Source organism: Artibeus jamaicensis, unplaced genomic scaffold, assembly GCF_021234435.1.
Source record: "Artibeus jamaicensis isolate MK-2021 breed Jamaican fruit bat unplaced genomic scaffold, CSHL_Jam_final scaffold_916, whole genome shotgun sequence".
NCBI classification, from domain to species: domain Eukaryota; kingdom Metazoa; phylum Chordata; class Mammalia; order Chiroptera; family Phyllostomidae; genus Artibeus; species Artibeus jamaicensis.
This window is the reverse complement of record NW_026522059.1, coordinates 11,755,949-11,900,127: the sequence shown is the minus strand read 5'-3', so window position 1 is coordinate 11,900,127 and position 144,179 is coordinate 11,755,949. Positions and strand designations below refer to the sequence as shown.

General features: G+C 37.4%; 1 non-coding gene across 1 annotated transcript; it reads right to left on the bottom strand.

Annotated features, from left to right (window-relative positions):
- Positions 1-21,451: 21,451 nt before the first annotated feature.
- Positions 21,452-21,558, bottom strand: LOC119064860 (U6 spliceosomal RNA). Its single transcript, XR_005085498.2, has one exon. It is a non-coding gene; the product is annotated as a U6 spliceosomal RNA (small nuclear RNA).
- Positions 21,559-144,179: the final 122,621 nt, after the last annotated feature.

Here is a 144,179-nt window from a genome sequence, read left to right as displayed (position 1 = left end):
CTGTTTTTATTCTAAAGCCTAATATCTTACATCATTATTTTCTTACTATCTTCCTACCTATCTGCCTGCTTCCTTTTTAAAAAAAACAAAAAATGACATACATTATTTCTGTCTTTGTGTTGCTTATAGTTTTCTTGGGGAAAGGGGCAAATAATTTGACATTTATGTTATCTTATGAAAAATGTAACCAAGGAGGAATAAAGAAGTGGCTCTTAAGTCAAAAAGGAATACTATGCAAACTTTCCTAGAAAATGCATAATTTAAGGAGAGGTACTCCATATAAACCTCATAATTCTAGCTGAGATGTTTAAACTTTCCTCTAATGAATTATAGCCTTTTTTTATCTCTACTCCTTTAGACTTACAATATTATATGCAAATAAGGCAGTATTTGTCCTTGTCTTTGGCTATGAACCCCTACCCTCTCTGTAAACTCCTTCAACACACCCAAGCTCATCCATTATGTACACAATCTGTTGTTTTAGGAGCACTTACTCCCACTTCATGCCCTGCTCTTGGAACCCATTTTAAGATTTGTGTCTTTCATGAAACCAGAATAAACTCCTATTAGTTGTACCTGAGAAACAGAATTCTCACGGCATGTTGGAGAAGATTATAGCCTCATTATTCTGTAAAATTTTCTATTCTCTGGCCTCAATGAAAAGAAAATGCTGGATTGCTTTCTAGCGGAAGTCACTGCATTTCGGACCAGGGCTATGAAGACATTTAAGACAGTGCCAAGAGAAGGTCATTGTACAAATGACCCAGGAACAGTGGGATGGTAACCTTCCGAGAAATGAGCCAGAGACGTGTCCCCCTTGTTCCCTCCTACATAGTTCTGTCTTTGTAGCTTTCTGATGAGTATTAAATAATAATGGTCTTGCAGTTGAATTGTCTTAATTCTCCTCAGAAGCTCCAAAGAGCTTCATAGCTGGGACAAAATATCAGGAGGCAGAGTCGATGCCCCTCAGGAATGAGGCTGAACAAAGCTGGAGGAGCATGGGAGAATGTCCTTCAAATATGAGACAGAGATGCTCCCTGAGAAGGTGTCGCTGGACAAAGAGGTCCACTCAATGGGCTTTGTCTTCGGAAGCCACTTCCCCTGGATTCTCAAAGATTTCTGATCATGCGTGACAACACTGTTGCTCTTGGAAATGGCATTTAGCTCTATGCGGGTAGACCTCACTGTAATTAAAGTCAATCAAAGAATTCAGGGGATTTTGGGAACCTTACCATCTTGGCATAAGATTAGTGCAATGGATAAGGCATTTTGGTTGACAGCTAAGTCATACTTCTAGAAATATCACCCAAGAACTCAGGATTTTTGGCACAGAAAACAAAAGTACTTAAATATACTGCCGAGGGCAATTTCCATAAACAGGATCTGAGTTGCCAAACCATTATTGAAGGCCAAAAGGCAGGCATGTTAGGCAAGCCATTAAAGTTTCAGTTGGCAAATGTTAAGTTTTAAAAATTAGCTGAAGAAATCTTTTGTGTTTGGAGGACTAGACCTGTCCACACAGAGAAATGCATTTAATTTTTACTTGCATTCACTATCTATTGTTGTATAACAAATCACCACAAGTTTAGAGGATTAGAACAATACACATTTATCATCCCCCCAAAGTTTCTGTGGGTCACGAGTCTGGGCCCAGCTTATGTGGGTTTTCTGCAAGACTGTAATCGAGGTGTCAACTGAGCTGCATTCTCATCCGGAGAAATGACTGGGGAAGAATCTGCTTCCAGGCTCACACAGGTTTTTGGCAGAATTTATTTCCTTAATGCAGGACTCATGGCCTCAGCCAATTGCGGCCATCAGCTGGTGGCTGTCCCCAGGTCCTAGAGGAAGCCCAATGTTTCTTGACATGTGTTTAGAGTTGGGGCTGATTGGAAATTTCTAGCTTCATCTCCTGTAAGAAGGATTCTCTGTTACTTCCTTTGGAGTGTCTCAAATCCTTCAATACGCTTGCATATCAGAGTATTCTTGCATACTCTTCAATACACAGGAACTTAGTACTAACCTGGTACATTACACTCATCGTTTGTTTTTCTGTCTCCACCTAGCTCTGGATTAATTCACAGAAGGATTCTGTTTTGTTCAGGTTAAGATTTCTGATATTTAGCATTATACAATGTCATTTGAATGAATTAACAAAACAGTTCCGGTCAATAAATATATAATGTCAAATTTTGCTTTGAAATTTTTACTTGAATAAACTTTCTTAGACACCAATGTATTGCAAATTCGGTAGCAGTCTCTTTTTTTAATTTTATTAGGTATTTGAATTTTACCTATTGTTCTCAAAAAGCTTATGAACATTAGATTTTGAGATGTAAGTTGCAAATATTCCCCCTTAATTTATCTGCCATTGAATTTTTCCTATTGTGTGTCTGGCAATAGTTTTTAAATGAAACTTTTAGGAAGGTAAATATTTTATTTGCAGTGTTTTTGTAATGTTATCTTCTCTGGTTAACACAGAAAATGAAACTGCTCATGAGGCAAAAGAAGAGGGAAATTTACTTGTTTTTTGGTTAACACTGGTAGAATAATCAGAACAGCCACATAAGATGTTTAATTGAACACATATGTCACAGCACCTTGCAGAGTCAGGTACCGAATAAACACTAGTTGTGTCAAACTATTCTTTACCCTGTACTCACACACAATACCCATATCTACAAACACACAAATGTAGAAGTACATTCATATATCCTTAATTCACAAACTGACCATATTTAGGGGCTCCCTGAGACCATTTTATTGTGTTTTTCCACAGATTTAGCTTGAAGCTAAAATCACTGATCATGCCTCACCATTCAGTGGGTTGAGTTTGCTGAGAGGTTGCCCTGATGGGGTCAGCCAGGGTCACGCGCGTGCCTGCAGTCACCTGGCTGTTTGTTTACCTGCAGTGAGATGGCCCAAGAAGGCTCCACTCCAACGTCTGGTGATCGGTGCTAGCTGCAGTCTGGCTTCTCTCTCCACAGTTTCAGTGGTTCAAGAATGCAAGTACAGAAGGTACAAGTGCCTTTGTATAATGCTAGGTACATTGTATAATGCTGAATATCAGAACTCTTAACCTGAACAAAACAGAATCCTTCTGTGAATTAGTCCAGTGCCTCTTGAGAAGTTGTACACAATCACATCCACTGTATTCTACTGATCAAAGCATATTACAAGGCCATCCCTAGTCAAGGGGTGGGGAAATAGACTTCTTGTGGGGAGGAACTGCCAAGAACTTGAGGCCAATTAGCTGGATTTAAGACCAAGTCCTAAAGAGATTCCATTCAGTCTTTGAGCAAGTATCAGAATATAAGAGGAGCTTAAATACACCTCTGAGTGAGCCAAGGAAGCTCTTTAGACAGAGAATATTCTCCTGTTAATTAGTAATTATAGAAATATTTGGTTGTGTTAGGTACACGTCACACATATGGGGCTATCTCTGTAGCTTTTCCATCCCATCAACCTGTTCCTTTTCAACTCCTAAGTTTGCTTTATGTATAGTTATGTGTACACTCATATACATAAAAATATATAAACATATGTATTATTTACATATAAGCATGCTGTTATTCACAGACTGTATACAAATATATTTCCATGATGAAAAATATTTGAAAGTTTTGATCCAACTTTTTTATTGTGATTACATAAGAGAGGAAAGTAATTTATATAAATATAGTCTGAAAGGCTTTCAAAAATTCCCGATGGCACAATTTTTGGCATCTTCTGTTGTTAGTTGATATGTTATGTGTAATAAAGACCACACAAGATTTCTACCTATATATATTTGAAAACTCTCATGTACACAAAGTCAAGTTTGCAAACTCTTTCAAACTTCAGTATGGGCCTTCTTCCCTTTCTAGTTTCAACTGCCCCAGCCCTATATCCATGTCCTTCAACTTCTTAGAATCCCTAAGTGCCGCCTCAAGATACTTTAACGTGCATATATTTTCCTTAAGAGTCAGGCAAGTACAATTCTGCTAGTCTACAGATCATCATAAGTTACTGTGAGATATAGAACAATGTTAACAGGAGGTTAATCAAGGATGGAGGCTATTTTTTAATGATCGGTCATAAGAATTAAAAAGGCAGTGACAAAGAAAGATTTTTTAAGAATTATAGGATAATAAAAGCAGTGAATTTTGAGTTGTATTTATCACAGACTACACATGTAAATATATCAGAGATCACCATGTAGATTCCTTCCATTTCGAGAGCTGCCGTTGGTACCTGGAACCCGTGCTCTGAATCCAGACCACCTTCTACTTTTGTACATAAAGTGTTATTGTAACACATTCATCTATTAATGGATTCTCTACTAGGGCTTTTGCTGTACAGTGTAGGCTTGGGGGGTGACAATGTAGGCTTGGGGGGGTCACAATGTAGGCTAACCTCAAACTTTTCTTCTCTGCTTCTTTACAGACAGGTTTCCTGATGCCTCCCCCAGAGTTTCTGAGGTCCTGTGACCATGAACAAGGAGTAGCAAATGAAGGCAGGAGATACTTGTGGTTTATTGAGCAGAAGATTTTTATCAGCATATTGTCAAAAGTTTTGGGTTTGAATCTTGGTTGGCCATTTGCTAGCTGTGCAACTCTGGACAAGCTATTTAACCTGGAATTCTTCTGTTCCAAAGTCCATGTGACCTTTATTTCTGACCTTACAATAAAAAAGATAACAAATATACTTGAACAATTCTGTGAACTATAAAGATGTGAATTGCTTTCATTACCATTAGTATTTCTTTAGCTTCCTATCAGCTTTGTGGAATCAACGTTCTCTGCCTTCTGAAGTAAGGCATGGCTGTAGAACTTGCTTCGTCCAATGAGATGGCGATCGAAGCAATCTGTGTCACTTTGCAGGAAGAGCCATTTGTGGAAGGATCTTGGAACATAATAGCTAAAAACTAAGAAAATCCAAATTAGGTGTTTAGTTAATAAGTATGTATCAATATTGGCATTGGTCCATTAGCTGTGACAAATATACCATAGTAATGTATGATGTTAACAGTAAGAAAAGCTGAATGTAGGAGTTATGTCAATTCTGTTCTACCTTTGCAACTTTTTGGTAAGTTGAAAACTATTCTAAAACATAAAGCCTTTTTTTTTCTTTTTCTTTCTTTTTTTTTAATTTTTATTTTATTTAGTTACTTTTCAAGTACATTTTTTTTTAATCTATTTCTCCCATCCCATCCCATCCCCCCACCCGGTATCCCCCCTCCCTCCCACCCCCCCCCACCCCAGTCCTCATCTCTGTGTCTTTCATACTTGTTCCTCAAAATCCCTCCCCCTTTTTTCCCCTTAAGTTCCCTTCCCTCTCCCCTCTGGTCGCTGCCCACTTGTTCTCTATTTCAGCGTCTTTGTTTTTATTCTGTTTGCTTGTTTGTTTTATTCTTTAGCTTCCTGTCAAAGGTGAGATCATATGGTATTTGTCCTTCAATGCCTGGCCTATTTCACTCAGCATAATGCTTTCCAGTTCCATCCATGTTGTTGCAAAAGGTAGTAGCTCCTTCTTTCTCTCTGCTGCATAGAATTCCATGGTGTATATGTACCACAATTTTTTGATCCATTCATTTACTGATGGGCACCTAGGTTGCTTCCAACTCTTGGCTATTGTAAATTGTGCTGCTATGAACATTGTGGTGCATAGGTTCTTTGAAATTGATGTTTTAGGATTCTTGGGGTATAATCCTAGCAGTGGAATTGCTGGGTCAAAAGGCAGGTCAATTTTGATTTTTCTGAGAAAATTCCATACTGTTTTCCATAATGGTTGTACCAGTCTGCAATCCCACCAACAGTGAACTAAGGTCCCCTTTTCCCCACACCCTCTCCAACATTTGTTGTTTGTTGCTTTGTCTATTATAGCCATCCTGACTGGTGTTAAGTGGTATCTCATTGTGGTTTTAATTTGCATCTCTCTGATAGCTAACGATATTGAGCATCTCTTCATGTGTCTCTGGATATTCTGTATGTCCTCTTTAGAGAAGTGTCTGTTCAAGTCCTTTTCCCATTTTTTAATTGGGTTCGATGTCTTCCTAGAGTGGAGTCGTGTAAGTTCTTTGTATATTTTGGAGATTAAACCTTTGTCTGAGGTATCAGTGGCAAATATGTTTTCCCATACAGTTGGTTGTCTTTTTAATTTAATACTGTTTTCTTTAGCCATGCAGAAGCTTTTTATTTTGATGAGATCCCATTTGTTTATTCTTTCCTTTATATTCCTTGCTCTAGGGCACATATCCATAAAAATGTTGCTGCGTGGAATATCTGAGATTTTCTTGCCAATGTTCTCCTCTAGGACTTTAATGGTGTCATGGCTTATATTTAAGTCTTTTATCCACCTTGAATTTATTTTGGTGTATGGTGTAAGTTGGTGCTCAAGTTTCATTTTTTTGCACGTAGCTGTCCAGTTCTCCCAACACCATTTGCTGAAGAGGCTATCTTTACTCCATTTTATGTTACTGCCCCCTTTGTCGAATATTAATTGACTGTAGAGGGTTGGGTTGATTTCTGGGCTCTCTGTTCTGTTCCATTGGTCTATGTGCCTGTTTTTATGCCAGTACCAGGCTGTTTTGATTACAGTGGCTTTGTAATACAGTTTAATATCAGGTATTGTGATCCCTCCTACTTTGTTCTTCTTTCTCAAAAGAGCAGCTGCTATTTGGGCTCGTTTATGATTCCATATTAATTTTTGAAGTGTTTGTTCTATGTCTGTGAAATACGCCATTGGTACTTTAATAGGTATTGCATTGAATCTGTATATTGCTTTGGGTAGTATGGACATTTTGATGATGTTAATTCTTCCAATCCATGAACACGGTATATGTTTCCATTTCTTTGTGTCTTCCCTGATTTCTTTCTTCAGTGCTGTGTAATTTTCTGCATACAGGTCTTTTACCTCTTTGGTTAGGTTTATTCCCAGATATTTTATTTTTCTTTTTGCTATATCGAATGGGATTTTTTCCTTGATTTCTGCTTCTGCTGATTCATTGTTTGTATACAAAAATGCCTTTGATTTCTGGATATTGACTTTGTATCCTACTGTTTTGCCAAATTCATTAATTAGTTTGAGCAGTTTTTGGATAGAGTCTATAGGATTTTCCATGTACACTATCATGTCATCTGCAAACAGTGACAATTTTGTTTCCTCCTTTCCTATTTGGATGCCTTTTATTTCCTTTTCTTGCCTGATTGCTGTGGCCAAAACTTCTAATACTATATTGAATAGTAGTGGTGAAAGTGGACATCCTTGTCTTGTTCCTGATCTTAGTGGAAAAGCTTTTAGTTTTTGTCCACTGAGTATGATATTGGCTGTAGGTCTCTCATAAACGGCCTTTATTATATTGAGGAATGTTCCCTCTATTCCCATTTTGCTGAGTGTTTTTTATCATAAATGGGTGTTGTACCTTATCGAAAGCTTTTTCTGCGTCTATTGATATGATCATGTGGTTTTTGTCTTTGCTTTTGTTTATGTGATGAATTACATTTACTGTTTTGTGAATGTTGAACCATCCTTGCATCCCTGGGATGAATCCCACTTGGTCATGGTGTATAATCTTTTGGATATATTGTTGGATGCGATTTGCTAATATTTTGTTGAGGATTTTAGCATCTATGTTCATCAGCGATATTGGCCTGAAGTTTTCTTTCTTTGTTGTATCTCTATCTGGTTTTGGAATTAGGATGATGCTGGCTTCATAAAAGGAGTTAGGGAGTTTTCCATCCTTTTGGATTTTTTGGAATAGTCTGTGAAGAATGGGGGTTAGCTCTTCCTTAAATGCTTTGTAGAATTCTCCTGTGAATCCATCTGGTCCAGGGCTTTTGTGTGATGGGAGTTTTTTGATTACTGCTTCAATTTCTTTTGCTGTTATCGGTCTATTCAGGTGTTCTACTTCTTTTTCATTGAGTTTTGGGAGATTATATTTTTCTAGAAATGTGTCCATTTCCCCTAGGTTCTCAAAATTCTTGGCATACAGTTCTTCATAGTAATTTCTTACAATCCTCTCTATTTCTGTGGTATCAGTTGTAATCTCTCCTCTTTCATTTCTGATTGTGTTTATTTGTGTCCGTTCCCTTCTTTTCTTGATGAGCCTACTTAAAGGCTTGTCTATTTTGTTTATTTTTTCAAAGAACCAACTCCTGGATTCATTGATCTTTAGAATTGTACTTTTAATCTCTATGTCATTTAGTTCTGCTCTGATCTTGGTTATTTCCTTCCTTCTACTTGCTTTGGGCTGTTTTTGTTGTTGTTCCTCGAGTTCTTGCAGGCGTAGAGTAAGGTTAAAACATAAAGCCTTTAAAAAAAATTACCTTCGCAAGAATTCTTTGGAACTCATACATTATCTCAACAATCAGGGCTTTCAAGTTCATGTCAAGGCTAGAACAAAATGTTTCCTTTTCTGTTCACATGTGTGCCCATTTTATTAATTCAGTAATAAAATGCATTAATTCATTTAAACAAATATTGTTGAATAGTTAGTTGTCTTTTAACAGACCACTTACCAAACATCATTCTAGATATGGGAGCTATGGTGAGGAACATCTCAGGCTTCAATCAAATTTTATATTTTCTCTTTCATAAAAATAAATCCTTGGGTCCTCCTAAATTGTACGTGTCTTTCTTCTACCATTATTACTATAAATTATTGAAAGAGTAAAATCCTCAGTTTTAAAAGAGTATACTGATTGAGTTCAGTCATCTCTGTAAGAGGCATATTTTTTAGATTTTCCTCCTGCCAAAAGGTATGGACATAAACCTCAACTGGCCATCTTGGCTCAAAAGCAGAACACAGAGGTCATTGTTAAGAGATGAGGGTGTGATGCAGAGGGAGAGAGAGCAGCTCCATGCGGCAGGCACACATCAATGCAACTCCCTGGTGATAAGTGATTGGCAGCAGACGTGGCCCGAATGCATTGAAGACAGAGAGAACCTTCTTAAACTTCGTGAATTTTAAACAAAGAGCCCAGAGTAGCTAAATACAGAGAATGAAGACTGAACTTTGAATGATTGCAAATTAAGGGATTGTGCATTCTTGTAACCCTTTGGTATGTGCTCTAATACATGAAAATGGCTAATGCAGTGCAAAAAGAGAAAAGTGCAGCAGAATGTGCAAAGCAGAAGATAACAGGGTTTCAATTCTTAGTGCTGAGCAATTTGAAATTGTTATTTCTGTACGCTATTGATACTTTGTTTTGTGAACAGGCACATTTAGATTAACTTTGCTGTAAGCTATAAAAGCCTCAGTCCATAGTGTAAAGTAAAAAAAATATCTGCACAAAATATTCTGCACATCTATATACTAGCTGAAACACATCTGACAGTTTCTTTTAAAGTTATTATTTAGGTTTGCCAGATAATGTGCTATGTGGTTTTATACACATTCTCACAACAGCACTAAGAGTTCAGAATTACAAAGGTTCTGACTTACCTATGAGGAACCTAGTTCATATAAATGAAATAATAATATGGCAATTAGCATTGGATCCAGATTCACACCCATCTCCCTAACAGGTCCAACCAAGATTCTGATTATACAAGTAGGTGAAATTATCTCCTATGGAATGCTATTTTAGCTGTAATTATCCCTGCATGGTGTAATAAAAATAAAATACACATGTTCTCACCAGTGAAATGAATCAAGATGAACTAGTCAGAAACAGAATGGGGAGTTTGATTCTTTGCTAGGGTTTCTTGTGAAATGTTAATGTCTTTAACCTGGAATGCATGGGGTGGGGCAGGTGGAATGACTGGACCACAAAAGTACTTCCTGGAGTGACAGCAAATACACTTGATTGAGCAGAATGATGTCTCAGTCATCCAACAGGAGAGACGTATATTTATTCAATCTTGTTTTCCCAATCTACCGTTTGTGTTATTCTTTTTCTTCTCCAGCTTCCTGGTTTTTTGACATTTTATATTAAAATATATCAAACATGAAAAAGTATATAAAACATATATGAGTGGTTACATAATAATAAAATAAGAAAAGAAACACCTGTGTAGTCAACACCCAAACAACAGCTTTGTGACCATGAAGTGACCTCTAACCCATCTCTTCTTCCCTGCAACAGCTGGCCTTAGTCCTGAATCTCGGCTCAGTTAGTTCCTTTCTTCTCTCTAGTTGTTCCTCTACTTATGAACTTGTACTTACTATGTTATGCAGTTTAGGTTAGTATTTTATGTAGCTGGGATAATTACATATGCTTATTTTATCCATCATTACATGTTTCAGGTTCATCCTTGTTGATAATGAATGAATTCCTGTTTCCCATAGTTACACTATTTTTGCCTCATGAAAGCCTCAGGGTTTATTTACTCATTGAGCTGGGCAGAACATTTAGGGTCTTTTCCAGTATTTCACTCATGTTGATAGTGTTGCCAGGACTACAACAGTGCCTATCCTTTGATCTGGTACACCCATGTAAATTTATGCAGGATATGCACGAAAGAGGCATTGCTGTGTGTTACAACGTGAACACGGTTGAAACTTACTAGGTAATTCCATTTTCCCCCGAAAGCAGTAGACCAGTGTTATACTCCCACTAGCAGTGGGTAAGAGTCCCCATCGGTGTACATTCTCATTGCCTTTTTACATAGTCCAGCTGCATAATTTTACCAAACTGCTCTGTGCAAAACACCGGCTTAGTGATTGAATTTGTATTTCTTTGATAATGCAAACTGAGCAGCATTGCGTATGTTTATGATCACTTGTGTTTCTACTTCTGAGAAAGGCCCATCTGTCTTTCCTCTTTTTATTATACTTTCATTTCTTTCTCTTTTATACATAGAAATTCTTTATGTACTTTAGATCTAAAATGTGTGAAAAATATCCTCTTCCATTGTGCAGCTTCTCTTTTGCACCATCTATGTGGTATCTTTTAATGATTAAGAGTTTGTGTTTTTAATTTTACTGCGGTTTAATTTCTCAGAATTTCCCCTTATGGCTTATATTTTTTTATGTCCATTATAATTCCTTTAAATATCACATCAGGGGAGTCTTTTCTGGCTTGTTGAACTGTGTTCCTTCATCATGTAGGTGGTATGTAGATCGCTGAAGCCTACTTCAACTCCATCTTCGAGATTTAATCCTTCTCAAAAGTTGTTCTGGCCTTCACTTTCCTGTCTGAACCTTTTTGGTGAGCTATTAACATAACTAATTAAAGTTTATTCTAAATACTTCCAAAGTCCAAATTAAGAATTATTGCATATTGTCTTAAATAAATATCTGCTTCTTCCCACCAGCTTTCACTCACATCTGGCATATTTCCTGAAAGGTCATGAACTTCAGGGTTCTGTGCTTATCCACTGGTTCTGGTCTGAAACCAGAAAAGTCAGACTCCGAGTTCCTCCATCTCAGTTTCAGAGGAACGTTTTATGGATGGTGAGAGAGATTTTCTTTCTAATCCTATGCAGAGATACATTTTTTTCTGTAGCCAGAACTACATCAAGATGCAATCATTTGCTCTGATTTTTAAACACACTCGAATGATCAGTCTACCTTAAAAATGGTGCCATTAAAGATATGTTTAGGTTTCTATTCAGCCACACAATGTGTTTCTTGGCCCAGGCTTGCTCTTCACCACAAAACCTCCCACCAGACAATAAATGCACAGAGATATTTGCTATCCTTATAAAATATTTAATAATCTTCTAAAGAATGCTTTCTTGTAAAAAGAAAAAAAGTAAAAAGCAGGCCTTGTTTGGTGTGGCTCAGTGGATTGAGCACTAGACTGCAAAGCAAAAGGTCGCTGGTTTGATTCCCAGTCAGGGCATATGCCTGGACTGTGGGCCAGGTCCCCAGTTAGGGGTGCAAGAGAGGCAACTACATATTGATACCTCTCTCTAAAAATAGATAGATAAATAAATCTTTAAAAAAGAGAAGTGCAAATTAAAAAAATAGAAAAGAAAAAGCAGTAATCTGGAGAAATCTTTAGAGAGAAATTTAGGGGATGTGTATTCTCACCTTAGCTATCATGTCACTATAATCCCTCACTGTGCCTCAGTTTCTTCATCTATCAAATGAGGGTATTGAGCTAACGATTTCAAAGTCTTGTTGTTGTTTTTATTTAAATATCTATTTGCTATTTTAACACTGTTTCTGGAAGGAAAGATCCCACCTTTTCTCTTCTTCCATTAGTGTATGTCCTTCTGATCGGCTATGCAGACTTATTGCTGGAGGAGCAGCAGTAAGGCCCCTGAAATCCTTGGCATTCTTAGATGGGACTGGAAGCAGTTTACCAGGTTGACTTAATATAACTGAACACGGTATCTTACTCTAGACATTGACCTTGTCTACCACCATGGAAGGAAATAAACTTAACTTTGGCCAACTATACGTTCCAGCCATATTTGCATTGCCAGTGAGCTCAGATAAAACTTAAAGTATGGTTTCAGTATAAGCTGTCCTTGACTACGGATTGGTGTATTAGATGTTAGCTTCGCTTTCAAGAGAGAATTTTGATGGAAGCATGTTTGAATCTAAACCTTGGAATAATTTTTTATTTTATTTTTTTCCCTTTCACACACACATATAAAACAAATTCTCGAGTCCTTTTTTCTATATGGAAAATGCAGTGTGAATTATCCTATGAGTGCTTACTATGGACTAAGAAATTATATAACTGCTTTAGTCATTAATCTAAAATTTGTATTGATCAATTGATGAGATGTGTGTCAGGCTAACTTTTGTCACAACTATTCTAAAACAAACTCTAATGGGAAATGAAGGCAATAAAACAGTTTTAGTAGGCATTATCACCCAGTCTAGAGATGTCTAAAAATATAACTTCAACTTTCAGTAACTTAATATTTCTTTCAAAGTCTCCATTCTCCTGGAAGAAAATGACCTCAGTCTTCTGAAGATTTTCTGTGTCTGGAGTTAGGGCTCTGATCGTGGGTCATTGTAGAGACACCACAATGGTCCCCAGCCCTGGTATAGGCAGTCTTGTCAGAGCTTCATGGCTCCTTCAGGTCTTGAAGTTTTCTCTGTTGTTTCTGTATTACGTTTGGGGCAAAGTAGTCTTGTATTAAATTTCCTAATTGCCAAATCATCCTGTACAATCATTTCAACCACTAGGTCTTTCCTGTTAGGAAGTGGTGCCCTACTCTCTGTTGACCCAGGAACAGAGCAATCGGCAGGGTGGCTGGAATTTCTGCCTATTCTTAGAGACATTTTTCTTTTTTCCCTCTTTCTCTCTCTTTTTTTTTATTTAGTTATTTTTCAAGTACAGTTTTCTGTTTATTTCTCCCATCCCAGCCCACCCCGCCCCATGCTCCCCCCTCCCTCCCTCCCATTTCCACCCTCCTTAGTTATTATCCCTGTGTCCTTTATACTTGTTCCTCTAAATCCCTCCCATTTTTCCCCTTAAATTCTCTCCCCTCTCCCCTCTGGTCACTGTCCCCTTGTTCTCTATTTCAGTGTCTTTGTTTTTATTTTGCTTGCTTGTTTGTTTTGTTGTTTAGCTTCCTGTTAAAGGTGAGATCATATGGTATTTGTCTTTCAACTCCTGGCTTATTTCATGCAGCATAATGCTTTCCAGTTCCATCCATGTTGTTGCAAAGGGTAGTAGCTCCTTCTTTCTCTCTGCTGCATAGAATTCCATTGTGTATATGTACCACAATTTTTGGATCCATTCATTTACTGACAGGCACCTAGGTTGCTTCCAGCTCTTGGCTATTGTAAATTGTGCTGCTTATGAACATTGTGGTGCATAGGTTCTTTGAAATTGATGTTTTAGGATTCTTAGGTTATAATCCTAGCAGTGGAATTGCTGGGTCAAAAGGCAGGTCAATTTTGATTTTTCTGAGAAAATTCCATACTGTTTTTCATAATGGTTGTACCAGTCTGCAATCCCACCAACAGTGAACTAGGGTCCCCTTTTCCCCACACCCTCTCCAACATTTGTTGTTTGTTGCTTTTTTTATGATGGCCACCCTGACCGGTATAAAGTAGCATCTCATTGTGGTTTTAACTTGCATCTCTCTGATAGCTAATGATACTGAGCATCTTTTCATGTGTCTCTGGATCTTCTGTATGTCCTCCTTGGAGAAGTGTCTGTTCAAGTCCTTTTCCCATTTTTTAATTGGGTTGGTTGTCTTCTTAGAGTGGAGTCGTGTAAGTTCTTTGTATATTTTGGAGATTAAACCTTTGTCTGAGGTATCATTGGCAAATATGTTTTCCCATACAGTTGGTTGTCTTTTTAATTTAATACTGTTATCTTTAGCCATGCAGAAGCTTTTTATTTTGATGAGATCCCATTTGTTTGTTCTTTCTTTTATGTCCCTTGCTCTAGGGGACATATCAGTAAAAATGTTGCTGCGTGGAATATCTGAGATTTTCCTGCCAATGTTCTCCTCTAGGACTTTAATGGTGTCACGGCTTATGTTTAAGTCTTTTATCCACCTTGAATTTATTTTGGTGTATGGTGTAAGTTTGTGCTCAAATTTCACTTTTTTGCACGTAGCTGTCCAGTTCTCCCAACACCATTTGTTGAAGAGGCCGTCTTTACTTCATTTTATGTTACTTCACCCTTTGTCAAATATTAATTGACTGTAGACAGTTGGATTTATTTCTGGGCTCTCTGTTACTTTCTGGTTCTAACCAAGACACCCATTCTCTGAAGAGATCATATTTAACCCTGAGATCTAAAGAAAGAGAAGGATCAATTCAGGCACAGATTGAGAGAAAAACATTTTTTTAGTGGGTTCAGCATGGTCTGGTTGTGTTTCAAATAGTATTATTCTAAATATAATACTTCAATGATTTTCCCCAATAACCCCAGGAATTAAGCATTTCTGATTTTATTGATAATAATTAAAATTCATACTGGTAGGTAATGACAAATGTTCTTAAATAGTTTAAATTATGGCACCTCATAAGATTGGAAAGAAAAATATAAGGGACAGGATAGTTCAGGGTGCCTGAGCTTGGAGGAGAGGAAGAGACATCCTGAGGAATTGATGTGTGAGTCCCAAAGAATAAAAAAGAAGCAGCTGAATAAAAAGTTGAAAGAAAAGCTTCAGATTAAGAAGATATTGGGTGTGAAAACCCTTAAGTGATAAAAAGGTGGAATTTTTGATGAACCAAATGAATGTTAGAGTTACAGCATTGAGCATACATGTGAGGTCTAAATTCACCAGGATTATGAAATACGTTGTGGAAGAAGGATCATCTGAGTCACGGGCAGCAGTGGAAACAATTTGTTCCTTGGCACTTGCATTTGAGAAGCTCCAACCTCCTTACTGCCAAGCAACTCATGTAATCTAAGTATTCGTTTGGCACCTGTGAGTTAACCTCATTGCTCAGAAGGGGAGGGCTTGCATTGAACCTTGACATCACATCTGGAAGATCTCCCAGCTCCAGCTCTCTGCTCCAAATTTTAATGTATCTAAATTAGTTGTGGATCTTGATAAGAATGTAGACCCTCACTTAGGAGATTTGGGCTAAGTACCAAGATCCTGCATATCTAACAAGTTCCCAGGTGATGCCAACATGGCCAGTCCATGGACCACACTATGTGCTGCAGAACTCCAGTCAACACATTTTAGTGAACTGTCATAACTGTAAGTAAACCCGGGATTGAAGAAATACTTTGAAGGTAAAAGTCTTGTGAACCAAGACAGCAGGCCTCACTATGGAAGTTAAATAAACCACAGATAAAGTTCAAGAGTTCTAAAGCTGATAGGGACCTTACACACTGTTTAATAGATTAACTGAAATTAATAAGGGTGGCCCAGCTAATTGTCACAAGTCATGGCTGTGCAATGTCTTTGTGTCCTAAATCATCACTTTTGATTCAGGAAGGCTCAGTACCTAGAGAAAGGTTGATCAAACTGTCTAGGGACAGAAAGGACTGCTGACATTTGTGACAGTTTCCACAGAGCTGATCAAAAATGCAGAATCATTACAGTAATATGTTCACAACATTACTGCATATTCTACTCTGATTATAAAGGCCTCAGTGTATCACTTTTTAGAATAAAGATATCACTTAAGAAAAGAGATACGACATAGCCACCATCCTGTTTTGGCAAGCCACCCGTACTGCTCTCTACTGCAGAGGGGAATTTAACACGAGGTAACAAGTCTCCACCTGGTCATGCGTATCTGTCACATTCTTCCCCATTCACACTCTTTGTAATATAGCCACATGCTCCCTAAGACTCTGCCCCTTAATTAGATGGGAAAATTGACTTGCACATAATGTAAGAGGATCTTACATTAAGATGTATGTCTGTCTATCTATCTATCTATCTATCTATCTATCTATCTATCTATCTATTTCTGTATCTATGTAGAAATATATAAAACAATTTTTAAAAAAATTCTGGAATCTGAATTAGATCATAATAAAGCAAGAGAGGCAACTAGGAGGCATTTCAGAGCTGGTTTAGGGAAAAGAGATTTTTATGAGGGACTTTAATAGGAAAATCAGAGATTCAGTTGAGTCTGCTTTTCCCAGAGAGAAGCTGAGGAAATAAACCCCTCACTACTCAGATCCATTCAGAATGATCCTCAGCTTTGGTCACTTGAGAAGGATCTGATCTGGGGACTGGTTTCAAAGTGCAGGAAAGGGAACTTGCTTCCCAGTACTTCCTCTCCTATTACTAATGCTAACCTTTCATCTCACATTAAGAAACAAATTGCAAATGCCAACACCCTGTTCATAGCTGACTTATTTTACTTCAAAGAATCAATCTAACTTAGTATTTCTGAATTTATCAAGAAGTACAATGTGCCCATTACTGCACTAGCTACCACGGGAGGTGCTAAGATATGCTCTGAGCCTTGGTTCTCCAAAAGCAAAACTCAAGGCAGGGATAAAAGCCCTGACCCCATGTTTGGGGGTGGAGTGCAAGCTCAGTGGATGTGCATTAAAAATAAAAATAGAACTGAAGCAGGAAAAGATGAGAAACAGTTTGTTGGTTTATTCTGCTGAGCACTTGTTTAGTTTGAGTCTCAGTGAGAAAGCACTGGATGCTGGAAGATTGTTTTCTAACACACAGTGCCTCCCCCGGAGGGGCTATATAGAAAACTCTATATTGGAGTGGTCCACAGAAAAATGAAGGAGGAGGAGTGGATCTGCCTGTCTCCCCCACTCCATCTCCTGCTACACGTCAGTCACATAGGGTACATAGGGTTTACCCCACATGTGAGATCTGATTCCTTCACATGTTCAGTTCACATCATCTGATCCTTTGGTGACCTCTCAGTAAAGCAGAGGCCATTTCATCCAATTCCAAAGAAGAGAAGCACATAGCATGAACATAGCTCAGCTTAAGGTTTTAAATGATACTCCATCCAGTGATCACATGAAGCTCAGTTAGAGTGCTGGACCAAGAGGCGGGGTAACGGTCTGTTCTGGGAGGCAGGAGGTGTGCTGGAAAAGTGAAGCAGCCAAGGGCACCCAAGGTGGAGCCAAAAAAGGCTCCTGCCACAGACTGTGGACTCCCTACTGCACCGTATTTCATGCCTTCCAAACATCTGGCTGCTGTAATGCATTATGAGACATCAGTTTCATTTATCTAGCTGTCAATGTATTTATCCATTCATTCATTTATTCTGAGAGAATGAAGACACCTTCACTCCTTTCCCAAAAGGGAAATTATCGGCCCGATCAGATACAGAACTTACTTCAGTGTGAGCTAGCTGTCATGTCTTAGGGACCTAAGGGGACAAGATGCTCCAAAGAGACATGGTGCCTGCCACTCATCTATAGGAATAAGTTTATCTAGAAATCAGGGTGTGATTTGAGAGTGTCCTGAACCTAGTGACCCGAGGTTGTGTGAACATTCAGGCTGTGAGACAGCACCGCAGCTGTATGAACCTCACATTATTCATTATTCATGGAAAATGAGGATACAAAACCTCACTGATCGTGCAGTAGGCTTCCCACTGACCACAGGAATAAAAGTGTTTATTAGTATTTCTGAATTTATCAAGCTGTGCTGGATTTCCTGCTCACTGGCTCCCCGGCATCTCCTTGTCTAAGAACCACCAATGACTTGTTCTGTGAGACCATTATTACTTGGAATAAATGAGGTTAATGTGAAGTTATTGCTTATGTTCAGGAATATCCAAACTAAGGAGGCCATATCTCTTGAACTGGACAGGAGACCCACTCTCCTGAATGGGAAGTCATGTTTGCTGTCCATGTTCAGGATAAAGGTAAAACCCTCCAAGAGGAAATTGGCTGAGAAGCCAAGCTCTTCATGGGCCATAAGCAGGAAGACAGGGTAACCCTGAGGTATTTACAAGTCCAGGGATATGTTCCCTTGTTCTAAGGAACTGAGTTTTGCCATGTGGAAGACGACCAGGACCTATGAAGTAGGGATGGATCCAGACATGAGCAGACTTGCTAGAGATTAAAGTAAAGGTAATTATGCTCATAGCTCTCTCTGGCTTTTCTTTTACATAGTTATCATAGTTATCGGCCCTTCCAGGGCTGTCCTAAGAAAAATAAAGAATTTAGTTACAATAACTGGTCCACTAAAACTGAAGGCAAGCTGCAGTAAAACAGATGAATTATAGAGACACATATGTCTTCCCTGCTTCTATCACACAGTCTGATCCCTTAAAGCTGGGGAAAGCTTATTCTTCTAAGGGGGTAGGTAGCCCTCAGTGTGGTATCTGGGAGATAATCAGCACCAGGAGCTGACTGAATGTTCTTTCTTTTCCATTCCGAGTAGAAAGACAGCCCTCATGGAATCAACCATAGCCTTTTACAAGAATTTATCTCATAAAGGCAGTAAAGATGTTGGTTTTGGGCCCTAGCCATTGACTAAAACATAATTACCTCACCAGAAAAACCATCGTATATCTGCCAGGAAGTCATATAAAGGATAGCAGTGAAAGAGCAATGAAAGATGCGTCGTATTTTTCCTCTTCGTATAGCAGAGTCGGAAAGATAACTAAGAATGGAGATCCTTAGTGAAGTTCTGGTCAGGCAGTCTGATGTCGGATTGGGAAATCATGAATCCACTTCACTGGCCTCTTACATTTTTGAAATCCACAGAACACTTGGGTAATCTCACTTAAGGCTCACCACAGCTTGTCATGATGCCTTTTTCAGAGGAGTGAATCAATGCTAAGGATGACTTGTGAAAGTCATAATTGACTTGTTAAAGTCACATATGTATCTCTTGCAGAAACAGCCAGAACAAGAGCCCAAGCCTTCTGATTCTGGGCCATATGACTTTCACATTGGTAACAGCTATTTCTATGGTGGTAACTGGATGGAGGATAAGAGAGAAGACCAAAACTGGGCAGCCACTTAGTATAAACCTTTCCCTAATGTCCCCTAAAGGACTTGCAAGACATGCCAACTCCAAGCAATCTTTCTCCACTGAATAGAAACTGTGACAGATATGAAATAAAGCATGAAAGACCTACAACAAAACTCCATGCACTGACACTGAATCCAGAGGCCCACTGTACATGGTTGAAACCCTTGCCTTGAGTAGATTAGAAATTCCCCTGTTTCTAGATCCCCATACATAAAGCAGGGAGTGAGGACACCTGGGAAAATGAGCTGCTTTCCGATTCCCTTTTCAATTTGGAATGAATCCTGTACAAGTCTGTACTGGATGAGCTGTGAAAGATCAACATGGGGAACCAAGAAAGGGAATGTGTTACTGTTCAGCTGCAGTAAGTTCAGCTATTGGCTGCCATCTGTTGGGGCCCTACTACAATCCAAGCTGTGTTGATGTGTTGATATAATGCACGCCCGCAAAGTTTTTCCTGACACCTGGTGGGGGTATTGGAAGCATAGAAGAGGAACAGCACTGTGTTCATGGGTTAGGTTTGAATCAGTGACTGGCTGCACAGAGTTTCACAGACAAGACCTAGATGCCACTCAAAAACTCTTTAAGACCCCTTGGCTCTGGCTCAAAACCAAGCAGCAAAGGATGTAAACATTTTATGAGTAGTTGGAGTAGAGAATATCTTCTGGTAGGGGAAAAAAACATTTGGCAAATCCAACACCCACAGAATCTTAGAACAATGTGTTGTTAATCAGAGAATTCCAAAACAGATGCTAGCTCTGGCAGGCACCGGGGTCAATGACAACTGTTTCCCCTCTTCAAGTCCCTCACCTGTCTGTGGGCAGTGGGTTCACTGAGTATATCAATCTTGTTGAGTTGGGGTTGAGTTTTAGTTTTCATTTAATTTTGAAGAAAATTATACTTGGAACCTAGCATCAACATTATAAAAGGTAACAAGTGAGAAAGCCAGCCACTCATTTTTTTCGATGAGGAATTAGAGACTCACAGGCGTGAACTTATTCTCAAAAAATCTACCAAGCTTTGGACATCTCTGGGCCACAGTGGAAGAAGGATTGTCTTGGACTACACATGAAATACATTGCAACATGTACACAGAAAAATCCCACAATGTTTTTAGTAAATTTAGCATTTTGTGCTGGGCCACATTCATAGTCACCCTGGACTACATGCACCCTGCAGGTCATAGGTTGGACACCCCTGATAGACCATTACTGGGAGAGCTAATATCCAGAATTAGTTATACAGGGTCTTTCTTATGTCATAGGCACTGCAAAGCACTTCACAGAATGTTTTCTTAAAAGTTCATCACGATCCATTTACTTCTACAAACATAGAATAGGAGAATTAGGGAAGTGAAGTGATTTGTGTGACAGTAAGTGGCTGTGATGAGTTACAGTCCCAAGGATGAGCCAGTCATCCTTGACTCAGTTTATGTTGTAAGAATTTCAGACAAATGTCCTGACTACTGTGGCCTCTCTCTCTCTCTCTCTCTCTCTCTCTCTCTATCTCTATCTCTATCTTCTGTCTGTCTCTGTCTCCAGAGCATCCTCCAGCTAGCTTTCATTCATTGAAAGCCCTGTAATTTGCATGGGATCTGAAATCGTACTATCTTCCGTTTAGAGCCCTTCCTTATTTTAGTTCCTGGACCATTCTCGGAATGCACAGCCTGTGTTGTACAGCTGCTCCACTAAATCACCCTCCCATGCTTTTCCCCTCCCTCTCTGATCTAGTGCCTTGGTCTAAGCCTGGTTTAGGACCCTTCATTATGTACATTCATCCTCCTTCTCATCCTGATCTTGCACTGCCCTGTGAATGCAAAAATATACCCAACCTCTCTGAACATTACTTTCTAGACTTACATATCTCGCCTTCTGATCTCTGAGTCTTGCTTATTCCATTCCTTGTCAATACAGTAATAACTACTTTTCTCCCTACTTCCTCTTCCACCATCTCTTCCAGTGAAAACCCACACATCTATCAAACTGCTTCACAAACACCATCTTCCACATGCAGCTTTTCCTGTCTCATATCCCCAAGGCAGGATTTGCTTTCTTGCCTCTGAGTTCCCATAGCTCTTTTTCTTTCCTGATTAATTACTACAACTCAGGTTCCCCAAGAAGCAGACTCTGAAAATAAGCATAAGGGATTTTTTTCTTAATTTAGATTTTATTGGTTGGAAAATACGGAATGCTTCATGAATTTGCACCCCACCCTGGTGGAGAGGCCATGCTAATCTTCTCTGTATCATTTCAGTGTTAGTAGACGTGCTGCTGAAATGAGCACAGTGAGAAGAATTTTACTGGGGAGTTCTTCAGGGATCAACAGATCTGGGGAAGATTAGCATGGAGACCTCTGGAGATGGGATGGCCCTTCAGAATTGTTCTGGATTATTCCAAGAAGGTCCAGGCCTTTAGATCTCCCTCTATACCAGTCACTGACCCTGAGGATCTAGGGCAAGGACAAAGGACAGTAGAGGATAAAGAAGATTTATCTCTGAACTATCAGCTGTCAACACCGCTGGGAGAATGGGTACTTTTCCCTGAACAGGACAGAGAGCAGGGGTAGAAATGTGAATTGTTCACCAGTCTCCATACCAACTTCTAAGGAATCTGGCATTGTCTGCTTTGTAGGTCATGTCTTTATTTCCTGGACACTATAAATTGTGTCCTAAATATTTCTTGAACTCCTCACAACTGTGACTACAGCCAGTAAGAGATGCTAAGTAAATAATTTGCTGAGATGCATTTACTTTGTGCTCATTCTCAGAACCTTCAGTTTAAAGACATCAGTGAGGTACATCAGACACATATCTATTTTACAGAGGAGAAAACTGAGGCAGAGAATAATTGGACTCGGTCCATGACACAATTAATTTAAAAGCTTCAAAAAAAAAACCCCCACCAATCACTAAGTCTCAGGACTCTCAGGCCAATTGTCTTTCAAAAATTTACCCGATTACCTAAATACAAATAGTAGCTCAAAAAGGGGCCCCAGTCAGGTCAGGGGTTAATAACCTTGCTCTCTAAACCACTTCTCAAAAGTTCCTGCTTCTGAACCTCCCTGAGGTGCCTCAACTTGATAAGTTATTAGACTTCCTTTTGGCCCACATTCACATGGAAAGAGCCAGAACTTGCAACTGAGATTTAAAACAACTCTGGCCCCCTGCCCAGGGCTCACACTGTGAAGAGCGCCGAAAGCATCCTCCAAGAACCTTTAACACAGCCACCACGAGGAAGATGACCTGCATACCATTCCTGAAGTCATTTTCAGGCCACTTGCCAGTCATCAAGTCAGGTCATGAAATCACAAAGAAACCCTTAAAAAAAAAAAGACAACAAGGTCTTCTTCTCTCTCCCATCTCTGTTGCCTGCCCCATAATTACACATGACCCTTCTCTCCCCTAAATCTCAGTGTCAGCAGAGAGTCACCTGTGATGTCACCGATTTCTATAAAAACACTGGCAAGCACGCTGCTGCCTGACCCCAGCCATGTGCTTGGACTGTTTATGTTGAACAGATGTGGCCTGTTACTTAACAGGGTTTCTTGTGCACCGCCACACCCGAAAACCCCAGGAGACTGGGACAGAGAGCAGGTCTGTTTCAATGACCTGCAAAACCCCATTCTGTCATCTTGGCTAAGTTACCTCCTTCTCTTTGGGTTTATTGATAGTTGGACAGAGACATGCACATAGAAATCCTATATAAGCACTTGTGTCCTGGCCTTATTTGCTGCATTGTTAGAGCAGCTCTATCCTTCTGTTCAATGTCAGGTCAGTGGTCCTTAATGTGGCCTTTTCTGTGTCAGCAAACACTATTGATCGTAAGTACAATACCGAAACCTTAGCCTAGACTGGCTTTAAGTTGTTTCCCACTTCTTTGCCCACAGCACTGCATTCCAGAAAAATCATCCTCTTGGTTCTTATGTTAGAGCCTTTCCCCAAGATCACCAAGTCAGGTGCCCTCGAAACACTCTGGTGCTGACATACACTTCATGACGGCCCCAACCATGAAAAAGCAACTATAGAAACTGTTTGCAATGTACTGGCATGTTTCTGTGTCAATTAACTCACACGGTCCACTGGAGATGTTTCTCACAATCGACATAAATCATATTCAGACTCTATATTTTCACATAGATGACACCCTTCACATTTTCACACTTGCACAGCTCTTTTACCTTATTTATTATTACAATTTGCATTCAATACTTATTTTGTATTAGCTTCAGGTATACAGCACACTGAATAGATGTTCATATAGGTTACAATATGTTCCCCACAATAATTCAAGTGACCACCTGGCACCATTGATAGTTATTACTGTACTATTGACTCTATTTCCTATGCTTTACCTTACATCCCACGCCTGTTTTGTAACTACCAATTAATACCTCTTAATCCCATCCCTTTGCACATTTTTGTGATGTTCTTTTATTCCACCCCTGCACGGAAATGATTTCTTTCTTATCTACACTAGTTGAAATCCTACTGAGTTGGACTTTGAGAGCTCAAAGACCAACTCAGATGCTCGCTCTTCCTTCAAGACTACTGGTGGCCCCTTTGTAATCCATATGTGGTTCGCATCACTTTCTGCCTTGTGTTATTGTGTGTGCTCATATCTCATCCTGTCTCTGTTACATAGTAAGCTGGACCAGAGCAGAAGCCAGATGTCAAATGTTCTTCTGTTCCAACAATATCTGGCACAATGCACTGGATCAAGTCAATGTTCAATGAGAAACTGAAAAAGCACCAGGCATATCTTCTAAGTCCCTGCAGTATATGACAAAACAAATTTGAGGACTACTTCAAAATATTTTTATTACCTTTTTATTGAAGTTTAGCACACAGAATGTTCATCCATTAAGCATATAAATTGAATATTTGTAAAAAGGGATTAAAGGCATGCAACCATCTCTAAGATAAATCTATAGAACATGGTTTATACTCCAGAAATAACTACCACCTTCTGCCCCACAGTCAACTCCCAAAAGCAATCACTATTCTGATTTCTAGCACATTAAATTTTTTTCAGCAGTTTATATCAATAGAATCATATAGTATGACCATCTATGTGTTTATTATTAATTTTTGCTCATTACTGTGAGCAAAATAATAGATTTAACCATTTGGTTGCCTTGTAGCCTAGTTCGATTTTTTGTTGCTGAATATTCTAGCACATGAATATTTAATGATTTGTTAATGTTGATGACTATTTGGGCTATTTCCAATTTGGGCAATTATGAATGAAGCCACTATGAACACTCGCACCCATGTCTTTTGGTTCAGTGTGCATGCATTCTGTTACTTATTTAGCAAGAACTGAACCTGCTATGTCAGCATGTATGCATGTCTTCAGCTTTAGTTGATATTACCATACAGTTTCCTAAAGAGGTTTTACTAATGTGCACTACCATTGAGGCACGGACAAGCACGAAGATACAGAAAGGACAGTCACACGTTCAGGTGTGGTGGATAAAAATCAGGAGGGACACCTGGGAGCAAGGAATCCCAGCCCCAGACCAGACCACTGAGCCCAGGATTTCAGTGCTAGGAATATAAGTCCCCATAACTTCTGGCTGTAAAAACCAGTAAGGGTTGAGGTAGTGGAAGAAACTGCAGGATTCTCAGGAGGCTCATCTTAAAAGGCCTGCAATGAACTTAGGACTCATATAGACTCACCCCCTCTGGGATTCAGCACCAGAGCCACAGCTGGAAGGGCACCAGTGTCATACAGGGAGAAATTAGAGTAATTGGTAACTGGGAAAGTGCTGGGAGAAAACTTGTCCCTGAGCAAAACTCTAGAGGTCAGAGGTCATTGTGGACATTGTGACAGAGGACAGAAGTTAGAGGACATTGTGTCAGAGGTCCTGTTGCTTTTTTTTTCCACCAGCACCTGGTATTTTCAGATTTAAAAAGTTTTAGTCATTCAGGTGTGTAGGGCTAGCTTCATATGGTTTTAATGTTCATTTCCCTGATGATAAATAAGGAAATAAATGATAAGGAAAATGAATTTTTTGCCTTTGCTAGTGTGGTTCAGTGGATTGAGTGCCGGCCAGTGAACCAAAGGGTCGCTGGATTGATTCCCAGTCAGGGCACATGCCTGGATTGCGGGCCGGGTCCTCCTCCATGAGGGGCTTGTGAGAGGCAACCACACACTGATGTTTCCCTCTCCCCCTTCCTTCCCTTCTCTCTATAAATAAATAAATACATCTTTTAAAACAACACATTTCCTTATGCTTTTTGGCCACTTGGATAACCTTCTTAGTGAAATGTCTATTTATGTCCTTTGACATGTGTTTAAATTATATTGCTGTATTTGTCTTATTAATGTATAACATTTATTTATATATCCTAGATACAAGTTCTTTGTGAGACTATGATGACAAATATATTTTTATGGTTTGTATAATAGTTCTCTTAATTGTATTTCTTGATGAATAAAGTCATCAATTTTAATTGAATCTAATGAATTAATCTTTCACTTTATGGTTAGTGATTGTGCATGTGTATGTGTGTTCTTTAAGGAATCTTTGCCAAATTCGGGATCATGAAGGTTTTCCTCTATATTTTCTTTTTGAAGCTTTGTAACTACCTTTCAATTTAAAACTGAGCTACAGCTGGAATAAATTTTGGTACATGGATGAGAAAAGTATCAAATTAATTTTTCATAGGCTATACAATTAATCGCAGGGCTTTTATCTACAAGACCAATCTTTCCCCATTGCACTGTCATAGTACTTTATTTTTTTTTATAATTAATTTTATTTAGTTATTTTTCAAGTACAGTTTTTTGTCTATTTCTCCCGTCCCAGCCTCCCCTGCCCCTTGCTCCCCACCTCCCTCCCATTTCCACCCTCCTTAGTTCTCGTCCCTGTGTCTTTCCTATTTGTTCCTCCAAATCCCTCCCCCCTTTTCCCCTTAACTTCCCTTCCTTCTCCCCTCTGGTCACTATCCCCTTGTTCTCTATTTCAGTGTCTTTGTTTTTTTTTTTTCTGCTTGCTTGTTTGTTTTGTTGTTTAGCTTCCTGTTAAAGGTGAGATTGTATGGTATTTGTCTTTCAGCACCTGACCTATTTCACTCAGCATAATGCTTTTCAGTTCCATCCATGATGTTGCAAAAGGTAGTAGCTCCTTCTTTCTCTCTGCTGCATAGAATTCCATTGTGTATATGTACCACAATTTTTTGATCCATTCATTTACTGATGGGCACCTAGGTTGCTTCCAACTCTTGGCTATTATAAATTGTGCTGCTATGAACATTGTGGTGCATAGGTTCTTTGAAATTGATGTTTTAGGATTCTTAGGATATAATCCTAGCAGTGGAATTGCTGGGTCAAAAGGCATTGCCATAGTACTTTAAATCAATGACAATTTACACTTAGGTTTATTTGAAAGTATTTTTAAAAAATATAGTTTATTGATTATGCTATTACAGTTGTCTCAATGTTTCTCCCTTTGCCCCCCTCCACCCAGTACCCTCATTCTCTCCAGCAATCCCCCCACCTTAGTTTATATCTATGGGTCATACATCTAAGTTTTTTAGATACTTCATTTCTTATACTGTTCTTAATGTCCAACCCCCTCCTATTCTGTAACTATCTATTTTTATTTCTTAATCCTTGAAACTTTTCCCCCACTCTCCCTCCCAACTGATAACTCTCCAAATGATCTCCATATCTATACTTCTGTTCCTGTTCTGCTTGTTTGCTTAATTTGCTTTTTAGATTCAATTGCTGATAGTTGTGAATTTATTGCCATTTTAGTGTTCACAGTTTTTATCTTTTTTCTTATGTAATTCACTTTAACATTTCATGTAATAATGGCTTGGTGATGATGAACTCCTTTAGGTTTACCTTGTCTGGGAAGAACTTTACCTGCCCTTCAATTCTAAATGATTCACCTTGCTGGATAAAATCCCCAGGTTGTAGGTCCTTGCTTTTCATCACTTTGAATACTTCTTGCCAGTCCCTTCTAGCCTGCAAAGTTTCTTTTGAGAAATCAGGTGACAGTCTTATGGGAACTCCTTTGTAGGCAATTCTCTTCTTTTCTCTTGCTGCTTTTAGGATTCTCTCTTTATTTTCAACATTTAGCATTTTAATTATGACATGTCTCACTGTGGTCCTTTTTGGGTCCATCTTGTTAGGGACTCTCTGTGCTTCCTGGACTTGTATGTCTATTTCCTTCACCAAATTAGGAAAGTTTTCTTTCACCATTTTTTCAAATAAGTTTTCAATTTCTTGTTCTTTCTCTTCTCATTCTGGCACCCCTATAATTTGGTGTCGGTATGTTTAAAGATGTCCCAGAGGCTTCTTAGCCTATCCTTGTTTTTTAAATTCTCTTTTCTTCTTGCTATTCTGATTGAGTGCTTTTTTCTTTCATATGTTCCAAATCTTTGATTAGATTCTTGACTTCATACTCTCCACTGTTGGTTCCTTTAAGATTTTTCATTCCACTTAATGTAACCTTCATTTCTACCTGGGTCTTTTTTTACGTTGTTGAGGTGCCCAGTGGGTTCCAGGAGCATCCTGAAAACCAGTGTTTTGAGCTCTGCATCTGATAGGTCACTTATCTCCATTTCATTCAGTTCTTTTTCTGGAGTTTTGTTTTGTTCTTTTATTTGGGCCATATTTATTTGTCTACTCATTTTGGCAGCCTTTCTGTGTTTTAGACAGAGCTGCTTCGACTCCCTGTCTTAGTAGAATAGCCTATCATGGAAAAGCACATGTGTAAGTTGTATGGGACAGTTGTATATGTTGCATGTGCAATTAGGTAATTGCCAGGGTGGGGCAACCTGTGTCCCTGCTCTGTGGCTCTGTGTGGGGGAGGACTCAGAAAGGGGAAAATGCCGCTGCCTGGCCTCTAGAGTTTTGCTCAGGGACAAGTTTTCTCCCAGCACTTTGCCAGTTACCAATTACTCTAATTTCTCCCTGTATGCCACTGTGCCCTTCCAGCTGTGGCTCTGGTGCTGAATCCCAGAGGGGGTGAGTCTATATGAGTCCTAAGTTCATTGCAGGCCTTTTAAGATGAGCCTCCTGAGAATCCTGCAGTTTCTTCCACTACCTCAACCCTTACTGGTTTTTACAGCCAGAAGTTATGGGGATTTATATTCCTAGCACTGGAACCCTGGGCTCAGTGGTCTGGTCTGGGGCTGGGATTCCTTGCTCCCAGGTGTCCCTCCTGATTTTTATCCACCACACCTGAACGTGTGACTGTCCTTTCTGCATCTCCGTGCCTCTCCATACCTCCAATTCTCCACACCTCCACTTCTCCACACCTCTCCATGAGGAAACCTGTCCCCTCGTCTCCACCTCTCCTACCTGTCTGGATGAGTGTAGCTTCTTTAAATGTTTCTTGTTGGACTTCCGTACAGCTTGATTTTTTGACAATTCTGTGTGATATTTGTTTTGTAGTCCATTTGTAGTTTTTGCTGTAGTTATGTCAGGATGTGAAGCATGTTTATTTATACTTCCATCTTGACTGAAAGCCTGGGGTATTTTTTTATGTATGTTCCATTTTTCTCTATGTCTACCTTTATGCTAAAACCATAGTTTAGGATTACTGCTTTATTGTTGAATGTCTTCAACATTGTATATCTTTTAAATTTTCTTTGATGCTTTCAGTCTTTGGGATTTCTATATATATATATATTTTTAGGATTCAGCTTGCCAATTTCCATAAAAGTGGTCATATGTAATTTATAATTTTATTACATAAAATTTAGAATTTTATTCATCTTATAAAGCTGTTGGGGCAGAATTGACATCTTTAAAATATGAAATCTTCAAATATATAAACCTGGTATGTACTTCCATCAAGTTAGATCTTTTAAACTTTTTCTTTTTAGTAACATTTTGTAGTTTTCAGTGTAAAAGTATGGAACAATGTTTGTTAAGTTTATTCTGAGGCATTGGGTATTTTTGGTGTTATCATAAATGAAACTATTTCTTTTATTCATTTTCTACTTGTTTGTACTAATATATAGAAATAATAATTAAATGCAGCCAACAAAAAGCTATATTCAGTTACTACATTTAGCTTTTTAGCTATAGAATGCCAGTGCATGTGTAACATACACAATTAAGTTGCACATGAAAAATGACGTATGTTTCTTTTTGAATCCCAATTTTAATTTATTCTTCCTGTTTTATTGTATTTGGAATGATAAAAATATTAAAACATTCTTATCTCTTATCATATTTCAGAGAGTACCTATAATATTAAATAATTAAATAAGATTTAGAGGTTTTTTTGTAGCTATATCTTACCAGATGATTAAGGCAGTGTCTTTCTGTATATTTTTTATCATGGGTTTATCATTGGATGAATTTTATTAGTTTTTTAATGTATCTACTGAGATCTTCATATGGTTTTTGTCTTTTATTAATTTGTGATTTCTTTCTAAATATTAAACCAATATATTATTCCTGAAACAAACTCAATATGCTTATACTACAGTACTATTTTTCTATATTTCTGGATTTAATTTTCTTATGTGTTGTTAAGACTTTCTTGCGTGCATGTTCATGAGAGATGTTGGCCTATAATTTCTTTTTCTTCGTTGCATGCTTTTTGTCAAGTTTTGTGTTAAGGTCATGTTGGGCCCATAAAACAAGTTTGCAAATGTTTCTTATTATTCTGTTCTCTGGAAGAGTTTGTTTAAGATTGGTGTTTTCTTTTTCTTAAATGTTTAGGAGAATTCACCAATGAAGATATTTGAATCTTAAGTTTTATTTGTGGAAATGTTTTCAATTAAGAATTCACAATTTTGTTCATATTTTTTTTATTTCTTAGCTTAGCTTCAGTGAACTGAGTTTTCATTTAAATCATCAAATCTATTACAATGAAGTTTTCTCAATATCTTTATTTTTTCAATCTGTGATATTTGTGGTATCATGTTCTTCTCTTTTTTAATGCATCAACTAAATTTTTTTTGGAGAAGTTTTAAGTTTACAGCAAAATTGAGTGTAAAGTACAGAGAGTTCCCATATCCCCTTTCTCCCGACCCACGTACAACCTCTCCCACTGTCGACATCCGGTGCCAGAACAGTGCGTTCTCTACAGCCCAGGAACCTACACTGACGCACCATTATCACCCAAAATACACAAGTTAATTTGGGTTCATCTAGTTACCATACATTGTATGAATTATGACAAATATATAATGACTTGTATCTCCCATTATAATATCATGCAATGAAACATTGTTTCAATGCCCCCAAATCCTCTGCGCTCCACTCATCCTTCCCTCCTGGTGAACTCTTGACAATTGCTAATCTTCATACTTTTGTTGTCTCCAGAATGTCACATAGTTGAAATCATACAGGAGGCGGCCTTTTCAAGTTGACTTACTTCACAGCCTCCACAGAGGCAAAGGTGACAATGTCCTATTTTTAAAGGGATTATTCTGTGACTATTTGTGTATTCATCTATAATAGTAGTATTATAAGAAATAATAGTTGCATTACACTGTCTGTATAGCCGCTTCTGAATCAGGGCTCCCTAAGCTATCTGTGATAGAGGATTTTTTTAATAAAATAAAATAAAATTTTAAATAATTAGATTGAACAGACATAACATTACTGTGAAATTCATTAAAAATTCCCTTTAAGTTTCTGTACTCATCATTGGACAGTAACACTTCACGGGTCAGCACTCAAGGTGAGCCACACGTGGATTGACCTGCTCTCTCATATTCACATGTTTCATCCTCAACAACCTCACAGGTAAGTTCTTTTATTTCTGCAATTGTACAAATGAGAAAAACAAGTCTTCATGAGACTTGTTCAAGGTCATGTACTTACGACTGTTAGGGACAATATGCCCAAGATGCAAAGTTTACACTCTTAATGACTCTACCTGTATTGGAAGAAATAAAGGTGTCCAATATGTTTCTAATACCAAATGATCAATGACAGAGTTATAGCAGTTCTTTATATTTGTGTTACACCTTGTACTGTCCAAGTACTTTTACATATATTTTATCACTTGCTAGTCACAGAAACACTGTAAGTAAATAGTACAAGGATGATTTCCCCCATTTCCCTGCGTAAATGTTTGGCCCCTGATATGTTACCTGAGGTGAAAGATAGGACTTGAGCTGAATGTCTGCATTCATCATCTCTTTTTCAATAAGAATCATAGAGTAGGAAACACGTGACTCAGACAAGATAGACTAAGGTACCAAGAATCTCTCCTACTAAAAGTAGCAAAAAACTTTGTGGGAGAAAATAAAATATAACATGCATAGCTATGTTTATAATAAAAATTGCTGTAAGTCATAAATAAAGATGGCATTTCAAAAGAGAAAGCTAGGGATATGACCCGAGGCTTTGGTTTCCTTGGTAAATTTACAGGTGGTTTACTCAGAGGCCGCTGTTTGAACGTGTCCCAGGAAACAGGAAATGATCGCTATAGGCAATGATGAGGCCTTCAAAGAACTGTAATCTCAGTAGCGTGTAGTAGAAAAATAAACCTAACAATTGTATGAATACTTGTCTGTGCTTACCGTGATCTGGGTGAATAAAAGCTATTCCCTTCAGACATCAAATTTTGGGTATATTTGGCACTGAAGTTCACACTAGCTGCAAATATTGAGAAATGAATATAAAATGTCATTCTAAATAGGCAATATTTTTGATATCTCTAGAGGGGACACATGAAGCCCATTTTACATGTATATTACCAAGACTTTGCCAGAAGAAATTGACTCAAGCAAAATAAACAAATAAAAAAATTCACTAAAGGTTTGAATTTTTATGCTTGAAGAAATAAACAGACAAATTTAAACCATGAAAATTCAATATTAAAAAAATAGAAAATTGAGTAATAAAATAACAATGAAATGTTTTTATTCGATAACATTGAAACCTCAGTGGAGTGACTTAAATGTAGTTGAGGAAGGAATTAGTGAACAGGAAGATGGATCTGAGGACGTCAGCTGAAAACAGCTTACAGAAATTACGATAGCCTAAGAGACATGTAGACTAAAATAATAATGCCCAATGAAATCATAAATTAAGTTTCAAAATGAGCAAATACAGAAACTGGGGAAGTATAATAGTCAAGAGTGATAACTATGGAAACTTTTCAATAATATAGTATCTTGAGCAGAATTAATAAAATATAAATCACTGCAATATACTTTAATGAACAAGCGAAGGGCTGAAGATGAATAAATTTTAGAACAGCCACAGGGACAGATTGCTTTCATTTGAATTTGCTTATACAATGACAGGTCAGATCTCAACAGAGACCATTCAGAGATGATTCATGTGTTTAATTTCCATTCTGATTGTAAAAAAGTCTCAGGTGATAACAAGAGCCTAGTCTTTATCCTGAACCAAAGGGGAAACCACTGAAGGGTTCTGAGCAAGAAAGTCACATGATATTTGATTTTTAGTTAGATGACTTTGGATTATTGTGACACATTAGAATGCTCTTTATCCATACATTCAGGGGAAAATCTATGGCAATTCACTAGCTGAATGAGGCTGGTTAACTTTCTAAGTTGTTCTGAGTCACCTTTTCATTTATAAAATGAAATGATTTTTTTAAAAGATCTGTTCTTGTAACCTCACGGGTTTGTGTTAACCCTTAAATATATATATAGAATTCACTGTTAACTCAGAAAAGACAGAAGCATTATTATCCATACCTTGTTTAGGGGAGAAATAAGCAGTGTGAACCCAGTGAAAGGGAATGAGCATGCCAATCCAGCAGACTTCTTTGCAAGTTTAAATTAGAATTTGGACAATGGGTTTTCTTACTGGGTCCACTATTTCATGGAGTATTTTGTGTTCATAACTGGTAAATTATTGCAACCTTTCCTGAGTGGTTGTGGGATTTTCAGTAAAGCTTAAGGGATGTCTCTCCCAAACTTACAAAAGCAATATTCTTAAGGCAAAGAAATGATACCTCTAGTCCCTTAGTAGTGGGAAAAAGCTACTAGTTTTTTAATGTTTAAAAATTTTTGAAAGTAGTTTCCAAAATTAAACACTAACACCTTCTGATTACAGTTGGATCACTGCAACTTGATGGCCAAGATTTCATCCTGGCTAGGAAGTTGGCTCAGATGATAAAATAAAACAAAATTAACATTATTAAAACAAAAATGTAAAGAACAGCATAAAAGATGGTGTGTTTGTGTGGAATGAAAGTGAAGTTTCATAGGCATTCAGTCAAGGCAGAGGTATAATGTTAAGACTCTTTGTTTTCTCACAAGACCTTCAATTTGTGTATATTACTTTCCTGTTCATGTCAATTAACTGTTGCAAAAACAATACTAAGTAGAGTTCCTATTTCTTTGATATTAAAATGCTGAAAATTACAGGGTTTAGAGAAAGCCCCAAAGCTGAGACATGAGAGAGCTGGGATTGAGTTGTTTTCTTTTGGCTCGAAATCTCACATTTTATCTCAATATTGTAGCAGTGTTTACTGAGACTTCCTATTTTACAGACACTTCGATGATCTCTGGGGTCATGAATTGTGAGGACAATGGAGTTAATGTACATGGAAGTTAGAAATGTATTAGTTGTATTTCAGTTTTGATCAGATAATGGTTTAAGAAAAAAACCCAAATAATAGAAATGCCCTTTACAAGGAATATAAGACCTACATTATAGCACAAATGTTCCCATCAACTAATCGAAGAACTATAGGCAAAATTTTAATTTGTTCAGTAAATAAAACTTGAAAACTCGTTATACGACAAGTTCTAAAATAGGAGAGGAAATAGGATAAGTGGGGCATGGACTTTGTTGTTTTCATAGGACTAATAGTTCATTGTTGTGAATCCTTCCGGGGGTGTCCAACTGGTGGCACATGGGCCACACGTGGTCCAGGATGGCTATGAAGGCAGCCTAAAACAAAATTGTAAATTATGCATGGAACCTTTTGTTTTTGCTCATCAGTTTTCATTAGTGTTGTGTACTTCATTTGTGGCCCAAGATAACTCTTCTTCTTCCAGTGTGGCCCAGAGATGCCAAAATGTTGGGCACTTGAGTGGTTAGCCTTTATAAATAGCACACTCCTTCAAGAACCTATTGAAAACTTTGGCTTCTGTCCACAGAAAACTGTAGAGGTGACACAGACTTGCAAATACAATTCTGTTTACAGTTTCAAGGGCTTATGCAAAGCACCCCCTTTCCAAAATGCAGGACATCCACAAACCTTCTAGAAGATATAGACCTCACCTAGGTCAATCACCTCACCTTGAAGTGTTGGGAAGAGAAATACACAAATTGGTAACATTAAAGGTATGTACTCGTCCCATTGGTGGCCAACAGGAAAAAATGGTGAGCTCTGCTAACCAAAGCCCAACGGTGGCTTCCAAGAGGAGGAGATACTTGGGCTGCATTCCCAAGAATGAGCTAAGGGTCAAAAAGTCTCTTTGGAATTTCAGTTTCTTAAGTTGTAAAACATGGGCCTAGAACATCTTTGAGGTTCTCTTCAGCCATGATGTTTTATAATTTTATGGAGTTCAAAGGTGCTGATAAGCTGATGTCCTTCTACCCATTGGCATTGGTCGACCTCAGTCTTTAACACATTGTGCTACCACCTTGCTCCCAAACAGACAGAATCAGAACTAGTTTAGAAGACAGAGGAGATATGACATAAGACTTCCTTACACCCTTGAGAGAAAGAGGCCATGACTCCAGAAAAACTTGAAAAACTTTTTCTCCATCAGCTTCTGCCTTGAGGACGTCCCCAAATATTCTATCATAAAGGGACGCCTTCCAACTGAGATGCTGAAATGTTGGGCAGGGCCACCAATGAGTGACCACGCAGGGCAGGAACACACATAAACATTTCTCAGAAAACCACGTTTCTCCTTTTTCAATTCAGAAAATGTTTTGTTTTTGTTTAGGAATCATAGAAACTGCAAATGAGCAAGCTGAATTGGGTCATCAAGTCTTCCCTCCAGGGATCAGATGAGTTGCTGCATCACACCATTCAATTCTTTCCCAGTTTCACATGGAGACTCCACTGGGGGGTTTCACCACCTCTCTGCACAACGGCTCTGTTTCCCAAGTCAGCGTTGCGTGGGTGCGAGGGTACTAATGGAAGCAAAAGGGAAAAGAGCCTCAAAAAAATTTTAAGGGGGTGACTTCAAAAGTTAACTATGTATAAATATTAAAATTGAATAAGTACAGGGAAGCTGAAACAAGCAGTGTTTCATCAGGTCTGTTAACCTAAGATAAAAAGGTAATCATGCTTCTTCTATTTCCTAACTGCAAATGCAGTATCTTGTGTCTGTGAAAGACCAAGATTTTTGACTTCTGTAAGTATCTTGATGTTTTTTTTTTAATTTTGGGTTTTTTAAACATGTTATTTTTTTCTGAGTATTTTTAGCTTACAAGGAGTCTATTGTCATGTGTACATTCTAAGAGTACATTTATCTCCGAGGTCGGTCCAGAAAGTATCCAGGCACGTGACATGAAAAACAGAGACATTTTTTGAAAAAGATACAAGATACAAGAAACACTGTAGACAGAAGGGTAATGCCTCAGTCCCCCTCTTGGGGCCACCTTGTTTACTGTTGAATTTTATGTATTTAGTCCTTGCTTTTGTCCAGAAATTTCTGGAGAGTGTATGCTGCAGATTGCAGAACATGACTGACTTGGCTTATATTCCTGCTCCATTTTTTTGACTTTAGGCATGCTACATAACACTTTTGTGCCTGCCTCAGTTTCCCCATCTCTAACATGGAAACTTGGTATATCCTTCATAAAGTAGTGGTGATTTAATGAGTGGATTTATGAGAGGCAGTTAGAATACTACCTGAAATCTAATAAATTTAATATTAACCATAATATATTGTATATAATTAGTACATGTTTATAATTATACTGTCTTCATTCATTGTTCAGTATGTTTATTACTTATACTAGATTTGTATGCTTTAATTCATTAATATTAATTATTATTATCATTATATGTCTCACTGCTGGCCATTTCTTCTGAAATCTCTCCATTTTTTCTTTAGATCCCAAATTGCTTTAGTTTCCTATGGTCTACTAAATAAAAAGAAATGCCTCTGAGAAGAATACTAAAGTATTTATTTTCAGTCTCGTTGTGAATTAATACACCAAATTGTGTCCTCTGGCCCAGAGTCTGGAGAAGGTTGGTTCTAATGGATGTGTCTAGCAGCACGTCGGAGGCACTCAAGGAGATTCAAAGGGAAACAATGAGCTCACGTCAGAGTGAATAGGCTGCCCAGGAACACTACTAGCCTTCTTCACAATTCAGTTTGAGCATTCCATGGACTGGCTGCTATTTAATATGTGGGATCGCTGTCCTCTCACAAATAAAAACATGGCTTTCATTCATCCCCTCTGAGTGTAAGATTTTTTTTGTTTGTATTTTTAGCAACTTCTCAGGTCAGACCCATTATTAAAGCTAATCAGCTGACAATTACATGTTTTTGTAGTTAGAATTCTATTATTATATATTATACATATTTTTCAATGTTATTTAAACATTATTTTAATTTTTAAAAATTACATTTAATAATGAAAAGGGAAGCCTAGTGCAGTGTTGCTGGGAATGCAGACTGGTGCAGCCACTGTAGAAAACATTATGGAACACCCTCAAAAAATAAAAAATGTAACTGCCTTATGACCCAGTGACTTCACCTCTGGGAATATATTCTAAGAATCCCAAAATACCAATTCAAAAGAATATATGCACCCCTATGTTCATAAGCAGCATTATAATAGCAAAAATAATAGCCAAAATAGCAAACATTGTAATAGCCAAAATCTGCAAACAGCCTAAGTGGCCATCAGTAAATGAGTGGATAAAAAAAAACTGATACATTTACACAATGGAATACTATGCAGCAGAAAGAAAGAAGGAACTTATGTCTTATGCAACAGCATAGAAGGAACTGGAGACCATCATGCTAAGTAAATTAAGCTAGTCAGTGAAAGACAAATTCCATATGATCTCACTTATATGTGGAATCTAATGAACCGAGTAAGCTAACAAGCAAAACAGAATCAGAGGCATAGAAACATGGAACAAACTGACAGCTGTAAGAAGGGAGTGGGGAGGAGGGAACTGATAGAAAAAAGATGAAGGGATTATCTGAAGGACATATATGCATGACCGAGGACATGGACAATAGTTTGGGGATTGCCTGTGGGAGTGGAGAGGGGAGCTGGGTGAAGGGGGGATACCACACAGTAAACTGTCAAGCTTCTCTAAGCATTTCACCATAGAAGAAAATGGACACTTTCATTTATTTCCTACAAGAGTGGGAAATGTCAATTATTTATAGAATCCAAAATATGCAAAGAATTCTGATTAGAACTATGAAGAAGACTTCACCCTTTACCTAAGGAGCTTAGAGTATACCCTAAGACCCTTAGTATTTTGAGATCAAGTCTGCCTGTCTTTACCTATACTCCCGAGAAAAGCCAATATGGATACTTCAGCTTCCATTGTAACTGCGTTAAAAAGCACGGTCTGTTCATTTAGGTTTTCCACTAGATGTACAGAGCCACTCTGACTGAAAGAAGAACACTATGAAAAAGGGAGAATAGGAAAATGGAGTAAAAAATAGTGGCCTCTTAATGATGTAACTGAGTGCTAATAAAGTGACAGCTATCCTTAGATTTAGTTGACCTTTAAAAAGGTTCCTATTGTTTTTCACCTCCTGGTAGATTCTTGCAATAATTCCTCCACTTATTGTGAACCAGCTCTTGCCAACTAGCAACTGTATGTGTAAGCATTGTAAAATGGCTTGCTCTTGTGATGACTCTTTTTTACAAAGTTAGCAATCAAAACTCTTCATTTTACTCATCTTTTGCAATGTGATTTTTCTCCTCTCAACTTCTGCTTGTACAGTCAGCCCTCCAGATCTGTGGATTCTGTATCTATGAAGTCAACCAATCACAGATTGAAAATATTCAAAAAAATGTTACATTGTTGCTGACATGTATTACGTAAATAGTTCCAGGGTGGTTGCATCTGTCCTGAACATGCATGGACGTTTATTTCTTGTCATTATTTCTTAAACAATACAGTATAACAACTGTTTACACAGCATTTGCATTGCATTCAGTAAATAATCTAGAGATGATTTAAGGTTTATGAGAGGATGGGTGTAAGTTACATGCAAATATCACTACACCCTTACATTTTAGGTAAGGGACTTGCATATCCTCGGATTTGGGTATTCCCAACAGAAGAGGGGGTCCTGGTACCAATTCCCCACAAATACTGGAGAAAGTGTACTTGATTTTATGGAATAAGATACAGAACAACTCATATTGTCTTTTCTGCAAGAGAATGAAGATTTACAAAGCTTGCATCAGTCAGAGGAAAAGTATTAATTGGCTAGTTGCCTCTAAGTCATTTTCAAATTGAAGTAAGAAATACCCTTTACAAGTCACTGTGGGAGCTTCTTTTGCACAGGTTTACCACTCTCAAAGTATTTAAATTTGCTTCTGAACGGCCATCTGTCAGGCCATCCTCACAGGCTCCAACCTAAACCTTAGTGTTAATGAGAACCTCATACCTTTCAGCCTGAGAGTAGTAGGACTTGGAACCTCTTCTAACTTAAAGCATGTCATCCCGAGTCCTCTGCAGTCACTTACTGCTGAATCTGGCTCATTGGCGCTTTTGGCTTATCCAGAAGATTTCATATTTTAGAATCATACTGGCTCTTAGTTGCCTGGTCTCAGAATCTAATGAGAGATACTAGATTTACTAAGAAACTTAGTCTCTTCTCATACTCTGATGAGACCTGTAAGAAATGGATGGGAGATTTAAGGGAGGAAATGTTCTTTTGGAAGTGCCTACCTTTTCCTTGGTCTTATAAATGATTCTGTTTAGTAAGTGATTAGGGCTGGTCTGGACAGCCAGCAAACAGAGGAGATTTACAACCTCTAAAATAATACCTTCCAACATTTTTTTTTCTGGAAAGCATGGTCCAGAGGCAGCCTTTGACTGACCTGAGCCCCTAAAGTAGCAAACAAAGACTTAATATGCTTCTTTCCTATAAGACTTGGCATTTTATGGCTTTCTAGAAAATTTGGAGCAGGGGTAAGCAGGAATCTTATACCCTTTCCTTGTCTTTATAGCAGGTAGGCTCCATCCCACAGCTAAATCAATTACTTCACTTTCTTATGACCTTCCACAATGCAGCATCTATGCAGTTACTGTGTCAACCGCCATTACCCACAAAGATTCCTGTTCTGGGGAGGAAAATGAGAGAAATTACATATACTCACACTCTGAGAGGTGATAACTTAGCAACAGGGGAAAATGAAACCAGTATTTTACTTTTCACCGAATATCAAGAAAGGTAACAAAGAAAAAGAAAGATGCCATTTGGGGAAGGCTTTTACGTGTCTAGTATTTTAGAACTTTACACATATATTTTATACAAATCCCATGTAAAATTTTGTACTGTGCCCCAGAAAGAGGTACAATTTTCGAAGTGATATGAGTTTTTCAGAAAAGAAATGGAATGATGGTATAAGATGAAACCAAGGTGCTTTCCCAGGGATTACATTTCCGACTAAGTCATTCACAGGAAACTAAGAGTCAGGCACAGCCATCGAAGCGAATGTCATGGCCATTAATTGTTACCACATGAAATGTGTGCTGTTACGGATCTACAGTGTGTCCACTTTACAACTGATTGTCCTCACCTACATTTATCTTTGACGTGTTTCAATATGAAATACACTTAGTGGAAGTGTCAACCAGTCTAGGCTCCATGGGGAAGACAGAAAGCAATCACCAGGGGCTGCATTTTTCCCACCTCTGTGCAATGTGCCTCAACCGTCCTCTTGTAAGAAAGATCATTTTGTAATGATAACTGCTATTATGTATTGAGTAATTACACTATGTCTTAATATGCTGAGAACTTTACATGAACACCCTCCTGAAATTCTCGTATCAAATATATAAGTACTGTTGTATTCCCTGTCTTTAAGGGGAACGAAAAGAGCCTGTGTATTTGAGTATGCTGTGCATTGCATAGCAAAAAGCATGGTTGCAAGTGGAACCCATTCAGCTGCCTGACGCTGTACTAATAGCCCCTCTGCCATGTGTCTCCTGCTAAGTTTATTAATGGAGAGCTAAAGGTTGTGTGGTGTGGTCGTAACAAATGTAACTGGGGTCAGGACCTGAAGGCCACAGAGGGAAGCTTCCACTTAAAAGCAATAAAGATGGTTTTAAAAACTTGAGTTCTCCAGACTCTTCTCTTTCTAGTACAATACCCAGTTCATTGTGGGTGCTCAGTAAAAGGTGGGTTACATGGTTGCCCCCAGATGCAATGAGCTGAGCCTCTATAACTCTTGAAATTGAGGCTGAACAACTCACTTGGAAAGATAATGGAGAGGGGTCCTTGCATCATGAGACTAAATTAAATGACCTCTAAGTTCTTTCCAAATATGTAACCTAATTAGTTAAAAAATCTATGTATCTTTAGAAAAATAAGAGACAGGAGTAAGGGAGAGCAAGGGGGAGGGAGAGAAGGAGAAATAGAGAAGCAGGGGAGAGTTTCAGGATCTAATGTTCAATTATTTCTAGGAACTGGTAGTAAATAGCCTAACTTCTCATAGATTAGCCAGACCTGTTATGTGGCTCACCCTCCCTTGAAGAGAGGGAGCAGGGGATACATCCCTAAGTCATGGAAGGAGAAGTCCAGGCAAGAATGGAAATGGCCAATTTTCCCATGACCCCTTCCAATGGATCACAAATAGCTTTTCCACAAATCCTGCCTCCTCATGGCCACATGGGACACAGTGAAACCTGGCACACAGCCTTACAAACCCCCAGGGTCAGATTGCCCCACCCTCCTGCGAAAGAGTGTTTTCGGGTGGTGTTCTTGGAGTCTGAGAGTTTAGAAACCAAGTCAACTGTCAGCAAACTTTCTCAAATAGGGTTGAGGTTACATTCAGTGAGCCAGCCCTGTAGACAACTGTGGATCGGTGATCACTTTGCTACTCCTTTGCCAAAATGTGAAACAGATACCTGCTTATGTACTGATTAAGGTGGACATTTATTTAGAGCTTTTAGATCTTCTTCCAAAAGAATAGGGTCTAGACTTTTCCAACAAAGTGAACTAAGCTGGCTCATTTGGCATAGATTATAAATATTTCTTCTTACTCAACAAATTTATTGGCTGCTTTTCTTGTTTGGTTTTGTTTTGATTAAATTGTCTTTACCAGAGAAAACTCTCTTTGATTTAGATTTTGGGGAAGAGTTATCATTCACTCTAACTTGGCCCTCATCCAAGGAACTCCCAACTAGCTAGCATATAATGCCGCTTCACTGTTATCTTTGTCATCGGCCGACTGCAAATGCCTTGATCATGATTGATTTCTTTGGGATCATGACTTAATTAAAATTCTAATTGCTGAATGATACAGGCAGGGAGGCCTTGCCCATCGACTGGCAAGATGAATAATATGAATATGAATCTTCTCCCCTTAGTTCCCCACAAGACAACTTTAAATGTCAGTGAGCGCAGAGCTGAAGTTCAGAAAATAACAGAGAACTCAGTGCTTAGATAAGACTATGCACACTGGTAGTGAAAAAATAAAACTGTAGAATAGTGCCTGCTAACACAGAAAGCAAACTTCTACCAATAGGTGCTGAGCAGCTGTCGTGTGTAGGGTGCAGCTGTGGCTCCTAGGATGTAGCCCCCAGGTCCCCCGTTAGCACGTGGCTCTCACTGCCAAGCTGCTGCAAGTAGAAGTTACTGATGAACTCACAGCTCACTATTGCTCTGGGAATTGCCTCAGTTAAAGGAGTTCGTAGGCCCAAGTTGATCGGCCTTCCGAACAGGCCAGCCCTATCCAATAAATCATCCATTCTAGGGTACAAATGACCTCTTCTTCTCTTTGCCTCAAAGCAAGACGTCTATGAAGAGCCAACTCAACTCTAGTGCTCCCTGGAGATGAGTGAGGTCACCATTACAATTGCATCGCAGCCCAGCTTTTCTCTCTGACCCTGCTGTCCTACCCCTTTAGAGGTCTTACTACCAAGAATACTCCCCAATAATTTCTGCTTATAAATCCTCATCTCAGAACTGTTTCCTAAGGAACTTGATCCAAGAAAAATACTCTTCTTTGTACTGAATGGTGGTGGTTGGTTTTGATTACAGAGATGGATACCCACTGCATCTCTGCTTACTTCCAATGTAGTGAAGGTGCTAGAACAACAAGCAACTAACTCTATTATAAAAAAAAACACCATGCCTCCCCCTGCAAACCAGAATTCTGTTGTCTCATATCTTCCCTTCCATGGTGATCCATGCAAACTGCTACTTTGTATTATGTTACATTGTATCACTTGGTTGCCGTTGTAAGTCTCTTGCAAAAAGTTTAAACATTTTGGAGAGGAGGATTTAGTCTTCTTTACCTTTATGTCTCTGGCTTGCTGCCTACTGTATGGAAGATGCTAAGCGATTTCTGTTGAATTAAGGAATGAATTCGTGAACAAAGATAACTAACACAGTTTGGAAGTTTAATGTTTATGGAGTGATAAAAAAAATAAGAGAAAAAAAGTGGAATTTGAGTTTGGCCTTAAAGAAATTTAGTGCATTTGGGCATGGGGTATTTTCCCTAGAAAGAAATGTTGTCTGCCCCATTGAAATAGGGATCGAGTCATATATTTGCAGTCATAATAACAGAACCAAGTCAAGCTAACTGAAGAAACGAGGGGTCTTTTCTGAAACACAACAGTATATTTCTTCAGACGTTCGGCCAGTATTTCAAGTGTTCCACATGAAGACTTCAACCAGGCACTCAAAACACCAGTTTGTGATGATTGCCTCTGCAGAATCAAAGCTCCCCCCCTCTATTGTCTGCTCACTCTTGTGTCTCTACAACCCTGCACCTTCAGGGAGCATTGACCTCTTCATTCAGTAACTGAAAAAAGATTACATGAGGCTGTGAGTCAAGAGGAAAGATAATTGCCCCAGGAGTAGCCAAGTATCAATTTACAGTTCAGTCTTTGTGATCAGCAAAGGGTGGGGGAAGACACCTTAGAAATTTACCTTAATTATCTTATTTACTGCTCACAGCACTCTTGTGAGTAAGGTAATATTATCCTTGTTTTGTAGATGAAGGAACTGAGGCACAGAATTTTAAAGAAACATGCCCCATTTAGTTACACAGTTTAGCAACTGGTAGAGCTAGAATTTGAATCCCTCCAATCCCTGAAGACTGAATCCGATTGTCCCCATGAAACTACCATCCCAATGCATCCCAGTCTTTTCAGAAATGTATCATTATCATCCCTCTCTATACAGTTGCTCTTACTGTTCTCCTGACAATAAAGGGTTAGATTAACTCTCTACCTTTTGACATCTACGACTACTATTTCACCCAATACTTGGCCCGTATACAACTCCACATTACTTTTAACCTTCAAAACTATTAGTACTTCATGAAATACTTTTATATATTGCTTTTATAGGTTCCCCTAACAGTTTTGTTTTCAGGCTTATCTCTCTGGAAATATATTCTTTTTTCTTCTACTCAGTAGCACCGTGTCCAGTGCTACACCCATATTCAACACTCAACACAGACTTAAGAAACAGTAGACACCCTGAGTTGCAAGTAGACACCCTGAGTTGCAACTGCAAGCACCCTGGATTGGCAGAGCTCTGTGAATCAGGGAGACACGCACAAGTGATGGGCGTAATTCAGTGCGATTAAATGCCCCCTGTAATAGCATGGTGCATAAAGTTCCATGGGAGTGAAGAGAAAAGAAAAATCAGGGAGGTTTGGAGAGCCTGTATCTTTTCTAATACTTGTTCTAACGTAAAGGACAGACTGGCTGGAGAGGATGTAACAGACCACCGGACATCACAGTGAGCAAGGTACACACACCATCTCTAGAATCAGTACCCAAAGGTTATTGAGTAGCCCTGTCCCAAGCGCTGGCTCTCCCTCTTGGCTGTAGTGGTAAAGGTCTGAATTTCGTAACTGACCCCCCACTGCATCCAACAGGCCTGTCAATTCCCTTTGGTAACAATTAGCATTTATTGTACAAGCCTTTCTCTTGTTGGGGCAGTTTTGGCTGGAATAAGCTATAGAAGTGATTGGGGCAAAAATAACCGGATCCAAAGTTGAACAAACAGTGAAAAATCTAGGAAATTGTAAAGGAAACCAATCCATGGTGGAAATGTTTCTCAGAAGCTCCCAACACTTCTCTACCTACTGTCTGCAATCTAGACTCAAGGCCACCACAAAGGGACTCTCTGCTACTCTTAGTCACTGATTACTCCATGCAAAGTAACAAACACACAAAATAAAAATTCAGAGTCTGCTCTGTAACAAGGCTGATGTTGTGGTTAATCAAGTTTAATGTGGGTTAAATAAATAAAGTATGTACGAGCTGCTCAAAAATAACAAATGAGCACGTCAAGAATCAAACAAAAACCAGAGCTGCGGAGGAAAGAGCAGAGATTCTCTCATAAGTACATCTATGATGAAGAGGGTTAGGTTAGACAAAGCACTGTCTGGTGGGCTTTCAACTGAATTCCAGTTTAGCCCAGAGCCAAATTCTTTGCTTGCCTACTAAATGCTCAGCTCTGACAGTGACCCTTGTGCCACTTAAAAGGAATTATGGAGCACGTTGGAGGATCAGTTTATTGAACACTAGTTAGAGGTTGACCTTGGTCAGCCATTAGGGATTCGAACAAAAGTGTCAATGAGCAGGGAATTTTAAAAATGGCCTGTGGGCTTTGTCACTTTGCATGATACCCTGATTTGATCTCTTTCTGTGGGTTATCCATCTTCAGTCCCCTTTCCCTGCAAGTTTTGTTCTGTCCTGTTGTGTTTTTAAGCAACCTCTGCTCTCATTTTGTGCTACATAATTGGGAGCAAATAGGAATGAAGGAGGGATGATATGAAATTCTCGGATTTTTTAAATGTTAAGTATAACACGAGCCAAACACATTAGCACTAACACAAGGATTCAATCCTAAAATTCACACAATAAGAGCCAGCCAGGAGAGATGTGGCTTTCTGAGGAAAAATAACTTGCACACTGTAAAATGTCCCACCAATCCTTTCACGCCATGAGAAGTGGCCTATGCCCTAAGAATAGGTCACCTACTCTTTCAGTAGGAAGAGCCATTCTCACTCATGACTCTGTATCTTTATGGCACTTCGTTCTGCCTGTCTAGACCACGCTTCCTGATACTATTCCATATTCCATGTCTGTGTGAAAGTTTGGATGTTACCAAGGCTCCGCTTCCTCTGGAAAGCTACATCCACTAGTTTTGTCCATCTTGGATGCCTCTGAATTTCCAAAGAACAAGGCTTCATATAAAAGATTTGACTTTTTGTGCTGTGGGTGCCTCACATTTTGGTATAAACTATGGGTCCCTCCTAGAAATAATGTAAAATGTTTCTTAAATGCATAAAATAACATAAATAGGATCACAATAGAAACTATGTGATAGAAATTATATGTAAATATAGTTATCCAAGTATTAAACAAATTCATGCTATATGGCTTTTTACTAATGCTTTAGAAATAAGACCTAGTAGCAGTCTGATTAGCATAATTTCAAAGTAATGGTGACAAATAATATTTCTAAATATTTACAACACTGTATTGGGTTATGACAAACTAGAAATCTGGTGACAATACAAAGGTGTTGCGAAGACAATTCTGTGTGTGTGTGTGTGTGTGTGTGTGTGTGTGTGTGTGTGTGACTATGTGGTGTGTTTTCCTACATTTATAATAGAAGGAAACACTAAATTTTAGTTGGAGGCTAGTGAATATTCCTAAACTCTACCAGGCTAAGAATCTTCCATTTATTACTTCATGGAGCCCTTTATCATCTGTCTTATTACTGCAGCTGGCTGATAAATCAGAGCATGGACACACATTTGATTTTCTCCTTATATTCCTTCAGAGAATAGACTAGTTCTGAAGCCTTTGTAGAAGCTGAACTAGAAGTTGTTAAGCAAAATGAAATAAAATTAAACAGTGCTTCATGCACAGCTGAAATGTGCCAAGCCAACAACAAGCATTCTCAGGGTTTATTATATTTTCATTTGGCATAATTTCTATTTTGCTTTATAATATACTTAGTTGTTTGCATTCCTGCATCTTCCAGGAAACTGCGTATTCTTAAGTGTTGATTCAAAGTCCATTTATCTCTGTTCAGGTAATGAGAGCCTACACTGAAGTGTCCAAAACAGTACATCTGTGGAACAGGTTAACATAATATAATGAGGAGGGAGAATTGATGTGTTTCTCAAGAGAGTAAGGAGAGCCAAAGTTTGATGCAAGATTTTGAACTAGCGATTCTTAGAAAATTAATACAAATAGAAAAGCTAAAGTACAATGAGTGCAGTTGGGACTCACAACATAATGTCCTTTCATTACTTTTGGTATTGAAATCATGACTCCTTCCCCATTTAGAATACAATGCAATCTGACCCTGGGTGGTGGTGTTCAGTGGATTGAGTGCTGGCTTGTGAACTAAAGGTTGCTGGTTTGATTCCCACTGAGGGCACATGCCTGGGTTTTGGACCAGGTTCCCAATAGAGGGCATGCAAGAGGCAACTACACATTGATGTTTCCCTCTCTTCCTCCCTTCCTTTCTAAAAATTAACAAATAAAATCTTAAAAAATATAACACAATCTGTAATTGTCAAACATGTGATAGAATATGAAATAGAATACATAAAATCAGGCCTTGAATATTCTAAAATATTACTCATATTTCTATATATTCTGAAGAACCCATATTTTCCTCCTTATAGAAAGTAAAAAGATCAACTAAAAGTATCGTTTTGTGGTGAGATTTATGCTCATACATTGTGTTTTCCATCTTTATTTCTGGAAGGTGGTAGGTAGGCAGTTTGAGGGGGACTTTGAGACATAGAAGAAAGGGATGTTGTGGTACTTTCTTCATATGTCATATGTAGGATTATTCATGTAGGGCAGTTCGAATAAAAGAAAAGTATGTGTTTCTAGGGAGATAAATTTATGAGTGTTGAGTTTTCAGTGTTGAGGCCATATGCAAATCACTGGGAAGATAGAAATACAGGACTGGAATTGCCACAAGAATTACACTATTGTTCCTTTGCTCAGGGACTTAAAGATTTTTCATTTGCCATATTATGCTTAGTGAAAGTTATATTAACTGGAGATTCCACAATATAGCTGTTAAGAGCATGGACTCCAGAATTAAACAGACTGAGTTTACATTTCAACTTACTACTTATTAAGTGAAACATAATATACGTACTATAATACCTACATTCTTAAAGATAATAAATGTAAATGTGTTATGACTGAATAATTGAATAAAGCCATATGTTGTGATAACATTTTAAAAACCTTCCTTTCAGAGAATGGGTGCCTTCTATGAGAAAAACTAAAATAGTAATAAGTAAATTTGCTGAGAATACTAAGGAAGGAGAATGTCATAAACTGATTATCCTTATAGAAGAATCCAAGAGTAAGATAAAGGGGAAGCAGAAGAAAAATTGTAGGGAAAAATATAGGACAGGAGAAATGGGATTATGATAATGTGGTAACAGTTAAGTCTTATAGAAACAACCATTTCAAGAAAAATTAAAGCTGAGAAATTTCACTGAATTAAATAAAAAGATTGAGATTGATAAATGTATCAGTTTACTAGAGTGTGGGAAATATTATTGAGGAAACTGTAGGAATCAGAAAGAGTAATTATAGAAGAAACTGTGTTGGTAACTGAAAGCAGAAACGTTTGACAGTAGCTGGTAGATGTGGTTTTGCTCTAGTGCTTGATTTTTAGAAAAAGCAAAGGCTAGACAAACCTTGAAAGAAGGGATGGAGATGACCGAGGGTACAAACACAACACAAGCTCATTGATGAAGCTGTCGCAAAAGGGTTGGGAAGGAACCAATGTCGGATTCAAACTGAGATAAACTTTAGAAAGAAAGACAGACACATATTTCTCAGTCAAAAAAAAAAAGATTTAAAAATGAGTATAGTTAGAATTAAAGGTCGCACATCAGACCAGATTGACCTGAATACATTCATTAAGGTGTTAAACTGGGAAGAGTTTACTGCTCTCCCCCTTGGTCCAAAAGCCAATTTGCAAGGCTTAACCTTAGGACCCCTTTCCATAGAAATCCCTGAAGCCAAAGACACCAGGTTGGCATTCAGGTCTTCTGCTAAGGATAATGGGCGTGCGCAAAGAAGGAGTGAAGGTTAAAGGGACCATGTGTAAGAAAGTGCTTCCAACTCAGAGGAGCATTCTAAACAAATGATGCATATGTATGGCTCAGTTAAATCAGGTTAACCTACTTCACAGTTAAATATAAATTTTATGAGTTAATGGATAGAAACCGTTCTGGGTTTGAAGTTAATTAATTGCATTTGACCAAATGGAGGATGTGATGAAAAAGAGCTACTTTGCTTTTGTATTTTGGCATGCAGAAGATTTGCAAGATTTGCAAATGCCCCAGATGAAATCCGGCTTTAAAAATCCGGCTTGGACTTCAAGCACGTTCTGACACATACGTGTAGAACAATTCTAATTCCGTCCAGTTGCTCATTCCTTGCTTTGCATTATGCGGTGCTGACAGGGTGGCCACACTTCCCAAAAGCTCCCCTTTCCTCGGCACAGATGTTACTCTAATGGTGGTTTTAAAAAGTTAAATATTTCAGATTTACCCATTTCTTTTCATGGTGTGACTGATTCAAACTACGGCTGAAGGTTGACCTGGTCCCTACGACAGAGTCACATATCTGCCCTCTGTCCATGGAGAACTTCTCAGGGACTCAGGGGGACATTCCTCAATTACTAGATTTTCTTCTATAACTAGCCAAGTATCATATGAAACACACTTCTAAATACAAGTTTACGTTCTTATTTTCATTATTCTTGACTTATGCATCAATCCTTAGAGGTAAATACATTCTATTAGATATGCACACATTGTGAATTTTGCTTTATAGAGCACCCTCTCAGATTGAAAGAATAATTCTAGTGTATTTGTGGTGACTCTTTACAGGGAGGTAGAGGCATTTTATCTCTGGCACCTCACTGAGTCATATAGATGTGCCCCCAATCTCTTTGCTGAATTCAGGCTAGAGGTTTGAATGTAAAAAGCTGAGATATTTACAACCATCCAGATGACTGGTTTTAGAAAAACATAGATAATAGAATGAGTAAGGGCATGGGGGAGGGTAAAAAAAAAAAACTAAAGGAACACAAATGCAGACCAGATGTTGGATGGCAAGTTTGCATTCTGAGAATAATAAATGTAGGCACTGGCTTGCCAGATGGGGTTAAAGAGCATGGGTACCAACCTAATAAGGAATCAGATGCTCTTCAGGGGGAAGGCCAGTGCCAATTGAGATAAATAATGGTTACATAAAACTGCATTTTCTTTTCCTGTCTATCCCTGTTCCTCATCTTTGTTTGGGGAAAATACATATTCTTACACATAATCAAGCTTCACAGTGACCCCAATTTCCCTAGCTTTAAACATCCAAGGACTGTAGTAAATAAGCGCTCCAGTATCTCTATGGTTTCACTTCTCCAGGGCACTTTACAAGGATGGAGGCTCAGCTCAGGAGCCCCAAAGGGAAGAAAGAAAATGAAATAAAGGAGAAAACAGTACATAATGAACACAAGCTCTTGCATCTCCTGCTGAGCTCATGCTATATATTCAGCAAGGGTTTTACTCAAGCCTGCAGAACCTCTTCAAGTTAGTTACATTGCTCAGGTTCTAGATGGGAAAACATGAGTGCAGTTACACTATGTGATCTGATGAATATCATTGTTCTAAGTGGCAGGTGAAGATTTTGGTCACCAGCCCCTGTGCTACAATCCCAGTGTATCACTCCTCTTCCCACAGTTACCGCTTAGCTGGTATCCACATTGTATTAATAGCTCTTGAAAAATTTACCACGGACTTAGTGGATAAAAACAACACATTTATTGTCCTATAGTTCTCTGTGTTAAAAAGTTCATATGATCTCACTGGGCTAAAAGTAAGGTGTCAGCAGTGCTATCTTTCTTCAGGGAGACTCCAGGGGATAATCAACCGTGTTTCTGTGTTTTGTTTGTTTGTTTTCAGTTTCTTTGGGCCACCCACATTTTGGGGGGCTGGCGACTACCTTGTTCCATATTCAAAGCCAGCAATGTTGCACCTCTCTGACCTTCATTTATTTATTTACTATTTTCTTTAGATTCTATTATCTACTGCCTGTCTATTCTACTTTTAAGAACGATTGTGATTCCATTAGGCTCACCTTGGTCATTCAGCATGATCGCTCCATCTCAAGGTCCTTAACTGAATCACATTTGCACAATCTCTTTTACCAAATAAGATAACATATTGACAGGTTCAAGTGTAGGACTTGGACATTCATTGTAGGACTTTTGTCTGCCTACCACAAACGTACAACCTCTCGATGCCTCTAATGAACCTCCTCCCCACCCCATAGAACATTGTTCCTAGAATTTATTTTGCTATATTGTTCATGTCTTCTTTTCTCAGTTATGTGTACCAAATACCATTCTTGAGTCTTGTGTTCTAAAATAGACCCATGGTTAAGGATGAGTCCTCTTGATTGGTCCTTTTAATAGCTGGTGAAGGTGAGTGTGAGAGAGGGATGCAGACTAATTTCTCTTCTGTGGATGGTTCGTAATGCAGAAAAATACATGGGTGACACTGTTGTAGCAGATTGACTATAGGGAAGCAGGCTCTGAGATGGAGTTTAATGTGAAAGGTATGTATTAAAGAGTGGAAACCAAACCTGAGGAAGGGAGGAGAAGAAAACAGAAATGGGCTTAGACAGCCCAGTGTGGTGCTCCAGACTAGAATGGTTCTTCAGAGACAACTCTACCAACCAGCACACAATCAGGAGTCAAACACTGTAACTCTCCGCCTTTAATGTTTCTTGCCTTCAACTGTTGTTTGTACCCACTTTCCAATGACCCAGTTCAATCTGTGATCCTCTAACTTTCCAACTGCAGCAACCTCTTCCCACTTCCAATTTCTGCCTATCATTCCCCACCCTTAATCATTTCCATTCTAAAGTTACCTAAATTATGATCATTTTGTTCTACAGAGTCAAGCATGTTTGAAAATCTTGAATATTTTTTTCTGGCTATTTGACTTCCACAAAATACCTCGTTTCTGTGAAATATTCACCAAATATGTGACCTCATCAAATACTAGTTTATACTATCCAAATGTATCATTGGTTGTCTTATTTCCATGTCTTAGTCTATTTGATTCTTTTTGCTTGACATGTTCTCCCTGAATCTCTGAAGTATGAATCCTTCTTATAATTCAGACGTTCCTTCATAATCCCTTCTCTCTAAATGCTGCCCTTTTTTCTCTCTCCCAGGTAGGCATTCTCTCCCCCACCCCATCTCTCTGTTTCTCTGTTTCTCCTGCCCTCTTTTGCCTCTTTCTCATAAATGCTTGCTTTCATTCTTAGGTAGATGAGAAAACATCCTTCTCTGTATTATTATATCAGCCAACACAATCAAAATGTAAGCACCATGAGGACAAGGACACAGTGTATAGCACACTCTCCACACGATCTTATAAAGGGCTCTGGAAATACTAGATATTGGGTAAATTACTGTTGAGTTGCTTTTAAAATGTAAATATTCTTGCTGATCGCATTGAACTTAGTTTAAAATGAGTTGGAAAAGGATAATGGGGGGAGAGAGGGGAAAGGTATTCAGGAACATCTATAAAGGACACATGGGCAGAGGCAAGGTGGGGGCTGGGATTGAGGGTGGGAGGCAGGGATGGCTGGGGTGGGGGGAATGGTGGGGGGAAAATGTAGACAACTGTACTTGAACAACAGTAAAAAATAAAATTAAAAAATTAGCATGGTTAAAAAAAAGGAGTTGGAAATTGTGAAATATAGTCATTAAATACCCAGAGAAAACACTACAGCCAGACTATTCCCCTCAGAGGCCATATTTAAGAATTACTTGGTCCTTTTCTAAGAAACTCATTATTTTTACAGCTGGAGAAGCCTGAGAAAATGTTCTAGTTTAAGAGATCACCTTTTCACAGGCTGGTGCCAAGCTAAAATAAATCCCCCCCCAAAAAGAAATATTCTAAAATGAACCAGGCAATAACAAACATAAAATGCCCCTTTTAAAAATCCTTGTGAGTTTATTTTCTTAGCTTTGATCTTTTTTCCTTTCTCATAGTTTGGTGTCTCCTGTTACTTAGAAAGATAGGCACCAATTGTATGGTTTATTCCCTACAGTTTCCCATTTTTCTTGTGTTGCAGACTCCGTAATGTGATTATCATAAACACTGCTTGCAGGAAATCTCTTCTCTCCCCATTTCTATTTTAGTAAAAATTGGGATGCTTCCCTGCCCCCCGTCTCTTTCTCACACAACAATATGACTGGGTGTCTCATGGTATTAATGTCCACATTCTTTTTTATAAATGAAGTAGTGTCTGGAGACAAATAATATTTAGGGCAACAGTAAGGAAACAATAATTGAAACTATGAACATTCTAGTGTATTGGTATAGTTTCTATAAACTATAAAATAGCACTTCCAAAACTCTATTTTAGAAATGCCCATCCAGGTAAAAAGACGCCACAATCTAATGGCAAATGTGGAATGCTATTTACTTCTTAAAGTCTAAACATGCTTATTAGCATTTAAGGTTCTGAGAAGTCTTGCAAAGAAAAAACATGTTAGAATGATTTTATAGCCAAGGGTTTTTTCCCCTATATTATTCCTTTCTTTTCGAATGACCAACTTATTACATTTATAAATTTATTTGAGGTCAAAATATATTTGAGGTCTATAGACCTATACTAAATTAGATGTAGCTTCAAGTTAAAATCACAGAAAATTATAGTGTTTGGGAAAGTTTGCATTTCATCCCTTTCTCATGGAAACACAAGCCCCAAAGTAGCATTACATATCTAATATGGTGGCTCCATAGCATTGTTCAGAACACAAGCCTTTACTTTCCATTCTATTACTATAGTGTGTGATAGTAATCACACACTCTTCACGGTTATTTCATAGTAAACGATGGTTGGTGGAGCTCAGAAGAAGGAGGATTGGCAAAATGACAAAAACACATGCTGAAATCCTTCTTAAGGGACTTTTCTAGAATTACTACTGGACATCAGTACCTATATGACTTTGGTACTTGGTGATGTGGTTACTTATAGATCCAAAGGTAGAAGGAGCAATAGTTTTTAATCCTGGGTGGGCATATTCCCACTAAAAATAAACCTGTTACTAAAAAGAAAGGATAATTTAGATGTGGTGGTAGGAAACTATCCATCTTTTAGACAATCCCTATAAATGTAAAGTTTTGAATTAAATGACCGTTGTGTGGACTGGCTTTAATTTTCCAGCCTTTCTTTATCGATGTCTTCTGGTAGTTCCTTTCCATAGGGACTCTAGGCTGAACCACATTAATTGCTTTGGCCATTAGGATAACTACAGACTTGCCACAAGCAGAGTTTTAAAAAAGTACTTGTGTGTATTCACTTCCTCTTTTGGACACCTGCTCTATCATGTGAACAAGCCCAGATATGTCACTTGGAAAAAGAGAGACCATATGGTACAAGCCTTGTTGAAGATATCCTAAAAGAGTTAACCTTTATCCAACTGACATAGATGCATGACCTAGCTCAGCTGAGATCAGCCCCGCCTGGCTCAGATGGGCAGGGACACTCAGTTGACTCATGGACTTAGGGGAAATTATAAAAAGGTGTTGTTTTAAGTCACTACATTTCAGGGTGGTTTGTTACATGGCACAACTAATTGTAGCTAACTGATAGAAAACATCTGTCTGTGTTAATTCCATTTGCCAAACAAAGTAGCTGAGCCATGATTAAGCAAACTATTAAAATAAACACCTACTTGGGATATGTTTGAAAAACCTGAAAAATAGTGGACTTCATAGTAAAAGGCAGGGAAACTCTGAGGCAGACAGTGTCTGTGATTGTCTTTGAAGAGGACAGCCTCTCTCTATTTCTTTATTTCCCCATGTGATTCAATAGGTCCTTGTACCTGCAGCTTTGTGTTACTAAGTCAGGGTCCCATCTAGAACCCTACACCTCACTTTACAATATTTATTTGAATTTTAGGTAACCCTATTTAGTTCTCATAGAGTCATCCACTCAGGTCAGAGTCACCTGATTCATCAAATAAAATACTCTCTTTGGTGTAATGTTATCAGACTGAAGGTTTACCAATGTGTAACCACATGGTGTTAAGATTTAGGCAGTGATTTCCAAGCTATGATGTATTTCAGAATTACCCATGTAGTCATTTTATATATTTAAATCTTAATGAATTAAGTATTTCTAGGTGTTTACATTTGAAAAATATTTGCAAGAAAGTATAAGGAACACTTAAGATAGAGAAACATTGCCCAAAGTAATGTTAATTTATACTGACATTTCCACTGTGATCAGAATTTCCAATGATCAGAATTGAGAGATGGGGCACTTTGGAACATTAAATGTCTTCAAAAGACAGATAGTTATTGAATATACATAACAGATCATGACTTGCTAACTGAAAAGTCAGAAAAAAATAATGCACATTTACTCTTTTAAATAAAGATAAATTAAATGTGATTCTTTTTTACCTTGACAATTGTTCAATTTCAGAATCCTTTTAGTTTCAAGTAAAGCCATCCGACAGTGGCTGAACCCAATAAGGGTCTGCCTTCTCTCTTCCTCTGTCTACAGGTAACAGGGAGCCTGGAGATAGCTACCTGCTGGCATGTGTTCAACCACATCACAGTGACTCGTAGATCTTTTTGGCCTATTACTCATTGTACAAGATGACTGCTCAAGATTAAAGTAAAGTATCCACGGATTTTAAGGCAGAGAGAAGGAGGAACAGCTGCAGTATACTCTCTAAAGCAAACATTCTCCAAGAAGCCTCTGCTTATGTCTGATTTGTCTAAAAAGCTATACCTGAATGAAAGAATGGGGCCCTGGGGGATGGCATACAAACCTCATAGGATATCATATAGACTGAAATAACATAACAAACATAAAGTGCTTAGGGAACTGCCCGATCCATAGTAAACCTGCCAGAAGAGGTGTTATAATACAAACATATAATGAACAAACAAAAAAAATGCACTCAGGATTTTTATCTGTATTGCAGCGATATTTTCCATTGTGTTATCATGCAAATTAAAGAGGCAACTTTAGGAGAGAAATGCATTGAGCTCTTACTGTGTCAGGTATTATCACTGGCTTTGGGGACAAGTTAAAAAACTGTGGCCATAGTTTCTCCATTCACGGACCTCAGTTTCTAACAGACCTCAGTGTCTCACTAAGCATCAGTAGACAAATGGCTTCAAGGACTGTTAAGTCCATGAAGAAGACAGGAGCCGGTTAAGTTGTAGAAAATGATTTATGGTTACCAGATGAGGTAGAAAGCAAGTGGCAAAGGAGGATCTCCCTGAGACAGAGAGAGACTGAATTATTAGGAAATAGAACATCCTTCCTAACCAAAAGTTCCAGCTAGGAAAAAGGTCTTGAAGAGATAGGAGTTTTGGGTGTTAAAACAAACTTAAGCCAGCATGGCCAAAAATCAATGTATAGAATGAGGGATGAGGGGAAATAATTTGAGCCAGTAAGAAGATCCTGCTTACTTTAGGTCCTTATATTTTGGTATAGTATAATGGAATACTACTGACTGGTATTTTAATCAATAGTGCTTATAATTTAATTAATGCTTTTAAAAGATGACCATGGCTTTCACGTGGAAGACAGAATAAAGGGGTGCGATATTGCAGGCAGGAGACCAATAGGAAGTTTCCGTGCTGTTCTTGGTAAGAAATATAAATGTCTTTTATTGTACCAGTGGCAATAAAGAGAAGTGAGCATATTCAGGGCATATTTTAAATGTACTCTTCTGGATTTTATGGTTTATTATATGTATCAAATGAGGGAAATAGATGAATCCAAAATAATTTCTAGGTCTTAAGATGGAAAAACAGATTGAAAAAGAGTGCCACTTATGAAGATTAATGAAAGCTTGTAGGAAGAGTCATGTGGGGGCATGTCAAGGAAAATAGCTCCATTCTTGCCAAACTAATGTTGAGATGCTTATTAGGCACCCAAAAGCAAACATAAAAACAAAGTATGTGCATTTATGACTATGCAGCTCAGGATAGAGTATTAGACTGTAAATACAAATTCAGCATCAATAGTTTTTGTATATCATTTAATTATATAGAATTTTGAGAAAGAAAATGTAAATAGAGAAGAAAATAGGGTAAAAGACAGAGTCCTGGAACAAGCCAAAATTTACTAAGGAGGTAGAGAAGGAAGAGATAGAAAAGGACCATGAGAAGGAACATCCAGTGAAGTGAAAACTAAGGAAAATGTTTCTAAAGCAAAAGGATCAGATCACTGATTCTTAAATGAACATGAGAGTGTTGATAAGATGAAGACAGAATATTAACCATTAATTAATGGGTTTCCTGGTAGTTTACATGAGAGATATTTTAGTGAGAGATTAGAATTAAAAGTTCAGTAGCTGGCAAAGGAACTGAGTGGCAAAGAAGGGGACATAGAGAATAGGTGATATTGGAAGAGTTTGTGTTGATGCGTATTGTGACATCAGGATCCTGGCTAGAGCAATCGGGGGGCAAAGGCTTCTTTGCACGTGTGTTTTGTTTGTTTGATTGATTGATTTCAAAAGAAAGTTCTTAAGGCATACCCATAGAAATTACTGATTAGGAAGAGAATAAAAAATGACATAGAATAGAGTAAAAAATATGGTTTAGTGGTATCTCTTCACAAGATAAGACCAAGATAAGCATAGCATTATAATTAGTCTGTCCAAACCAGAAAAACTTAACTTAATAAAGTGATAACAGGTTGGGTTTCAGGATAGGGTGTGACTGCTAAGACTGATTTAGCTCTATGGAAATCCACTGTTAATAATGATGAAAAATTTGCTCTAAGATGTTAAACAGAGTTTAGGAGGGGAAAAAAAAAGTGTTGTCTTCAGCTACTTCTTCCAAAGACAACTGACAGAATTTACAGAGAAAAAGACCAGAGGTCATGAAATACTCCCCACTTCTAAAATTCCTCTCAGGGGCACAGGGTGAACAGAAGCCTGTGATTAAAATGACCTTGATCAATAAAAGATAAGGGTCAATAACTATAGAAATTCAGGCAAAATTCTTAACTGTAGGTTAGGTTCTTCTTGAAATCTGTTGTGTGAAACTAAAGACGAAGACAAAAGGGAGGTCAACCCCAGTGGACCCCATAAAAATAAATTGGAAAATATGTGAATTGTGTGTGAAAACACACAAATGTTAACTTTGTACCCGAAATGCAGATTTCACATTTTCCAGTGAAAGTGATAGAATGGTCTTAAATGAGTTAGAAGATGAGATGTTTCAGTGTCATCCAGCCTTTTCCCAAGTTTTGAACAATGTCCTAAATTCCCCTTATGTTGCAAAGGAACACTATTTAATGTGTGGTATATCCGTGTCATTGATCTAACAAATCACGTCACAGATTCTATGCAGGGTGTTTGCTCTAATGGTTTCTCTGTAGTTTTTCATTTAAGGTACCTAAACTGATTCAGGATAAAATTGGTAAGTTATGGAAAATATTTGGGAATGATGTGACAACTAATTCCCAAACTTCTGTTCAAACCACTGTGGTTGACAATTTTATATTCCCAAGTACACAGAAGTTTCCTCAGGAATCATTTCTATTTAGTGTCTGCAATTCACAACCTTTCTTAGACTTCTGTCATGCTCTTAACTCCCCCCGCTCCCTAGAGTAGTTGTACATGTGGGCTTGCTCTAGACTCAGGGCACTTTGGGGAGGTGGGGAAGATGACCACATTCATACGTATTTTATAAACCAGAAGCTTCTTCAGAATGGGAAGTTGTTAACCTCCAATAGCCACTGAACCCGCCTCTATAAATGGCCTGGGAAGGACCTGTCCTTCCCTTTGGAACTACCTGTATCCAGCCAAATCTGCACTCTTTAAAAGCATCTTCTTGGGCAAGACTACTTCAAATGTTAGGGCTCTGAAATTTCAGCCAAACATTCTCACACATGCAGAAACTCTGACTTGGCAGACATGCCACAGGAAGTGGGCAACATGGACATCCATACAACAGCTGTGTCATTCATGCATTATGCAAGACCATGTATTTCTCTATAGAAAATAGAGAAATAGTTACTTTAAAATACCCTCGAAGATCACACTTTATTAAAACTAACTGGGATTTTAGTTTATAAATGTTATCCTGTACAACAATTAAAAGCTGCTGCTGCTTCTCAAAAAAGGAAGGAAGGAAGGAAGGAAGGAAGGAAGGAAGGAAGGAAGGAAGGAAGGAAGGAAGGAAGGAAGGGAGGATGGGAGGAAGGGGGGAAGGGAGGAAGGGGGGAAGGAAGGAAGGAAGGAAGGAAGGAAGGAAGGAAGGAAGGAAGGAAGGAAGGAAGGAAGGAAGGAAGGAAGGGAGGGAGGGAGGGAGGGAGGGAGGAAGGAAGGGAGGAAGGGAGGAAGGGGATGAAGTGCGAAAAGGAAAGAAGGACAAGAAAATAAATTTAATAAAGATTTTGCCTCCATTTACATATGTTTGTGGTGTCTTTAATTCTGAGCTTTTATTATGATGGTAAATAGAATCCATTTCTAATTATTATTTCACAGTCTTAATTTTATCTACTTAATTAGTTATCATTTTTGTTTCCTTTTACATTAACAAGAGAATGAAATTTTGAGATCTTAAACTATGATGCCAAAGAAATATCTGTTGCTTATCTTTGTTGTATAAATTAATATTTAAACAAATTGATCCAGACATATAGTTTGAAATATTTCCAATTTGTTTTTAAAAGTTCACTGCCTGTCGAGGCCCCTAAGAATGAAGTTCCCGAAGCAGAGAGCTCAGTTGCCCATTTTGCAATCTAAAAACTTCTACTGCAGAAAAACATAATTAATTCGCTCCTCTTTGATCCCACTGTGTCTGTGTTTTAATGCAGAGCCCAGTTGTGACATAATATGTGTTTTGTATTCTCCAGTTTGGTTGAAGAGTAGCCAGATGGATAATGTGATGTCAGTGTCTTGTCCTGTGTCTGAATCCTGGTGTTAGCAGTTGAACAGTTAGTCCATTTAAATGTCTCCACTCTGGCTTCAAAGACCGCAGAACTGACCCCAGCACCGAGGGCTACTTAGTTGCCAAACAACAACAAACAACAAAACTCTTTTTCCCAGAAAAATTCTATTTGTCAAAAAATACACCTAAATGCCATAATTTCTAATAAAAGTGTCAACTGATATTTCGGGAACTGTGTGGGATTTTTCTGGCAGGCATTACCCTCCACAAACGTACTGGGTGCTGCCTTCCAGATGTAGAATCTCATGGAAAAGAAAAGCAGACCCAAGTTTTAACAGCACTGTGTGGTCTGGCCAATCGATGAAACAAAACCTTTTCATATTACACAGAAATTATGGTATTTCAAAGCACTTTCAAGGTGGCTACATTATTTTCACAACAACTCTACAGAAGGGTCAAACGGATGGTATCATTCTTATTTTAGAGCTGGGGAAACTTATGTGCAGCTCCTTATCTCAACTTCCTTGTTCCCCTCAATGGCACCCTTATTCTCTCATACACAGAACTGTGGTGCTTCCTTGAAGTTCATCTATGTGTTCCCTTTCAAAAGAATCCACTGAGTTATTACTAGAATTCATTCTTTCCTCTCCATATCTGCCCTTAACCTTCTAGGCCCCAAATTCTTTCCACATGTCTATAGAAGATAATTTCTATAACTTTCCAGGTGTTCTCTTTTTTTCTAGGTTGTGCTCAGAAGTTAGACAGTTTAGGTGAGAACTACAACATGTTTGACATCACTGGAGATTGGAGTAGCAGGCAAGGACTTCTGAGAGATGAGGCTGGAGAAGAAAGTAGGAGCAGGTCACATGGACATTCATATTCTATGCCAAGGAGGGGCTATTCTGAGAGCAGGGATGTGTAATGAGTTGTGTGTATGAAAATAGCATAATCAATCTAGAAAAATTGATATAATTTTATTAACTAATGTCACCCCAATAAATAGAATTTAAAGAGTTTAAAAAATGTGGATGTTCACAAAATTAATTCCACTCAGGCTATAAGGTAGAGAAGAGATAGGAGTGCACCAGGAGACCAGTCCAGTACAAAGGATGGGTGAGCATTTGGAAGCCTGTGTTAGTAATCTAACCACAGACTATGGTATTCTTTAATGAAGTACTCACAGCGGGTAAGTAAAGGTAGATTGCTTAAAAAATAGACAGGAAATAAACTTAAAATACTAGCCAACCATTGGAAGTGGAAGTAGAAGTAATTATTGAAGAATCAAGAATGATTTATAATCTCTCACCAGAGAAATAGTTTATGTATTCTTCCCTGAATAGATAATACAAGAGTTAAGTTCCACTTTAAAAATGATGAGTTTTGGGTGTTCAATTACATCTAAGTGGAGATGTCATGTGGACAAGTCAACATACGTGACTGAGGTTCAGGAAAGATGTAAACATATATGTCACCTGTATCAATGGAGCAGCTATTTGAATGAATACACAGTGTATGGCTGTCACAGGATGACATAGGATTCAAGCAGGATGCCAAAAAGACTGAGTGTTGTTTACAACTATTCTCTCCACCAGTTAGAGGTCAAATCTATAAAATAATTATTTTTATCCAGAGTGTCATTTTATCTGCCCAGAAACTCATTAGTGGCTCTCACTTACTCTAGCTCAAGAACTTTAAGGGTAATCAAGGAGAGTGTGATGGGGATGGATTACAGAGCAGAGAGGCAAAGGAACAGTCCAGAGACTAAAGAAATGCCCCCAAACACAGAAGGATCAGCCAACTATATAATGAGTCCTCTGGGCTTTTGTTGGGAGATCAGCCCAAGGGAGAAAGAATGAGAGTGCAGAACAGAATAAAGTGAAGGAATCTGGATGTTAAATATAGATGACATGTGCAAATCAGCAGTTACTGAAAAGAATAAATAAGCCTAGTTCAAGGAGAGCAAGGTGACACCTATCAAATGGCAATATGTAAGGAGAAATTAGAACATGAATCACAAGAGCCCCACTAAACAAGACTGGTGAGGGAGTAGCATGGGTATCAGAACTTCAACTTTAAGAAGACCATTCAAGGAGAATTTCCTGTAAAATACAATGCATAATATGAAAGCAGAAATGTTAGCTTAAAGACTTATTCAATTAGAAGCCAAGGCATGAATGAGAGCAACATATTTTTTTTCTAAACTTTGTTCAATGTTGCAGAATTAACTTTTCATGTACCACAGGTCTGGGCCAGGAGCACTGGGAACTGAAAACATACTGAGGTTAGAAACTGAAAATATCCTGAATTATAGCATACTATGGGTATCTGCATGTAAGAGTCTATGTTCACATTTAATAGTTCCATTTATTTTATTGGGTTATGTAATGCAGCATAGTATAAAATAAATAAAATCAAGACTTTATGGCACAGTATATAGATGTACTAGATGTATAATAATCATTAATAAATGTGAATTAACCACATTGTTTAAAAAATTTTACTTGTAATTTGGCTCCATCCCCAGATTTCTAAGTAAATGAGGGTCCTTTATTTTATGAGGTATTTCCAGAAAGTATACAGCCATGTAATATGAAAAATAGAGACATTTATTGAAGATACAAGGTCTGTCTGGAAAAAGACCAATGATTGTTAATAAAATGAGAATGATTTGCACAACATCAATGTAACCTGGCAGCCAAGGAGAGTGGAGTGGAATGTGCATGTGTGAACAATGGCAACTTCACTGTACTAGTTAGTGGAGGTAGTAGATGCCTATTGAGTGAGCATGTGTACAGTGTGGGTGTCACATTCAAAATGACCGAGTGAATAGAGCAACAAATCTGCATCAAATTTTGTATTAAGCTTGAACATTCCTCCACAGAAACCATTCAGAGGATTCAGAAGGTTCTTGGGGACAATACAATGAGTGCAGCACAAATGACAGTGTGGCATAAACACTTCAAAAAAGATGGTCAAAAATCTGTTGAAAGTGATCCAAGTTCTGGAAGGCCTGCAATAAGCAAATACCTGAGAATGTGGAATGTGTACAGGCAGAAAACAACAAAGATTGGAGGCTGACAATGTGAGAACTAGAAGCTGATCTGGGGATTCCAAAAACTACAGTGTCCGAATTTTGGCATAGGATCTTGGCATGAAACATGTCATGGCGAAATTCATTCTGTGGCTCCAACTGCTACCAATGAACCATATTTCCTTAAGAAGGTCATAACCAGAGACGAATCATGAGGCATCATTTCCTATGTTCAAGGTTTCTTACATCTTGTATCTTCTTCAATAGATGTCTGTTTTTCATGTTAAATGGCTGGGTACTTCCTGGGTGGACCTAGTTTTCTTTATACTCTTCCTATTTTCTTAGGTGTTCCTCACTACCTCAGGTTGCTTTCACTTGTTTGCTTGTGTTTGTTATTTATTTGTTGCCATATTCCATACTTTTGTATACTGGATTGTTTGGTTTAATATCATATCTAACATTTGTTAAGATTTCTCAGGCTTTTTATAAAAAGGTTAGAATTTAAATTTTGTACACACCTTTTTGCATAGCAGATGTCAATTTATATTTTGAGTTCAAATCTGTCTAATGTGGAAAATACTACTCTTTGTCTGCACCCATAGCATGGCGTACAAAATTGTTAGCTACAGCAAATACTCAAGAATTTGTGAGGAGCTTTTGGATCTCTGCTAAAAGGGTGGCTTTTATTAAAGTCCTTGGCTTTCATAAGGAAAAGATTCACTTCCAGTGAGTCTTGATTTATCATACTATCCACAGTCACACACACACACCCTACAAAACACCAAAACATAATTTTTCTCTGTCTGCATTTTCTTTTGCATTATTATTCATTCTCTTCACCTGGCTTTGCATTGCCAGCCACTCGCAGCATCCCCTTGATGTGGGTTGCAGAAACATGTATTACACCTGATCTTGCAATGGAATTTTGTTTCTTTTTCTTTCTTTGTCAATAAATAATAAACTTTTAGAGACCTTAATTACATTTGAGAGTCTGAAAGTCCTCTTATAAGACTTTGCATATAGTAAACACACAATAATTGTCAGTTGAGTAAGTATAAGGACACTGAAATGTAAAAATGTTTAAAAGTCAGAAGTAATTTGTCTCTAGAAAATTGTTAGCTAATTTTTAAATCTTTCTTCAGTAGACAATGCTATGAGGGCTCTAAAAGTAACAAATACTGTCATACATTCTGCTTGAAAAAAAATACATGGTTCAGATTCCATGAGATCATGATGGAAGTATCTTCCAGTGCAGAACTTGATACTTTGCAGGAGGTCAACAAATTAGTGCTGGTTGAAGAAATGAATTATAGTCTCCGAGGCTAAGAGTCATTCATCTTTATAACCTCTACTTCATTCATATTGTCATCCTTTAGAATTCTTGACACCAAGTATTTTCTCAATATGCTTTTAAAACTTGAGTGGATAAGATAATTTGTAGAAATTGATCCTCACCTGCTCTGATTGTTTTGGAGTCTAACTACAAATTGTCTTGGTGGAAGAATGAAAAATACCATACCATTTTCTAGGACATATTATGAGAATCCTACCTTGTAATAGTGTGTTTTACAACAGGATTTTTATCATTTTGTTAATAGATGGCTCATGATATAATCCCTCTCCTTGGAGCACAGGTGAGACTCCAGCACATTCAACAGACATGTTTTACCTTCTACATACAGTTTAGTGTTGGCATTTTAAGGTGGCAATAGTGTCATACTCATTTTTGTCTTCTAGAGTTTCAAGTCCCACCAGACTGCTCCCATGGTGCCATGGGACATATAATGGCCCATATAATGGCTCTGCCTCAGAACATATAATAATGCCAGGAATATGGTTGGTATCTAATAAATGTTTACTGAGTGAATAAACAATTTAAGAAAGTAACATATTCATGCAGTTGCCCCGAAAAGCAAGAGGACAAAGCAGCCAGCAGTATTCCAGGAAGCAAGTGAGAAACACCCATTGGCACCCACCATTCAATCATCTCAACATCAGTCTTAAAGCTTAAGAAATAAAATGTAGGGCCAAGTCAGCACAGCTCAAGCCAATTTCTTTCCCATTTCCCAGGCCACTGCTTGCCTCACTGATTCTCTCACTGTGCTGACTATGTGAAATCAGTTATTATTACAGGATGTGAGAAACAGACACTTTTTGGAAAAATTGTTTTGATTATTAATAGAAGACTACTATGTCAATGCATGAATTACCACCGTAAAAACCTACATTTGGGCATTATTTAAATTCATCAGAATACAGACAGAAGTAGTTTTGACAAATGACATCTGTAATTTGTGTCTCACGTGCCTCTCCATTGTGAACTGTCTGTCTCTTTACCGGAACCAATGAGATGTTCTCAATACTTGTGTTCTTACAATAGGCCAAGGCAGCCAGGTCTTACAGAAAGATCTGACTTTCAGGTATTCCCAGTCTCTGAAGGAATTTCTCCAGATCCAACCTCTTATTCACTGTTATAAACTTTCTTGCCATTTTATTTCTCTGATTTCTGTTCAGTTTCCTGTCCCCTGATTTTGGTCCTTCAGACCAGAATACATTGATGCTTTGTTCAGACTATCAGTCCTTGGCTGTATGCCTACCTTGGACACTGCCTTGAAGATTTTCCTGATTTGATTTCCAGCTTGAGAATGTGCTTATTTCTACTTTTATTCTTGTGCCCATCTCTAGCCTTTAGAATCTCCAGCCTAATCTAACAAAGACCCGCTGCCCTTTCTCTTCCCCAGGAGAAATGTTCACACAAGCAGGTAAGTCACCTCATTCTCCTGCAAACAGTCATCTGTGTTCTTTTACTTATACTCTTTCCCAGTCTGACACCTCTCTCATTACATATGTCATCTGTCCAGTTCTTACTTATTGTTCAAGACTTAGTTTAACTGGCCTTTAGGGACCTTCCCCAATTACTGAGGCTGAGCATTTCAAATCTACTTTGCCCATGCCTCTAATTTATCTCTGATCTCCTCTTGCCTCATACTTAATAATCTTTTAAAATAAAAATAATTAAACTCATATTAACTCTGTGGATGATTATTATTTTTTGAGGATTCTGATGGAATTACATAATTTTTAGTATCTCTTACCATACCTATAAAATGCTTTGCACATCAGTAAACTCTAGAATGGTTTATAAGTGAATATATAAATGTTTGGCTATTTTGACCAATTCTTCTTAGTATTAGCTTATAAATGATATAATGACTACTACCTTATGAAATCTCTTAACAGTTGTATAGAAAATATGGCAAATTCAGATTAGCTTTACCATTCTAGCATAATTAAATGTTTTATAAAAATGTGCAATTATATAAATGGTACTTATGAATACTTAATTTTTGATTTGATCTATGACATAGGTTCCTGCCTACATATTCAGGAAGTAGTCTCTGTCTCTATAGTTTTGCCTTTTTCAGAATTTTATTTAAAAGAAACCCTACAATATATACTTTCTAGCATAATGCCTTTGAAATTCATTTATAGTGTTTTGAGTATCAATAATTCATTTGTTTTAATGGCTAAGTAAGCATTCACCATAGGGATGAATCACAATTTGTTTATATGTTTACTAAGTCATTGGACCTTTGTATTGATTTCAATATTTAACTATTATAAATCAGTTTATATAAATATTCACACTCAGATCTTTTTGTAAAGAATTTTTTCACTTTTCTTGGATAATAATGCTAAGTAAAATTTTCAGATTATAAGGTATAAAAGAGTTATTTACAGATGTTAAACAATATGTAAAAATGCCAACGGTTTTTTGAAAGGACCTGCACTATTTTGCATTATAATTAACAATGTATGAGTGTTTCAGTTGCATCACATAATCCAAGTTGGTACTGTCAGTGCTTTTTTCAAATTCTTGATATCTAGTAGATACATAGTGACACAACATTGTGGTTTTAACTTGCATTGTCTTAATGACTAATAATGTCAAACATTGCTTCCTGCTATCTATACATCTCCTTTGGTGACATGTCTGTTCAAATATTTCATCCATTTGGGATTGGATTGTTCAAATATTTCATGCACTTAAAACTGGATTGTTCATCTTACTATTGATTCCTGAAAATATATGCTTTACTTTCTTCTGCCTCCCTAATCGATTACCAGTGAATTTTATGTGACCTTCCTTATGCCTCCTCCTTTGATTATAATGTATTAAATAAACTACAAAGCTGCCATTCTCTGGAACATTTTTCTCAGTCCACTGAGATCTTGCTTCCCGGAAATTTTCATCAGTTTGGCTCAAATAAACTCATAAAAATTCTCTACAGGTTTGGATGTTTATTACATTGACAAGTCCAATTTATCTTTATTTTTCCTGTCTGGGTTTTCTCTGAATGCTGTTTAGGACGTCTTTGCCCAATCAAAAGTCACAAAAGCTGTCTTCAGTAAAAAAGGTGTAACTGTGCAGGGATGAGGTGAGTGCTGAAGTTTATTTTTTCCATGTGGATGTATAATTGTTTGAGTATGATTTGCTAAACAGATTCTGCATTTCCTTTTAATTACTTTGGCGTTTTCCCCATAAACCAATAGATATACATGTATAAGTGTTTTCCTTTCATTTTGGATCAGTGAAAAGACTATGATTTTGAAGTTGTTTTAGAATTTATATTCAGTCCTTATTTTCTAGCTGTGTTTTCTAAGGTCATTGATTATCAATCAGATTTCTGATCTAGAAAAAGAGATTATACTAGGTAACTTTTGAGATTTCTTTAAGAATTCCATGAAATAGTAAGATATACTAAATTTTCAGTATCTACAGATGCATGGAAGTGGTAATTTATTTGTTTTTTTTTTAACAATTTGTTGATCTTTCCTTCCTAGTTAGATGGGTAGTCTCTTTAAGTAAAGAACACTTTTCTTTTTTTCTACTTCCACAATAAGACTGACAATCTCCAGCACAGAAGTTTTGTTCTATGCTGAACAAGGTACTGAGGGGGGTTTGAATACTCAAAGAAGGCAGTGAAGAGCATGGTGACTGGTGGTATAAACAAATTCTTAAACTAATCCACATTTAGAGGAAATCACAAATATTGGAATAAGATTTCGCTCCTTGATCATACATACACTGCTTTGTGCTAGCCTCTCCCAGGACAAGAAATCCAACACGAATCCTAGTGGTTTAGACCAAAAATCAATAGCATTTTATTCTCTGTAAGCCACTTTATTACTTTGCAGGGTCTCATCTCCATTTCCACAGCCTGAAATTAAATGTTTAATTTAATTCCTTCAGGAAGGATTTGGGGAAGCCGAGATGAGGGAGAAGTACTTGCTCTCATGGAATTTTCAGTTCAACTGGATGCAGCTCTGTTTCAAGGACGATTGTTGAACAGAGTCAAATTATTTTGGTTCAAATTCCACTCCTGCTTTTGAATAGAAAGCAAGTTGTTGAACTGCCTTAACTGTCAGCTTTATCATCCATCAGTTGGAGCTAACTTACCTCCAAAGGCCTTTGCATGCTTGAATGAGATAATAAATATGAAAGCTTTTTGTAATCACTGATGTCCTATACAAATATAAGTTATTATTGTTACTAAGACTCAAAGCCAACTTTAGAAAAGAATATGTTATTTGTTGATCAATGAAAGTGACCCCTGGTGACTTCTTTCCCCCAATCAACCCATATTCTACTAAGACGTAATACTACCCGTCATTTTTACTATGAGTAATGAATTGCTTTATGCTAAGTAAGCCTTCTCTGGTTTCCATTTAAAATGGAAATGCCTCCGAGAAGAGTAACCAAGTCACAGCTCAGAGTGCATATGTCTTAAGGACCTCATGTTAAATACCTGACTCTAGGCAACACTTACTTTTGTCTTTTCCTCCATTCTTTCTGACTTGAGTAGTATGATATAAAGACATGAGTCCTGTAAGACTTAAAAAAGAATAGAAGAAAAAAAAAACTTAGAAACTGGACAATATGTTGGAGAGAGGTCAAAAAGAACAACTCTGCTTTTCTAATTGTCCAGAGTAAGCCCTATAAATAGCAGATATTAAGGATATATTGTACTGATGCTTATCATCACAGTTTGTATTTTCCACAGCTTTATTGAGGTATAATGGACATAATGTACTACGTGCATTTTAGTATACAGTTTAATAAATTTTGGCATGTAGATTTTCACAAAACCATCTCTACAATAAAAAAATAAACAAATCCATCACCACCCTTATAAGTTTTATTCCCCTTGCACCTTCCACTCCCCTCTTTCTAAGTTACCACCAATCTACTTTTTGTCTTTCTATGTTACTTTGGATTTCCTAGAATTTAATGTATATAAATAATACAGCGTATATATTTTTAAAAATCTGGTTCCTTTCTCTCTGTGTGGTCATTTGATAATAAGAAATATATATTTGATCTTTAACCCTTTTCCTGGCACAGAGCTCCTGGAACCCTTGTACTTCTTGCAACAAGAGCAGTAAAGGTGTCTTTTGTTATGTTAACAAAGCTACTTTTGCAAAATCCTTACCATAACCTAAGGATGGGGGCTGCTTGCCAGGCAAGCCAACTAGTGATTACAGTGTTGGGTCTTTCAGTACTTCCCTCCTAACTTTTTGGGAGAGGAGAGGGACTAGAGAGTGAGTCAATCCCCCAAAGCCAATGATTCCATCAGTCATAACTATGTAGTGAAACACTCATAAATATCCCAAAGTGCAAGGTTGGAGAGCTTCCAGGCTGGTAACCATGTGGAAGTGCTGGGAGAGTGGCACATCTGCAGAGGGCTCCACACCCTCCCTCTACGCCTTGCCTCATGCATCTCTTCCATCTGGCTGTTTCCGAGTCATGCCCTTTTATAATGAACCAGTAACCTACTAAGTAAATCTCTGAGTTCTGTGAGTTGCTCTAGAAAATCAGTTGTACCCAAGAAGGAGATTATGGGGACCACTGCTTCATAGCCAGTGAGTCAGAAGTACAGGTAATAGACTGGACCTGCAACTGGCATCCTGAAGTGGGGTTGGGAGTAGTTTGAAAATGTCCCAGAACTTGCTGATGTTTTATTCATTTTTCATAATTTTTTTCTGAGTGTTTTTTTAAATTATGAATTGCTTCTATGTTGTGTCTTCAGGCTCACTAGTCTTTTCTTTTGCAATGTTTAACCCACCCTTAATCTCATCTAGTGCAGTTTTCAGCTCATTAATTTTAATTTGCCATTAGTATTGTCAAATTTCAGTTTGGTTTTTCCTTTTAAATCATCCACACCTCCATTTAATTCTTGAATATATGGAATATTGTGGTATTGTTGCCAGTGGAAATGGGGTCCCTGGGGCATCACAAGAAAAGTATTTGGGGGATGCTCATGGGAGGACTGAGGTCTAGTGGTAACATATATTGGGGTGGAAATAGAAGGCTGCACCCAGGTTCCTGATGTCCCATTTCTGTCCATCCCACCATGTAAGAGTCCAAACGTGCCTTCATCGGGCCCAGAACAAAGGTCAGTGTTCATAAATTCTGTGTCATTGGTTCAGGCCAGTTCAGTTCCTGTCCTTCCAGCTAACTTAGTACGTTCCCAGCTGTGCTCCAACAGGCTCTGCTAGCTGTACCCATGCTCATATTTGGAGCTTGTCTTTGGAGCCCTGTGGCTTCTGGCCACCTGGCTGCTAGGTTCACATGGCTGCTAAGGAGAGAGGACACACAAGTGCACAGGCAAGCGTGTGTGCTATTGAAAGAGAGAGAGAGAGAGCATGCTCTTCATTAAGCTGATTATATTACCTTGGGCTTGGGAAAGTACTGGGTGTTTTTCAAACTAACCAATCAACTTGCCAATTTTTCATGGGCTTCTGCTTGTTTCTCACTCTAACCAATCCATTCCCTAGATCTTCTGGGGTTCTATGCCCCTTATTCAATCCTATCCTTTTCCCAGGCCAGACAGACAGGCCTTTATGGTTACCATCTTGGTTTTTACTGTACATGTGCTTACCTCCCCTTTATTGTTCTAATCGCCCCCCCCCCAATAGCTGGGTGAATGGACCAGCTGTACCCTGGGAAGACTGGGAAGCTGGTTCTTTCTCCCTGAATGGCAGAGGGAAGGATATCAGTTCCCTTGGCCAGCCAATGCTGTGATCCTCTGAGAAGTGTGTGACCCTGCAGCTTCGAAGTAGATGAGGCTTCTTAATGTCTGAGTCCCTTTGCTACCTTTATTAATATCTAGCTACCTATGCTAACAATACTAAAGTTTTAATGTCTTTACCTGCTAATTCTAACATCTACCTGCTTGACCTAAGGCATTTCATTTGATTGATTTTTTTCTTATTTTTGGGTGCATTTCCCCGCTTTTTGGAGGCCTTGTATGTATGTATGTATGTATGTATTTTAAAATATGTATATATTTTAAAATTTGATGTTGGATATTGTGAATTTTACCCTGTTTGGTGCTGGATTTTTTTTCTAATTGTGTTTTACAGTTTTAAGCTTTGCTCTGGGATGTAATTAAGTTGCTTGGAAATAGTTTGATACTGTCAGATCCTGCTTTTAAGATTTGTAAGGAGTAAAATATGATACTTCTGTGTATTCTATTCGATAGCGTGTGAATCATGATGGCTTTTTTTTCCAATCTGGTTGGTGGCAGCAAGCACTATTGCTAACTTCTTGATCATTGCTAACTTCTCTAATTCTTTCAGGTGGTTCTTTTCCTCCCCTCATACACAAGTGCTGGACAGTATTCAGCTGAATGCTATTGAATTCGGAAGTGGACATCCTCTTTTGTTCTCCTGAGTTCATCTCCCATGTAGCTCTCTTTTCCCTGACACCTTGCCTTGTGAACTCTGCTGCCTTGGTCTTCCAAAGCTCTTAACTCCATCTCATCTTAGAGAGTCCAGTGCAACATTGGCTTTTTACACTGCAGTCTGGAAATTCTCTCTAGGCATTATGCTGTGGCAGGTAATCTCATGGTCACCTTCTTTCTTTTCCCTCCCTCAGAGATCAGTGTCTTCAGTGATTGAAATCCAGTGTTTTACAAACTATCCTTTCATACATGTCATGTATATTTCATTGTTTCAGGTGGGGATAAACTTATTTCCTGTTGCTCCCTCTTATCTAGAAGCAAAAGTTTATAGACTGTATTAATTAAGTAACTCTGATTATAGTAAATAAACTCTATATCTCTTTAAAAATTAGAAATTACTTGTTTTATTATATAACCCAATGTGGTCACTACCTGCCAAGTAGATGGTGCTTCTCGAGTGGTAACTTATAGAGACCCAGAGAATGGCTGTATCATTACCTAGATTCCAAGGGCATTTTGTATCCAGTTGACAGGCAGGAAAAGTGATCACAGATAGGACATACTGTTTCTTAATTACCTAAGCCTGGAACTGACACCAGTCCTGCTCACTACTCATTGAGGACTTTAAGGTCCCTTGTGGATAAAAGGCAACCAAAGAAATGTAGTCCTGGACTGAACATTCACTCCCCATATCAACTGTATTCTATAGAAGTATTTGGGGTGGAAAATAGCATGCCTATACAACATGGTCCCTTACTTTTTCTAAATATTGATAGTTTATAAAAATATTCAGATACATTATTTTGCTCCACCAATGTTGTTTGAAGTATAATATTCCCAATGTCTAGTTATAAGAAATGAGGCTCCAAGATTGAGAAAATTCCTTAAACTCATTTAGCTAGTGAGTGGCTTTATTTGAGAAAAAAAGCAATCCTTCTCATCCCAGTTCAGGCATTGTTTCATGATGTCAAGCTATTCTCAGTGGATCTTGGGGAATTCAACCAGATTTAATTACTTATACTGAAACCAATCCCCTGACCAAAAAAAATATTGCAGATGAACTTGAATAAAAATTATAAGAAAATTAAAACCAAAGTTATTATATGATTTTTTTTCTACTTGCTATTGACCAGTTGGGACACAAAGTAATTGAACAAAGTTTCTATATTGGTTTTAGGTATAATAAACCTTTTTGTAAGTTCCTAAAGTCCTGGGATCATACTACCTAAGTTTTGTCTATTTTCTTAATACTTAGCACAGTGGTTGGGACAAAGTAGACTATTTATTTTTATTTGCAGAGTTATTATTGGGACTGAGATTGGGTGAGAGAAAAAAGCAAATGTAGGGAAAATTAAGCATTTGTTCCTGGAGTTGACTGGAAATACTTACATTTTTTCTTTAGCACATTTTGAGCAAAATAATTCCTAATCACTTCATGAATATATTAAAAGTCCAGTCATTGTTAATATAACAAGAATAGTTTACACAACATAGATGTAACCTGACAGCCAAGGAGAGTGGACTGGAATGCACATGTGCAAACAACGACTTTACTGTACTAGTCAGTAAAGGCGGTAGACACTATTGAGTGAGCACATGTACTGTGTAGTCATCACATTCAAAATGACTGAGCAAGTAGAGCAATAAATCTGCATCAAATTGTGTGTTAAGCTTGAACATTCCTCCATGGAAATTATTTGGATGCTTTAGAAGGCTGCAGCTATGGGCAACTGGTGATTGGCAGCTTCATTATGACAATGCACCCAATCATGCATCACATCTCACACAGAGTTTTCCTGTGAAACATCAGATCACACCAAGTGACTTAGTCCCCTTATAGCTCAGATTTGGTGCCTTGCAACTTCCAGCCTTTCCCAAAACTAAAATCACCTTTGAAAAAGAAGAAACTTCGGACCATTGATGAGATTCAGGAAAACATGAAAGAGCAGCTGATGGAGATTGGGTGAAGTGTATGAGGTCCCAAAGTGCCTGCTTTGAAGGGGACTGAGGCATCATTGTCCTATGTACAGTGTTTCCTGTGTCCTGTATCTTCTTCAATAAATGTCTCTGTATTGTATATTACATAGCTGTATACCTCTGGACAGACCTCATATAGGTTGTATATAGAAAAGTATTGACCTTCACAATAGTTATTAAGCCCATTAGGAATCTATGCTCTTGCACTTGCTGTGAGATGATAGAGCTGAATGGGGGGGGGGGCTGACTGTCTCTGTGCTGGTCCAGAAGCTATTTGGGGGGAGCTTCCCATCATCAGGCCATTCGAGAAGGAAACGTTCCTCTGTCTTGGATGAATCCTCCAATTTAGTATTATGATTCCCACTCTACTGGAGGGAAGTACAACTCAATAACAAGCCTGCAACCAAGAAACATCGTGGTGCCCATCCAAGTTCTCAAGTGAGAGTGTCAAGTGAGGTATACCAGCATGCCACCAGTCTAGGCTTTAAGAACAATTTCATGATACATTTCATAACAATGAACAGACTAATCAATTGCCAAAATAATTTCATTGTTAAAGTAGTCGAAACCCATCAGCTTGAACTTATGTGGACTAAATAATATGATCTCTTTCAACAGCCCAAACGGCATCCTCTAAATTATTATATGCTATACAGAAGCCAATGTGTACACTATTCTTTTATTTGTCCCATGAATCTTCTGACTCTCTACATATGTGATATATTTTTTTGATTTTTATTTATTTATTTTTAGAGAGAGGGGAAGCAAGGGAGAAAAAGAGGGAGAGAAACATCAAGGTGGTTGCCTCTCTTGCATCACTGACCAGGGATCTGGCCTGCAACCCAGGCAAGTGCCCTGACTGGGAATCAAACCAGCTACCCCTTGGTTCACAGACCTGTGCTCAATTCACTGAGCCATACCAGCCAGGGCCATATGTGATATTCTTAAAGTATATATCCATTAAGCAATTAATACTTTACCTTTCTATTGTTCTATGCAGTTTAGAGTAAGTTTTAAACAATTATCATTATTGATTGCTTGTGATAATATAGTAAATGGGGCTCCAGAATAATAAATTGGGCTTCTGGCCAAGATGGGAATAACAAGCAAAGGATTTACCCTGCTACCTGAAACAAACAAACATTCTAAACAAACACAACAAGCAAAAAAACCCTGAAGACATTGGAAAGCAATAGACAAAGGTTGATGATCCTTGGAAGATGAGAACCAAATGATTGCCTGGCTTACTGCCATGAGAAAATCTTCGGGCTTCAGTGCAGGGAGCAGGAACCCAGTCAGAACCCAGAGAACTGTTTTAATTAAGGAGAGAGTGTTGAGTCCATGAAGACCAAAGTGCTGGTCTTCCAGAGCAAACTATCAGAGACAGGATAGCTACACAAAGGCTCTGGAGAGTCTGTGTGGCATTGGAGAAAGACAAAGAAATGAAAGGCAAACAAATGAAACAGAAAAGGGAGAGGAGAATAAACTCACGCTTTTGAAGAACTGATTTGGAATAAGTACAAAGAAAGGTTAAAGAGATTAATCTTTTCCACAAATGTTATTGAAATGACTAAGGAACCATTTGCAAAAATAGTAACTTGTTCATAATTTGCAACACTTAACTAAAAATAAATTACAGTATCAATTTTAAAACTCAAAATGACAAAACTTCTAGAAGAAAACATGGGAGAAATCTTTGTAATCTTAAATGGTTACATAGATATTTTACAGGTATAACCCCCAAAGGCGTGGACCATAAATACATGCCCCCATACAGATAATCTTGATAATTCATTGAAATTAAAAATTTCTCCTATTCAAAAGACATTGTTAAAAGAATAAAGAGACTAACCACAAACAAGGAGAAAATATGTACAAATCAAATATCATAACTGATGTAAGTTAAGAAATCCTTTAACTCAATAAGGAAAAAACACCATTAAAAATAATAAGCAAAAACTATAGTGGTCTTGTGGTACAGTTTGATATCAGGTATTGTGATCTCTCTAACTTTGTTCTTCTTTCTCAAGATTACTTAGGCTATTCAGGGTCTTGTTTAGATCCATATAAATTTTTGAAATATTTGTTCTAGATCTGTGAAATATGCTATTGGCATTTTAATAGGAATTGTGTTGAATCTGTAGATTGCTTTGGGTAGTGTGGACATTTTAATGATGTTAATTCTTCCAACCATGAACACAATATATGCTTCCACTTATATGTATCTCCCTCAATTTCTTGTCTTATAATTTTTCTAGTATATGTTTTTTACCTACTTGGTTAAATTTATTTTTATGTTGCAATAGTAAATGGGACTTTTCCTCTCAGTTTCTATTTCTGATGTTTCATTTCTGGTGTGTAAAAATGCCATTGGTTTCTGAATACTGATTTTGTATTCTGCTACTTTGCCAAATTCATTTATTAGTAATTTTTTGGTGGAGCCGGTAGGGTTTTCTATGTACAACATTATACCTGCAAAAAAATGACAGATTAACTTTCTCCTTTTTGGTTTGAATGTCCTTTATTTCTTCTTGTCTAATCACTGTAGCTAGGACTTCCAGTACTATGTTGAATAAAAGTGGTGAGAGGGGACACCCTTGTCTTTTCCTGATCTTAAAAGAAATGCTTCTAGTTTTGCCCATTGAGTATGATGTTGGCTGTAGGATTCTTGTATATGGCCTTTATTATGGCTCTTTCTTTTCCCACTTTGCTGAGTGTTTTTAACATGAATGGTGCTGAGTTTTATCAAATGTTTTTCTGCATCTATTATTATGATTATATGATGTTTGTCTTTTATTTTGTATATATGATGTTTCACATTTATTGATTTGCAAATATTGTACCATCCTTGCAACCCTGAAGTAAATCCCACTTGATCATAGTGTATGATCTTTTTAATGTACTGCTGGATCTCATTGGCTAACATTTTCTTGAGGATTTTGGTATCAGCATTTATGTTCACCAGGGATATTGGCCTGTCATTTTTTCTTTTTTGTATCTTTATCTGGTTTTGGAATTAGGATAACACTGGCCTCATGAAAAGAGTTTTGAAGTCTTCCCTCTTCTTGAATTATTTGGAATAGTTTGAGGAGGATAGGCATTAGTTCTTATTTGAACTATTGGTAAAATTTGCCCGTGAAGCCATCTGCTCCAGGGCCTTTCTGTGCTGGAAGTTTTTGATCACTGCTTCAATTTCACTGGTTGTTATCAGTTTATTCAAGTTTTGTGTTTCTTCTTGATTCAGTTTTGGAAGATTGTATGTCACTGTGATCAAAACAGCATGGAACTGGCATAAGAACAGACACACAGATCAATGGAACAGAATAGAGAGCCCAGAAATAAACCCATGTCTTTATGGTCAATTAATATTTGATAAAGGCAGGCAAGAGCATACAGTAAAATAAAGAGAGTCTCTTTAATAAATGGTGTTGGGAGAACTGGTCAGGTACATGCAAAAAAAATGAAACTAGATCACCAATCACACCATAAACCAGAATAAACTCAAAATGGATAAAAGACTTAAATATAAGTTATACTACCATAAAAATTCTAGAGGACAACACAAACATTAAAATTTCAGATATCTCCTGTAGCTATATTTTTGCCAATGTATCTTGTAGGGCAAGGGAAACAAAGGAAAAATAAACAAATGGTACTACACCAAATTAAAAAGCTTCTGCACGGCTAAAAAAACCATCATCAATATGAAAAGGGAACCAACTGTATGAGAGAACATATTTGCCAATGATACATTGGACAAGTGTTTAATGTCCAAAGTATATAAAAACTTATACAATGCAACACCAGGAAGACAAACAATCCAATTAAATGGGCAAATGACCTGAACAAACACTTCTCCAAGGAAGACATACAGAAGGCCCAGAGGCATATGAAAAAAATGCTCCCCATCACTAGCCATCAGAGAGATGCAAATTAAAACCACAGTGAGATATCACCTCACACCTGCCTAAATGGTCATCATTAATAAATCAACAAACAACAAGTGTTGGCGAGGATGTGGAGAAAAGGGAACCCTAGTGTACTGTTGCTAGGAATGCACACAGGTGCAGCCACTGTGGAAAACATTATGGAACACCCTCAAAAAAATTCAAAATGGAACTGCCTTTTGGCCCAGTGGTTCTATTTTTGGGAATATACCTTAAGGATACTGAATACCAATTCAACAGACTTTCTGTACCCCAATGTTCATAGCAGCACTATTCATAATAGTCAGGATTTGGAAACAGCCTAAATGCCCATCAGTAAATGAGTGAATAATAATAAAAAAAAACCTGTGGTACATTTACATAACGGAATATTATGCAGTATTTAAAAAGAAGGAATTGGTGCCTTTTACAACAGTATGGATGAAACTGGAGACTATTATGGTAAGTGAAATAATCCAGTCAGTGAAAGACAAATACCATATGACCTCACATAGGTATGGAATCTAATAAACAAAATGACTAATGAGTAAAATAGAACTGGAGGCATAGAATCATGGAATAGACTAATAGCTATAAGAGGGGAGGGGAACGATGGGGACCAATTGAAAGAAAGTGAAAGGATTAGTCAAATTACATAATGCACGACCCATGGTCATGGACAATGGTGCGGGTACTGACAGTGGAAGTGGCGGATGGGATGGGTGGAAGGGACAGAAGGGGGAAAAGTGGGACAACTGTACTAGCATAACCAATAAAATATTTTAAAAAATAGGCAAAAGATACAAACAGACCCCTCACCAAAACACATGTAGCAATAGCAATTTAGCATGTGCAAAAATACTCAATATCATTAGTCATCAGAGAAAAACAAATTAAAACCATGTTGGGTTATCATTAAACATTATCAGCACAACAAAACATATAAAAGACTGAGTCTACAAAGTGTCAGCAAAAATGTGTAAAAACTGAAACTTGCATAAACACTGGTGAAAATGGAAAATGTAAAATATTTTAGAAACCAGTTTGGTAGTTTTTTTAAATTTAAGTATATACCTACCATATAATACAGTATTCCATCTTGTATATTTACTTAAGAGAAATAAAAGCACATACCTATACAACTTGTGCATGAATATTTATACCAGCCCTATTTTTAAAGATTATATATATTTTTTATATTTAGAGAGAGAAGAAGGGAAAGAGAGAAACATCAATGTGTGGTTGCCTCTTGTGTGCCCCCCACGGGGGACTTGGCCTGCAACCCAGGCACGTGCCCTGACTGGGAATCAAACCAGTGACACTTTGGTTCACAGCCCTTGCTCAATCCACTGAGCTATACCAGCCAGAGCCCAGCCTCATTTTTAATAGCCAGAAAATGAAGAAAAGTCACATGCCAATTACAAATGAATACATAAAGTGTCATATCCACATGAGATATACTCGTCAGCAATAACAAGAAATGAAATATTCATACATATAAAATATTTTAAATGTCCCAGTAATTATTCTGAATCAAAAAAACAAAAGTAGTAAGAACAGAGGTCATACGGTATGATTATATTTAAAAATCCTAGCTAACATGAAATACATAATGACCAAAAAGCAGACCAGTGCTTGTCTAGGATGGCAGGTGGAGGTAGAATTGGGGGGAGAGGCAAGAGGAAAGCGTTACAAAGACGCATGAATTTTCAGGGGTGATAGTTACATTCTCTTGCTCTTTAGCTTCAAAGGGATCACTTAAGCTGTGTTCTTTAGGCTGTGGCTGGGTTGGGGAAAGGGCCAGAACAAGCAGTCCATGTAGACTATCTTTGCAGTAATCCAGGTGAGAATGAATGATGACCTGACCCCCAGTAAAAGCATTTTTAGTGGTAGAAAGTGGTTGAATTGTGTATTTTTTGAATGTAGATTTAAGCAGTAATAATGATTGATTTCATGTGAGATATTGGAGAATAAGAGTCAGTGGCAACATGACTCCAAGTTTTGCAGAATGATGGACTGGATATAAATTACAATGAGGGAGAGAGTGGGAGAACATGGTTTGGTGGGGTGGAGGGAAATCAGAAATTCATTTCAGTGTGGGGTTCAATTAGACATACAACTGGAGATGTGGAGTATTAAAATCTTCAGTATAAGAGAGATCCTGGGTAGAAATATACATTTGGAAGCTATCAGTAAGTAGATAATTACTTAAAGACATAGAATTTGATGAGATCATCAAGAAAGTGGGTGAAGATAGAGAAGTTATGAAATGTAAAGAAGTTCCTTGGAGCACTCAGCTGTTAAATATTTTATGAGATGAGAAGGGAAAAGCACAGGAGACTAAGAATGAGAGGTTAATCCTTCAGGGAAAAAACAAGGAGAGCATGATGTTCAGGATGCCACAGAAAACATGTTTCAGGAAGAGGACTAGTGAACAGCATTAGAGGGTTTTGGTAGGTCAAAGAAGTTGAAGCACAGGGATTGGCCATCGAGTTTACAATGTGGAGGCCACTGGTGACACTGACCAGGGTCATTTTTTGTCCTGGAGTAGCAAATGCAAAACCCTTCTCTTCAAGAGGTGGATTTAGGAGAGAATAAGAGATGAAGAACTGGAGACAGCCAATCCGGACAATTTTTTCAGGGAACTTTTCTCTAAAAAGACCAGAGAGTTAGGGCGATACCAGGAGGGGAAAAGTAAAATCAAGTTCCTTTGTAGTAAAGTCAGAGAAACAACAGTGCACAAGATGACAGCATTAATTCAGGAGATAGAAAACTTGATACAAAGGAGAGAGGGTACTCAATAGAGCAGCAAACTTGAGGAGAAGGGAGTAGGATCTAGCTCACAGAGGAAGGGATTAGCCTAAACGGGGGGTACGGACACCTTGCGGGCTATGAAGTGGGAGGCAGCAGGGTGCAGACATTAATACTGCAAAGTAGATAGAAGTGAGAGTAGGAGTTTATACAAGTTTTATTCTAAATGATTTTTTGGGAGGCAGTGGTGTTTTATGACTGCTTTTGCCCTGCAAAGAAAGGCGGAGTTAAATAGTTGTAAGATAGATCGTAAGGTCCACAATTTCTAAAATATTTATTATATGGTCTGTTGCATTAAAAATGTTTTTGCCTAAGAGATTGGAGCTTCTGAGTTCCAGTTTAGTCGTGCATGCAACAAATTTTTAATGTGCCTAGTTTATATCATGACCTTTACAAGGTAGAAGGGTAAAAAGGGATAGTGAAATTGACCATATCTCATTCTTTCCCCTGATCCCAGTGTCTGCTTATCCTCAGTTACATCATCATATTAACACATAGAGAGATTGGATGCATCCATATTCTCAAGAATAGAGAGCCATCCTTCTATTTTTTTACATGGAAAGTTTCAGTTCTTCTTTCAATTAACAGGATTATCACAGATGATTTACAGATTACCATCTTGGGAGTTTAGAAGGCATTCCCTAAGATCAAAAAACAGAGGAAGTGTTGGGTCTATGGCAAGAAGCTAGGGATAGTGATTTAAGCCAGAAAGAAATGAAATTTTAAGAATCATTAGCATATAGATGATAGTTGAACCCATGGGAGTAGAAAAAATGAGAAGCTCATGGGTTATTTGAGGAAATTAAAAATAATCAGAAGACAACAGTATAGTGCAAGCCATTTCAATTCATTTAACTGATTTCCCCCAGTGCTCACTATTTGCCAGGATGGATGTAGACTTTGAACAAAGTCTACAAAAATTAAAAAGGCAATAAACCAACCCCAACCTACCATATTAGGAAAAAAATGTAACATGGTAACTCATCAAATGATTACAAAATGCATGCAGTTACCCATATTTTGAACACATTTCTGACTATAAATTTTAAACATCTTGTCCTTTCATTAACACAGCCAAGTCACTAAATTAGTATTTTTATATAGATTCTTGCATAACGTTTTCAGTTTTACACAACTTATTTACAATACCACATTTCTTACCTGAATTCACTGCCCTTGGATGTGCCTCCAAAATGGCATCTTTGCTTCTTTCAGACCCCTTTTTGTATTTTACATCTGACTCAGAACGTGTCAAGTATGGCCATATTTGTTGAAGATGGCCTATTTTTTTTTAAGTTTACAACTTTCCTGCGTACTTTTTAGTCTCAAGACACTGCTTCCATGATAACAGAATCAAAGCAATGTTGCCAGGTGATAATCTTTCCATCCTCTTGTTTCAATCCATAATGAGCAATAAAATGGTCACCTTCCTAATTCTTCCTCTGCCCACCTCTCTCTTTATGACCCTGGTGTTCATTGATAATGGAGAAGCTGTTAGGTGCACTGTTGGTGGGCTGGGTTCTCAGAAGCACACAATTTCACAGAGAAAGCAGACATGGGCTGTTTCTGTCCTTTAATTTTTTAGAAGCTGCACTTTTAACTAAAAGGCAAGAGCGGCAGCTAAATATGTGGCTGATCTGATTAGAAATTTAGAAATCATGTGACTCTGATTCCAAAAGATTTTGTAAAATAATTTGAAGTAAAACACAAATTCTTATTTTGACAAAATGCATTTTATAAATGAAGCTCTTTCTAATACATATAAATACTTTCATAATTCCTTATTTTAGTCTTAGTTTCTCAGTTGCCATTGGGGAGGACCAACAGCTGTCATCTCTCTCTACGATGATGTTAATCTAGATCAGGGTTTCCCAGTCTTGGCACCGTTGCCATTGTGGGCCAGACATGTTTGTTTGTGAGTGACTGTCCTGCCTGTTACAAGATGTGTAGCAGCACCCCAGGCCTCTCCCCACTCGATGCTAAATGTCCCCCACATTGTGACAGTTAACAATGTTTCCAGGTATTTGTGGGTGACAGGGCAAGAGGGATGAGAATGACTAAAATAAATTTAACAAAACCAATTTTATTGAAAGGAAGATAATTATTGAAGGAAGACTTTAATGAAGAGGTTTTAGAGTTGTGGCTTATTTTGGTTTCATTATTCTGTTCTTCCCTTACTCTCTCTTTGCTCAATCTTCCCTTTCTCCTTCCTTCCTTCCTTCCCTTCCTCCCTCACTTCCTTTTTCCTTCTTTGCTTTAGTGGATAAATCCTTATTCAACAAAAAGTTTACATGGAAGTGTAATGCATAAAATTTTACATAAAAAACTGATAAATAAAAGTCTAACAGATGGGCTGTATTCCTACAAATGAGAACCATGTTTTTTTATTTTCTGTATTTTGTGGTATTTTGACATTTTTAAAAGTTTGCTGGTTGGGGAGAGACTGCTGCTCCCAGGGCTTTGTTAACAGAGAGCTCAACTAACAACAATTTTCTCATAACAAACCAACCAGTCCCGAATCTCCAGTGTTACCACCTTCTCCCTGACTCTCGCACACCAAGCCAAGGTCTCCTTGCCCTCTGTTCCAGGTGTCAGGCAAACAGAGATCACCCTATAGTCCAACACCTGCTGAAATGATTGAAACCAGCCAGTCTTAAACTCCCTTCCTGGCCTGCCTTGCCTTTCCTGTGCAATCCCCAATGAAAGCTGTGGCCTTGATTCTCCCCTCACTCTTGCCTTCTGCCACTTCTGCCAAGTCCTGGCGCTTCCCCATGGCCCTTGGCATGTTACGACCTGCTCCATGGGAACTGTGAGTATAATGAACATCCTCCTTCCAGGCCTCATTATCTTTTCTTCCTGTGGCTGCGCTGACTTTACCACATAAGTAAATATCCACTTACTTTCACACAGAAGTCCAATGTGTAAAATTTTACACACAAGGCGTTAATATACAAATATCTCACCAATGAGCTGTTCTCCTTGAAATGGTGTGGTCCGGAGATGTCCTACAATAACCTTGTGTTTTACTTCTGCATTTTATGATCTTTCTGAGCTGTAACAAATATTTACATTCCTAGGACACCCACCCTCTTGACTCTGCCTTATTATCCCCCAACTATCCAGTCTAGTGGCCACTGAACAGGCGCTGTCTACACTGCAGCTTCTTTCATTCTCATGGGTGAGTAAAGGAAGGTATTATCACCCCCAAATCATAGAAGCTTAAATTTTAAATGATTGCTTAAATTTATTTTTTCATTGCAATCTACTTTCTTAAATTAAATTTTAAATAATGATGAGCCACTATATTAGTCCTGTTCTATGAATGGTATGAACACCAATATGAAAGATTAAATATTGTCATCATTTATTTCATGGATTTAGCTTTAACCTCATCTATCTCAGCTCTGCCTGCCATTAGTTTGCTTCCCCACAATTACTGCATTCAAACTACAATGCAAGTATAAATGTGCCACTTCTGCTTTTGCTCAAAACACCATGACTTTGCATCATTTATCATATATGTGTTAAGTCTTTTGAGTAGCATGTGGGGTTCTTTAAGACATAACCCCTGCCTACCTTTCCGGGTTTACGACTCACTCCAATAGCATACAATGGCTCATCACTTTTTCCTGTGTCTACTTCCACCTTTACATAGGTGTGTTTCTGACATGGGTGTTTATGCATCTCTGCTTGGAAGAGACCCTTCCTGTTAGCTAATTTCTTTTTATCCTTCACAACTCAATTTATGAATTGTCAGCCTTGGTAAATCTTTCTTAATAATGCTATTCTTAACTCTGGGTTATATATCCTTCTATTTCTAATATCTTTACAATTACCTGTTATATTTCTATTATTACTCTTAGTGCATAGCAATATAATTTTCTGTTTTGATGTTTATCTACTCTAAAATCTGATACTTTTTTGAAAACAAGGTTGTAGAATTGATTATATAATCAATTGTTTAAAAGATTTTATTTATTTATTTTAAAGAGAGGGGAAAGGGAGGAGAAAGAGAGGGAGAGAAACATAGCAAGAGAAACATAGATGAGTTGCCTCTTGCATGCCCCCAACTGGGGACCTGGCCCACGACCCAGGCACATATCCTGATCAGGAATCGAACTGGTGACTTTTCAGTTTGCAGGCTAGTGCTCAGTCCACTGAGCCACACTAGTGAGAGCTAACTGTATAATCAATTTCTTAAATAGAGCTATAAATATAAGAATCATTGCATAGATCTTTGTTGGGTACATGGATTAATTTCATCTCAGTATCCTAAACTTACAAGTAGGTTAAATTTTTACAATGATATTGTAAAAATTTGAAAATAGGACAGTCTCCCTAGCTTGTCTAGAAAGTTCTATTGAGTGCAAATCTCAAGATGAGAAGGCGCGAAGAGATCTTCAAAAATTCATCACCTTTTTTGAAAAACAATTAGATGACACCTTTTTTCTTATTGATTGCCACAGGCAGAATCAATCATCTTTGAGAATAAAGGATGACAAACGATATTTCAGATCATTTTAATAATATTCAGAAATAGAACATGACTCATTGAGCCTTTAAGTGGAAGAAAACATAGTTTCATGTTGCAGTTTCCAATTTAGATAAATTCATGAGCCACCTGGAAGGCATATGTGTTTTAAACTCTGAAATTAAAGAACAAGAGTAGGAGAGGGGAGTCAGGAGTGAGAAAGTTAAATGGTCTGTAGAAAGTATAGATTTAGGTGATCCTGTTGAAGTCAGTTGTGTTCTTATAAGACCTAAAGTGATTAAGTTCATAGTATATAAAAGCTTAGGATGTCTGTTGGAGGTAGTGGTTAGATGGAAGAAAGGTTTGTCATCAGGTGGCACAAATTTCAAAGTGGGCTGTGTTTGGTAAGTTATGATTGTTCTAATCCAGGTGCTTTGTCCATTATGAATCCTCAGAAGCTCTTGCCCACACTCTCATTCCCTAAAACTCTTCTTATCCCATTTTTCCTCCCCAGTATGGTCAGAAGACTGCATAGACTGTACTGGAAGCTCAAAGGGAAATTATGCCCTACCTGAAGCAGGTAAACTTCTTTCTTCAACTCTGGAAATGAAATCTAAGCTCTCACTTGATGATACCTGTGAATTAAGGCTGATGCATCATTCATCAGGGATCAAGGTTAAATGATCTGTTCTTGGAAGGCACCTTTAGGCTAAGATCACTAAAGCCCTGCATGGCCACAGTATCTGATGGTGATGTAATGTGTGAACAATTATAAAATGAGTCACTGTGATTCTCCTCCTTTGCAAAAGCATTTCTGTTTGAAAACTGGTGTTTCAAAATTATCTTTCCTTCCTCTGCTCCAGAGCCTCCAGGCCTCAGCATTCTCCTGCCAATTTTCCATGAACTCAAAGTAGATGCCTGAACTTTCCCAGCTGGTCATGCTTGAACTTAAATGAAGGACACCTCTGTTATTGTACAATGACATGGGAGAGTTGGAACTAGCATTTCTTCCTTAAAAATACAAACAAAACAAAGCAGAAATATTCACGTACACAAAAATGTGCCTAAGCTTGTATAAACCCATTCCTAAAGACATGTTTTATAATCCCAAGTTAAAAATTTTGATGATTTTTCAGATTTTGTAGTTAAAATGCAATCTCTCAATTCCCAACACAGACACCTGGATTAAATAGATGTAGAGGGCACTCCAGAAATTGCCTGTGTGTGTGTGTGTGTGTGTGTGTGTGTGTGTGTGTGTTTAAAAACCAGTATGTTCCCAATACTGGTGACTTCCACACTGCATTTTAAGAAATGCTACTCTACAAAAATTATCTTAAGTTTATTTATATAATTTATATAAATAAATTACATTATTTATATCTTGAAATATAAATAATGATGCATTTCTGAAAATATCCTGGTTATAAGATAAATACTTTCTAAGGATATAATGTATTTACAATAGCTAGCAATATAGTTGGAAAAATTGGATAGGTACAAGCAAAAAATAAATCACCTTATACCATGCACAAGAATAAACTCAAAATGGATTAAATACTTAAGTCATAAAACTCTTAGAAGAAAACATAGGCAGTAACTCTTTGACCTTTACTGGGTCTCTGAAATGTGAATTACCTGATTTTTTGTCCTCCATGATTTGATATGTTTGTCTTCATACTGATCACTCATTCTATTCATGTTGGTGTCCTCTCTTAGAGGAGTTACCACTTACCTGCCATGAAAGTAAGCCTTGGTTCCCACATGCTGCCCCCTTTCCTCTTCTGTTCCCAGTGTCATTGTCTCTTACCTCACTTTGGTTACTCCCATTATACTGGCTTTTCCCACTGTACCTTGAAATATGCATGCATATCTCCTATGCTGAATAATTGACAAAAATCATTAGGGAAAAAGTTACTTTTCTACTGCTCTTTTAAAGTGTGGATTCAATTTTTGCTTTTTTTTTCACTACCATTATAAACACATACTTGTGTCTATTTTCATCTTTTGTTTTTCATTATTTATTTTGTTCCTTTAAACTCTATACTCTTAAATTTTGAGGCAGAATAGCATAATGATTAAAAAGCACCAATGTTGGTGTCACATTGCTGAATTTCCAATTGCATCTTCTTTTCTTTACAGTTGAGTGATATTAGACACTGAATATCAAATCTTGATGCTTTGACACCTACATGGCCCATTAACCTATGACAAAGGAGGCAAAATACACTGGGGGAAAGAAGGCCAAATTCTCTCCCCTACAGAAGGTGAGCTCCCTATAACTCTGTACATGGAGTTGGCTCAATAAAAACTCCTTCAGTAAGTGAGTAAAAATTTTAATTAATTAATTAGAACTTAAATTACCATTATACCTTTCTCCTCCAATTTCGATTATGAAAAAACCTTTTTTTACATTAAATTTCTAATAAGTGAACTTTGTCAAATGTAGACAAGTTTCTTCCCAGTCTAAATTAGAAACTCTTAGAAGCATTTTTCTTGTCTTTATCAGCAGCTCCCAGATGTACCTACGTTGAATAGTTGCCAAGCAGAATTGGGAGGCAACAGAAGAACAGGGTTGACGGAATGAGAACATCATAACGAGGAAGAAGTCGTCACCAAGGCATGAGCACATGTTGTTCCCCACCACAGTGAGCACACCAGCCCTGGGGCATCTCACTGGGGGTGTATGGCTGGCTTCATCTGGGAGAAGAAACAGGATGACAGACAGTCTCTACTTCCTTATGGCAAGGAGAGACTTGCTGAAAACTGATATCATTTGGAGGATGGGGAGTTGTGGGGAGTTGGTGGGGAGCTCTGCCTGCTTGGCACAACCAGTTATTTAACAGGAAGGCAGCAGAGTTTTGCAAGTCAAGGGAGCTGGGGGAATGCTCTGCAAACCACACCTCTGTGTTTTGGCACTAAAATCAGCTGAGAAACATCCTTTGGGGACTGATTTTGGAAAATGTTTATGCTCGTGATGAAAGCACAAGTTCTAACGGAAGGCCTGTAGCAGACAAGAGCTTAGGAAGTAAACCGCAAGAGGACATTCTTAAAGAAAAGCCAATGCTCTCGGGAGATGGCAGCCCACTTGGAACAGATGAGGACGGCTATGCCGGGAATAGAGACATTGCCAATATGGAATTTGCAGTAGAACAGGGAGGTAAAATGTACAGAAATATAACCTTGGTGAAAAAAAAAAGTACATGCTGAAAGCAAGGTACAGATAAATTGCTCATGGGGGTCAAAGAATGGAAGAAAAATTACTTCCATTTGGGAGAAATTACCAAAAGCTTTACAGAAGTGATGCATTCTAAAGACAGTATAGAGCATAAAGCTGGTGTGCCTAACAAAAAATACTCAAAGGATAAGCCCTCCCATCTCAGGGAAAACAATTGTGTGTCATGTTATTTTACTTTTATTAAATTAAAAGTAATTAGAATCCATTCAGCTAGAACATTCTATTGGTATTTTAAATGGGATTATATTACATTTATAAATTAACTTGGAGAGAATGGATATCTTACAAATATTTAGTCTTAGTCTACAGGCTTATCTCACTGAATGAACCCACTTTTTTCTCTATTTGACCAAGAGGAGTATGTTGGACTTTTGCTTTCTCATGTAATCTCCATTTCCATTGTTCCATCATGCAGTTTGTTTTGTCTTGGTAAGTGTTTGGATTTCTTGTCATTAAAATTTATTGGGATCGGAGTATGGGATAAGATCATAGAATGACCCTGTCCAAAAATAATGTCTGCCTCTGGGGTGGGTGTAATAAAGACTACGGAGGCTTGAGACAGAAAATGTATTTTCCAGTGAGATTCACTCTTGTTGTGTGTTTTCTTAACCTTTGCCATGCTCATCTTTCTATACACACTATGCCTTCTAAAGTCTAAAAACAAAAAGCTAAGACTCCCTGACTTAGAGTGGATTAAAGGGATACATTTGTGTTGACAAATATATTCTCTACCGAGAGAATGTGTTTTTACCCACCTCACAGGGGCACAACCTTTGACGCTAACCATTCCTGTGAGAAATAGTGATTATAATCAATTTTAAAATTTCAACTAAAATGTGCTGAAGAGATAAAATTATTTTTCTGTAAACTAAGAAACCATATCTGCATTTAGGCATTAACGCTAAATCATCATAATCTCTAGAAAAAAGTTAATGAGTCATTCTCATATTGCTTAAGCAATGAATTAATATACGTATTTTCATAGGAGATTATTAACAGCTTCATGGACACTTAAGAGAAATGCACAGGTATATATGGTTTTGGATTCAATTTGAGGGATCATACCACGACCTAGATGTCTGTTCTTGGACCAAGGATCAATAAATATGGTCAAGAAGCTGTGGTCTATCTCAAGCTGACCTTTAAAAGTATAGCTGTGGTAGAAGTGATGTAGCTAAGCCCAGATCCAATGTGAGGTGATCACAGCAACTGAAGCAAACTGGCAGGATTTGGCAATGCGTTATCTATGACAAAGGACTCAGGAGACAGTGTTCTCCCAAACTGCCCTTCCCCTGCACAAAAACAAGTATTTAAACAAGTTAGTTAAACCACATTTACATGTTTTGAAAATTAGCACATATAAAACAATAACCTACTTTGTCAGATGAGCTATTTTATATCTTGTGTTCAAAGCCTGAATAATCACTGACTAATGCTAATTTTAAATGAAAATAAAGTTTTATTTTATAGGTTCACCAATATTCTCCATGAGAGTCATGATCATCTGTTGGTCAATAGCAAGCCCGATGTATAGCTGCTTCAAAAGAATATAATATACATAATTAATTTTGGTAACATATAAAAATCCATTTATTTGATATTCAGATATTTCAAATCATCTTTCATCACTACTGTTACCATCAGTACTGGAACTTTAAGTGAAAATGACAACGTGCCCTAGTGATAGGCGACAGGGGGAATTCTTGGGCCAGAAAATAAAGCTTCCCACAGCAAACAGCATTGGAAGAGAGATCTGGATGAAAGCAATTGTTTCTTAGATGGGGTAAGACCAATATGCTCAGAGAACCACTTTCAAGTCTTGCTCTCACACCCCGAAGGTCAGAGGAAAGTTATTGGAAGCATTTCTTTGGTGTATAGGCCAGTTTTCTTCACACTCTATCAATGTGCTCCAGCATGGTGATGAGGTTGAAAAAATTGAGGCTGAAAACCTAGAAATCTTGATAATGAAAAGCCCCTGTATTTCTGTCCTGAAAAGTAATGAAAGTCCTAGAGGAATAGCCATCCAAACCCAATAAAAGAAACTAAGCATTCACCCCAAACTTTGATCAAATTGCAGGAAAAATCAGTGAAGTAAAATTAATGTTGGCTCTCACTTAAAGCCAGTGCCCAATTTACACTGAGCACAGGGCCAATATCAAAGAATCTACAGCAATAAATTAGCACCAGAGGCAGATTCAGGTTTTGTGGAGTCTGAAAGTTGGATAGTCTGTGAATCTCTCTTTTAGAAAACTAATTTTAAACACTATACTTCCCAAAATTTACGTATGCAAACAAGCACGCAGTGTTATGGGCATGGCAAGAATCTCAGAAAGAACACATGCAAGTTAACAGGTCTGAAACTTAAGTTTCTTTGCCTTCACAAAATGCTATCTTTGAGACAGCTACATAAGGGAGGTGTACACCGGTTCAATGCCTACCTCGTGCAACTGTTATGAAAATTTCATGGGATAATACATCATCCAGAAGGGGTCAAAATTTTTAGCATCTCTGGGCCACAATGGAAGAAGAAGAGTTGTCTTGGGCCATATGTTAAATACCTTGAGATATAATCACGCACAAAAAAGTCAGTGTTTTAAGTAAATTTACAGTTTTGAGTGGGGCTGCATTCATAGCCATCCTGAGTCATATGTGGCCTGTCAGCTGCAGGTTGGACTCCCCTGTCACACATTTCAATAAACCTTCATTTTTTCTCCCACCTTTTCTTTTCTGCTTTACATACATATCAACCATTGATTTCAAAAGATAACCAAATGCTAAGAAGACTCTTTGAGGTGGTTCTATAGAGAAAAAGTCCATAACATTTTTATATATTCAATAGGTTTTTTTGAAATAGCAGATATTTTGAATTAAGTATGTGAAAGTGGGCACTCGCTGGCAGACTGGGGATTGTGACGTATTGTTAAAAAGCACTCAAAGATTTATTTAATTATGTGTTTGCTTACTTGATTGATTGATGGATTGATTGCTACTCCTGGAGATTCAGTTCCTGGGGATTCAGGCTCTGAGATTATCATGTAGGAATTTACTAGAGTGCCCATAGGATTAAATCTTGTAAAGGGAAGGTAGCATCACTGGGCAGAGGAAAAGGCCCGGCAATGATGCAGTCACACTGAAGGCCTTAGCCAAACCCACAGGAGGCATTGAAATTATCGTTAATCCTCCCAAGTTGGGGTGAGGGTGTTTTAGAGTCCTGCATCAAGCAATCATGCTATGCAGGCTGCCTCTGGAACATAGATATGACCTTGATGAGATTGTTCTTTTTAAGATGTGGTAACTTCCAGAGAGTTAACAGATTAGGGCTGTCAGTCGGCTGCCAGCATCTAGAGGATAGGTCTTTTACTCCTGCATGCTGGATCTGGGAAACATGACAGAATAGAATCTGCCACATTCTATTCTTTGCACCATCGGATCCACAATGCTCCTCCAGGATACTGGCTGGTCTCTTGATGTACCATGTAAAAGCAAGCTTATGAGAGCCAGCTACTCCCAATAAAGGTTCCTGTGCCACAAAGGCTAGTACCTTGTTGCTCATGATCTTTTTCCTTGTCTATCAATTCTAGATTCATCTGCCCCTCACCCTGCACCTCTATCAGTCAAGGTGGCTCACCTAGTGGTGTAACGTGGATCTTTAACCCTGAAGGGTCACCATGCCACTCTCAGGCTGTACCCACTGCTCTCCTTCATTTATCATAAAAACTGGGTAAGGGCATGAAAAGAGACACTGAAATAAACCACTTCTGTGCCAAAAATCCTTACTTCTCTTCTTGTGTGTCATTCTCTCAGGCTAAGGAGCCTCCAAATACCTGGGCAACAGATAAATCTTAAATTCAACTAGGACTTTTGCTGTTTCACTAGTAGAAACATTCCTCCTGTTCAGAGGAATGAAGACCTCTAAGCCCAGAAAGCCACATTTGTGGGTATGGAAATTATAAATTATTCTTTATATAACTAGAGGAATGATAAATGTGTTCATTTCCACTTTCATACTCTGGTTCCTAGGCCTGTGTCTTCTATGTGTTAGGGATACAGTCTAAATAAAATGAGTGCACATACAAATCTAGGATGGCTCCCACTCCTCACAAGGCATTACATCAGGTGCCTCCTCTGTGCTTTCAACAGGTTATTCTACCATTCTATCAGGCCAAAAATTTACAGGCTGTACAATTGGATCCCACTGTCAAATGTTCATCACTGCTCTTTTACTGTTGTAAGATGGATTCTATGGTCTGCCACAACAGTACGTGGGATCCTATGTGGGTGGTTCGACTACTGTGCAAGCCCTGAAGTAATGGAAGTGGAATATCTGAGGGTAGCGAAGGTAAACTAAGGGTAGGAAATGGAAGCTGTTGTCCAGAATATGTACCTATTTCAGTCAATGGAATGAATCATTGCTTCTTCCATAGTAGAAGAAATTCAATGCAGTTAACTTGTCCTCAAACAGGGAACTGGTCTCTTGAGGGGATAATGCAATATTGGAGAGTTTGCATGATTTCTGCTGCTGACAAGTGGGGCATCTGCCAGGGATAACAATTAACCCAACTTTTTGTGAGTGAGAGCTCACATTTGGGGGCACATGCATAGCCTCCATTTGTGCCCAAATAACTAGCTACTCCTTTCATATTCTTGTTGTGCCAGCACCAGGGTGGTTGATGACAGAGGATAGCAGGTTGAGTCATAGGAAGTTTCATTTATTACATCTACTTGGCTATTTCTGTTTAACAGTACTTGCTCTCTGTTGGTGTTAACTTGTGATATAAAGACCTCCACACAACGTGACTACTCCTGTGGATACATCCAAATACCTCGACTCTAAACCCTCTTTCTCCTGATCTTTCAGTTCTCCTAGGCCCCTGACAAAGTGGCCAAGACATTTGCCATTGACCATGAGCTTATAGGGGCTTTCTTTCTACAGAGCTAGTTTTATCTTTTCCAAGTGCTCTGCTGAACTTGGACACCTGTAGCTCCTTAATTCATATGTCTTCCACCAAAGTCACATTGCCATGGAGACTAATTAAAACTGGATGTCTAGATTTTAAACTCCTAGGGCAGAATTTAATTAATTTAATTTATCCTGAGGAATAACACATAGGCATTAATGACTTTCCTTGTGGATGATCCTCTAGTTAATGGCTAAATTAGTAGACGCTGATCAGCATGCCCTTATAACAATGTCAGAGGTGAGAATGTTTAACATTTAGCATAAATAGAAATGTGGGATTTAGACTCTTTCGAGTGGCAATTGTTAAGAACCTAGTTCCGCAGAGTTGGCCTCCTAAGAAAAAAGCACCATGTTTGCTGTCCTGGTCTTGCTGTATTGATACTGCCAGATGTTCTCAGAAATGGTTTCTCTCTCCTAATTGGAAGATTAAAAGAGTTGTCCATGAGACCCACATCGTTTCCTCTCTACACTCTAACACTCTTTCTTCTCTACTAGTTTCTGTCAGCTACTGAAAGAGGGAATTCTGGGGCTACTCCCTGCTTTTGAGTCCTGTCTATTTCCTTACTGTTCAAAGTATGAAGTCCAAGTATAGACCTCTGGCCATCCCTGAGATGCTTTGCTTGGACTGTGTGCCCATACATTGTCTGTTTATCAATAGCCAGAAGGATAACGTCACTCATTAGAAACAACAACCCTTCAGTGTGGCTGTGCTTCTATGAGTGTAGGAAGAGTCACTTCTGAGAAAAGTACGGCATGGAACAGGAAGACAACCAAAAAGTGTGTCTACTACACATGCAAGTAAATCTGACAGTAACTCATAGCAATTTCATGTATTGAAAACAAATCCCCAGCAGAAATGGTAAAATGTTAAGAAAGTCAACAGCATATAAAATGTTGGATCCAAATGGCAATTGACCTCTGCTAAACTCAACCTTTCTGCCAGAGAGCTCCAAAAGCTGGCTCAGAAAAATGTAACTTTCCAGAGTATTGAAATCCTTTAAGCACACTAAGTTTATATTTTAAAAAATATCTATAATATTTACAATTGAAGTGTTTTGCCTTTCACTCATGTATTTATTTGGTATACATTTATGAGCAACCACTAAATTGTAGCCTCTGTGAAGAGGAGGAGCAGATACACACTGTGAAAAAAATAGGCTAAACTAAGATTTTTATAGCCAAAGGGCAAAAATTAAGATGCTGGCTACCATCACACATTGGCAGGGATTTGGAAAGACAAGTAATCTCTTGCACTTCTGGTAAAAATTAACAATTAAATTGATAAACAATCTGGCAAAATGTAGTGTAAGTCAATATCCACAAACCTCGAAGCACAGCGACAGCACTCCTGACTCAAAGACACAAGTCTCTGAGGGGGGATAGGCAAATACTTTCACGGTGGCATGAGTTATGCAGTCAGGACTTGGAGGCAAACTGGGATTGTATTAGTAGGAAAATGTGCAATGCTTGGAGATACCAATGTGCATTCAATGACGAATCTGAAAGTATCAGGCTGAGTGGGAAACAAGTGATAAATGTACACCACAATACTCTACCTGTGTATTAAAAACCATACACACATAAGATGCCAAAAAATATTATATATGTTTATGTACATGGACCTAGGTATATAAACATATATATGTATAATATATATAATCTCTTACATGTATTCAATAGATACATGTAAACATATATGTATACATATATGTGTGTATCTACATAGATAAAACATTTGAGTAGTTATTTCTTATGAGGAAATGGTACTGGGGATTACGGAAGAAGGAGGAAAACAAAAGCAAACCACACTCAAACAAAGAAGTGCCCTTGTAGAGACCAAAAACAGCGGAAGCATAGTTGACTTTCTGTATCAGTAAGAAAAATAACATAATCATGACCTCCTGGAATTCTCATTCTAGAGAAGCAAATTCATTGACTGTGGGGACTGGAAAAATAACGTTACACTGCCAACAGGATGCTTACCTATCCTGCCCGGAATCCTCTTGAAGTGTGTTAGTAGAAAATCCAAAACTAGAAGCATGAGTTGTATCTGCCGGTCTGCATTTGTACCTTTTTTTCCCTTTTAGTAGGGTGAGAGATACTGTTGTTTTCGAAGTTCTCTTCAGCATTGCCCTTTCTTCTGCTTCTTCCTGTGGTCTTCAAAGAGTGTGGTTCCCTCACACAAGGACAGATAGGGGCTTAGGGAAGGCTGGTCCTCATTGCCCCAGGAGTACTTGAACAGACACACTTGGAAGCAACTTTATTTGGTTTTATGACATTACAAAGCTGTTTTTATTGAGAAAAAATGAACTAGAACTGTTTAGTGAACTGTTAATATATATAAGGTGGACAGGTAAGATGGGCCCTGTGATAAGGTGACAATTGTCTCAGGCATTCCCTGTATTGCCCTCATACTCTGAATATCCCCCAGCACATGGTACTGTGGTAATTGGGTGAGACTGCCTCTAATGCTTGAAGGTCTAGTAAAAATAGCATAAACTTTAGTTTTAGGTTCTGAGACAGCCAAAGGGTCTTCTCATGAATTCTACATTCTTCATACTTCTTTCAGCTTCAGTGTTCTTACTTCCTCGCTTTGTGTCTTGGTTCATTCCCAATTCAGTGATAGGAAAACTTGGCCCCTTCTCAGTCATCCATCAGAAATCATGCTTGACTTTCACTGGTTCAGCAACTTTACCAGAAATTCAGTTTAATAGGACAAGCTTTCAACATTTTGTTGACACTCAATTTACCCTTCTGCAGAATCCAAGCTCCAGAAATATCACTTCTACATTTTATGTTCAATCACCTGGAAACCTTATTCCTTAGTTCAAATGGCTTCTTATGATTATTGACAATGTAGTTAACAAAATTTTTTTATCTTACTATAACTCTGTTTATTAATATGTTGATCCCCTACAGTACTGGGAACACCATTGGCACAGAGATATTTCTATATTTGCCTTTGTAACCCCAAACCAGAACAATAGGTACTCAGAGAGAGTTTGTTGGATTCATAAATAACTTAATTAATCAGCAAAAGAGTTCTGCCAAAATAAAAAGGTAACCAAGAACAGTAAAATATCTCTAACATGAAGTATTATAGCCACAAACATGGGAAAATCGTCTCTGAATTAAATTGCAAACATTATAAATGAACTGAAAGGAGAGGTGTTGAAGAAATCTGTAAGAAGCAGTTGAATGAAATAAAGTACTAAGGACAGTATGGCAGTTAGTCTCTGAGGATGGTATGGTCCCCAGCGAACCATCCCTAATGTATTAATATTTACCTTCATGTGTAGTCCCCACCCCTTCCATCTAAACTGACCCTTTGATTCTTTTTTGACAACTAGAATGTGGTAGGAATTGATGAGGCATGATTTCTGAGCCTAGGTCTTACGATGCCTTGCAACTTACATCTGGATCTCTTAGAACACATGTTCTCGGTGAAATTTCTACCATGTAAGAAGCCTGACTACCCTGAGACCACCATGCACTCAAGAAATCCACATTAGCCAGAGGCAGGGGGTCTGTAGAGAGACGGAGAGGCATGACCTGGCCCCATTTCACATCAACTGATGTGTCCGACCTGAATGGAGGAGCTATCTTGGACAAAGAATCCAGTGCAGACTTCCAGTAACTGAGTCAATCCCTGATATTAGGAGATTCTTTGGGTGATTGGGATTTTAAATTCAAGCATCAATCATCTTGAATCAATATTATATTTGGGCTATAAAACTCCTGATAAATTTTTCGATTCTTACCTTTTATGTGATTGAATATCTTTTTCTGCTATATATATTATTGTATTCAGTTTTAGTTTTTCAGTTTAGATCATTTCTTAAGAGATTTTTATCCCTAAGTTTGCATGATTTTTTATTTTTTGTCTTAACAGGTAAACTTCTAATACGGTATCATGCTATCTTCATGTCCTAAATTAAAATGTATCATAAAGTTCCATTTCAGTATAAATGTATTTTTAAATTCAGTTCTATTCTCACCAAAGTCATCTAATTAACTAGTCCTTGTATAACAAATAATAAATCCCTTTCACTAAAATTATCTTTATCACATCCCTAAGGCCTGAGAAATAATCATGGACACTGTCGGGGAAAAAATTTCCTAACATTATAAAGATTTTAAATAATTAATTAATGTGCATGCTAAATAGTATTTGAAATAATAAAGATTATGGGGAATTACTGATAAACTTAAATTTTGAACATAGTATTTGCCAGAATCTACTTTGTGTTTCAGTATTTGGCTATTATTTTCCCGCTTTAGAGAATAATGACCAAGTGTAGCCATTTCCTAGTTTAGGATCTTGAGGTGTCCACACCTCAATTTTCTCATCATAACCTTAATGTACAAAACTCTGGCTTAGAAAGAAGGTTTTTTAATCTGGATTTACTAGGTACATTCTACTCTGATTAAATAATTTCCTGACAGCCTATCTTATAGCACATACATATACTTTTTTCTCTCCTAAAATAAAGTCCATGATAAAAAAAAATTATGCTGATTCAGGAGTTTGATTATTTTGGCAAAAACTACTGTGATATGATAAGATTCTTGGCTAAATTTACTGCAATCAAATCTGAAGAAAACAACAAAGAATATGCTGGCAATTGTACAGCCTCTGCTTATAATGCAATGGGAATTTGACCTACATTGTATATTTCCATGTGTTAATGGTTTCCAAAGGAACTAATTCTTCTAGATACATGTGTCCTCGGTACTCTGATTCTGGCATGAGCCCCAAACATTTAATATAATTGGATTATTTTTCAGGGGAACCTTACCGTAGGGACAATATTGAAAATAATATTCTGCTTGCTGCCCATCTGCCTATGTTATGCTTCCTTCATATGGTGCTCAGTTTGGGAAGCTATACTAGCTTAATATATATAGTGTTTTAAAGACTATACTACTGATAGCTGCTATCTCATTTTTATTTTTCTCAGAGGCCTTCATGCCACAGTTGAGTCTGTGACTGGTCTCAGCTTCCAAGGTCAGTCCAGAGCAAAATGGGAACTTTTCTTCTAAGCACCACGCTCTATCCAGTAGAATCTTATTTCTAGCCAAAAATTCCCAAAGTAAGATTGCCTAACATATCTCCACTAAGAAAACTGCATTTCATAGACTTTTTTAGACTGAAATGTCCTGTCTTTTTGACCTCATTGGTTTGTGCATGTGGAATGCATGTGCATAATTCAAGATTGTCATTCTATCAACAGCAAAGTGTGTCCCCTTTGGCCCTTTGCTACTGTCTTCTGTTCTACTTGTCCTGCTGTCTATTTATTTTTTTTAGCATTTGTGTTTCTCTTTCAGTCCACTCATAGACTATGCCCCATGCTTATCTGGAATCATGGCTCCTCTCTTATCATTGAGGCAGCTTGTTCCAACCAGAAGGTGAGCTCATGCTGCTTCCTGGATACTGAAAATAGCCCAGTGTAACAGCAGGACCACGTCTGCTCTGAATGCTTTCCCACTTCCTCCACTATGAGTCCTTGGGAAAGGGGGGATGCTTTCTTTGTAATCACAGGGTCATTGAGTCCTAGAGTAAAACAGAACCCAAAATGAAATACAAGCCTGTTCTGATTCTCCTATGCTGAGTTAATTACCCCTCCCTTGAGTTCCTGGAGCACGTTCTGCCTACATCCATTACATTGCATTCATCACATTGCATCCAAATGCATCTTTTTATCTACGTATTGAACCTATATTTATTGTGTGTCTATCATGTGCCAGTATTAAAACAAAACAACACAAAATCCCTATTTTCAAAGAGCTTCTAATCTAACAAGAAGAAAGAAACAGTAAACAGGACAGAGCACAGAAGGGGTTATACATGCCCCATGTCATGTGTTTTTGATTAAAGAACATTTAGAATCACGGTGCTTTCTGAAAGAGCACGCTCCAGGCCCATCTGGGGCTCAGGAGAAAATTCCCCAGGAACAAATAATGAGAAATCTAATGAAGCTACAATCATAAGCTTCAGTAGGGCAGCTAACAAAAATTCTCTCACGGATTCCTTAAAACAACCTCGTCACAAGTTTTTTAATTTATTTGCATTGTAGAAAATAAATAAGAGGTTCAGAAAAGTAAGGGCACATGTGGTAAGTTTGAAAATTATTTTGAAAATCAAATACCCATAACTTGAACAATAGAATGTTGAAGTCTCCATTAAAAAACATTTAAAAATCTGCTATGTTGGGCTATGCCATGTAACTTTGGACATAGATAGTCAAGTACTATGAGTGATTTCTATTTTGCATGGTATATACAGGCATATTCTTATTTCCACCTTACCAAGGAATAGGAGAATCAACTTATGAATTTTCTCTTTCTCTCATGCAAGCGGCCAATCTCACCCCCCACCCCTTTAACAGGGAAGGATTTATATATATATAAAGTTTGTTGACATGTATGTCATTTGTATATAAAATCATATAGGTTTTAATGTACAATTCTATGAAATAACCCTCGTATATTGCTTTGTATTTTCTTATGTTGAGAAAAAATCGAGGAAAAGGTTGTGTCCGGCCTGACACTGAGTATGCTTCCAAGTAACCAACCTTCCCCTCTGCCACACACAACCCCCCGTTCATCCCCGGTAGGGATAAAGTGGGCGGCATCAATCCAAACCAGCCAGGCACTTGGGCTAAATGGAGTGGGAACATTTCCCTGGGAGGTGGTCCAGGTAAATCAATCAGTTTGTCAGACTGTCAGGGTATCCTTGTGGCACCAAGTGGGTTGTGACATTTGGACAAAACTGTCTGTGCATATGGAGAGTCGGCAATATTTCTCCTCAGGCTTCATATTTTCTGCTACAAAACTCAACTTGGATGAAGAGTCCTGGCTCTTGCCTGCAGTGTCAGTAGCTAGCAGAAACGTCCACCACACAGGACCAAGTGATTCTTTTTTAGATGGTACATGAAACCAAATACAGCCCATGAGAGAAGGCCTTTAGGGATACCAGAGCACTACCCTGTGATACAAAAAGTAACTTTCTTAAAACGCAAAAAACATAGGTCCAATTCTAAAATCTCAGCTCACGCACACATCTTATGGATCAACAGTTCAAACATACTATCACCACCAATATCACCGGTCACCTGCAGGGCCCACTGTTCTGTCCATGTTCCTGGTCTCACTCTGCATTGTTACTGAGCACACCAGCTTCTTTTCTACATCATCTTTCAATCTCAAGGCCTTGACCAGAAACATCACCCTAAAGGATTGACCACCAGTGTAGACCATTTTTTTCTTATTACAAGATTTTATATGAGAAAATTTAGGCAAAAAAAGGAAAGGAAAGGAAAGGAAAGGAGAACGAGCAATAACACAATCACCCATATTATCAATTAGAAATACCAGTTACAAATATTTTGCTTAACAATGAGACTGCCACTGATGTCCACTGTGAAATCATGGTGGAGGTGGGGTTACCATTTGTCAGTGTTCAATACTGTTCTCTTTACCTTCTCTGCACCAGATTTGCATGGGATTCTGATGATGGTTAAGTAACCTTTTATTGAAAGTTCAACCAATAATATCAAGAGGAGAAGGGAAGGAATTGAGAAATTAAGCCTCCGGTCTAATTCTCTTACTCTCTCATACCTAATAAAGTGGAAAGGCTCATGGGGCATCCAACCTTTTGGTGCCTCTGGGCCTCACAGAAAGAAGAAGGATTTTCTTAAGGCCGCACATTAAACACACGAAAACTGATGAGCAAAAAGGTTTTAAGTAAATTATTTTATTGTTGGGCCACATTTATAGCCACCCTAGGCTGCATGTGGCCTGCGAGATGAACACCCTGGAATCCTTAGAAGAGAAAAGCCCACACAGACGCTGTCTTGATCTTTGTCTCCCTTTGTTTGTCGTGGCCTACGATCCTCTGACAATATTTTCTTTCTTGTTTGGTACCTTTATATTACACTCTCTTCTGGGATGTTCCATACCTTCTTATAGAAAAAGATAATATTCCAGTTCCCTATACTATCCATTTTTCATTTTTTTCAGTTTCAAATGCTACAAAAATTATTTGAATGTCAGTGACTTCTGCTGCCTGGTTTCTGCTGGTTTGTGGGGAGATGGGGTAAACCTGTGTTCAACCTCATCTCGCCTACCTGGGAAGAGTCAGTTGGGAATTTCCACTCAAAGAAGTGTTTCACATTTCCCTAAGTTTTGGAAATCATATGCCTTAAAAGCGTTAGGATTTATTGCATGGTGAAATGTACCTATCTCCCACAATGCAAAGCATTCCATCTACTGAACATGACCCAACTGTATTTTTCTTGCAAAATAACTCTGACCCAGGAAAACACTTTCACTATCTCCCTCACCTGTGCACATAGACACACACACTCACATACACACTAGTAAAGGTGAATTCCTACAACTCTCTCATTATAACTGGAATCACTTTCTCATACTTTCTGGTTTCCCCTCGACCACCCAAGAAGTTTGCGATTCACCTGCTATTTTCTTCTTTACAAATATTCATCAAAATAATCATTACTGACTGTTTTACATGCCACTGTATTGTTTAACCAATCTTAAAATTCTCAACATTTTGATAGTCTCTCCCCCCGCTCTCTTTCCTATTCTAAAAAATGCTATGATCACTTTCCTCATAGTTAAATCCTTTTAACTATCTTCAAGTTTGACCTTTGAATACTGCTTCAGAAGTAAAATTGCTACATCAAAGAATATAAACTTTACAGAAATATTAGTCCATGTGGCCAAATTACTTTCTGGCAGTTGTATCAATTTTCACTCCTAACAGCTGTCACTGCAGAATACTGATGTTTTGGACAACATCAAAGATTTTGGCTTATGAATATTTTTGTCTATTTGATGAGCAAAAATAGCATATAATTATTGTCATCTCTCATGCATTTATGAGTAAAGAAAATAATGAGTATGGGTTTGGGAAAAGTACATTAAAATAGGAGTTAAGTAATGAATATGGTACATATTATATGCCTAATTGAAGTAGAAGCACACTTTTTACATTTTTTCATTTTTTAACAAAATTCAGAGTCTGAAGATTTTTTCCCTCAAGCACCCTGCTTTTCTCATATCTATTGTTTTAACCTATAGAAGCACATTATTGTCATTGTTAGTTTAAAAATCCTGGTAAGCTAAACTACACTTAGCATTTTTATACGTTAGTACATTTCAAAGCATGTTTTCAGTTGTGCCACATTTGTTCAGTGGGTGATTTCGCCCTTATTTTAGAAGGACAGAGGGAACAGTGGGGTCCCCCAAAGTTCTGTGACTTCACCAGAGTTACATATCTAGTAAGTGTCGAGTTCCAGGCCGTATAGGAAAATAAAAGAATCAGTGCTTTTTTTCCCCCCTACCTCCTGGGAAATTCCCACATTAACACTGGCTCACTGAGTAATGAATAGATCCTTTCAGAAATAGAGTTGTCACAGTCTGATCTAAGTTAGCAAGCTTTCATTTTGTGTAGACAAAGAAAACAAAAAGTTGAGCTGGCTTCCCAGCCTGAGGGCCTCGGAGAGGAGGAAGCTGTCTAGAGCAGGCATCCTTTCAGCTACAGTGAGCATGAATTAGCGACTAAAAGTACACATTCTGCATGAATACAGGCACATCCGCATTGTTATTTACCTTCCCTGGAGGTAACCCGATGCGACTATAGAGTGCAGATTTTAACAAGCGGAGGAGAAGAATGTGGATTTGGAGCTTATAATTGTATAGCATCTTTCAGGCGAGAAGTTCCCAAAAGACTTTGGGAGACAATAGTCAAAACTAGGATGAGGCCGTGGAACGCTAACTGTCCATCAGTAAACATACATGAGATGCTGGACACCAGAAGGCCCCTTTACCTTTTGCAGCTGAAGAGGAAATATCATGAAGGGCTCCTAAATAACTATCTATACTTGACTTGGGAGATAAAAATCTCCTGGAAATTATGTTTAAGACCTAAGGGCTGTAACTGAAATTTTTCTGAAATCTGTTTTAGAGGAGGAAAATCTTTGAGATGGTTCAGTCATAGTCGGGATCATTTTAGTGCTTCAGGGTTATGTCCAGCTATGCCTAATACAAGCAGTACTTGTGAGTACTATCATCCCTGTTTTCCAGGTGAGTGATAGGAACTTAGCACTATTGAAAAAAATCATTGTCAATACCATTACTTTCTGATGGAGGTGGATCCTGGTAAAAAGAAGGCCCCTTTGTTTTAGTCGCCTCTTGATGGATTTGCATAGAAGAAGGAAAATATAATAGTGGTTGTCAGGGCTGGAGAGAGGGGCTAATGGGGAGCTGTTACTCAATGTGAATAAGGTCTCACTTATGCAAAATGAATTAATCACAGAGCCCTGCTGCACAACATAGAGTCTAGATATTTAACAAAACAGTAATGTGCATTTCAAAATTTGCTAAGAGAACTCCTGTTAAGTGTTCTTACGGCAAAAAATATACCTAAATAAAGAGACACAAGAAAACTTGGGAAAGAGTTAGATTTGTCTACTCCCTTGATTTTGGTGACAGTATTAAGGATGTTTGCTTATGTCTGACGCTGTACACATTAAATACATGCAGTTTTTGTAAATCAATTATACTTACAAAGAAAAAAGAATATTGAGAAGAATAAACAGAAGAAAAAGAAGGAACAGGAGGAGGAAGAGGTTTCTAGAAACAATCTTTGAAAATTTTTCTCTGGCTGGTTGAAGGTGCTTTTAAGCATAAGGTGCAAGTAGCATTTATTTGTGTTTCTGTTTTGCTGTGATATGATACCACCCTATTCTTTAGGGAACCTGGGAAATTTTTGAGAGGTTGATTTAGAAACCCAGGGAAAACCGAGTGAACAACACTTTTGCCCCACTCAATTCACAGATATCTTTGGGAGAGATTTAGGTTTCATAATATTTTGAATTGATTGTTCAAAATACTACCACCTATATTTCTAAAGACAAAAAGAATCAAGCAAACAACTGGGCTACACTCAGAAAAGCAGTGTGCATGTATGCATAGGATGTCTGAAGAAAAAGAAAGGGCTGTTTCGAAGCTTTCCCCATGCCTCTGAACCTAAGGCATCCCATCTATGTGGAAATCAATATTCCATTTGTGGTTTGAGAAGGTATCAGGGCATGCAGGCAAAGGGTGTTTGATTTAGTTCTTAAAGAATATTTAACTGAAGGGACGCCATTGGAGATGAAGCAATAGCATAAGCAAAAGCACAAAAAACTAGATTAACTTATACCCCCCAGGCTCTGCAATCTAATATTATTATTTTTAGTTGATATCCATTTTTATTTCTATAAATATTTATAAGTGCAGTTATATTGAAATGTCAAGGTATTTACATGCAGTTCTTTCCATTAGTGAAACATTTGCTCATTCAGTTATCAATCAAGAAATTACTTTGTGTTTGAAACTGTATTAGGGTGACACAGTGGTGATTAAGATTATGTAATATTTACCATCATTAGTGGAACACCCTAAAGGAGCATCTATCAAGAGTGGAATTGGAGGTACGATAAAAAACTTTAGGTAGGAAGGTATATCTGAGCTGAGCTGTGCATAGTGAGTAAAGTGAGAGTGATGAAAAGCATTTTTTGGTGGACCAGATATTTCTTGAGTCTCATAAAGCCTGATCTAGATGTGCTTTCATATATTAAAGACAGTAAAGTGTGTCCTGATGTTGGTTTTGGACAATGCGTTTCCAGAAGCCATGGTTTAGCATCAGAATTTTGTCTGTGCAATGGACCATTTTTATTAGACTTGTAAATGGAGATGGCAATAATAAAGGGAAAAAAAGATGAAGAAGAAGAGGAAAACAACAAGGAGGAAAAAAACAGGAGGCTAAGAAGAAAAAATTGCATTTTACAATGTAGAATTTTGGCTTTTGTAGCCATGACTCAAGACTACCATCTTTATTTTAACTCCCCCAACAATAAGATGTCATCAAAGAGAACTGGCTGTCAAATTACTTTGCAAATTAAACTGCAGCCTAACATATCTCTCTGGGAACTAAAGAAATGAGAGACCTAATTTTTTATGACATTAGAGATCATTTCATCCAACTTTCTCATTTTACATATAATAAAAGTAGGGCTGAGAGGGTTTAAATGTCAGTTGCCAAATTCCACAGTGGATTTGCAGTGAAGTCTTATTGAAAAATAATAATGGCATTCTGTGGAGATGTAGTAAAACTCAATAAAAAATGAACTCTGAGAAACAGAAAATTTGCAACTATGCTGCCATTCTCTAATATTTTTCCGTAAACCACAATATCTTTCAAAACTGTAAATGGTCATATGTTTGTATAGTGTGTTTCTTTTTTCTCTTTTTATTTGTTGCCCACAGTAATTTAGAATACAGCTTTCATTCCACACCCTTTTATATCTTTCCCATCTTTGTTTAATGAACCTCAGTCACCCATAAAATTTAAGGTAACTTGTTCTGCAGACAGTAATGTGGAAACTATTGGATCTTATAAATCACTGAATGTTAGTTGAGATAAAGGACATGAAAAACTCAGCTTATTTGTGTACTTTCTTGGACGTGGTGCCACGGTGACTGAAAAGAAGCAGTTAAAACACTGTAATATTTTAAAGTTAAAGTATTTGTAAAAAATTTCTCTCTTAAATAGGGTGTAGTATGAGATATTACCTATCTAGCAGAATTAATGCCAAACACACACACACACACACACAAATAACCCTAAGATTTTTCACACAATCTGAGTCAGCACCAAGTTGACTTTTAAATTACCCTAGAATTATAAAAAATTCATGTACACTAAAAAAAAATGGTGAGATTCTGGTATTGAGGTTTTTTGGTTTTATGTTTTGAGTGGTTCAGTACTATGCTAAGATTTTTACATGCCATGTTTTATTTAATTCTTACAATGACTTTGGGAAGTGTTTTCCTTTTAAATAAATGGAAATTGAGGTTCAGAGACAGAACCATCTTATGTTAGGTCACCCAGATTCTTTCCACACTTAAAGATAAATGTCTTTACCTTGGTTTCTGTGGCCTACACAATTTTAAATAACTCCAGTAGAAACCTGTGTTTCCCAGCTCTCTCATTCCAGACTTCACTCTTCTCGATTTCAGTTGCACTGACTTTCTAGGTATCAAAGTTTTTTCATTTCATGGCCTTTGTGTCTTTTCTCTACCCTGCTTCTTCATCCAGCAGACTTCTCCTTACTCAGGGTACAGCTTTCCTGCCATCTTTTCAGACAGCCTTTTCTGAACCTCTCATCTAAAACAGGCTGGAGGAGTTTTCACTGCCTCAGCAACCTGTTACTTAATACTTATCTCCATACATAATTATGTATTTATTCTTTTATTTCACAAATCTCTAGGAAGTCATGGGTCTTAGAATAACATCTGGTGAAAACTAGGTATACAGAAAATGTGAACAAATAAACACACTTAAAAATTTTTTTAAATAACAAAAGAAATCGAAACAAGGTTTTTCATGGTGCCTGTGCCTCGCCCACCCCCGCCCATTGCCCAGCTAAGCTGTATCTATAGTTGGGCTCACAGGGATATCTCTTTTCTCTGTATTATTCTGAAATTTACTATGAACTAATTAGACTTATCGGTATATAAGTCATGGGTTTATATTTCTCTTCCAATCTAGATTGTGACCTCCATAAACCATAGTTCTTGTCCATCATAGTATAGGTGGTTTCTCACCAGTGACACCTTCCTATTTCACCGGCCAGCCCTGGATGCAGGATCCAGTGCAGCTATCAAATGGCCAGGTTGTAAAACCCATTGCTGGTCCAGGAAGGAGGAGAAGCAGACATGTGCAGAGACACAGTCATGACTCCCCGGAAGACTAAAGGAAGAGAGGTAAGTAGAGAAAGAGGGAAGGAAACCAAAAGGTAGAAAAGAGCTGAAAGGAGAGTGAAACAGCAATTGAGAATTACAATTGTGACAGCTTTTCAGATGTGTCAACATGGTTGAGTTAAAGTCTCCAGTTGGTCAATCGAACACTAATGTAAGTATTGCTGAGAGGAGCTTTTGCCGATGTAATTAAAGCCCTTAATCAGCTGACTTTGAGAAAAGGAGATTATCCTGGATAATCAGATGTATCTCAATCAATTAGGCTTAAATGTTGGGTTGAGGTTTCCCCTATTCAAGATTTATAACCTGCTATAACATGTTGAATAAAATAAATTACTTGCCTTCCATAAGGGAGGTACTTTGAACATTTAAAATGAGTGGAATCATTTAAAATGAGTGGAATCACATATTCAATTGAAATCACTGAATAATTCCAAACTCAAAAAAGTTGACTCTAATGGAATACTTAATCCCAATATGTGATAATATTGATCAAACACAGTACTATTTTTTTTTAAAGCAAAAGCTACAAAATAGAAAAGAAAATGTGATAACCAATCAGGGAAGCTGAGAAAATATTTCTCCCCATTCTCTTAAAACACAAAAGCAAAGCAAAAGCAAAAACAAACAAAAAGCAACATTTTCTCAGGGTGTTCAGCGAAGCACAGGAGGTCAATTACCGAAGTTCCCACTTCCCCCTGTTTCACTTACAGAGTTTTGGCTTTGGAGACTTTAAATCAAGGAGCTGCCAAATTTTGATTCATTCATCTTGGCAAGCACCATGGAGATGAGTTCCTAAGACAGTAAACCCTACTGTTTTAACTCTGGAGTAGATTGTCAAGTTTAAAGGATAGAAGAGCCCATTGGTACCCCTTTCCCAGGGTTGTTATACGATGGGGTCTCCAAAGCTTCATGCCTTCTGAAATTCCGCTGCATTTTAGTATCAAAATGCTACTGCATTTCACGTTGCCAGAAGAACAACAAAGCAAAGAAGAGCTTGAGGAGAAAGAAAGGATGAACGGCCAAGTTAAGAAAAACCAGAAATAAAGACATCAGACTATAGGAAATTCTTTCTATGAGCACATCTGGGAAACATAGCAAATTAACCCAGAGCCCCCATTCTCCCTACTTCCAAGCAGAGAATTCTGAGACGTGCTCTGCTTAGTTAGGGTCAGCATCTGAATGTACCTTCCGAGGTGCTGGCAGCCACACTTGTTTAGTACAGTCCAAAAATCACATATTCCCTGGGCCCTGAGTTGTATGGAGAAGAAAGCTGGATGTATATGGGTCAAATAAGTATAGAGGAGAACAAAAATAGGCTGATTTCTTTGTCACCAAACCTTGTAAGAATGAAAGCCCGGATATGTCATGTTAGAGAAAGATGTGGAAGGCATTTGAAGACAAATGATTTCTTCACACACTAAGGCCAGTTTGAATCTGATTCATGTAAAAGGAGAGACTGTAAGAACATGGATAACAGTCTTTGGGAGGGTGTTCCATATAATGGGTGTTAAATACCTTAACTCACCACCTGTGTTCTGCTAGACATTTGCCAAGATAGATATCAGCAAATGATGGATAATGGATCAAGTCAGGCTGTATAGTCCTTCTGTTTAAATAATGTTTTATTGGAACAAAGTCATAATTATTTAGATCTGATATATGATTGCTTTCTTGATACAACAGCAGAATTAAGAACAGCCTGCAAAACCTAGATACAGAAAGACAGCCACACATATACACAGATTTTGAAGTTGGCACTTCAAAGGAGGGCCCACGGATGGCGTTTCCAATTATGAAGGTGAGACGATTAATAACATACATGGCAAAAAATAATGTTACACCTCTACCACATCCCTTTCACAAAAGACTACACCTGTATATGAAAGGCAATCCAGCACACTATTTATAGCAATGTAGAAAGTTATCTTCATGACCTAGGAGGAGAGCAATACTTTTTGAAAAGACACGAAAAATACTAGATATGAACGATGAGATTGCTAAATTTGATTATATTAAATTTTAGAATGCCTGGCTGGTGTAGCTCAGTGGACTGAGCATGGGCCTGTGAACCAGAGGATTGAGGTTTGATTCCCAGTCAGAGCACAGTTCTGAGTTGCAGGCCAGTTCCCAGCAGGGGACGCAGGAGAGGCAACCATACATTGATATTTCTCCCCCTCTCTCCTTCCCTTCCCCTCTAAAGATAAATAAATAAAATCTTTAAAAATATATATTAAAAAAACTTTAGAACGACTGATTTGAAGACATCATTAAAAGAGTAAAAAGAAGTTCATGAAGTGGAAGGAAATAGTTGGAATATATGTAAGCAAAAAGCACTAGTATTTAAAATGTAAGACCACCAACATAAAACTTTAGAGAAAGACTGACAGCATAACAGGAAAAAAGCATGAAAAAGATCAAATCTGAATCATCACTAAATATATAGAAAAGTTTCCAATCTCTTTATTATTATTGATAAGAGCAAGTTAAAACCACAAGGAGATGGCATTATGTACCCAGTAAACAAACGGCCTGTTTGAAAATAATACCAAATCTTGCCAAGGATGTAGAGCAAGAAAAAGGCTCATGAATTGCTGGTGGGCATGAAATTTGATAAGACCTGTTTGAAAACCTGTCTCCTTCACTTAATAAGTTCAATAATATACATGTTTTATGACCCAACATTTCCATTCTAGCTATAGTTTCTACATAACACCTACTCTTTAAAATGTATCCATGACCCCAAAATCAATACTCACAGCCCTTTCACATTCTTCACTGACTGGAATTGCAAAAAGATGAAAAATTAAAAAACAAAATGTGCCCCCATTCACAGCACATCGCATGGATAGAAATGTTCACAGCAGCACTGATTATTGTAAACAGAACTGGAGCCAGCCAAATCTCCATCAACAAAACAATGACTCAGTGAGTCACTCTGTATATTTAGCAGCAAAATTAATGAAGTACAGGTAACACTGCTGATGAAGCTTCAAATATAAATGTAAGCATAAGCATACATATAAATAGACAGGGTGGGGCAAAAGTAGGTTTAAAGTAACTTGTATGGAAAGTAATAAAGCAATTTATAAGTAGTAATTCAAGAATAAACTGTTTTGTGTACTTATCACTGTAAACCTACTTATGCCCCACCCTATATATATGAAATAGAGAGCAAAAATTCTAGATCTAAAAGATAAATAATACATAATACAATTTATATGAAGTCCAAAAGTCATCCTTTCCTTGAATAGATGGGGTACCTCTATTTGATTTAGTTTTAAATCACACACACACACACATATATACACATATATATATAATATAAATATATGCAATTTTATATAAAGATTTGGCAGTTACTGTGTATTCTCTGAGACCTAATGTATAGTTTATTTAAATATCATCATTTAAAAAATTACACTCATTTATCATTTTTTCTTGGTTTATAGGGATCAATTTGGTTTTTTAATATTGTATTTAGAGCCAGCAAATATCTCTTATTGTTCCAATTATTCATGTAGATTATTTACTTTTTATAAGTGGAAAATAATCTCTATAAATAATAGGTGTTTTACCCCTTCATTTCTAACCCATTTTTTTTATTTTGCTTTATATTTTATTTATAATAATCAGATGTATCTCAATCAATTAGGCTTAAATGCCTAATTGATTTAGGCATTTATTTATTTATCTATATCTGTTGTCTGAGATGTTAGAATGTTAAAGCAATAGAAAATTAATATGGTGTTAGTATCTTGATCTTTTTATTAAAATATTTTTATTTTTCTAATCTCCACATTTAAAATTTTTTAACCTTCTATATCTATATTTATCTATATTTATCTATATCTATATTTAGCTTTATTTATCTATATCTGTTGTCTGAGATGTTAGAATGTTAAAGCAATAGAAAATTAATATGGTGTTAGTATCTTGATCTTTTTATTAAAATATTTTTATTTTTCTAATCTCCATATTTAAAATTTTTTAACCTTCAGCAATCTTACAGGTGAAAAATAAAATATATTTCTTCTGTATAATTTTATTTGTTCAATTATTAACAACTTTGAGTAATTTTTCAAATGTTTATCCATTCTTTGTTTTATTTTCATTAGGTACCTATTTATTTCCCTTGTCAGTTCTTTTGTTCTGCACATATTTGATTTATTTTAAGTCAACCGGGTTTTTCTTTTTTTTTTTTGGTCTATACATTTTGCAAACTGTGTGATATGATACATGATCAATATTGATGATACTATGACACACAACTGTAATTCATAATTTTATGGAGCTGAAAGTCTAATGGTGAAATTTGAAAAATTGCCAATATATTTATCATAAATAATATCCTTAATTTGTCTTTTGATGTTTTTCATGTCTTTTTCTTTTTTTCTCCCTTCCACTTGCCCTTGTCCATTCTCCCTCCCTTCCTTCCTCCTTCCTTCCTCCTACCATCCTCCCCTCCCTTCTTCCCTCCCTCCCTCCCTTCCTTCTTTCCTTCTATCTTTTCTGTCATTATTTCTTTTCTCCCTCATACTCAACCCTTCCTTCTGTCTATTTACTTACTTCACTTATCCTCCAGAGAGTAATACCTCTATGACACAAATCCTCCCTGGAGAAATGCATTTTAAAGTCACAAGTTGGAGATATAGTTTCAAGGACTATTAACTCACAATAAATACACAAGGAACAAGCCCACCGGACCAAGATAAAGCTTAATATTAAGTGACAGAATCAGAGACAAAAGCTCTGCTGATGTTGGAACCACCAAATACAGAATATAAAATAATTTGTATTATTATGTTCAAAAGTTTGTATTGGATATCTAATACAGAGGCTATCAGTATTAGCCTTTTAAGAAAATGAACAAAATCTTTAAGAAAGTTTAATAATGGGAGAAAGAATTAGAAATTTAATAGCTAAATTAAACATCAATTTAGACAAAATCCAAAAGAAAGCAATTGAAGACAGATTCATAAAATAGTGCAGCACAGAAGAATAAGTGACAGAAAACATAAAAGAGGGAGAAAATGGGGGACATTTGTAACAGTGTCATTAATAAAAAAATGTTATAATGAAAAAGAAACTGAAAGAAATATTAAGCTAGATAATAAACTAATAGGTATTTTTAAGTGTTTTTTTAATATATATTTTTTAAAATTTTGTTTATCTTTAGAAGGGAAGGGAAGGAGAGAAGGAGAGAAACATCCATGTATGGTTGCCTTTTGTGCGTTCCCTGCTGGGAACTGGCCTTCAGGGAACCGGCCTGCAACCCAGGCATGTGCTCTGACTGGGAATCGAACCGCGATTGTCTGGTTCGCAGGCCCGTGCTCAATCCACTGAGCTACACCAGCCAGGGCTCTAATAGGTATTTTTAAAAACATCTGTTTAATTGGAATTCCAGGGAAGCCAGAATAATGAGAACAAGTACATATTTAAAATATAATAAAAAATTTCACTCATGAACAAAGATAGGATTCATTATATCAGGAAGCTCAATTACATAAACATTGGCAACTCAAAATGTTAGCGTAAACCCAAATAATTATGCCATTAGAGACATAAACAAAAAAGCAGTCAAAAATAAAAAACAAATACCAGTGATATTTTGCAACAGTAAAAAAGTATCATAAGTTCTACAGTGTGAGACCAAAAAACCACTCAATTTTGATATATTTCAAGAGCCAACTAAAAATTCAGCCGTATAAAAGTTAGAAAGGTTTACTAGAAGATTATTTAAATATACTCAAGAAAGGAAACAATATACTTTATAAAATTATTATTAAAAATATACTCGAGGGGAAAATATCACAACAAACATGAGATGAGAAAAGGAAGAACAATGAGAGAAAAAAGTAAATATATGGCTAAGTCAAAAAGAATCAAGTTATTTAACAAAACGACAATTGTAAAATATCATAAGAGTAATAGTTAATTCCTTGGACTTACAGTTTACAAGATGGAACTTAGTCAATCAATTGCAATAGCATGCCATTCAGGAGAAAACACAACCCATGGTATTCTAACATCCTTCTGTTGTTTAAAAAATAATAAAATTATTTTGTCAAACTATACACAAATTTTATTAAGCTGAATGTTAACTTAAATATAACTAGTACCAAAGTGGATTGAGTATGTGAACTTTCAAACTAATAAAGAGATAAATAATGAAATGAAAAAATTCTACATCTAATGAAAATGTGTATGAGAAGACATCATTTTCTCAAATGTTTCTGTTGGGCTGCCTCCCTGGCAGATAGACTTCCTCTTGGTTTGTTCTATTTCCTTTGGCTTCTTCAGCCTAAATTAGGGTCTACACACTCTATCCTGCGAGACCCCACCCATGAAGCTGGTTTGCTCATGAGTTTCATTTTTCTTCCAACTCTCTGTCCAGCTCTTGAGTGAAGCTTAAATCACTAACATTGAAATCACTTGGCCTGGGTGTCACCAAGTATAAGATACCAGACAGGCCTGGACATTTCAAACCCTTTTATCTCTCTCTTTGAAACACACAGTCTCAACCACAGAATGAGTCCTACGGTAAAAGCTTTGAAAAACTTGCCCACGAGGAAATGACGCCTGGATTTATTAGGTAACACACTGAAGGAGTGAGAGCAGCACCACCCTGAGAAGAGCCAACCTTAGGTAGGACCATTTGGCAAGGACTGGCTGTGCCCGAATGTGTTGATGAGCCACATCTTTATAACGGGATAAGGTTCCCCGCTGGGTCGCATGGAGTTTTGTGTCTTCCATAAGCAAGAAGAAAAACAAACTCCATGGAAACTCACTAAAATGCAAGCCTAGTTTCCCAAGTTTGTTTATTTTCTTGGCTCTGCTGATTTTTAATATAACGCAGTCATCCAGATATTTTTACATCAAATTGTCTTCGTTTTCCCTATTTTCCCTCTAGATTTCTGACCAAGGGGCTTCTCCCAGCCATGGGTTCCAAAATTGAAGCTTCATTTCCTTGACTGTCCACCTTGGTGTTCTAGGCCTCCTGTTAAGCCTTCGCCTTCCCAGCCCAGCAGTGTTGGTGGTATCAGATCCATGGCAATGAGCTCTGCAGACAGAGACAAACTGGGTGTAGATATGACCTTTGCAATAAACTAGCTGTGCGTATGGTATTAGGGCAAACACTGAATCTCTTAAATGTCCATTTTCTCATCAGAACAATGGAGAAAAATAATCTGAACCAGAAAAAAACAATGAGAAAATGGAAAAACGTTATAAGCATGCGGTTTATAGAATAAAAACTGCAAATGCTCAAAATATATGTATAAATTAGAAAGAGATGATGTTTTTAGGGATGCAATTTTCTCCTATTAGATTGTTAGAAATGACAGATATTGGTAATACTTCATGTAAGGGAATAAGAACATCCATGAATTCTTGTTAAGAACAAAAAATAATTCTGACTTTTGAAAATAATAGTATTTCTCCAAAGAAATATTTCTGAAATATGCTTTATGAAAATATGTGTACATTTGTAATACATTTGTAATAGGATGTTAATTAAATATTTTAATATATTAACAAAAAATTGAGACTATCCTAAATTTATCAAGAATAAAATAATTAATATCATTATATTTTCATAATATACTATCAAGTGGAAAATCAGGTGACAGAACAACATATAAATACCAAATAGGCCTCATAGAAGAATATGTAAACAAGCACAAGTCATACTTAATCATTCTCAGCAGTACGATTAAATTGTAATGGTTGGTAAACAGCAACTTCCCTAAGTTATTGCAGGTCAAGGAAGGGTTGGGTACTGGCTCAGTTTTTTAAGTCAAGCTTTTCAAGCTGTCGCTGGTCAGAAATGCCACAAGATAAATGAAGACTGACATAGAGTTGTCAAAATTTATTTTACCAATAACTATATACCTATCAATAATCAATTTAAGTGTAAATGGGTTAAATGCTCCATAAAAAGACTCAGGGTAGCTGAATGGACAAGAAAACAAGACCCATACCTATGCTGTCTACAAGAGACCCACTTTGTATCAAAAGACACACAGAGAATGAAAGTAAAGGAATGGAAAAATATATTTCATGCAAATGAAAACAAAAAAGGTGAGGTAGCAATACTTAGACAAAATAGACTTCAAAACAAAGACTATATAATAAGAGATACAGGAGGACATTACATAATGATAAGGGATCAAGAAACAAGAGAATATAACCCTTATAAGCATTTATGCACCCAACACAGAAGCACTTAAATATATAAAGCAAATATTGATGGGCATAGGGGGAGACACTGACAGTAATACAGTCACAGCAGGGGGCTTCAACACCCCATTGACCTCACTGCATAGACCTTCCAGAAACAGCAGGCTTAAGTGGCACATCAGACCAGATGGCTATAAATGATGTTTTCAGAGCATTACACTCTGAAGCAGCAGAACATACATTCTTTTCAAGTGCTCAATGAATAGTTTCCAGGATAGACCACATGTTAGGCCACAAAACAAGCTGAAAAAATGACTTTTAGAAAAAGCAGAGAGTTTTATTCTAGTTTTTTTTTTTCTGTTCTGATAGCAGGCTTTCAAAAGTTCTGTCATAGAGGTACAGCTTGCCATTTATGAAACACTGATTTAGATAGGTTTTTTTTTCCCATTTGTGTCTATTTCCAGTAAATACAAAGAGAGGAAAAAAGCATTTATGCAACTGAAGCAAGGGTAAGCTGAAAACCAAATGTCAACTGGGATAGAAATGAAAGCAAAGCCTAATGGAGAAGGTGAGTTTTAATCTTAGAACCCAAAGTTGCCTTGCCAATAATCCATGCCAGTAAGTCTCAGTCCAGGCTGTCCACTGCAATCACCTAGATAGTTTTAAAAGAAATATGATATACTAATCTGACTTCTGGAAATCCCTACACAATTGGTCTGGTGTGGGGCCCAAGCTTAGGTATTTTTTTAAGAACTTCTCATGAGATTTTAGTGAGCAGTGGGAGTTGAAAGTCACTGGGCCAACACTTTTTAATTCTCACCTGAAGACAGGCTTATTGACTTTAAAGATCCATTGTCTGGAGACAAGGTCTACAGCAGTGGGAAGTTCCCTTCACGTTTCTTTTTTATCATCTTTTTTCCAATTAAAAAATTTATTGTGGTAAAATACACATGATATAATAAACATAACATAAAAGGTACCATTAAGTGTGCAGTTAGTTCATCTCTGCCATCTACCTCCAGAACTTTCTTATCTCCCCAAACAAAAACTCTATCCATTAATGATAACTTCCCAGGCCCCTCTTCAAGGGGGCAACCTCAAGACCAAGGCAACCACCATTTTACTTTCTCTTTCTATACATTTGACCACACGAAGGACCTTGTATAAGAAGAATCATACAGTATTACTTCTTTATAGCAGCCTTATTTCACTTATCACAAGGTCCTCTGTACTGTGCACCTGAAACAAAATGTTAAAATGGTGAATATCAACAGTGATTAAAAATAAGATATAATTTAAAAAATAATTAGAGGACTCAAACAGATATTAGCACACCCCTGTTCCTAGCGGCATTATTATTCACAATAGCCAAAAGGTACAAACAACCCAAATGTCCATCAATAGCTGAGTGGATAAAATACACACACACACACACACACACACACATACACATAATCACAATGGTATATTATTCAGCTATAAAAAGGAAGGAAAATCTGACCCATGCTATAACATGGGTGAACCTTGAGGATAATATGCTAAGTAAAATGATTTTCTTCATGCTCCTTATTCAAACCTAAATGTAAGAACCATTGCCTTAGGTGTGAAGCAGGTGCTCTACATGAGACATTGAAAAGCCCTTTATGATATTTTATTTTTTGTTTATTTATTATAACTAGCCTATTGTGTTCACACAGGAGTTTGATGAAATAGCACAGGGCTCCGTTTCTGAACAGAGTTTTAGCTAAGTACCCACAATATGATTCGTATTCAGAAGCCATGTCTTAGAAATCTCAGATCCATTACATAAGGTAGCTGGTGTTTACTGAGTAGGGAGATTAACAGAAGAAAACACCATCTTTTATCTTTTCTAGACTTTCAGGCTCCTACCACCCAGAACTCCTCCTCTCCTGCCAAAATAGAGATAAAGAAGCTTAATTGATGCACAGTTGTATTTATAAATTTCCCATGGCTTTTAAAATTCATATTAGGACTTGGCCCATGAGTATCTGTTCTCTAATCTAATGGCTGCTGTATTTTTAGATGGATCCCTAAAGTTGCAAGTTTATCTTGCAGATACAGCTATATAAACAGTAAAAAATTGTTACTCTAGGAAGGCATGGTTATAATGGAATGATCAAGCCAAATTTGATTTTAATGTTGCTTAGAATCTGTAGAATAACTTTGTATTTGTAATCTGTGACATTTTGGATCCCGTTACCAATATCTGTATCCAATATAACTTGTTATCAGACTCAAGACAATTTTGCTTTTTGCCAAAGTTGGGCATTTGTTCTGCTCCAACTTTTAGTTGGAAGCAAAAAGTTCCTGAAAATAAAGTAAAAGCATGTCTCAGATGAGACTCAGAAATAAAATGTATTGAATAATGTATGGTTTTAGTTAAGTTTCTACCATTTATTTTTCATTGAAAAATGACCACACAGAATTTGACATGTTTGTATGACCTAATTAACAGCACCTGCCCCAGGAAGTGTTGCTGAGCAGATCCCATCATGGTTCATACACAACACAAACTCAAAATGTTGACTGTCCCCATGGAAAAAAAGCCAGTGAAGACTAATGATACATTTGGAGCATAACTTCTCTCTGACATTTGCAGTGAGTCAAAAGAAAAGCCATCAGAGGAATGACTATACATTGAAATCACTGGTAGAGACGCTTTCATCATTAAGAAAATCATTATTATAAGGAAACAATATTTTGAATAAGATCACATATTTTGAATGTCTTCTTTGAGCAGAGTACTAAGCGAAAGCTATAGAAAGGAGGAGAATATTAACATCCAAAACCAGTGTGAACAAAGCCAGAGGGGGTTAGGATTGAGGGGGGGAGGTGGGGGGAGGTGGGGACGGAGGTGGTGGCAGGAAAATGGAGACAATCGTACTTGAACAAAAATTAAAAAATCGTCATTAAAAAAAGTGTGAGAAGTAGTCTCTGACTCCATGGGAATTTTGATCCATTGATAACTCGATGCCTGCTATGTTTCTCCCTCACTTCTCATTCATTCTTTAATATATCCAGTTTTGGTCCCTGTGTGATGGTAAATGCTGCTACTTGCTTACTTTAATGTCTATTCTGCCTCTCTCCTCAGTATTGCTAGAATTTTAAGTTTTACCTGGTTTACCATCAAGGAAAAAGAGGATTATATTCCTAGGAATGTTTGGGATAGGAACTAGAGATTCTTTAAAATTTGATAGATTTTCATTCGAGAGTGGCTAGTTGAATGGTAGGTAAGGTAGGTGATGGACCCTGTCATCTGATATGAAGGGCAACTCTGAAATGGCACCCATCCCTAAAATTCCCTTTGTGCTTTCCAGACATTATGTCATAGTCACTGAAATGTTACCACTGTTGATACATTCCACTGACTGTAAAATAAAATGTGTACTCATTGTCCAAATTCAAATAAATATGGGTCTATTATTTTTCACTCTTACCAGCAATGACATAAAATCCCTTAGTAATACAATAAATCTTATTGTAGAAAAAATAAATCTTATAGTAGAATAGAAGAAAATCAAAGATATTCTGAGCATTTCTAATCCCACTGAACAAATTAAGAAAGTAAGATCAAAATATTCCATAACCCTCTTTCTGAATTGGAAATATAAGATCTTGGCTCAGTCATGTACTAAGGAAATAATCTAAAATTGGAATGAAATAATAATCCTTTCCAAAAATAAAATTTATTTGGGCATATGCTTTCAGGTATTAGCAGCAGTGATGAGAAAAATGGGGTCTCAAAATGAATAATAAATAACATTTTAGCTCGAGAATCCAAGAAAAGAACACCCACTGAGGAATCTCCTTTCAGTATAATGTTTTAGAACAGGAGGTTGATCACAGTATTAAAATGAAAGTCCTTTCTATTTTAGAGGTAAAATTTCATTTTATCACATTATATTTAAAGAAAGAATTAACAAAGATGTATTGTGCTATCATTTTAGGAACTAAAGAATGTATTCATGAACCTAACAATATCCATCGGAATGGGGATAAAACTTACACTTAAAAGACTGAGTGATGAGTAAAAGAGGATACATCTTTATGAGCTAAGTGGGTTTCTTTCAGGCAAAAACAAGATTGAATCAAGCCAGGGTCTTCTGTACTCAAAGGTTTTAGACTTGTTGAACTCACGAGAGATGGTTTGAAGGTATTTTTTTCAGTCTAATCAATCTCTTTCATGATCTTTCAGAAGTTTAATGGGTATATCCAATCATTAGTGTTCTTCACTAATATACATTTTATCCTAAATAATGTCAATGTTCATATTTTACTCTGGCAGAAAATGATAATCTGGGAATCACAGAGTAGGAATCAAGCACATTTTTTTTCTCAATTTAATGTCTGTAAAAAGAATGAACATGAATTCCTCAGGAAGTCTAGAGAAAACTGTGGACTGTCTTTGCATACTTTGTTCACAAATTCCCTGAAAACCTTCTCCAAACCCCATGGATTACCAGATTCTGTAAGGATAATTCTAAATTTGGGGGTTTTCCATCCTTTGAAAGTCTTCCACTGTTATTTTATGCCTGAATAGTCTCAGTCAAGATGTTCTCCTTTATTTCTATTGCAATTTGAATCTGACATTATTGAAATTTAAAATTGTCCCTTAAAAATTAAATTTTATTTTCCCACTGGCTTTTAAAAAGCTAGTTTTTCTTGTTGATGCTGTTGCTATAATTTTTTATTTTTATGTTTTCTTTATGATTTGGCAACTATGGCATAGTAATAACTTCTGTAATTGATCATTTTTGGTTACACTAATTTTAGGGAACAATCTGTCAACCATATTAAATTAGGGAGAAAACAAATTTTAAAATAAGAATCAATTAATAACTTCTGGAGTTTAATAATTGAATGAAATAATATATTACCAAAAATGATTAGAGGACAGAGAATCAAGAAGTCAAAACATTACTCTTAATTATATTGCCACACACTAGCCAAGTCTGTCTAGAAACCCTGAGAACTGGAAATACTTTTTTCTCTCTTCCTTTCTTTCCCTTCCTTCCTCCCTCCTTCTTTCCCTCCATTCTTTTCTTTCTGGCTTTTCTTTCTTTCTTTTCTATTTTTTCTTTCTTTTTTTCGTCAGCCTGTGAGAGTAGCCTTAAATATATTATACAGAAGCCCAAGATAAGAGTTAAAAGTGACATTTTATTAGTACAACTTTATTCTGTATGTATTGAATCTATCACTCTATTATAACATTGTTTTTAAATATAAATATTTGAACTATAAAATTATGGAAGGCGTTGTAGTTTTAGGTACCCTTAGAAGTGATGCCCTTAAAATAGAAGGTTAGCAGATTCTCTGAAGCACTTGGTGGACTGATAGAAAGAAGTGTCCAATTTGTCAAATCTGTTACATTACAGTCAAAATGGTGACAGCTAAATCAAATTGATCTGAATCCCTAATGAGGCTCTGCTGTTTGTGAGCCATGTGACTCAGACAAGTTATTTCAACTTCCTAATTCTTCATTTTGTGTCTTTCAAGCTAAGAAAATACTATTACTTTCCTAGGATTATGTTAATGTTAAACAAATGTTAAAAGTTTTCAATTCCACATTTAACCCATAGGCAAAAAAAATAACACTTCCCTTTCTTCCTGAAATAGTCACTTGTATTCTCCAGGTTGAAATCTCACAGAATGTGAAATTCACATGTTACATTAGACTAAGTTATCTAAACAGAATTCTACAAATAGTTGCCTCCACAGCTATTTTGGGCTTTTGTACCTGTCTTGCATCGCTCACATACGTATACTTCCTCTAGAATACCGGTATCACCAGAGACAAAGAGCAAATCAGGTTCCCATGCATTTTATCAGCGTCTGTAGATGGCAGGAAGAACTGCAGAAACTGATACTAAAAACTAGACAAGGCTTTGGCTTCTTTAACTGTCCATGTAAAGGAAGAGGTTGTTGCAGAATCAGGATGAAACACTTTCCATCTCTCCCTCGCTATTTCAGCAACTCTCCAGTAACACACAGCATTCCTGACCACCAGGACTCGGTTCCCCTTGGTTAGAACATGCTCCTGGACTAAGATTTTACATGCTGAAAATTAATTGTAATCTTTAACCTTTGTCAGCCATGATTCAGTATCAGCCTGCCCTTTAGAGAGTCTAGAAAGAATAGTTGCCCAATACTGGGAACTAGAGAGGAGATCATTCATGTCTGCCTAAGTCAGGGTAGAAATTCCTGTGGTAAAACCTCTGTGGGTGGGCAAACAGGCTCTCATGTGAGTGCCATTTCCCTGCTGATTCTTTTGGGAATTCTATATGACTCACTGCCCCGATAGGACATTTCGAGCACTTACCAAATAGTTGGTACGCAATGATAAAATAAATTTAAGTACCATTATTGCCTGATTTCAAAATGAGGAAGATGCCATGGGAATACAACACAGAATGCGAAAAGAGTAGTTTTGTATGGGAACATCCAAAACTTCACTGGAATAGAGCACTCATAAAACCCAGAACCAATGTGTCATTAGCAGAATGGCTCTGGATTTTAGACTAAGTATGGAAGATGAGGAGATATATACCATCCAAAGCAGGCCTAAGAAAATCTTGACTTTCTAAATGAATAAGAAGCAGAGAATGAGAGAGAGAGAGAGAAAGATGGAGGAGAAATTAACAGTAGAAATTTACCCTTTGCATAGCCTCGGGAAGGTAACCTTCTTGCAGTTCAAATTAATATTAATTAATCTATAGAGTAAATTTCGCAGCTATCCCATGAGGATTGTTTCTGTTTTCTCATTCTCAATTTCTCCTTATTTTAAAGCTCTATTATGTTGGTAGAAATTCTTCCTTTCTTTTATCTGAAAATGTTTACAGCTGTGAGTACACAAGTCACAGAGTTTATCTTGTTTTATTATTTATTACTTATTGTACTATTTTCCATACAGACAACTGTAGACCTACTTTTGCCCCCACCCTGTATTATGAGACTATGAGGAGCAACATGGACAATGAATGCCTAACACTCAAAGAGAGTTAGATTGCAAGAGGAAGATACTCATGTCTCTTCCCCAGGTTGGCCATCAGCACACACAATCTTTACTCTAGTGGGCTCTAGTTTTCAACCCTCAAAAAGCAAATGATCAAAGCATCATTTTGTTGAAAATCCAACTTAAAGAATGTATCAATCCACCAAGATCTTATCGATGATGATTAATACTATCATAGATATAAAACATTATTCTTAAAGGAATGTTATTGAACAGATTTAACAAATATCACCTGTGAAATCCACTTTAAAAAGGATGTTCAATTTGTTTAACCTTAGAAGAACTAAGTAATCACTTAGTTCTTCTCTTAAATTTTGTCCTTATGACTATAACTAAAATTTCATTTCATATGTGCTATCATTTTATATTTTCTTTTTCATCTTTTTGAAGCTTCCTCCTCATTTCCCCAACATTTAAGCATTTCCAGAATTCTTTCTAAATGCTGCTGATTGAAAAAATGTCCATATTTTTATATTTACTTACAAAAACAAACTTGTCTAGTTCAACAGTTTAGGCCCTTACAATACTTAAGGTTAATCTCAAGAGAGGTTTATCTGTTCTGAAGCTTTCTGTGAAGGGTCAGTAGGTCAGCTTTTATTTTGCTGTTACAATAGGTAATTAAGAAACCTTCACTGGTCTCTGTGCCAGCTCCCTGATACTGGAACTTGAAAACCAGGGCGGAGCAAGGGGCCCCTCTGCCGGCAGAAGGACAGACAGAAGATTAGAGGCGAAACATCTCCGGCCTCTGCTGCCAATTCTGGAGACTCTTTAGTGCAGAGCTGGCAGGGCGGGAGGAGAGGAGGCAACGGACAAGAGGAGGATTTGAAGATACTGATATCCTCAGATCAAAGTTCCACAAACCTTGCATAGGCTTTGCCAATCCATCCCCCCTGCAGCGCTGTAGGCTAGAAATAGATTAAAGTATAAACTGTGGTAAACTTGGTGAATTAAGTAAACTGGTTGCTTGGCTAGATGACCCTTTGGGCCTCTCAGCAAATCAGTGTCAATACTAATGTTAGTCATAAAATACTCTCTGGTATTTTTTTAAATTGTATGATTCAAACCATCATCTTTCTAAGAACCTATTTCATATTTGCTAAAATAATAATTTCATCGCCTTTTCTAATAAATTCATTTATGCAGTCAGCAAACAGTTCTTGAGTACCCATCATGTGCTAAGTATTATTTTGGGCAATGAAACAAATTTTGTTAAGAAATTCACAAAAGCATTTCAATATTACAGGTAATATGTTAAACGGGCATAAGGCATAAAGTGCGAAAAGAGGAGGAAAGGTGGTTTGGGTTGGTTCCACTGTGCTGATAGAAGTGGGAGTTGAAGGAGGCAGAATGGTGTTTAGGAAAAGATTAAGAGGCACCTTTTGACATGATTATTGCCAATTGAATCTGGAGAAGTGGGTTCACAAGGAAAGAACATGAAGGATAAAGGAAGTATCCAACGTGTAGTCCGTGTGATTAAAGAACGAAGCACAGTGGTCAATGTGCTGAGAAAATGGACTAGAGAGGAAGGCAGTAGTCCCATTAGGGAGAATGACGGGCAAGAATGCAAGGGTTTAGGTGGGAAAAAACTAATGAGTGACTCTGATGACAGCAATGCAATATTTTTAACCTGTGGTAAATGATTGGATTGGGTAGGGTATGATTTTAGGTAGAGACCAGTAAAAAATGTTATTGCAATAGTTCATCAGGGATGAATTAACGTGATGGGTTTTTTTTTTATGTGGGCATGAAAAGAGTTTCCATGTTGCCATAGGATGAAAAAGATATATTTAGGAAGTGTTCAAAGATGGTTCATAAAATAATTTCTAACACCACAAAGAAAAGAATATAACAACAGGAGTGAGTTTCCTGGTTGAGAAACTATTTCTCCTTTGGCTACACTGGTTACAAAGCTCTGGGATATGCTAGCAAAGTCCGTGGCTTGCCCATGGGTTAGTGACCTGGCTGCAGGATTGTCTCAGATCCTATTAACATTTTGGCTCCGATTACTGAACATAATCACACCTTTTTGAAAAGAGAGACTTACTGACTTGTATTGCTGATTTTTATTCCTGCCTCTCATCTGGTCTTGATAATAAGGGGGAAAAGGAAGAGCCTCCTTGGAGGATAAATCCTTTTCCTATTAGAAATACGAAGGAGGTTTCCTGTAATATGGTAACAGAGGAAAGTTTGGGAGCTAAACTCAGTGGTCTGTGAAACCTCAGGTTAATAGGATGTATTACTTCTGGTCAGAAGAGAGACTTTACTTCTGTAACAGATCCCAAGATATCCCAACAGATCCCAGCAGAACCCAACAGATAAAACCAATGGTTTGAGCAGAGCTGACCTTTTTTGCAAGCAAAGTGTGTGCAATCATGGGTTTTGTCAGTTACCACAAGCTGTTTCTAGCTGGGTCTCTCTCCCTCCCATTCCAAACACTAATGCCACACATATTTCTGTGTCATGCACCAATCATTTCACTATTCTAGAGTTCTACTAACTTATTCAGTCTGGTGACCTTTTATGGAGACTGATTAAATTGGCAAGAAGAAAGTGTATCAGTTAGGGTACAGGATATGATGCCATAAATTACAAAGACACTAAAATAACTGCACAAACACGATGGAGGTTTTATTGATCACTCATGTACTAGTCCAAAATTGTCAGGGATCCATGCTAGGGAAGCAACTCGGTCCTACAAGGTTATCCAGGGCTCTGAATTCATTCTATGTTGCTCCATCACTTTTTTAGGGGGTTAGCCTAGTCTGCACAATTAAAGCAGCCAGATTATCACTACCCTGTTAAAGTTTCAGTGATATGCAACATAAAAGAAAGCCCATGGCCGGGCATTTAAGGAGGTGACCAGGAAGTTGTACACATCACTTTTGTTCACATCCCATGATTCAAACTTAGTCATATGCCCCACCTAAGTGCAAAGGATTCTGGGAAATGTTTTCATCTGACCAGTTACATACTCAGCTAAAATCAGAGAATTATATTATTAAAACTAAGAGAGGAAGAGAGACATGGGAGGAAATAAACACGTTATGTTTATGAGACTGTGTAATGAGAAATAGTAACTAGTTGGTATTTCACAACATTAAAAAAATCCATATCAGAACTCTTCATGTAATGTTACATTTCAAATTAAGTTAATTATTGTAACCAAACAAAGCAAAAAAAAAAAGAAAGAAAAACACTTGCCTCGTTTTCAACTGACTATTTTACTGTGACATTGTGATATAGTTCTTTTTTTCACTGATCTAAACATTATTAAGAAATTATAATATTGTACAGGCTGCACGCAGTACCAGAAAAGAAATCTGGTCCAGAAATATGTAACATGTATAAAATATGTTTTATATATAAGCATAAGCATGTAAATTTGTGTGTGCACATATATGTATATAACCATACATGTAACTATATATTACACATATAAACATATTTACACATGTAATATATAATGTGTTACATATATAAACCATAAGTGAAACTGTTGGACTAATCGATAAATCCACCTATGGAGATTATACAGAGTGAAAAGAGAAGAATATCAAATGTAGATTTTAAAAAGTTTTGCTCTCAATAGAGCAAATCTAGAAAAAAGTAAGAAAAAACAAAGCAGAATAATTGTGGCTCACGGAAATCAAAAGAATAGAAGTTATAAGAAGTTCCGGATACCATTATAAGGCCAAATAAAATGAGAACAAAAAGGGATCTACCAGGTTGACCAGTTAGGTAATTATTAGTATCTTGGTAAAAGTAGAGTCAGTGGGGTGTGGAACCATAACTTAAAAACTTGAAGAGTGAATATAGATAATTACATTGGACCAAGCCTGTGTAAGGAGAGCTAGGGATTGAATGAAGTCAAAGGGCAAGAGCTGAATTAAATGCACTTAGATGTTGTGCCTGTATATTTGATTTGTAGTGTACAAATCATGACAGATTTGTCTTGTTAGGTTTTACCATTTTCGGGCATCAACTTATTCTAATGAAGTGTAATTTTATATTGGAGAAAAGATTTGGAGAAGTTAGTCTTCTTTGGGCCTTTCCTCACACCTGATTGAGTTAGAAATGATTTTGCAATATAGAGATGACATATAGAATTGTACACTTGAAACTTACATACTGTTACTAATCAATGTCACCTCAATAATTTTTTTAAAAAATAGCCCAATTCATGCTGCCTTTCTGTATAGTGGCTATCCTGTGAAGACTGAATTAACACAGTTAAATACGGGTAAAGTTCCTTGAAAGTCAAAGGTTACAGTGACCTTGTAATACAGTTTGATGTCAGGTACTGTGATCCCTCCTACTTCGTTCTTCTTTCTGAAATTGCTGAGGCTATTTGGTGTCATTTATGGTTCCATATAAATTTTTGAAATATTTGTTTTATATCTGTGAAATTTGTCATGGGTATGTTAATAGGAATTGCAAAAAAAAAAAAAAAGAAAGTCAAGAAAGAAATAACATACTGGAACAAAAGACATAAAATTTGAGGGGAGGTTGTCTTTAATTATTATTACTTTAGAATGATAGTACGTTTATTCCCTGAGAAAACGGTCAGTAGAGGAGAAATTAAAAATATATTGGGCCAGCCAAAAAGTTCACTTGTTTTTTTTCCTTACAACGGCTTAGTTGTCATTAACTTCATTCAAAACAGTTTTGTGAGATAGTATTATGGCAGCTGTCATATCAGTGTACATTTCAAAAAATTATCAAAATTGGTGAATTTTTGTGTAGCTACATTAACATTGAAGATGGAAGAAAATACACAACATTTTCAGCATATTATGCTTTATTATTTCAAGAAAGGTGAAAATGCAACTGAAACACAAAACTTTTTCAGGTATGTGGAGAAGGTGTTGTGACTGATCAAATGTGTCAAAAGTGGTTTGCAAAGTTTCATGCTAGAGATTTCTCACTGGACGATGATGGTCCATTGTTGGGTAGTATAGTTTAAGTTGGTAGCAAACAAATTCAGACATTAACTGAAAACAACCAATGTTATACCAGATGGGAGATAGCATGTCCAAAATATCCAAATTAGTAAAGTTATTGGTGAAAATGAAAAATGTGTCTTTTAGTTTTACAGAAAAAAAAACACATATGGTCTTTTTGGCCAACCCTATGAGAAAGAGAGAAATAAAGTTACAAGAAAAGGGAGAGAGAACAAAGAATCAATGTCCTGAAGGGGATTCTTAGAGTGTTGAGGTGAAAATTCTAGTTAAGTGGAAAGGTTTAACAGTTTTTAAAAAGGGAAGAGATAGTTCTTTCTCTAGAATGATATGAATTTTCCACCCAAGAAAATCCCACCATTCACCTCAACCCCTTTGGTCACAGATGAGAAAGCTGATACTCAAGTAGGTGGGTATAGCAAACAGTCAATATCTTGAGATAGATTTTTTTAGGTTCTTTTTGTGATTTATATGTTTTAAACATTTTTTTTCACTTTTGATTGAGTTTTTTTCAGGTCCTCCTTGCCCTACTTAAATATCTGTGTCCTGAGCATCATGATTTCTCTAATTCGAAATTGAACCAAATGCAGTGGAGCTGGGGAACTATACCTGCCATAGCATGCAAGCTAAACACATGTGTACTATCATTCTAGTCAAAATGGTGAAAAAAGGAAATAGTGTTCTCTGTATGGTCAAACCAGATCTTTACTTTTAAGTACAGTGAAAGGTTATTTTCTCCTTTTTTTCCCAAAAAAAGGAATCCTAGCCCATTTTATTGAACTTCATCCCAGTGACTCAGTTTTTTCATAGGCTTGCTCATCAGTTCTGTTTCTCCTCATTCCCCAACATCTGAAACACCATTTACTCTACCCCTGAGGGATTTCTTGGAAAAAATCAGGGGGCAGCAGATCGAGAGCTATTGGGACCCAACCTAGACTCTGTTTTTCCAGAATACCACTTGTAAAACCTTGAGTGTCATGAAGAGAGTGGAGGTCTCTTATGTTTTTCTTAAGATAAAACCATCATAAAAGAGAAGGATATTGACCACAAAATATGCTCCTGTATTTGGACAGTTACATCATCCAAAGCCACTTATGTGTCATCAGGAGAAAAATCTATAATGGTTTTCAATTATCATCTAACATTTTTATAATGCTTGACTTTCAACTATTAGCCATGAGGTGAGTTTGGCTTCATGCACAATTAGCTGGACTCCAGCTTGACTTCTATAATTCCTGGGGACTCCAGGCATGACTTCTACAATGTGCAGTTTGTACCTGAAAGAGGCTCCTGTAAGAACTTTGACAAATGGCCCATAGAAATATACCCTTTCTACCATTTCTCACCACCCCTGGGGGCACATCAATATGGAGCACCTATTGTCTCTTCTTCCAGAGAAGGGCACCAGCTGAACTAGGCCAGGCCATTGAGTTCAGCTCTTTGACCATTTGGATTTTTTTCTTTTTCAGTTTATTGACTTTAATGGATTACAAAATTTAGTTGAAATTTTCTTATTCTGTAATGATTTTTAAAATTTTTTCTATTACACTTTAGTCCCCCTTATACTCTACCCTGCAATTGCCACACTGTTGTCCATGTCCATGGGTCCTTTTTCTTTTTTGCTCAATCCCTCCACACCCTACCCTCCCTGCCCCTTAGCTGTCATCCTGCTCTCTATCTCTGAGTCTGGCTCTGTTTTGCTTGTGACTTCAGTTTGCTCATTATATTCCACATATGAGTAAGATCATACAGTATTTCTCTTTCTCTGACTAGCTTATTTCACTTAACATAATGTTCTGCAGGTCGATTGATACTGTCACGAAGGGTAAACCTTTCTTCTTTTTTATGGCTGAGTAGTATTCCACTGTGTAAATGTCCCCCCAAAAATAAAGAAGGAAATTAAAGTTACCCAAAATCCAACTACCCAGAAATAACCATTAAAAATAAGTCAGTGTATTTTCCTTCTCTCTTTCTCTTTCCCTTTTACTTGAAATGAGAAAGAAATGGTACTTTACAAGAAGGACACACAGTTCATGATGGTGTGACAGGAGTTTGGATATATGGGCAGGAACTGTATATTTAAATTTTTCTCCCCAAAAGAACAAAAAACTTCATGAAAAATTATATTTTACTTATTAATAAAGCATAAGAGTTAAAAGTAATATTTTAAAACTCTTGAACCATACTGTTAAAATGTTCATAATAATATTAGGAGATTTTAATGTGACATAAGTAAAATCGGTAAGGTACATAAATATACAATATACATAAACAAATAAAATTTATAAAGAAGTACTTTACTCAGATACCTACTCATCATCAATGAAATACAAATAAAACCCAATATTATATCATACATGCATATAATATGTAATAAATATATATGCTACATGTAATTCTATATATTATATACATGTTATTTATCCAGAAAAAATCCAACTGTTATTAATATAACAAGAACTGTTTACGTGCAACATTGATGTAACCTGGCAGCCAAGGAGAGTGGACTGGAATGCGCATGTGCGAACAATGACAACTTCGCTGTACTAGTCAGTGGGGGTGGTAGACGCTATTGAGTGAGCATGTGTACTGTGTGGCCATCAACTCATTCCCCCTACAGCCCAGATGTGGTGCCCTGCAACTTCTGGCTTTTCCCAAAATGAAAATCACTTTTAAAAAGAAAGAGAATTCAGACCATTGATGAGATTCAGGAAAATACAATGGGTTAGCTGATGACGATTAGAACTATGTGAGGTACCAAGGTGCCTACTTTGAAGGGGATTGAGGGGTCATTGTCCTGTGTACAATGTTTCTTGTATTTTGTATCTTCTTTAATAAATGTCTGTTTTTCATTAGTACATGGCTGGATATTTTCTGGACATACCTAATTATATATACATCTAATTGTATGTGCTATTTATTCTCTTTACAAAGCAAATTTTACTTTTTTGGCATAAAAATGATTATATACTTTGATCTAGTAAAATCATGCTTAGGAATTTGTACTGAGGGAGTACTTATTATATGGTCCAAAATAAAAATTCATGCATATTCATGAAAGAATTATAGTGATAAAATGCAAGCAGTCAAATAAAGAAAAATTGCAGAATAATTTTTAAAAATTCATAAAATGATTTTTGCTTCCTAAGCCTTTTTCTCACTTGTACTCAGTATCCTATGGGCCCAAATTTACTTAGTCCTTGGAGGAAGGACTAAGTTCCTTCCTCCAAGTTGTGGTGACAATTTAATTCCCAACATTACCCAGAATGAGAAGTTTTCATTGGGTAAAGGAAGAAGCCCATCACCTAACTTCAATTCTTGTTCATTGATGAAGCAGTTCCCATATTAATCAGAGAAAGGTTCATTCCCTTTCATTGTCCTTGTAAGACACCACAAAGAGAGATCAAAAGAGGTAAGATTGTGTACCTACAATGCAGAAATAACTTCAGTGGAAGCTTTGACACAGGTAAAGTTTATTTCTATCTTCTTTACCCTTTCTTTATGCCATGCTCCCTTACACTTTTCTAGTCTACACACCCTGACCCCACTACTTCTACAAAGGAACTTACGGCCTCTATGTTGACTTGTTGACTTGGCTCACAAGGTGCCTTCTAAAGCACATCATAACTCAGACTAGTTTTTCTTCAGATTTGTTCCACAGACTATCTGCATCAGAATCACTTACTGGAATGAAGCCAGTACTTAGAAGCCAGCAGAACAAGAAGACGTTCACAGCATTGTTTGTGTCTCTGCACCCAACTGACTCTGAAAGTTTATCCACTCCTGAACTTCCAAGACAAAAGAATTAATAAATAGTCCTATTTTAGTTAGCTTAAGTTAAATTTCTATTGACTTTCAAGTAAAATAATTAACAAAATATATAGAAATTGAGACTAGGATGTCAGTGTTGAAAGTAACATACTCCAATACAAGGAACTGGTTGAGATCAGATAAATTGGAGATCCTTTGAGGGTCGAAGAGAGAACTCCATTTTCACAATTTAGGAAAAGAGATGGTTAATGTTTTATCTGGACTTCAGTTTACATGCATACCAAACCTAGAAGGCTAGAGAACATGGTAGAGAAATCTCAAGATGTTGAAATATGTTAGTTGTTTCTTATAGTCTTCAATGAAATTCTGATAGAAAAGAGCCAACTTTCATCTAAGGTATCATGTCTGACATTATAATGCATAGTACAAATACTATGTGATACCCTTTTTATATGTCGTATATATACATGTATAAGTTTACATTTCCTAGACTTGCATATAAAGAGTATAACACAGTATATACGTTTCAAATTGTAATAGTTGGCTTATAAATGTGCCTCTCCATGTTTCTACTTAATTTTGAATTGCTTAGTGGCAGTGAAAAAGAAATCCATATTTATAGTTTCTGTTTTTATTACTTCACTGGATATGTAGTAGTCTTCTCATAAATATTGGCTGCATTATTCGATTCCTAAAAGGTAGTATCTTCCAAATTATTATGAATAAATAATTTACCTACTGTCTTTTAAAAAAGAATCCAGAATCTACTTCACTTAAAGATGATTTCAGTTTGTCAAACATTCAAGGAAATAACACACTTTGCTATTGGGAAAAGAGGCTCTTATGGGCAAATTGGGGATGAGAGTTGGTCTCACTTTAACACTTTCTATTCACTCCTTAATTCATTCAAATATTGAATTCAAAACTTTTGTTTTTTTCCTTCCCCCTCATAGGAATAACAAGATGACAATGTTGGCTATCTTCATTGGTACCCAAGAGACTTGCCAAGATTCCCTGACACTACACAATACTCAACACATGCAGGCTGCTGATGCAAATGCCAAGTATTGTTTGTGAGACGGGGTACGATTGTGGATGCCACAGAAACATCTGTGCCTTTAGAATGACTGTTGTTTCAAGAACTGGCCTTCTCTGTGACCGCTGCTATTTAAAGAGATGGTATGTCAGTCACTATCAAGAGGACTTGGCATTAATGTAAAGTTGAAACAGTGGGGACAGGAGAGCATTTCTGGAAACTAGGAAGCACTATGGTGAAGTGCTCCCCACTCCAGCAAAAAGGAGCTTTCAAAGGAGACTGGGCAATTTGCAAATCATGGTTGGGAATCTGCCCTTTGAGATTCTCTTTTGAACTGAATTTATGACTTGCTGAAAACCAAACACTGAATAATACTTGGGGTGATCCTAAGACTTTTTTGCCCCTAATTGTACACAAATTGAATTCTCGATGCCATCAAATGTGCTCATCTCTCAAAATGTCCGTGGTTTGTCATTTCTGAACAGTCACACCAGGTTGGGTCTTCTTCTATTTTTTTGGTATTTGTGTTGGTATTGGGATATTTAAAAATAGTTTAGAGTAAATAGTAACAAGATGGAGCTGGCAGCATGGTATTGATAAAAATTATTTTGTGTTTCTATAGTGTCTTCTCTTTTAGGAAGCAAAAATTCAGACACAGAGGCCTTCATTCATATTGAAGATAAATATTTTAAAAAGAAAGAAGAATATTGTGCAAGCCATCTGTCTGGAAAAAATTCGAACATACTTACAACTTACCAACTATGTGCCACCCACTGAGATACAAACATGTTTGTTGAAGATTTGCCATAGCAAAGACAGGTGGTCAGGTAAATATATGATTGCTATGGTATGTGATCTATACCATTATTTTGTCGAAATCATAGCAAGATACACAAGAATAACTAACTCTCAGTCATGTGGCTGGAACCCAGAAAGCAGGACATGGAGAAGGGGGTGTTAATTGTTTGGAGACCCAGAAGGATATAAATTCTGAAGCATCTTGTATGTCACAGTAAAAAGTCTGTGCTTAACCAAGGTAAAGGAGAACCACAGAAGGATTTTTACATGAAGATAGTGTAATATTTTTACTCAGAAATTTCTATCTGGTGACAGTGTAGAGAGTATGCTAAGAAGGGCACATGTAGCTGGGACATGGATAATGCTACACTGTAAGTTCAAAGGCACATCACCAATATAGATTTAATGCTGCTTTTGCTTCCTGAAGTAAGAGTCCTGCCCTCTGTGGTGTTCTCAGTCACGGCCAAAGTCTTTTATGTGGTTAAGCTAAGAAAATGCTGGGACTTTTCTACCAATTTTTTAAATAGAGAAAACCCTGAAAATTCCTTTTTTGTATTTTCTAGAACACCTAAAAATAATATTATGGAATTATTTATTCACTCCACGTGTGGCAAAGGGGGAAAGTTCAGTTAGTCCCATAGTTCTGAGAGGTACAGGTAATGAGGAAACATTATTTATTTCTATAACTTTCAGAGATATATAGATCCTATACATCTATCCGAAGATGTATAGGATATGAATTCAATCAGTAGAGATTCATAGTGTCTGGCTGTTCCTTTTCTGGAAAATGGCACAATAATTCCTACTTGGCAAGACTACTATTAAAATTGTAAAAATACCTTCAAAGTACACAGAATAGTGCCAATTTTATAGTGAGTCTAATGAATTATTATTTATTTGTAAAAACTAGTCTTTATATTCTCTAAATTATTCTTCGAAGGGGCCATGAACCACAGGAACACCTGGGATAGAGATATATGGAAATCTAAAGAGGAAAGGGATGTGAGCAAGGAGGATTCAATTATGTTATTCATAATATTTCATAAAATTTGACAGAACTTCCTGACACTCTGCAGCATATGGTTTTTGAAAACATTCAGTAGCAAAGATCATCAGGTGGGAGGAGCTGGAGCAAATCAGGGTCTGTGTAGAGAGCTGCGGTCTGTCAGGAAGGTAACTATCAGGAGAGATTAGCAGGCAGCTGAGGAAGACAGCAGGGGTTGAAAGCACCAACAGCAGGAAGATAAGCGTCAATAAACTTAGAAATGAAAGGTAAAATTCAATGTTATCTTATCACTAGAATTGCAGAAAGACAGGCACAGTGTTCCTATAAAGAAGGGTCCGGAACTGAAGTAGTCAAAGGGGGCACAAGAGGAAGTCTGGGAAATCGTAACAGACGTTAAAGAAATCCACCTTAGGAATTCCCTTGGGCAGATGAACTGAATGTGAGGCAGACCAGGGGCCGAACGATCGTCCTCCCCAAACCTGTAAGTGTGGCATGAGAAGCTTGCCACTCATCTGTGTTTATATTCAGGTTTTCTCCCTTTTCATACTGCTGGGATTTTTCTGTACAAAGTCAGTCTTTTCTACCACCACGAGGTCAAAATCTTTATATAGTAAATTTGCATCTACTGCTTTCTTGGCAACTCCAAATTTAAACTCAGGAAGCGCATTCGTTTACTTATTCATTCATTCAACCAGTGAGCAAGGCTCTGGGATGGTGTCTAGGGATGACACAGTGACAAGGACAGTCCTGGTACCAGTCTGCGGGAGCCACTGCATTCTGAGAAAGGAGGTTAATATTAATCAACTGTTCACACAATTATTTAATAATCATTTAATGTGGAGATGTTATGAGTGCATATCCCTGTGCTCACTACCGCCTTTTATTTGATAATCAATGAAAAGCGATTTTGTAATTAAAGACAGGGCCTGCTAAATATTTGCCTTTTTAAGGGATCATCTGAAATATCCATCTAGTGATACGATCATACAAAGAAAATTTTAACGTGCTGGTATAGAAGGATTTCCAGGATACATTGTTAAATGAGAAAGTGTGGAACAGTGTGGATAATATTACACAGGAAAAAGGTAAGATGATGAAAAATTAAAAAATAAATGAGCTGTTTCACCTATTTACTGATTGCACTTCACTTCACTGGGTGCTTGCCGTTGTCACACTTCATTATCCTACCGTTCACCTGGGAGTCGCAGGTGTTCCTGCTGCCCCACTGGAACCGAGAGCTCTCAGCTACCGCCACCTCCCTCCCCCACCCCCATCTCCAGTGCTCCCACCATGTATGTGAGAGGTTGTAGTGGAATGGAGAAGGGCCTTCTCAGAGGTTCTGTGACTCACTCTGGCTTGTGCCTTGAATCTCATGAACCCTCCTCTTTCGTTAGAAACAAAACCCGACCAGAAGACAAGAACAGGGACATGTGGCGCATCGTGCCTCTGTTCTTCAACTCTCTGAGTTTTGTACCACGGACCCCGCGAAGACACACACACATACACTTTCTGTGTGGATGTATAGATAAAAAAATACCTTTCATGCATTTCAGCTTATATAAGTGATTTTGTATATTTCCGTGTTTTATTCCATTCCTTGTAGTAAAAGAACCTCTAAGGAATATTCATAAACAGACATAGAGATGTTTAATATATTTAAAGTTATTGCTAACAAAGTAAAATACTATAATGAAGTTGACACTGCCTTTCAACTATCAAGAATTTCTATTTACTTGTTTAGAAATCTGTGGAAATACCCCTCCAATTTAAGAGTACATTTACCTATTCTATTCTATATTGGTTTTAGAGGTGCTTCAATGATAAGAACTCAATATATCAATAAATAAGGGGTTTGGCAAAGGAAAAGAGAACATTCTGCTTTACTTGCATCTAAAGCATGAATCATTTTTATATCAGCAACAAATAGAGGGTGCTTCCCAAAGAAATATGATTTATCATAGAATTAGCTATATTACATATAAGGTAAATATGTAATTAATTTTCTCCACATCACTTGCTATCTGAAATCATACACATATATATTACCTACCTATCTAACAATCCTCTGGCTTTCATTTATCTAGTGGCCTATCTCCCTCCATTTATATTGTCAGATCTATAAACTCTCTAGTACCTGCAAGAATTTTAGGAAAACAACAGAGTTATGAATCGAGTCTTCTGATCCATGGACACAGTACATCACCCTATTTACTAAAGTCTTCTTTTTCTTGTCTCATCAACATTTTATTGTCATGGTTCTGCTAATACATTTAAATGTAAGTATTCATAATGTTGATGCTATTTTTAACTGGCAGTTTCCAATTATTCACTAATAGTATATTAAAATCCGATTTATTTTGGGCACAGCACCATTTGGGCACTGATCTTAATTCCATTTTTCTCTTTCTTTTTGATATAGTTTGTTCTTCTCCTAGTTTCTGAAGATCAGAGTTTAAATCACTAATTGGATAACTTTAAAGGCATAAACTTTCCCCAAACACCAGTTTAGTGTTATTCTATAAATTGTTTATGTTAGATTTCAATTTTCCTTCAATTCAAAATATTTCTATATCCTTTCGTGATTAGCTATTTGTTCCATGGTTTATTGCGAATCCCCAGGTCAAATATAAATCCCAGGCATTTGGCCATTTCCACCCACTTTTGTGTTTGTGATCTCTAGCTCATTATCACTCTGGTCAGAGAGTGAAATATTTGATTTTATTTCAATCCTCTTTACTGAACATTATAATGGCCTAGGAAATGATATACAGTGTTGATTCTACCATGAACAGTCAACAATTATTATGTAACTGAAACAGAATAATGAGTCTGTTTCAATTTTCCTGCATTGTTATTATTTTTATAATTCAAAAATATTTTCAATGTGAACAGTCAAAAATAATATATATACAGTTTTACATACATATATATTCAAACTGACTGATAGTGATATTCACACTTTTTATACACTTACTGGTTTTATATTATTTATACCAGTTTCCAAAATCAGTGTTGTAATCTTCACGTATGACATTGGATTTATTTAATATTTTTAAAAAGCTCCAGGATTCTTCACCCAGTATATTTTGAGTTATTTTATTAGGTACATAGCTATGAACTGACCCTTTTATCATTATGTCCTTATTGATCTTTTTTATCCCTGATAATATTTCCTATTCTGAAGTCTACTTTCCCTGAAACAATGCCACTAAGATTGTTTTTAAAAATTTTATTGGTTTTAGTGTACCTTTTTAAAATTCTTTTATTGTCCTTTTAACTTCTTCATAATTTTATATTTAAAGCATTTTTCCTATAAATAGCACATAGTAGATTCTGACTTTTTAATCAAAATTATCAATCTGTTTTTTTCATTGATGTGCTTAGAACAGAGGTGGCCGAACTTTTCTGCCAAAAGCCAGGTCATAAATAGTTTCGCGTTGTCAGGCCTTTAGGTCTCTGTCACAGCGAATCCATTCTGCCAGCGTAGTGTGCAAGAAGCCATATCCATGCACAAACCCATGGGCCAGGCTGGGTGTAGTCCTTGGGATGCAGGATGCTAACCCCTGGTGCAGACCACTGACATTCAATGTGATTATTGATACGGTTGGATTAAAATCTTCCCAGCTGTTTTCTATTCATCTCATCTGTTGTAGGGTTTTTAAATTTTTTTCTGCTTCTTCTGGAATGAGCATTCTTTTATTGTTTCATTTTATATTTACAATTAGCTTATAAATCAGAACTTTTATAGTTAGTAGGCTCCCCAGTAGAGGTTTGGGGGTTTATTTACAATAAATGTACTTAATAATTGTACCAAATAATATTATGCAACTTTAATTGTACTTGAAGGACCTCAAAGCATATACTCCCAAGGCATCCGTCCTATCCATTGTACAAATTTTGTATTATGTTTTACTTTTCATACGCTCTATACAGACAAATGTTGCTACTTTCCAAGAGCAGTTAAATAGAGGAAAATTATTTGTGTCATTTTAGACATTACTAATTTTTTTTGTGCAGATTCATGTGTCAGGTATCATTGCTTGCAAGAATAATTTGTTTTAATATTCATTATAGTATGGACCCACTGGTAGTGATAGCTATGAGCTTCCTTTTAATCTTGAACATTACTTATTGCCATTTGATATTTGAAAAATATTTTTGCTTTTTATAAAAGTCTGGTTCAGCAGATGTGTTTATCTCCAGAATATTAAGAATTCAATCCACTTTCTCCTGGCAGGCATAGCTTCTGATGAAAAGTCTGCCTATCCTTTTTCTACATTTTACTTTTCAATTACAGTTTGCATTTGACATTATTATGTGTTGGTTTCAGGTGTACAGCATAGGGGTTAGGCTATTGTATACCTTACAAAGTGCTCCCCTCAACCCCGGTATTTGCAGTGCCCACCTGGCACCATACTTAGTATTACAATATTAGTGACTATATTCCCCATGCTGTAGTTCACATTCCTGCAACTATTCTGTAACTACCGATTTGTACTTCTTAATCCCTTCACCTTTTTCACCCAGTCCCCCAACCTTCCTCCCCTTCAACACCCAGCAGTCTGTTCTCTGTGTCTATGAGTCTGTTTCAATTTCCCTTCATCATTTATTTTGCTCTTTAGCTTCCACATATAAGTGAAATCATGTGGTATTTGTCTTTTGACTTATTTCACTTAGCAGAATACCCTCCAGGTCCATCCATGTTGTTGCAAAGGGTGAAATTTCATTCTTTCTATGGCCAAGTAATGGAAGGCAGTCTTTTCTTATCTCAGTTCATAACTCTACAAAGTATCCACTTTTTTCCCTGGCTGTCTTCTAAGTTTCTCTTTGTCTTTTGTGTTTTAGCAGTTAAAATACAATATATCCAGGTGGTTTTGTTTGAAATGTGGCATTTATTCAGTTTGATGTCCTCCAGTCTTCTGAGATCTGTGTTTTGGGTCTTTCATTACTTTTTGGGAAAGTCTCTGCAGTTATCTTTTCCATTATATTTGCTTTGATCATGTTCCCTCACTTCTCCTTATAGATATCAATGAAATCTAGATTAAACAATTTGATATTTTCCAACATGTTTAGATTCAAGATCCCCTTTTTCTCTGTATAGTTCAGTTTGGGTAATTTCTATTCACCAATCTTTAAGTTCTCTGATACTTTCTTCAGTGGTCTCAAGTCTACTGATTGCCTATTTTTATAAAGATATATACACACCTGGGCCTGGGTACATCTCATCTGTTGTACAAACTTAAGCATGGACTGTAAGTCAAGACAGTAAATATTCTCAGTTTGAGTTCTGTTGTACTTTGGTTGCTCTCAATGTAACAGCATTTTCAGAGTCATCTAACATAATTTTGTGTTTTGAATGGGACATGGTTTCTCTTGATGTTGGCTCCAACTTCAGCTTTAGTTCTTGTCTTTGAGACAGCCTTACACAAGGTCTCCACTCACCTTTTACACGCTTCTCCATCTGTTGTTTTTGTTACTTGATACATTCTAGCTGAGGAGGCTGAGCAATGGGGAGGTTTTCTATGTTTCTTCAGTTCAACACGAATCTTAGTTACAGACTCTTTTGAATGTATTAGTCAGGTCCAGTCAATAGAGACCTCGGAGTAATATGAAGCGGAAATTTTTAATGTAAAGAATGATTACATATTGACAAGGAATTAAATATTACTAGGAGATAAAAGAGAACTCAAAAGAATAACCTTGGGTTGAGAGGAGTGCAAAAAAGCAAAACACGTATTGAAGCATGAGCTCTTTCCAAGATGGAATTAAGTCATTGTTGAAGTCGGTGTGACTGCACCTCTCTGGACAGTGGGGAACTCTCCTGGGTTAATCCGAGACAAGAGGTTTCCCACAGGGCTCTTAGAATGACATTGGTGGGCAACAAAGTATGAACTGGGAAATTCTCACTAGAATGCCAGAAGACCACATTTGGTGAGCCAGACCCACTTTCTAGGGTGCTGAAGACATTTGCTGTGAATTTGCCTTCAGGGGTAGTTTTGAACTTGCTGGAAAGCTAGACAGAGCACAAGTTGGGTTCAATAGAAAGTCACTGGCAAGCAGTGAGCTAAGGAGGAGAAGGATATATTCATTTCTCTGGGAAGCTGGCTGGGCACTTGTAGAACCAGGAAACTGACCAAGGGAGATACTACTGCATGTGGTGAAGGCAGGTGGGCCACCCATGGAATTCCACAGGAATCTGTCCACCTGGGTGGCTGCTCAGCAGGACATTGGATGAAGAACCAATGGAATTTGCCCAGACACTGCTCTTGGGGACAGCCATTGGACTTGCCTCAGGGAATCGGGTGAGGCACCTATGGAACTCTCCATTGTGTGGGGGAGGAAATGCTAAAGGACAAGGAAGCCAGTTGAGGCACGTATCTTACTGGGAAACTCTAAGTGGTGCTCCTGAATTGTCCAGAAAGCCAGATGGGCCATAAGTCTGAGTGGGAGAGTGCCACTGGAGTTCACTGAGCTCGTGCTCCCTGGTGTGAGCACACTTGCCCCGCCCCAGCAGGAGGATACAAAGCACTTCACAACCAGGATGGAAAGGCCCATTCTCTTAAAAGTGTCCCTCCAGTGCCCTCTGCTGTTAAAACTTTTCTTTTAAGTTCAGTATCACAGGGCAATTGGGTGAATTTGGAGCTGAAAGGTAAGACATGATTAAATGCTTCAGTGTATCCATTGGGCTCAACCCTAAGAGCAGGACCCAATGAGTCCCAAACCTCATTTGCGAATCTATCTCCTAGGACACGGACGGTATTAATTTGGTATCATTTAAGGTTCAGTCAGGAGATGGAAATCACATGTTAATATGAAAGAATTATGAACTATGTCTGAAGAATGGTACTGCTAAGAAAGAAAGAAAAGAAAACTCCAAAGAACGATTTATTGCTGAGAGAGTAGCTCAGGAAGACAAACTTCAAATGGGAATAACTTTCCAAGCCTGGAATTCTGATTTGTTTGGAGGGTGTGGGGTACTAGCACATGTTTGCTCAATTGTGTTTGGTCAGAGCTGATGCACAGTTGGTGGGCTGCAGTCGGTAGGCTGAAGTCACTCGGTTGGAATCATAAGCTGGGACTGGCAAACTAGAAACCTCCTCCTGGAGCACTAGTGATCCAAGGATGGTGGACAGAGAACCGTGGACCAGGAGGGGCAGCCAAAGATTTTTTTCTCCCAAAGCATTTCAGCAGGCTGAGGTGGGTGGGCAGGATATTCACCAGGAAGATGTCAGCTGTCAAGCTGTCAGCTGGGTGTGCTGTTGAACTTCCAGGGAATCTGCCTAGACGATGGCTAGACAGACTCACCAAAAAGTCACTGAGAAGATACCAGCAGAGGAGTGGGGGCTATGACACTGGTAAGCTGCCTGGGGGTCTCACAGAAGGATCAATACATGGACCTGTGGGGGCATTTTACACAGGAAGATCCCAATGAAGAAATCTGCACAATGCCACTGACACTCACCTGGGTGAGCACCGTGCAGGGTTCTCTCACCAGCCCCTCGACTGAAGTGAGAAGGCGCAGGGCATCCTAAACAAGGAGAGAATAGGGTCCCTTCCTCTTCCTGGGTTCTTTTAAGGAAAGAAAAAAAATGTTCCCATATCACTCAGGATGGGGAAGGGCAGGTTTGGAGCTGAGAACCCATGAATCAATGATTGGAAGACTGGAGCTCCATGTGAGGTCTTCAGGGTGATTCTCTCCATCAGTGATCTAGGTCCCAGATGGATCCCTGACCCTGCTCTAGGCCTAGGCTTTCTGTCCCCTTCTGTAAGCTACAGTGGGTCTTCCCTTTGTCCTGAGGGCTAGAGGGGTTAGATGCTCATCTTCCACGTGCTTCAGGATGATAGACCCGGCCTTGCACTTCTACCATGGCTCTTACTCCCATCCCCCGGGGCCTGTCCCAACAGCAGCCTTTCTCAGCTCTCTAGCCTTGCCCCCCGTTTCTCTTGTGGACATTCAGTGAGATCTGTGCAAAAGATGCTGCAAACGCAGGGGCGAGGCGTGGATGCCCTTTGTGCCTTGCAGCTCTGGGTTCCCATACTCGCATACCAGTCCCCAAACAGCCATTCTGTTGACAATTTTAGCTCAGTTTTTCCCACTGTCTGGAATGTCATCCGGAAGGCAGCAATTGCTCCAGGGACACAAGCCCTGTTGTCCAATCCTGCCACAGCTGCCTCGCTGTCCTTCGATTTGGGATTATACTTGGTCTCACTGTGACCTCGGCTCTCAGGCAAATTCAAAAGAAGTGTGGTGTTACACATTTTCCAGTATATGTTGAGTTGGAAGCTGTGCACTTTCTTGTTCAACGGGAAGTAGAAAAACCTTCCCATGGATGTGCAGGATGGGCAAAAGTAGGTTTACAGCTGTGAGTACACAAAACAAAGTTTACTCTTGGATTATTATAGATTAATTATTGTAGTATTTGTCCATATGAACAACTGTAAACCTACTTTTGCCACACCCTGTATGTCTGAAGATAACTGCAAGAATAAACACAAATAACACTTTAAAAAATCAACCCCAAACTAAACCATTTCTTGCTCTTAAAAACTGGAATTTGGGGGGATCACCATGATTTCCTCTTTCTGGGCATATACTAGTCACTTAATATCCCTGTTAAAATGTACTCTTTTTAAGCTTAATACAGTAGGTTTATGTTTAATACTAACAGGTTTGACTAAACTAGAATCACGGTACTCATTTAAATTTCCCTTTAGAACATCTTGTTTGAATTGGAGATTGTATCATAACACTATTTAATTTTCAGTTCACTTGTTTATTATTAATTTTTATTTATGTATTCATGTATTTATGCATTTACATGCCTTATACTACATGACAGTAACAATATTCAATATTGAAAAAATAAAAATAAACAAAAAAGCAAGAAAAGCACATAAAAGTTACCTATTCCACATCCCTACTTAAAAGTTTGAATACTCCTAAAATATAGTTTTTTATATGATCTTTCTCTTTTATCTTGGTCCTCAAGTTATCTTCTGCTCAGTGCTAGGTTCTTTATATACTTTATTCATCAAAAACTTGGCAAGCAGTTTGTACTTTAAAAATGTAATAAACCTTGCTTTTCCTTTTCTTCTTTGTAATCCAATATGGTTCAAATTATTCTATAATTTAGCACCATAATAAATGGATGACCATAAACGTTTTATCTCCATTGTGTTAAATTAGTCAGCTCTTCCAAAATCCCCCACCTTAGGTAATGTCTTTTAACTGGTCCTATCCATTGTTATCTAGCCAGTTTATTTCATTGTGTTCTAGCTGATAGTTCTATAAAGAAAATGCAAACTTGAACCTCTTTAAAGTTTTGCATAATAATTAAAATAAAGTCCGAAGTCTGGAAGTAGTTCTAACATTCCCCTAAGGATCTGTTTTTTACATTCCACCGTTACCCCTATTCTGTTCAGGCGCTGACACTTCTTTCCGTTTTTTAAAGCGCTGCTATCCTCTTTGCCTGAAGATCTCTGTGAAATCTGCACTTTCTGGCAATAATGCTTTCTCCTCAGCCAATAATCAATATTTTTCCCAGTTTTCCTCCAGTCATCCTTTCATTCTCAGACTAAACAACAAAATCCTGTGTGTTTTCCTGGCACCACACTCCCAGAGTCCTTCCTGCCAGCAAGAATCTGTGCGTCACTGTCATCCTCACTAGGCTCCAGGGAAACTGAGGGCAGAGACGCTGCCCAGTTGTCCATCTTCGATCTTAAGTTACTCAGAGCCGGTGTGTGGAGCATGGTCAAAATTTGAAAATATAATGTTTAAAACAAACTGTCGTCCAAACATATTTTTGCCCTTCCTTTTCTAATTGGCTGAGTTTTAAAAATCTATTTTTAGTATTTTAGAGCTTTTGTAACCCTTGTAGTTCCCTGTTATTTCTTTATAGTGTGACTTAGGAGGTGAGTCTCAGTTGCTCAAATTACTGTCTCCGTTCATTTTCACGTCAACAATTATGTTTGGTTCCTGATAATGGGCTGTTTTTCTGATAGGCGAGCCTCACATATGGCAATTAAAAATATATAGAAATATTTCTAAATAAAAATAACTATGTTGGAATACAAGGAAGCACAAAAAAGATTGTTGAGAAAATAGAATGTTTCTATATCTGTCAGAGGTGAGTATGTATCAATGGAGGTATAGAAAAAGAAACATTTCTTTCCTAGGAAGAAGTACATAGACTCACGGGGGAAGGTTTTCCAAAGAACGCAAGAGAAAAAGAAGTCTAGATACACTTAATTTCAGGCCACAGGACAAGTTTTTATAAAGATGTACAAACATCTTTATGAGTTTATGATAGAAGCTTTTTATGAGTTTATGATAGAAGCTCAATTTTAAAAGTCAAGGTATTAAATTTTGAATGTGAAACTGAGGAGTTTGATTTTAATTCTGTGGCAAAAATGTACAGTAGAAAATGACTCATTTCTGAGTGGCATGTAATGTAGCTGAGTTTGAATAACAGTGCTGGGTTGAGGCCAGCAAGGAGATGGAGGTGTCTGAAATGACAGTGCTCAAACAGAACACGCGACTTATACAAAGAGCACAGTTCAAAATCTCAGTGCACTATACTGAGCTGCAGGATGATGACAGTGAGGGTGGAGAAAATAAAACTAAACAGAGGTGGGAGAAGTTTATTTGGAGTCTAGAGATGGAATATAGTATAACTAAAATCTGGGTCTAGGGCAAGGTGACATTGGTAACATTTTAAAAGTGACGAGGAAGCCCTGCCTGGGTGGCTCAGTTGGTTGGAGCATCATCCTATACACAAGAAAGTGGTGGGCTCATCACAGGTCAGGGCACTGGCCTGGGCTGTGGGTTAGATCCCTGGGCGGGGCACATACAAGAGGCGACTGAGAGATGTTTCTTTCTCTCTCTCTTCCCCCACCCCTGCCTTCTCCCCTCTCTCTAGGATCAATGGGCATATCCTTGGGTGAGAAAAAATAATAATAAGTAAGAATGGATTGTACAGTTGCATAGCAGATGAGTTAATACACAGAACATAATATGTCCAACAAAATAAGGTTAAGGAGTTTTTCTTCAACAAAAAGTAAAACAAGTATTTTCTAAT